Below are 144179 nucleotides of genomic sequence, written 5' to 3' on the forward strand. Positions count from 1 at the left end.
ATCCCCGTCTCCATCCTCATCCTGCTCATCCACCTTCCCCCCACCCCATACCCTATCCCTAGCCCTCGCCACCCCACCTTCATGCCCATTTGTAACTGTCTTGGGATTTTTGTAGGGAAGGATGAGAAATCTGTCCAGAAATGTGTCATTTCCAAATGCAGCTCTTTACATGTCTTTTGGATGGCTACTGTTTATTAATGGCATTGACGCAAGACATTATGCCGCAGTTCTGACAAGAGGAATTCCTTCAGATCTCTACAGTGTGTTCACACACACTCACACAGTGACTCACATACTATTCACTGTAAAATTAACATGTTTTGATGTTTCCTTATTGAAATCCTAACAGGATTACATACAAACTCCTGTCGTTCATTTTCAAGATTTGTGAAAATCATGGGCCGGGAGAAACTCGTGCAGCGAGTGCATTTATTTGTTTCCATTGGGGACCAGGCTAGGGCTCTGCCAGAGAGTTTATGTGCCTGTCTTAATGTGTGTGTGTGTGTGTGTGTGCGCCACAGAGTGTGTGGCAGCCACACTTTCCTCACTCTGTCAAATAGCTTTGACTTGGAGCCGGGTTCTGAAATGGCATCAAAGTGGCCCGCTGCCACATCTCCACCCCATACTGTGGTCCCTTACTCCCTGTCATCTACCTCTAAGCCCACGCACCCCAGTACCTACAATCAAAAGGAAATTAAATGATTCATTATATCTTCCCGCCTTCTTCACAAAGTAAAAACATGAAAAATAAAAGACAAGAAAGGGCTTTCTTTCTTGTACAATGCGTTTTACGTTCCTCTCCCATTCCGCTCGTTTCTCTCTTTCTAACTGAATAGTACATGATGGCACTTGATGGAGAAGAGGAGGAGGAAGACTACGAAAAGGAGAAAGCAGAAGGAGAAAGAGTGAGAGAGAGAGAGAGAGAGAGAGAGAGAGGGGGAATAAAATGAAGTGTGACAACATATGAATTTCAAATTTCCGAGGAGACATCAAAGTGCGCCATCCGGGGTGTCTCTCCGACAAGGACACTTTCTGATTTTTAATTCCGTCCCCTGATTGTATCGCTGAGGCCCTAACGAAGAACGGAGGAGCAACGCCAGTGAGTGGCATCAGGCAGCGAGAGATAGAGCAGGAAGGGAGGGAGAGGGTGAAGGGAAAATGGGGGTGGAGGGCGGCGTAGAGGAAAGAGAGAGTAAGTGAGATCAGAGGGGGTTAGAAGAGATAGACAGAGGAGGAGGAGGAAGGAGAGAAGAAAGGAGAGCCTCATCCAAACACAGGCGGCTGGGCCCTTTGTTGTCGAAGCGATCATAGCTCCTCTTTCATCAGACAGAGATGGAGAGGAGAGAAAGGAAGAGAGACAGTGAGAGTGAGAGCGATCCACTCCTTTTTCCGTTGGGGTGACAGGGACATGGATAGAAGGAGGGCAACTTTTTTCACCCTTTGCACATATCAAATCAAGGCCCTTCTTCCAAGGACTTATCATGTTGTGTACACTTTGAGAACAAAATGCTTACAAGTATGACTGGGGGTGCATGTTAACAGTATGCTCACTTTAACCTGAAACAATGTGTTTACGCTCAGTCGATTAGCTAATGTTACCACAGTGTCACCACAAACTGTATATCGCTAATCGCCGGCCCTGTTCACTCTTCATCTGCTTTACAGCTCAGACGGCGGCTCAGTACCGCAGCAGTCTAATTGCCTGGGAGGTTCTCAGCAGGAGGGTGGCAGGCCTCTGGCATTCCCTTTCCTGGCAAAGCTCTGTGCCAGTAATGCTGCAGTGCCAGCCCTGCCCTGCCCAGCATCCACACCAGGGGTCTTATCACCCAGAAGGATCCCCCATGATGGGCACTCCCTGTAAGACCCCTTTGGAAACGGATGGGAAACACCAGGGAAGCGGTAGAAAGGTTGGAAAGGTCATATTACTGGCATGTACTCACATGTAGTGCGGTCTCTCTTTTTCTCACTCACTCATTTACGCATGCACACACAGACAGACACACACACACACACACACACCCCATCATATAGCAACCATAATTCTATTTCAGGACTTAGTATTACACTTTTGATTAAAAAACATAAAAGAACAACTTTTGAGTTATGTCTTTATCTTTAAATATAATAAAATTAAATATGTCAATATAAAAACCAAGTCATATACTCTAAAACAAGAACACGGGGGGAAGATGATATACTTCCAATTAATGAGCAAGGTCATTAAACCATTTAAAAGTACTTTTCTTCTTTTAAATAAGGAACAAAACCTGTCCAACTGATGTCATTAATCACAATGGTTTATGGGGTTAAAGGCTTAAAACTTAAAGCTTTTTGAACTTTACAAGTATGGATTTAAGGTGCCCTCCGATCCATGCCAGAGTAGACGGAGAGCTGCGGGCAACTACAGCTAAACACCTGGATTTTATAACCATGTGAGCGTCCCCACAAATGTTACCTCAGTGGCTCATGTCACAGCGCGGGGACCTGTCCCATTAAACTTACTAGTTGAAAGGAATGCAAAGTAGATGGTTCAGAAACATTTTCAAGCCAAGTGTGAACATGGCTCAAATCTGTATGAAAATGGTGAGAATTGACAAGTGTTCATTTTAAACTGGATTAACTGTGTGATAGCATGTTTAGTAATTTTTTAAAATGAACTATTTGGTCCTCTTCAATATTAAAAAGGAATAGGTCAACAAAGCTGAAAGTTTCTTTCAAATAATTACCATAACTTTAAAGGGAGTCTTAAATCTGAATTAACAAATTTTCCCTCAAATTGGATTTAGATCTTGAAAAAAGGGCTGACAGTATGGAACAGCAGCTTTAACATGGATTTTCAGTGTTTGTTTAGGGTGAAAATAGTTTTATATGATAAGATTTCCTCAGTGAAGTTAAACTTAGAAGTGATTTGGTCTGACTAGATTTGAAAGATTTTTTTTCAAATTTTTTGATGAAAACTTCAGACATTTTTCAGAAAAAAAACAAACAAACAAATGCTTAGCTTTGACTAAATGGCAACATCCTGTGATTTGAACAGATCTGAGAATTAAGACAGAAGGTCAAGAGCACCCATGCCATGCACCCGAATGCAGACACACACACACGCACACTCATAAGGGCCCCTCCTTGGTTGTAGAGAGGGGTGTATGGTGAAGCAGCTGGGAGACGTGGAGCTACAATGGCCCTTTAGGGCGAGACGGCCCTAATCCGTACCCCGTCCAACAGCGCCGGTGAAAGGAGGCCTGTCAATCATAGCATGGCACCCTCGGGTCTCTGAGATGGGCGTGCTCAGATTTAGGATTTACTGTACCCCCTCTTTTCTGTCTTATTAAAACCTCTTTACAGTCAGACAGAGATACATGTACACATGTGTGTGGATGCAGACACACACACACACCAACAAACACATAGGGTGCATATAGTTTGCTTCTTCTTGTTTGTCACAGATGTGTAAGAAGACCTCGTGTGTCTGAGCTTATGCATGTGTTTGTTAGTGAGCGTGTGAGGTGAGAGAAGAAAAAGAGAGCGACAAATAGAAAAATATTTAGATGAAAGATGAATTAATGTGTTTTACCCTCACAGTTACACCAACACATCTTCATATTTCAAGAAACGTTACACCAAACATCTAAAAAACTCACATCATACGGAGATTCATTCACATTTTTTATTTAGATTATTTTGCTTAATCATTACACAGTGGAATTATACTTCACTTGCTTAAACATGATGAGGACATTGTCAATTCAAATGAGCAGTTGTATTTCAAGGAATTACATGCTGTCTATGGTAATGATAAAGACAACCATGTAGAGGCAGGGAATGGATAACAATAATTTTGGATACATTTCTTAGGCACGTTGTCGTATGGCACACACACACACACACACACACACACGGTGTGGATGGATGGAGAGGCAACCATACAGACAAATAAGATGCAAAGGCAAATACACATGCACAGATACACACACTAACAGACACACACACAGAGTAAACACTTATTTAGAGGTGTCAGACACTGCATATCCTCTGGCACAGTAGCTGAGTGTGTGTGTGTGTGTGTGTATGTGTGTGTGTGTGTGTGCCAATGGCTGAGCTTAGCCGTGCACTGTCCGTTGCAGCTGGGTGATGGTGATCAAATCTAACAGACAGTGACGACCGGAGCACGCTTTCTGCCTCAGAGACATGGAGGGAGGGAGAGAGAGAGAGAAAGAGAAAGAGAGAGCACTAAGACCGCCTCTGGCCACCATTATCTCTTCAGTGTGTGACTATGTCCATGTGAGTGTGACAGTGTGAAAAATAGAGTGTTTGTTTGTTTACTTACAGTGCGTGTGTGTGTGTGTGTGTGTGTGGGTGTGTCGGAGTGTTTGCTTGCTCATGTGTGTGCCTGTCAGTAGATCAGAGTGAGCGCATGTTCATATTTGCTGTTCAATATGCTGAAGCCCATATAACTGACTAGGAGATAACTGCTCAGCCAGATGACATGGCGTGAAGCTGCTTCTTCTCAGGCCCTAATTCAACCCCTCAAGCCGGGGTTAAAGCTCCTCAAACTTCTCCCTTTTCCTGTGTCTTGGGCGTCTTGTTCATTTATTATAATTACTAAACTGGGCAACATTCTCTCCAGCTAAACTCATCACCTGTAAAAATTAATTTAACCTGCTGCCCTCTGACTGGAGGTTGCAGGTGGTAATTGACTAGAAAAACAAAATGACTCAGGGGTGTTTTGCTGATCTAGTGCCCCTGGTGGTAGGACAAAATTTATGTTTAGGCAAATAAAACTACTTGGTTATGGTCAGGTAAAGACTGTATTCATGGCTAGTTAAAAAAAAAAAACAAACACTGACTGTCAGTAGAAGATAGGATAGTGCTGAAGAAAGACACATTGCAAAAATCCAACCTCACTTCCTTTTAAAGAGTTTTCATTGTGATTTAGAAGAAGGTAACTCGACTTCTTGCTTTTCTAATGAAGCATATTTTTAAGCAGTTTTTTTTTTAAACTGCTTAAAAAATACTCTGTGCTCCAAACAAGATAGTAATTATTTGATGATTTAATCTCTTGCAAGGAAAACGTAACCTTGGCTTGTTTTTTTCGTTTCAACAAATAATCAATGATACTCAGGTTTTCTCAGAAACAGTGATTTAGATTTAACAGTAGTAGTACTCTAAGTAACTGTAATTACAATCAGGATATACTGTAGGTACATAAGATTAATTTGTGATGATTGATCGGTGTCATCTATATCTATATATCTATCTAGTGTGTTTATTTTATTGTGTTTTTAGTTACCTTCATCTAAATATATCAAATGTAAACTTTTTTTCCTCACTGGAACAATAAACAAATAAACCTAAGTCGTCAAAGCGGGGAATAGTCCACTCCAGGATGTTACTAACATAAAACAACGCAGAGCTGGGCTGGCCTGGAGACCCACGTCATTTAACAAACTGCCAACACCACCCCGCCTCTGCAGCCCGAGCACCCCACACACTCCATCCAAACATCAGTCACTGCTCGCTCTGTGTGTGTGTGTGTGATCGAGAGAGAGAGGGTGAGAAAGAGTGTGTCTGTGTGTGCGAGAAAGAGGAACAGAGATGAATGACCGTCTAATCACTCACACAATACAGCTAAGCCCCATAATGAAAACCGTTGATAAGAAAAATTAACATAAAACCTAAATGGTACAGAACGAGACAGTGAATATAAATAAAAAGGTTCAGGCATCATAAATCTAAACCATAAACACAAATATATACAACTCACATACGTAACTCAGAGACTTCCTCATCCTAGGCTGAAAAAAAATGACCCTAAAGCATATGTACACATATCTGCTTCATCCTCAGTTTTGCTTTTTGCCAGTTCCCGCAGAGCCGGGCCCTTCGCTCATAGCACGGTGCAGTAAGTTTTAATGGTAAATCAACAAAGGGCCGACATGAAAGAAAGGCTAGCTTTCCAGTTTGCAGGGTGAAGAATTATTCATCAGTACTGTAGTGTTGCACTGCAGGCGAAAATCCTGCAGCAGCGCTCCATTTTAATTGCCAGAAAATGACTGTAAATGATACAGAGAGAGAAGGAGAAGGGGGCAAAAAAGGAGACAGAGGGAAAGAGAAAGGAAAAAGTGAGTTGGAATCGGAGGTATAAAGAACAAGGAAAAAAAGGACACCCCCACCACCAACAGCTGCCCCCCAAATTGAAGGCCATGGTGATAAAAAGCAATGTGGCAATCAGAGAAGTGGAGTGTCCCCCCAGCAGCCTAAAAGAAAGATAGTGAAGGGAGAAAAGAGGAGAGGAGGGCGAGGGGGAGCGCCATCAAAAAAGGAGTGGTGGGATTAGGTCTGAGAGAGAGTTTACTACGCTCTTTTTGTGCGCCGAACCTGCAGGATTAGAGATAACAAATGTTAGCCGAGGATGGGCACCTGCTGTGAGCCGAGAGGAGGAGGAGGAGGAGGAGGAGGAGGAGGAGAGGAGGAGAAGAGGGGAGGAGAGGAGAGAAGAGCTAACCCGCTAAAACAGCAGAATGGGCTTTTGTGGCCCCGTGCAGAATTAGAGGAAAGAGGGCTGAGGGGGGTGGGGGGGTGGGGGGGGACAGAGAAGAGAGGATAAAGAGGGAGGGAGTGGAGGGGCAAAGAAGTGGATGGAACGGGTACAAAGTAAATCTGTAATTGTCAAACAGATGAAGGAGCTGAGATTTTGTGGAGGGGTAAACATTGAACTTGCTAATCTGTGGACCTCAAAGCCTGCTCTGCTCACAGCGACTGTAACGATGTCACCAATATGCGTTCCTGTTTGCTTGCTTGAATTGCACAGCCCTTGTAAAGCTTGTGATCAAACTTCATATATATATTAAAAAAAAAAAAGTAGAATGAAGCACAACAAATTTTCAAACTTTCTAAAGTCTCTTAGCTCTTATCTATCCCCCCTTTGCCGTGTCCTAAGTACCTTTCTGCCATCCTCCTCTCCATCACTTTCCGCCCCTCTGTGGCACTTGGGTGTGTGTGGCTGAAATTGCCGCTGGGGCCTGGGGACCTCCCTGCCTGCTCTCGGCAATGACCCCAGCCCAGGAAGCACTCAGACTGGTCAATCAACAATTAAAAGCCTGTCTGTAGCCACTAACTCAATTCAGCCACTCAGCTTAGTGCTCCGTTAGAGCCAAGGCACCCAGACAGAACCGAGACAGACTCTACATTGACCCCTATGCTCCTCCTCGCATACATGCACACACACAGGTCCGAGCTGGTGCGGTCAACTCCTATGCAGCCTTACCGATGTATGAACCTTAAGGGGGGGTGTCTCGAACAAATGCTCACCACGGTAAACAGCAGCGTGGTGGATGCACCCGTGACATGAAGCGGGGGCAATTTACCTTGACGCCTGGCCTGGACAGAAAGGTCATGACCTCTCTCTTGAAAAATGTCTCGGTACCTGCACTTCAACCTGAGGGTTTAACCCTGCTTAGTGTTCAATACTGAGTTTGACCTTTTCTTTGGTCTGACTTAAGGAATTTACTGTAGTGGCCTGTGCATTAAGAGAGAGAGACAGTGTGTGTGTGTGTGTGTGGAGTAATTTCACACATGCGCACATACATTCATGGACACAAGCACAGTTGATTAAACAAGCGCTACAATAAAAATGAAATATAAATAAAGGGGATATGAACACAAACATATGGATACTGCTGTAGCATTCTCTCTCACTGTTACACACTCTTTTACACACAAACACACACACTCACATGCTTCACTCACCCCATATGTTTCCTGTTTTTACTGTTTCATCATTCACTCAGTGCTTGGAAAAAAAAAAAGACTTGGAAATGTAATATAAAAACAAAAGCCAGAGAATAACTGCAGGGGCTGGTAAACGAAGCATAAAGACCCCAAGTGACCGAGGGGAATTATTTGGCTCCATTAAGCAGGCATTAACATGAATTACTATCTAATTAAAATTAAACAGCTCATTAATAACTTTGCGGTGGGGCCTTAGTGTGGAAGTTCTCTGGAGTGTGTGTGTGTGTGTGTGTGTGTGTGTGTGTGCGTGCGTGTGTGTGTGAGAGAGAGAAGCTGTGTTGTGTCGTGGCCAAGAGAGCAATCAAGTGGGATAAACCTAAGCAGTGCCCCAAAGGAAAGTCAGGGCCTGAGAGGACTTACCTGTGGAACAAAACAGCTACCCTACTCATAATTACCCAAATGCAAAGATGATGTTCTTCACCAAATAAAGTTAACTTTATTCAGAGTTTAATTCTGCAACAGCAGGAATACATAACTGAAATCCATTTTGACTGATGAAAAATTTCTTTAAAAGTCTTTAAACTGCGCAGCACAGTGCTATTTTTATCAGGTGAACCTCCAACATATCAATTTTTCAGGACTTAAATAGTGTAATTTTTTGCTTGAAGAACATGCATTTTTGAGTTTAGTGAACTTGTTTTTAAAAACGTTAAATGGGAATCATAATCATATCAAACAAGACAATCACCGAAATTTTCTCTCAGCAGCCATGACAAGTTGTCTACATAAGTGATTGTGCAAATGTGCACAAATTGTGGTCTCCCTCTCTCTCCCTCTCTTTCTTTCCCACAAACACACACACACACACACACACACACACAAAGCCATGCACGTTCATACTCAGCTGTAGTCGAGGAGTGTAAAATGAAAGGGTGAACATGCTGGAATGGAGTCAGGAACAACAGACTTTCCATACCAGGCAACATGTTTGCACACACATTCTGACAATATGTGTGAGACACGACGACTCACTCCTGCTGTGTCCTGTTAGGGTCATAAGCTTTCACGCTGGCAAGCTGCTCAGCCTTGCAGGATCTGTCAAGAGAAGAGAAGGTAGAAAAAGAAAAGGAAAAAAAAGAAAGGGTCAGAAGTGTTACCGGTCTCCTCATCGTCTTAACAAAAGGGAGAGAAGTTACAGTTGTCAAGATTGACAGTAATAACTGAGTCCACGTACACAAAAACAATGCATGCATTTATCCACCTGTAAACTATAACCTGCAACAATTTCACTGTCCTTAAAAATGCAGCATCAGCATTGAGAAACCAAAAACTTCTGAGCCTTAAAAAACAGGTTTGCGAGCACCCTCACACTTTGCGTATTGATAATGGAACCTCGTCGTCCAAATCCACAAGATTGTCCAAAAGCAAAAACTCGACAATATAACAACAAAATAAGGTGAGGGAATAATGATAGATAGTCCTCAGAGAGTGGATGACAGAGAGAGAGGGATATGGAGTTAGGCCTCAAATGTATGCCAGTACATCAACCGCCCCCACCACCCCCACCCTTCCTGTCTCCTTCTCCCTTCTCTTGGCCAGGAGCTGTTTACCTCTCTATCAGCGGTGTTCTCTAAAAGCAGGGACCCCATCCATATTCACTGGCCTCAAATTCCTCTGCTTATCTCCCCCCAACCCTTGAAAAACCTCCCCGTGTTCCCCTCTGCACATACATACATACATAAACACGTATTTATGGAGGCAAGAGGCAAACGCGCTGGGCCAGGAGGGGGTCGGGGATAAGAATCACCTTGAATTCAAAGCAGAGGATTGTAGGTCCTCGGTGGGCGGACAGACAGGCAGCCAGCCACACAGGCTAAGGCTCACACCGGTGTGACACACAAAACCACGAGACAGGTAGAGGGAAGCTTTAGGGGATGGGAGCAGATGTGTGCACCAAGGGCCATTGGCAATTCAGAGGATTTGGAATAGTGAAGTGTGATGCTTATGAAATTGTGTGTTGTTAGATGATATGTGTCATTAGGTGATGTGCGCATGTGTACTTGTGCACATGCAAGTTTCTCCTACAAATGTATACCTTCGATCTCATGGAGTGAATGTTAAATAAGTGGTCGTATCAGTTGTAAAAGTCTTAAAATTCATACTTTAAAATGTTGAAATTTTGAGCGACATTAATTTATTTGTTTAAAAGTGACTGAAGAGAACTCTGAAACCTTATCTGACACAGAAATATCTGTTTTGTCCACTTCAAAAGTTATTGAGAAATCTAATTGGATTAGCCATATTCCCAACATGCTGATTTACATGAAGTGGACAAATCACTTATGTTGGGTGGCTGCTTTGAAAGGGGAGCAGGAGACTGGCTGATAAGAATTGAGAGTAAAAGTGAGGGCTCAAAGAGTGCTTGAGCAGAAGCAGAGACGCATGGAGTAGGGGGGACCGGTACCCCGTTCCTCTGCAAGCAAGCGTTGTTTGGGGATTGAAGTTGGGAACTCTCTCCACTACTAATTGCGCTCCGGTGCCTTTCATGAATATTCATTCTGGCGTGTTCAGACCCCGCCTAATTAGCCGAGAGATAGAGGAAGAAACTCGCACCTTTTACCACAAGAGAAGCGTTTCCCCCCGTCGCATTCTCAGGGGGATGCTGGCAGAATAGCCCAAGTTCATTAGCCAAAAAAGAAAGGGAAAAAAGTTACCTGAAAAGCACGGGACGATTTGGTCTTCAAAATGGATGGGCAAACAGGGTTTTCTTTTTTTTGTGTTTCTTTTTCTTTTTTTTTTTTTTTTGCTATTGCATATTTAGTGCCTATTACGCATGTCTATCAAAAACTAACGTAGAAACGAAATACAATTATCTGATTGAGTGAGTTGGTGGATATTATTCTACTCGCTGTAGTTTGGAAGTACATCACATGAATTTTAAAATCCAAACATAGCTTGTGGCAGGTCGAAATGTTCCCCCTGGAATTGAGGAAGACTTGTATTTAACATCTAATAAGAGGCCGAGGCCCGTTTAAGAATGCGAGGGCGATATTATAGGTATACCTTTGGAAAATAAAAAGCCAATGACTACATTAAATTTCATTTCCAAATTAAATGTTTGCATATTTATGGCCTTAGAGGGAAGACCAGAATAACCCATTTTAAAAGTTTTACTATTATTGTGTTCTCAAATAGGGATTGTACTCTGATGAATGACACAATTTATCTTTTTTTCTTTTCTGTATAATTTTGATGCATCTTATTGGAGAGTACGGAAAATGCTGTGACACAATTTTCATAATTCTCTACACGAATTTGTTATGGGCCATTTTTTATACATAATTATTTATTCTTTCCTGTGTATCCTCACTGCACTGACACCCGCGCACAGAGAAACAGAGGGAAAGTTGATTAATTGAAGGGTCGATGGGGATCTATTGGTTGAGGTGCGTCGTGACAATAACTGCTGCATATTAAGTAGATTGGAAGGGGGGGGGGAGTGGGGGGGTGGGGGGGAATTAACACGTGCCTGACTGAAAAAAGAAAAGACCCCTCATTCTAATAAATGAACCCTTAAATTTACAATTTATTTAAACATTCTTTCCAAAAAATATATTGGCAGGAAATTAAGTTTGGTCAATAAAAGCATCATGTTTAGTTAGTATCCTGTCCGTGTTAAATTTTTGTTTTCAGAATATTAGTTTTAATGTTTCACCATGTACCCATAATGTCAAGACACCACACGAAACAAACTCGCGAGATACTAAAGAATAAATGAGAGAATTGTGGTTTCAGGGTGATACAAAGAAGAGACTTGTGCACACACTTAATTTCTGGTATAAAAAAAAAGGGTCAACCAAGTTCCACGACACTCATCTCTGCGGTTCATACTCAGTGCGACTCGTAATTTCCTCTCTTTTTTTTTCATTCTACTTTTTAAAGCCATCATATCGTGTTCATTTCCAGCCGCTTTTCCTGTACGGCCTGTCATTCACCACCAAGTTCTGTGTGATCCCTTTCATCGAGCGCACCATGGAAACCTAGTGAGTCCTGGCAAAAATGCACCTCAGCGCACACAAGGCCATATTCTTTACAAAAGGGCCAAAGCATCTGGATCTTTCTTTTCCAGCAGCTCCTCGCTGGCATGGCAAAGCACAAGACTGGGTCTGTGTGGCAGAGACCACTGCTTTTTATAGACTGGGAGACAAGAATGACTGAATGGCTTACGCATCTTCATTAACTGAGAGCTGCATGGAGCTCCGGTCCCTTACAGCAGTGACACACATGCAGCCACTGAGGTCTCTCAGGAGTTTAGGGCGCAGAGAAAAGACACTGACAATAAGAAATGTCCTGGCTGGGATTTCCCATTAACGACTACGGTTAGAGGAGCGTTATGCATCATTGTCTTACATGTTATTTTTTTGCATTTTACTCGATTTCCCAGATATATTCTATTACCTTTTAATTACACAAAATATTGTTTAAATCAGTAAATATGTGTATTGGTATTGTAATGTTATTGTAGACAAATCTATTCCACGTTAGAATTAAAATAACGCAAATTATTGTCTCTCGGTAATTAAATAAAAAAATGTTTGCAAAATCGTTTTTAATTATAAGAAGTGTTTCTTAAAATGACACAAATTAACTGACAGCATTGACAACAATGCACGTTGCATCTTATAATATTTCATAATTTGACTGTCACCAATAAATGACCCTCAAATGACGCGCAGATAACTCGCGAAGATTGTCTTCCACTCATCCCAAATAAATATATAAAGGATGGGTGGACAAAAACCACGCCTTTCAAGAGATGATGACGAGCACCTGTGACCCCGACAACATTTTCCACACACACACACACACACACACACACACATACACACACACACACACATACACACACACACGCACACACACACACACTCGCTACATTGTTAAAGCTGGAGACAAGAGTACAGCAAGGACGCGGTCACGGCAGAAAGGAGACAACTTACCTTTTAGTCATGTAGTCCCGGATTAAAATGAATACTTGAGTTGAATCGTCCTGTAAATAGAAAGAGAATAGTCGCATGGGGAAGATGACAACAAACAAACACGCGGCAGAGATAAAAAAGGCAAAACATTGCTTTCAGGTAAATGATTAAAATGGGACTGTTGCGCCTGAAAAACCTTCCAAAAAGCTCCTGATTTAGAAGGAGTGGAACATGTGCCTGATTGCAGAGTTTTAGGCGAATGGAACGGGAGAGATGTAAGATTTGTTTAAAGCCCCGCATTTCCATTTAAGAACGTGATTGTGTTTGCAAAGATCCCTTTCAATCTTCGCATCTCCCCCCCTCTCTCTACCCCTCCGCGTCTCTGAGGCTGCTTTGCAATTCATAGAATTGGTAATTTGCTATTGGGACAAAACGTGAAGGGAAAAATAATCAGATCAACCGGGAGAGGTAGTGAGGAGGGAGCCAGGAGGAAGAAACACAAGGTTTCTCTCTCCAAGTTGCTGCTTAGTAAAATGCTTCAAGAGGTAAATTATAGAAGAATATATTTTCTGGAATCGGTTACATCTAAATTTCCAGGGTTGGAAAAGGAATCCAGAGCAACTGCACACCATCCTGGCATCGAGGATAACAGTGTCATATAAAAATTAAATCAGATTGTTTTATGATAAATTAGCTATAAATGATTGTTATCAGGTATGGCACTAAGCCTTGATAACGTCCGATCAGGATTTCAAAGAAGATACTGAATGATGTGAATAAATTGTGTGTAATATCTGTCACCTCTGTCACCTGCAGCACTGTGTGTGTGAGGGGGTGGGTGGGGGGGAGAGAAAGAGAGAGAAACAGAGAGAGAGAGAGAGAGAGAGAGAGAGAGAGAGAGAGAGAGAGAGAGAGAGAGAGAGAGAGAGAGAGAGAGGGAGAGAGCGTATCTTGGCCTATCTTAACTAAGTGGGTGGTGATGATGAGATCATACAACATTGAAAATTACCGAGACAATACAAATAAATGACATACGCGGAGGCTTTGAAATAGAGCAAATGCTTTCAAATTTGTCACACATTTACAGCAGCACTCGCAGACACATCACAGCGCTTTATTTACACGCCTCTAGTTGTGTGGGTGGCTGCAGAGCTGGAGCATCGCGCCTTATAATCTATTTAAAATGAGGAGCGCTATAATCATCACTGACCTATTATAAAGGTGCACGAGTGTGTGTTTGTGTGTGTGTGTGTGTGTTTGTGTGTGTGTGTTGGAGGGGGGGCAACCCTTCAAAAAGATCTCCTTACTCCCCCACGTGGTTATTTGCAAAACAACCGATCCAAACTCAGGGAAACCTAATCAAACCCCGCTGCTGCAGCCATGTTCACTTTCCATAGAGAGAGAATTGAAGAGAAAAAAAAAGAAAATCTTCTGTCTAATAGACAGAAAATAGGCTATCTGTACGCGCGCGACCTATCAATGGGGAGCAGGTATGTGGAGTGAAGGTCCTGTTAAAATACTCAAATAGACATTTAATAAATAGAACATATGTTTTTCTATAACATATGTAAGATCGGAGCTCTTCCCATCCTGTGCGAAAAATGCGCTGTAGCATGCTCTGAAACCCTGCGCCTATTGAATATGTCCCTTGTGGGCTTGAATCGGAGAGGAGCCAATACAAGCGGAGGGGAGGCGTGTCTTCGCTCTTCCAGAAGACCTCCCAGAGCAGGTTGTTGCGTTTTGGCTCTAAAGCCTGGAGACCTCCGAAGTGCTCGTCAGTTTTCGAAGTAGGAGCCATGGCGACAACAGCTCAGTATATTCCGAGGAATAACTCCTTACCGTCCAACCCGCTCATGCATCCGGATTCGGATAGGATGCACCAGGGGACGACCTACAGAGAAGTGCAGAAAATGATGCACCACGAGTACTTGCAAGGGCTTGCGGCTACCAACACGGGGCACCCGATGAGCCTGACGCACCATCAGTGGCTGCCCACCTCCAACACCGACTGGTCCAGCGGCACCCACATCGGACAGCAGGAGCACAAAGCCACCGTGCAGGCGACCCGGGAGGACCTGAGCAGCGGCTTCCACCACAGATCTCACCTGGTGCACCAGCAGACGCAGAGTAGCCACCATGGTTCGTGGGCGCCCACCACAACACACCACTTATCCCCGCTGTCCCCAGCATCCAACGGCCACCAGTCACTGGTCTACTCCCAGCCTGGATACACAAATCTCAACGCAATGCTGAGTCCCCAGCCCGGTTCCCTGCACCACGGTATGCGGGACCCACTCCACGACGATTCGGGCAGCCACGACAACCAGATGGAGTCGCCTCAGCAGGCGTTCAGCCACCACCAGGACCACTCGGACGAGGACGCGCCCAGCTCCGACGACCTGGAGCAGTTCGCCAAGCAGTTCAAACAGCGGCGGATCAAACTGGGCTTTACGCAGGCGGACGTGGGCTTGGCCTTGGGCACCCTGTATGGAAACGTCTTTTCTCAGACCACTATCTGCAGGTTTGAGGCGCTGCAGCTCAGCTTCAAGAACATGTGCAAACTTAAGCCGCTCCTAAACAAGTGGCTGGAGGAGACAGACTCAAACACTGGCAGTCCCACCAATTTGGACAAGATTGCTGCGCAGGGCAGGAAACGAAAGAAGAGGACCTCTATTGAAGTAGGGGTGAAAGGGGCGCTGGAAAATCATTTCTTAAAATGCCCAAAGCCATCTGCTCATGAAATCAGCACTTTAGCCGGCACTCTGCAGTTGGAAAAAGAGGTTGTCCGTGTTTGGTTTTGCAACAGAAGACAAAAAGAGAAAAGAATGACACCAGTGGGGGTCCCTCACCCGAATATGGAGGACGTATATTCCCAAGCAGAAACCCCTCCTCTACACCGCACACTACAGAGTCCTGTGCAGTGACTGTTTTCATGAACAATCCGAGAATTTCCGCGGGGGATAGAAAAAGGGAAAGGGACTATGGAGTTTACAGTATTTAAGTTTGGCTTTTGTTTTCCTGAGAGAAAAGAGACATGGAAAAGTTGAACAGATGAGTTTTGCCCTTAGTATTCGGAGATCGTCATGTCCAACAAATAGATGGCAAGAGGGAAAATGTTAAGAAAAAAAAATGCAGAAAAAAAAAAGAAAAAAAATGCTATTACTGATTCCGTGCGCATTTAAAGTGAAACAAAGATCTTTATTTACCAAAATTATATGGAGGAGACATGCATATAAAGTAAATTTGATATCCCATGGCTGTTTCAAATGGGGAGTAATTAAATGTGGCAACTGAGGCCATCTCCTCCTGGTGTACCATGAACTGTTGGCGCTCACCAGAATGAGGTGGTTGCCTGAAAATGATCAACACTGGAGATGAATAGCCTACACTGAATGAACATTTTGCTTTTTCAGGCTTAAACTGATTAACCAGATTTCTGAATATTAGTGTATACTTTCTTTGTTATATTAAGTGTGATGTTTTGGTTGGAAATACTTTAACTTCAGTGTCTCTCTTACTGCAGACTGTCTATGATTTCTTCTTCATTATTTGCTATAGGTACTGTAACTCATCAGAGAAGCCTCTCATTTTTCTCTGTACTCAGTGGGAGTTGATGGTTGGAGGGGTGGGGGGGTGGGGGGGGGGGGGGGGGGGGGGGAGTGATGGAAATTATGGCACCCGAAAAACACTCATAATCAACATTTCAGAAAATGTTCAATGCAACGGGACGTCTAAGTTCTGACTGCATGCCTTAAAAAAATATATTTAAAGCTTTTCAAATGACCACGTCGAAAATTTGCAAACAGCACCAGACGCTAAAAGGGCAATGTGGATTTTAAACACACATTTTCTTCTTTTCTTTCGGGGGGTTGATTTGTTGTTTTCTTTGCATGGAGCACTTATTCTTTCGTTGATTATAATTATTATTATTATTATTGCAATTTGATATTTGTTAATAAAATTGTGAGTGGAGCTGATCTCAATATAGGCTTAAACACAATAAATCCCATGTTTACAGGTTCCTGGTTGTTACCACTGAGCGCTGTCAGCTCACATTGCTTACTGCCTGATATCCTGTTGTATTCCAAAACATTTCAAGAGAGATTGGTCAAAAATACGAAATGAAAAGTAATAATAACTCAGGTAACTTCAGTGCCCCATGTCGGAGTATCACGCCTGTACATGATTTCTGTTCCTCTGTGTTTTCATATGTTTTGATCTGGTTACAACAACACCGTTACCTTTGTCCAATAAATCCACTGTATTATATTAAAACGCTGGACAAAAAGAAAATAACTTCTAAAGGGAAAGCGAGGAAGGGATTTACTTTAGATATATTTATTTTTTTTCTGACCTGAAAGTACATCTGAAAATCTCATGCGTTGTGTGTCATTTCTCAATGTTGGACCAGTCCAAAAGCCTACAGCAGTGCTATTCAATACAGTTGAGGGAAACTTCTTTTTTTTTTTTCAAGAAAAAATAATAATAATAATAAAAAAAAAAAGATTTTAGAGAAAATGTTGCCAGGATTATTTCCGATGTGTAAATATGTCCAATATGTAAACTTGTATTTGTTCTGAGATATTGTTTTGTTTTTGTTTCTTTCCGGGCAGTTTTGTACACTTACTAATTCCAAGAAGATATTTTAATATGATTTCATTTATGAATCTGACCATTTATATATATATATTTATTTCTTAAACGTGTTTGGAGCTTTTTGTTTAGCTCTGTTAATGGTTATGTTGCAGTGGATTTCAGTATGTTTTTCTTTTCGTTTACTACATTGGTTGTATGTTGATTGCTAAATGTAGACTGCAAAGTCACATTTATATTTATGTTATAGTAATATTTTATTACTTACATAAAACATATATACAAGAAATGGTCTGTTGTCTTCATTAAGATCCAAACCACTCGTCCTTTGTTACTGTCTATTGTAGCATCATCAGGCAAACAAGATAAACATGATCATAAAGTTGAATGCTGTTCAGTGTGCTGAGCATCGGGAGGTGGTGAGCACATCATGTGTTCAGTTTAAATAACAGTGATTCGTTATGTAACAGGGGGTCGGTTAAAATCAGAAGCTGTGTATTTGTGCTGTTAAAGGGGATAGACAACAGTATTTTACCTCAGGCATTCCCTGCTAAGTTCACACAGTCTCTGACATTGTTCGCATCTTTGTGTAATCGCAGTATTAAATTGTGCAATATTAATAACGAATTATTGTCTTTTCATTGAGTGATTATTATTATTATTATTATTATTATTATTATTATTATTATTATTATTATTATTATTATTATTATTATCCTCCATGTGACTGACTTATTTATTTAGAATAGCCTAAATAGGCCTTCTTCAATCATATTGAAATTTGAGTAGTTTTCCCTTAAATAAACCATCGATCATCACTTGTAATGTTTTAAGCATCTAAAAGGCGAATTGTGATGAATCTTTGATCTGTGCCTGCAGGCAAAAATCAGCCTCTTTTCCAAAGATAGAGAGAGGGAAAACACATATAGGATAAACAAAAACGGCAGGCCCTAAAGTTTCATGAGTAAATAGAGGCCTACATTCACAGTCAACATCTTTTATGTTATTTTGCATCTAAATAAATATTCCATTTCTCTATATCATCGTAGATTCAATAGTTTTAAAGTTAGGCCGGTGTGTCTTCACGCCACAGCGGTAGTGCGCCTTGTTTCAACGTTTACATCTGTAAATATCAGATCAGGATACACTAAGGTTACGTGGAGAAATTCATTACAGGTGCTGATAAATCTAAATTCTCTAAATCACCTTTACGCCTTCATTTATAAAGGGTGAAAATCTCCGTGAAAAGTTAGAAATGAAAAGACGTAGCGACAGTTAAAATTCAACAATTTTCACAAAGTTGAGGTTTGCTGAAGAAAAGTAAACTTGTCTTCTTTTATTGCTGCTTCCTAAATTATGAAAGACTATTTGAAATAGTTAACAGGTGCATATTTAGGTCTATAGTGGAAGAATTATTGAATTTCTTTCTCTACGAAAGTGGACTTTTATCAAACACGAAGAGGCTATACAAAGTTGGAGGAAGCATTCAGTTTCTAAAGAAAAACTGATATCAGATTCCGGAAACAGACATGTCATCGTTACTCGGTTGTATAATTTCTATACCATTTACACAAACCAATATCCACGAATATTTTTCCTAACTGTGCGTAATGCGGTTTTTATTAAAAGATGAATTTGTGTGCGTCATTCGTGTAGCCGTGTCGTGCGTCTACAAAGACTGTAAAAACAGCGCACAATGTAAGTGTGCTGAAATGTTTTGACGGGCCTTTTGTGCTGCTGTGATGCAAGTGAAAAAAAAAGTGTCTTTGCAGTGTGGCTGAGGTGGTCAAACTGTGGGAAGAGGAGGCCAACATAAGGAGCGAACGAGACCCAGAGAACAGTGAGTCTTAGGCGCCCCCTGCTGGCAAAACCGGGGTACTGTACGACTGAGCTCTACCTCAAAGATTTATAGAAATGAACAACAATAAAAACAACAGCTAATCTAATAATAATCTCATCATCGTCGTCATCATTTCAACTTTGTGCGTGTTTATGTCCTTAAAACACAAACGGCCAAAACATGCACCATAAGTAGTTTTACATGCTCGGTCAGGTTACACCTACAGAAGTTTAGAACAGAGACTAAGGTGTGTTTTCCTTTTCATGTCAAATATTAGGCTGATAAATAAATTTCAATTGTTTTTGTGAAGTTTAAGTAGCTACACCCCTGTTGAACAATTATGTCTGCCTTGGTACCTCTTCACTCAATTAAATGAAATTTGTTGTCAGGAATCAAACATAAAATCTCCCAGCATCAGAACAGACACTCAAACCACCGAAGGCCTCTACAAGACCTGTGGAAATGGAGTGAAATGCAAGACACAGAAGCACATGATTGGACAAAAGATGGTGAAATTGAGTCCATAGTTGACTATATGAGAAATGACAATTAAGAAATCTTTATCTATTGGGTTGACTGGTACCAAATGTTATGTTTTGATGATATGCAATTTTGATTCTGTACTGTACGGAGGGACACAACCTCCATTATGCTGATTAACCAATAATACATGAGGAGAACTCATCACAAAACAGCGAAACCCAGCTATTTGACCCATAAAACATCACAGTTCAACCCTTTCCCCTTTCCTCCTCTTCCTCCCTCTCAGCAGTCTGCTCTCTTGCACTGAGTGGGCCCTCTGCAGCACTCGCAGAGGAGCTCCAGCCTCAGCAGTGCACAGGCGCTTGTGAGCACCAATGCCTCCTTCATCAGGGAAGTATCGTCACACACAGGAGATGTGGATTAGTGATGATTAGCAGGGATTATGGCTGGTTAATGGTGGGAAAATACATTAGGAACCATCGGCTCTGGGAGGGGGAGGGGATTTCACTCACGCTAGCGGATTTGCATTGATCCACAGCAAATGAATGAGGATTAGCAGCATCAAGCTATCTGCCAACAGATAAATAACATTAAGCGTATTATACGCCAACGCCTGTTATTAATGACATTACAAACACCACTACAATGCTGGCAATTATGGAAATAATGGGAGCGGCTGAATAATGTACTTGTTTGGGATTCTTTGGATTCCGGATCATTCTCATGTACAGAGACGTGGGGTGATGCTGGAGAGCAAAGCTGCAGGTAGGCTGAGAAGAGCATAGTTTTTGGGTACCTCCTTCTAAGAAAGCATACTTGAAGGGGTTTAATTAATGGCTTTATAAATGTTTACTAAATCATGTATTACTGCTTTAGATATCATGAATAAGCCATTTGTAATAACATTTTTTGAATTGCCAGGCTGTGAAATTTCATCGTCGTCCAGCATAACTTGATGTAATTGATCAAAAACAGGCCTCCAATGAACAGTTTGACTACTTGCCACCCGGACAACAGGTGAAGACCACTTGGACCAAAAGCCATTCATCAACAACCCAGACATATTAGATTATTTTAGTGGAGGAAGCCGCTATTCATGATTTACTCACTTCCTAATAACCCAACAGGTGTGCAGCCTGCAAGTCCATAACCTGGCAACCCCAAATCTGTCATTAATTGGTTATTACTGATCTATATGTATTAATAAATGATTTATTAACCATTAAGAAAGACAAATATGTAAGCTTTGTTAGAGAGTGGTATGTTAACTTTAGCTTGATGCGACAGATGGCAAGTTCAGAAAAAGCACATGAAAAAACGTGTTGCGTTAAATAACACTCAAAATAAGGTTCACCCTTTTGTATTTTTTGGGCAGGCAATGTAAACTTTGTTTGGGTCAATTTTGAAACATGATTGACATCAATCAAGGGCATCTACAATAAACACCCTCTGTATAGCCACAACATATTACTTTGTAGGAATGTGGAAGAGAAAAATGCACTCATTCCTCCATCAAACATCCTTTTTTAACCTAACAGGTGAAAGAGCCTGTAGCTTTTTTTCTCTCTATTACTACCTCTTCCTCCAGTCTGAGTTCTCCTCTCCTCTTTTTACCGTTTATGTAATAAATACTCCACTCCCACAGTGAGTGGCAGAGAAAGGGGGGATGGGGACTGGAAAAAGAACAGAATAATGCATTTTTTCATCAAAAATTCCTTCTCTTCCTCTACCTCAAGGTTTCCTCCTCTGAGCCACTTGAAAGATGGGCAACAATGTGGCCACACAGTGAACACCTAGTTACCATATGAAACACTCCAGCAGTGAACTGGAGGAGACGGAGAAGGGAGAGGAGAAGTCTTGTGTTATTTATGATACTGGGCCTTGTAGCTATATGGGTTCCCTCTTCATGTCTACTCCGTGGTATGGCCCCCATATGCGAAGGGGTATAAGTGCAGCTTTAGAAAGTTACTCTCCCCTCCCCTCTGCATCTCTTTGCTCCTCACTCTGAGGTTTTGAAGAAGAGAAGTAGCCCGTCTCCTCTTTCATGGCTTTGAGGGACATTTTATATCGCCTCAGGTGTCTGTCAGTGTGGCTAACAGTTCTGAGAGTGAAGAACTAATATTTCAAGAACTTGCCTCCAGGCAGCTGCACATAGATGTTCTTGTTGGTGGCATACAACGAGAAGAAAAGCATACTTTAGAGGCATTCAACAGCAGCAATTACTACTGATTCAGTGAGCTAGCTGGTATTAAACAATGGCTGTGACAATCTTAGCAAGTGATAAGAACAGAGTGGAAAAGGCGAGATAAATGCAATCATCTGTACTGCACAAGCTGCCTTCAATTAGTAGGATTTCTGTCACAAGGTTGCAAAGAGCCCAGGAAAATGTATAAGGGGTACACTAACCAAACAAAACAGTAATAATAATGGTTTTATTTATTTAAGTCAATGAAGTCATACAGCACAGCTGCTGAGGGGGGCTTTTAGACTACTGCACAAGGTTGCAAAGTTAATTGTTGTGTCTAAAAGGACATGGCAGTCCCATGTTAAAGGTTGTCCCCTCTCTTCACCTTCAAGCCTGGCTTTTGTCAACTGTAGCAAAGGCATTGCAATGCCTCCTTACTTTAATAACAAGGTTCACTGCAGAGAAGAGGAGAGGAACGGAAAAGACGAGGCCTTGCAGCAAAGAGACACATACCGGTAAACAATGGGAAGGTCATCTAACCATAGAGCACGCTGAGATGTTCAGGGCCTTCCTGCCAACAAGGATATTCAAAAAGAAAAAACATGGCTATTCAGAGATCACAAATGTATAGCACAGTAGCAGAAAGACAATCTTTTTGCATACCCTGAGCAGTTCTATTGTTTCTCGGAGACATATGGACAGTCTAGGAAATGCAAAGGATTCTCACACAGAGATCTTGGCAGCACAAAACTAACTGAGAAAGTCCCAACTCTGCTCTACACTGCTTGTGTGCCATCTCTATAATCCAAACCCAAACAATATTCTTTGCGGTTGTCCTTTACCCATGACTGATCCTTCGTGTTATGCATGCTGGAATGGATATTATATTGTGAACCCCTGCAAATTGGAGCCGGACAATAAACAGATCATCAAAGATGATCCCGCTACCCCTGACAGTTGGCTTTGCCCTGCAATGCTGAGTTCAAAGGACATAGATCGGTGGGCAAATGAGTGCTGTTGCTCAGCGCACAGTCAACCGAAACAACAACAAAGATAAGGCTGATGGAAATAAATAAATAAGGATGGAGGAGAGGAGAGGGGGAAAAATAAGGGAAGTAGGGGGGTAGACGCAGCACAGAGATGAAATGGAGACCTGCCACTGTGCTCAAGGACACCGCGTGCCACTATGTAATTAGAAATGTACACAGATGATTTGGATGCAGCGATATGATTAGGCAAAGCAGTCCCCAGTCTTAGGCCTAATCAGCTCACTTCTGAGAGATACTCCAAGACTGCTGGTGTGTATGTGTATGTGTGTGTAATAAAAATAGAGGGTGTGTTACACACTACGCGGCATCTCTCCCCTCACTACAACCTCTCGGAGGGTACACTAGAGAAACTGGCATACAGACACTTATGCACATAAAGTTAGACATACACACAGAGGGGAAAAAACAGAGAGGGAGACAGATAGACATTGAGATTTATTATGAACATGCAAATACATAGGCAAGATCTGTTTATGATGAGAACTGGGGCCACCAATTATAGAAGGAGAAGCTAGAATTGTGTGAACTGCATGTATGATGAACTTTTGGTGCTTAACCAGTGTCAAAGACATGCATTAATGAAAACACAGGGTGCAGTATTCAAGAAACATATTGATATAACAAAGGTAAAGATTAAAAAGGAGTATGAGTAGGAATTTGGCAGAAGCCCTAATCATACAGATTTTCTGAGAATCATGGAGAAGTATGGTTAGTGAGTAATAATATACTTGACTGGAAGTAGAATTCAAGAATATAATGAAAGAAAATTTCATTGCTCTAAGTCAGCTTTTGGGTCAAACTTCAAGCCAGTCTTTTGAAAGCATCACATTTTGAGGTCATCTCAAAAAGAACTGAACAACCACACCTAAAATCTCAACACATATGTGCCCTGGAGCTAGAGGCATGCACAAAAGAGGCGACGGTCTACAAAGACCCAAGTAATGAGCAGAGGCCAATTAAAAAGAGCTGCTCCCTCCTCCTCCTCCTCCTCCTCCTCCTCATCTACCACCTCCCTTTCTCCTCCTCGCTCTATCTGTCCTTCTGTCGCTCCTCCTCCAGTGGCTTGTTATTGATCACCTTTAACCCTGTCTCTCAGTGGTGTCAAAACTACCATTTAGGCTCATCCCTAGGGCTGAGCGTGTGTCGATCGCACCCTGCCCTATAAATCATTACTCGGAGGAGTGGCTGGGGAGGCTCTGGCCTGCCTGGAGCGCAGAGGGAAGGCCTGACTTTCACAGACGCATTTTGGCAGAGCCCAACCCCATGCCCTGAAGGGTCAAGGGTCATCGACGGTCCCATGGATTAGCACCCAGTCACCCCCGCTAACCCTTGTCCTCCATCCAACCCACCTCTATTCCCTCACGGGCCTGGCAGTGACACCCCTTTGATTTTTAAATAAGACAAAAGGTCAATCGGCGTCCTGCCCTGTCTTCTCAGTGTTCTCCCTCCTAGTACGTGACAGTTCTTCTTTATTCATGATAGATCCTAATTTCTGTCCTGTTGCCGCAAACGGAATGAAAGATGAGCAAAGTTATACTGTAGGTAAGACGTAGAGGGAAGTTCACAGAATGATATGGCTGAGAGAGTTTGTCAGTGACTGGTGCTGTGGGTTTTAAGAAGCTATTGTCACTGTCTATCTCTTCGGCTATCTGTGTTGGTCTCATACAAACTCCCCTTTACCTCCTCCTGGGCTGGAGGCGCCTCATCGCCTCAGTACATGGCTGCATATCAGCCAGATGCTCCATCCACCCACAGTCCTCCTCCCCTTCTCTTCACCACCGCTATCCCCCCAATGGTTTCCTCCCTATGCGGTGCTTGTAGAGAGGCAAATAAGCAATCGTCTCCAATCCTCTCTTTCTCTGTCTGTCTGTCCGCATGCTGCTCTCCCTGCAATAGTCAGACTAGGTTAGGTTACCTTCCTCAGTCACAGTCAAGGTTCCTGGGGATGAAGGGATGATGGGTAGAGGTGACAGGTCCTTTGTTGGGGTAAAGACTCATGACCCTTGGGTAAGCAGACAGAGGATGGGGCACGGGAATCTATAAATCTCCTTAAATCCAGACCCCTCACATCCCACTGGATGATAGCAAGCTGGTCCAAGTACATTTACTCAAATACTACTTAAGTACAATTTTGAGATATTTGTACTGTATTCCCATTTTATGTTCTTATATACATCTTATTCACAATATTTAAGAAGCAAATACTGTTTTTACTCAACTACATTTAGCAAATAAAGTTTCTATTTTTTTTTTTATTACAAAATATGTAATGATTGTATAAAGTACTGTTGGGGTATGACCAAACATTATGTAAAATAGTTAAACTTAACTCCATCTTTACCAGTTACAACTGCTGCTTTCATGTTAATGTGTCAGTCATATTAATGCAGTATTATAATACAACATACAATACTAAATTAACATGAGCCATTATCCATAATGCATACTTTAACTTTTGATACTTTAACTACATGGTATTTCTGCACTTTCGCATAAGTAAAATTTTGTATGCACAGACTTAATTTTTACCTTGTGATTAGGGCTGCAACTAATGATTATTTTCATTATCAATTAATCTGTTAATTATTTTCTCGATTAATCGATTAGTTGTTTGGTCTTTAAAATGTCAGAAGATTGTGAGAAATGTTGATCACTGTTTCTCAAAGCATCCTAAAGTGTCCTCTTTTGTCCCCACCCACCATCCTTAACCCAAAGATATTCAGTTTACTATCATAGAGGATGAAAGAAACCAGAAAACTTTCACATTGGAGAAGCTGCAACAAGAGAATTTTAATATTTTTTATTAAAAAATGACTCAAAACAATTAATCGATTATCAAAATAGTTAGCAGTTAATTTTCTGTCGACTGAATAATTGACTAATTGTTGCAGCTCTACTTGTGATATTGCTACTTTTACTAAAGTAAAGGATCTGGATACCTCTTCCATATAATTAGTAAAACATACAAATCCTCATTGGAAAGCTTCCATCTTCACCCAGTTCATAGTTTGATTCATGCAGCTATGTAATGTGTTTTTGTCAGAGTGAATTTGGCATCAAGCTCTCACGCCAATCAGCTTGCCTTGCTAGCTTGCATATGCACATGAAAGGTGATGCATTGATGTTGAGGGGGGATGGTGGTGAAGCAGAGGGTATGGATTTGGTACCCATTGTTGGTAGGGGGCTTCCATTTGCCTCTCCACCCACTCCACCACACCCACCTATCCCCTGTGGGATGGCCCTGCCAGGGGGTGCAGGCATGGGACAGGACACTTTGCCACCAAGGGGATTAACTGGTGTGGCACCTCTTTGGTGCACGTGACCAAAGCAATTAAATAGTGGCCTTAGGCCTTCAGTTTGCCATTACTAAACCATTGACAAAGCAGCAAATTGGGCTTCTCTCTCCATACGTGTGTTTTCTAAGGTGTGAATACAGGGGAAAAAGACTACAGGTATGGCAGCCTCAAAGACATAAGGAAGCTGAGTGATGGGGAGTGAAGTTTTTAACCATAAAATGTATGTTATGTGCATGCGTTTGTATATGTGTGTCCATATTTTTCTGCATGGACATTTGTATTTGCTATGTGCAGAGTGTAAGCAGGGTCTCGTGGCTTTCTTATCTCTCCCACTGTCTCTCCCACTCCCTGCAGCCGTCAATTAGTGAGCCCGGGTGTGCGAAGGTCTTGTGCTCTTTCACATGAGCCTTTGTTGCTTCTCTCTCCCTCTCTCCCTCTCTCTATCTCCCCCGTGTTTGAAGATTGAGGAAAGACACAAGGCAGGTTGCTGTAGCTCCTCTCTGGGGTGTTGGTTGCTGTCTGCAACTCTGTAAGCCTGCCTGGGCCTGAAGCAGCAGACCACAGAGTCCACAGAGCCTTCAAACACAGGAGGGAAAACATAGGCCTGGCCATGGAAAGCCAACCTCTGTCGAGAAAGGATGACCATCACCTCTAACAGTGCAGAGGGCCAAAATGTTCATGAGATTTGTATGTATAGTGTATGTATACATATACTGTTAGCCTCGACTAACAAGAGAAGACGGCCTGCACAGGACAAGGACTATAATGTTTTCTCCTTTTACTTCTGAGACTGTTGGAGATTTACAGAACTCTTTCATAGCCCTTAGAAGACTCTGTCTCCAGTGCAGATGGGACCATTACAGGTCCACATCAGAGCTGATGAGTAATCACAACAGACTGACAAAACCGGATATAGAAACACTACAGGGAAACTAGTTCCAGCAGTACGATAACCTCAAAACATTGTTTTAAATAAGTAGCATAGGATATGGTATTAGTATAATATCATTAATAACTGACAGTAGTGTTAGTTCTTGCTTGCTGTACACTATATACAGCACACAGTATGTGGTGAATATAGGATGAAGAGGGGAAGAAGGTGGAGGTAGAAGAGGAAGAGGAGGAGGAGAAAAAAGAGAAATCTAAGGACTAAGAGAAAGGTGGGGAGGCAGATGAGAGAGAGGATGGAGACAGGGGAGTGGAAAGAAAAGGATGAAGAGAAAGAGGAGATAGGATGATTAGGTTTAGAAAAAGAGGACAAATATAAGGAAATGGGTAGGTGGGGAAGGAGGAGAAGAAAAAGGAACAAAGGAAAGGAAAGAGAAACAGCAGTGGAGCCTTTTCTCTCTCCCATTTGAAAGGATGGAATTTTGAAGACAAATTATGGGAAGAAAATATAATACAGGGAGAAGGAGGAGTATGGGGTGTAAGAAAAGGAAATTGAAGAGGGCAATGATAAATTAGACACGGAGAACAAAGAATCTGGATTAAAAGCTCCATCATGTTTTATATTTGCCTACTCTTACCTTCACCAAATTTCATAAGCTGCTCAGGCTAAACAGCCATTTTTCCTAAGCTTATATCAAACAATCTACACTGTAAACAACAAGGGTTCTGGATGGTTCAATAGTGCAATTTGTACCAACTGCAGGAATAATTAACATTACCAGTTTTTGTTTTACATACACACAGTATATATAATGCTAAAGATTTAGCAGTTCACAGATTCTAAGCAGAGGTAAAACCAAAATAGAGTCAGAAAAACAGCTAACCATACAAATTTGAAGCTATTTTTAACTGTTAGCTGTCAAGTGCAACTCCAGGTACTGCACTGAATAAATGACAGCTCTATTCAGAAATTCAAGTGGTTTAGCAAATAGCAATTGTTCTATTAAATACAATTTAGCCTAGAAAGAACCACTGAATAAGCTTTAAGAAAAAAAGAAAAAAAAAAGAGCGCAGACAACCTTTGTCTAATGAGGGCCAGACATGTTCACCCCCAACCACCCGGCATTTCAGCCCCTTCAGCCCTCCACCCCAGCCTCGATCTTCAGACACTGGGCTGGAGAGAGGCGTGAAGAAGGGGGCCAGACTGCTAACCATCCATCACATCCGTCTGACCCGCCCCACAGTGCTGAAAAGACCACGGTTATCACTCACCCCTGACACAGTCATCGACGTTTGCCCTTAGAAGCACAAACACACACACACAAACACACACACTCACACATACAGACACCGACGCACACATATAGACAATCTACAACATCTTTGCAGTCACTCCAAAATGTCCCGTCACCTCTTGTCCTTCCCTCCATTGAACTCTCATCACTATCCATCAACCCTCATCATTCACAAAAATGCCAGCCGATCAACAGATGGCTCCAGGACCAATAAGACCGTGACAAATGCCAGGTAACTCCCAACAGGGGCCAGTTGCGTTAATCTGCACTCTGAACTACGGAACGGTTATTTCCAGTCCAGGCCAACAGTTATGCAAAGCTAGAGTCAGCTTCGATCTAGACTGGTGGGGGCCTTTGTGCTGATCTGAGTTGGAGTTGGGTGCTACAATGGTTTGTATTGTCCCACTGCCTCTCAGCTTTATTACATATGTATGTGTTGATTGCTGCAAAACAACAATGCTGGTGCATGGCATTAAGCAGTAACAATAACAATGATGCTTGGAGCTCCTACTCAGCGTTGGATGTTTATCCAACAAACCTCCATGTTGACGCCCAGTGCCCAATGGTGTGAAATACCAGCAGAGGAGCCAGCTTGGGAATATCATGAATGAGAAGTATATCGAGTACCTTGTCTTTACTGAGGTATAATTCAGCAATTCTAACTCTGCATACTTAAAACATAACAGAGAATGGATGAATGATAATGGATTGACTGTATTTATTGTTATACATATTGTAAAATGATGCAGAACTCACAAGTCATCCGAGTAACTACTAGCTTTGACTAAATCTAGAATGCATTGCACTAAGCTTTGTATAAGGACCCAGTGAGATCCATACTGTGAAGATGTGTGACATTGATACAGAGTCCATGGCACAATGGATACATATGAGAGTGCTCCATAGGATCAAAGGTCACCTGGCCCACCCACGTCACTGTGGTGTAACAAGCCTGCGTGGAATGCCAGGGGGTCGTTCTGGTTGAAAACCTTGGGTTTGTCACCCGCCCAACCCTTCTAGCATCGTGACACACCCGAGCGGGCCAAGCTATGTGCCACCCCCGCCGGGCACCCTGTGGTATCAAAGACTTCCCCACACTTGGGTCCCATTCACACAAAACCACACATGGGCGTACGCAGACAACGGCCATCTCTGATGCCCTTCTGATTCTCCGCGCTGGCATTTAGCTGGAGAAGTTTAGTCTGTGTGTATGCGTGTGTCAGTGTATGTGTGTGTGTGTTTGTTTGAGCGGAGCGGTGTGCAGTAGGGAGGGAGGGGGGAGTGGAGGGTCCAAAGTGACAAGTGTTGTGGTGCAGATGTCCCCACAGCCAGCAGAGCCTCATGAATGGAAACTGTTGTGATGGTGACGGGGAAACGCGTTGGAGGCCTGGCCTACGCACACCAGTCATCTGAATGGCTGGAATTCAACATGGTCGAAAAGACAAGCTCATGCGTGCAGACTGGAAACAATGTGCCCTCTTTACTACTTTTTCTCTAACTCTCTCTGTCACTCTCACTCTTTCTTCTTTGGTTTTTAATCATTCCCCCTCTGTAAATGTAGCTGCAGTTAATTGTGATGCAAATCTTTCATGGTACCTTTAAAATTGTTGTTCAGCATCAAAAATTACTGTACATATACAGTGCAGTATATATGACAAAAATAAAAGCAGACTGATTAATTCTTAATATTCTTAAAGGATAAAGCACAATCTATTGAAACAAAGGAACAAAGATGGATAGGAAGTCACAGCGTAATTGATTTGAAGTGGAAATGTTATGATTGATCTATTGATTAGCTGTCTGGTGCTCCAGCCCTTTTTAACAACAGACATACGGCTTCGCTCAAGGGACCATGAAGCTAGGGCCTCAGAGGAACACACACATATACGCACACACACACGGCATAGGTCCATCCATTTACCATGTGACCATCAAGACGATGAGACAGACAAAAGAGGGACAAGATGAAGCTGCCTCTTCAATTTCTGTCCTATTAAACATCTGTTCAGCCGATGTAGAAAGTCGATGCTTTGCCAAACACATTTTGTGACTCAACGGCTGTTCACAATGTATTGTCACATGTGAGCATTTTTCAGAGGAAATGATATGACTGATGACAAAAGACAGAGGGGAGAATTGACTGCATGTGTGCTAAAAGTACATTTTTCAGAGGAGAGAGATGATCTTTTGCTCACTACAAAGTTAACTGCAGAATTTACTGACAGTTCACTGTCAACAATAGATGTAAATACAAGCACACATTCAAATATTATTCTCTACATTCTTAGAGTTACAGTATTTCAGAGTGTGTGTCTGTCCTCACACTGTGTGGCTGTAGTATAAGCTAAAAGAAAGCAAACAACAAACAAGTTGAACAGCTTTGTGAGATGACACCCAGATTTAGAATATGATCACACACACTACTAAAAGATGTCATGCACATCAGATCATCATCATCACAAATACACTAGTGAAATCATGTGTGAATACCCACACACACCACACACATCCTCTAAATTAATGACCACATAGGTTGTTTGTCTGCACTCCAGAATGACTCACTGAAGTGTAATATGCCACTTTCCAAAACAGGAGCGTAATATGTCAGTTTCCAAAACCGTTACAAATAGGATGGGTTTAGGGAAAGATCATGGTTTGCGTTAAAATGTCCACTTGAAACATGGTTATTACTTCCTTAAAGTTAGGCAACCTTCATCGTAATGGTAACAGTAAACACCACATTACGGTTTTTAAAAAAATATCCCGACTCATGGTTGTAAGCAGGAAGTGAACAGCGGTCTCCTGCAGCAAAGTTCACTTTTAGCAATCTAACTATCTAGCCATCCACCCAACCTACCTCCTCCAAATAAGAAAGTTACCTTATATAGATGTCATCTGAACAGTGTCACTTCTCTGGATCATAATTACTGCGACTGCTAGATGGCGTCTGTCACTCAAACGTAACTATAGGTCGTATTTTGGTGACTGAATTTACGACCTATAGGGTAGTTTTTCTTGAGAGGACAACGTCACACACACTTATGCATATACACCTTAGTTGCAACAGAGCTCTCATCTCCATGTTTTATTAGTGACAGTGAAGTGGACAGTCAGACTACAGTGAAGTCCTTTATCCTGACTAACAAACAGATACATCTCTCAGCTCTGACCCACACACTCACGCACACACGGGAATTACAGACAGTAAAAGCCTGACATGTCCCAAGAGAGACCAAGAAAAGGATTTTTGTTTGAAGCAGGAAGGGGTTATTGTTCACTAGATGCCAGGGCGTGGGCATCCAGGCACAGATTAGCCACAGGGAAACATTATCTCTTTGGGCCAGTTTACAAGACCCAGTCTGGCCTGGTCTAGTTTGGTCATCAAGGTACTTTATGTTCTGAGTGGCTCTTGTCTCCCATAAGAACAAAGTGAGGGCTTGTTGGAGAAACCGAGAGGGGTGAGTCCCTGCTTTCTTCCCACCTACTCTCCTCCCTGCTTCCCCTCCTCTCCTCCCCTCTGGCCCCCGGACCAACTGCGAGGCTGCTGGAGTTCAAGCCTGGCCACGTGTTGGCCATTACACTCCCACAATGACCTTGTTGAGCTCAACATTTAGAGTCCCATAAAAACATTATTGTCCGACTCCTGGGATCATTTGTCCACTACCACAAAGGCTCAGAGAAAACCAAAATGTTAACCCCCCAGGGTTTTGCGGAGGCACATTTTTCAAATTCTGCCCCTTCTCCTCTTCTCTACCCATCCGCCCTCCTGGTACCACATCCCGCACCCACACTGACGTACTTACCAGCGGTGCCCACAGGGCACTACTACAAGGCTGCCTAATCAAAACGCTGCACCATAAAACAGACTTTTTGTTTTGTACTCCCAAAGAGCAAAGCCAACAATAATATCCATTCTCTTCTGCATACAGCACCATTTCAGCTTTTTCCTCTCATTTTATTGACTTTTGCGCACAAATGCACTTGTTTGTTATCTATCCATTTGTGCATCCATCTATGCTTCCCTTTTCAGATGCATAACTATAGACCCATAACAGCTAAAAGTTCCTAATGGTCATTTAGTCTCTAAATATGTCCATTTCACATGGGCTGGTTGAATGTAGCCTACCTGCTGAGTGAATGGGCAAGGTCGTGCCAGCCTATTAGCCATATTAAAAACCAACCCATTATGGTAATTGGGGAGGTCTAATGCATGTACAGGTTGCTTAGCGCCCATGTATTAGCTCTGATAGATGACTCTGTGATTAGCACTGAAAGGTACATTGTAGTACAGCGCTGCTGCTTGCCTCATGCTTGCTGTCCTCTGATCCCGTCTCTCAATGTGCTGACCTCTACTGTGGACACTTAGGTCAGTTATGCACGTCCCTGACCAAATGTTGGCTACTGGGAATCAGAGTGATTGCTATGGACAAGGACATTCGTTATTCCCTGTGACAATGATAAAGAATTTTTTTTTTTTTTTAATTCTTGGGGGGCTGAAAAATATATTTAATTTCCATTTGCCCAGCAAGATATGATTTAGAAAGAGGGGAAAGCACATGTTTGATCCTCATTACTGAACCTTACATAAATGTACCTAAGATGTGCATGTAGAAACTGTACACCCTGGACTAATACAACATTATAACGCACTCAACAGAACAGTACAAGTGATTTTTCAAAACCAATAATCACAGCTGTGTAATTATTAAGTAATTAGTACTGATCAACACAACTGTCAGATGTTTGGCCTTTTTTATTGTCTTATTTCATTATTAACAATAAAAGTATTTCACAATTCAAAAAAAACATTTATGAAGCGAATGAAAATGTTGAATGGAAAGTGTGTGAGGGGGGTACAGTAGCAGTCGTTCCAATGACAGTGTTAATACTCCACTACAAGTTTTTAATTTAGAAATCCATAAGGGAAATGCTTTGCCTTGAGTTTCCAAATCACATTTCATTAAATTTTACCATCTGTCCTGTACCACCGGCACCCACCCTTTTCCCCGTCTTACTCCCAATCCAGAGCTCCCATCCCCAGCTCTGTGAGCGGCCCTGACTGGGTCTCTCAGGGAAGGGAGCACATTCTCCTTTCATCCCCTCTTAGAGGACAAACATCAGTCCCATCTCGCCGCCCATCCATATTCATGAGCCGCTTATAAATATCTGATAGCAGCCTCGCTACAGCTGTTTAGCTGCGAGAGCAACGCACAGAGCCTCGCACATACATACACACACAAACACTTTTACCGGGGTGTGCATGCATTTGCACGTACATGCATTCTTGAACATACAGTGTATTGTTCTTTATTTCTTTTTCCTCACACATGCGTACACTGGTCGGAGGTCAGATCTCAGCCCCTCATCCCCCAGTGGTTCTACCTGCCTGGCCCCCAGATAGCATCGGCTCATTGCAGGGCTATCGCTCTCTCTCGTTCTTTCTCCCTGGCTTTAATTAAAGCGTAAGTGTGACTACAAAATGAGAGAGGAATCCTTAAGTGCAGTATTTACCTTCCCCCTGACAGGGCTCATGCTTATCAGTGAGGCTAGAGAACTAGAGCTAAGAGTTAGCGACTTCTCAAAGGCCTGAGTAATCGCTTAGCCCCTCTTCTTCCCTCAACACACACACACACACACACACACACACACACAGACTTCCTCAACCTTAGCATCACCCACCTTATGACACCTCTCTCCTTGTTTGATGCATATGGAATACAAGTGCTTCACATTTGTTCTTTTCAGTTTCAGGAATTTAAATTATCTAATGAAGCAAACAATAAGTACAAAGAGTTTAACTAAATCAACATTTGTAACACCTCATTAAGACAAAACAAAACAACATAACAGTGTGTGAAAATGGGGAATTTCTTATGTTCAGTCATGTGGCTGTAGTGATTCATGCTAATTATTCTTCTATTAATTCCAAACAAACAAAGTCTTTTTACTGTTGCTTGCACTTCCTGTGTGCCAGAGGATTTTTTTCCCTGGAAAGATGTAATTGACACACAGGTGTTAAGAACAGTGAGTGTAAAAGCTTATAAAACTCCTATCAGTTTTTGTTTTATTACTGATTTGTGACACAAGAAATGGGAAGAGAAAAGGCAATGCAAAAAAAAAGATTTGAATGAAAATGCCCCAAAATATTAAATGGTAAATTTTGCAACTGAAACCGTAACTGTAGGCAGATTGGGGCAAAGTGTCAAGAAATGTTCTCAACCTTGGTAGTTAGGGCCTCAGACCAAACGTAGCGACTAGTGAGCCAGGTGGAAAAGTGGCAAATCCCTCATATGAACACAATGAGAAAATAGGCTGTGATGGAAGAGCAGAAGGCAAAGTTCAAGTAAATTGTGACCTCAAAAGATTGGAAAGTTACAGCGCAGTAACCATTCACACCTGACACTCATCATACTGTAAAAATGTCAATTGTCGGTTATAATTTCACTAAAATATACTTCTGTTTCAATCAAAACTGTAACAATGTGTACTTTTCAGTGCACTATTTTATTTTTGTTATAATTGTTAAAATATTCCATGTTCACACTATTACCCATCAGTCTCATTTTCATTAAACCTTTCTGTTTAACCTTTCTGTTTGATGAAAAGCCTCTTCAGATTTTTTCATATATGAGGAAGAGCCTTCCAGCCATTTACAATGCAGAATCCTTGGCAGAGGAAAACAGAAGGGGCGTTTTTCCCGGGGCTACAGATTAGAACGGTGATATGAACACCTCCCTATCACTGTCTGCTAGTGGCTTCCTAATCACATCCCTGCAACTGATACTGAGGCAGCACAGAACGTGAAAAGGGAGGGTGAGCAAGAAGAAGAGAAAGGAGAGATAGAGGGAGGCAGCTAAAGGCACAATCTTGGAAATCAAATGCCACTATCCAATGCGTGTTTAGTATGGCACAGATACAGCGACAATATTCAAAGGTGACATTGTAATCAGTGGACAATACTGGCACAAGTTCCTGCACTTCCAGGAAGGTAGAAGACCAAACTCCACTTCTGAGGAACTTTTGCTGGTGTTTCTTTTCTTTTCTTTTGGTTCTTTTTTTATTTACTGATACCTAACCGCTTCCAGTTTCTCCTCTTCTCCTCTAACTCATTAGAAACATTAGAATTGCTGATGCTGGCAAGAAAACACATTTTGCTTCGGTCTGAAGAATATCTTTGTTCTGTTTCCAATACAAATAGAAGGAGATTTAAATATTGCTCCTCTAGAGTGTGCCTGTGTGGCTGTGTGAGAGCAGGAGGCAGAGAGAGTGTTTGAGTGTACTGTGTGCATCTGTGTGTCGAGTCGCAATTGGTTGTGCATACGAAAGGATGAGAAATTGTGTGAGCTTATATGTGTGTGTGACTGTATGAGTGTTCCCAGAGGGTATATCTGTTCCTTGTGGGGAGTACAGTTAAAGTGAACAATAGGCAGTGCTGTACTGCACCCTATGCAGCGCGGTACTACAGAACATCAACAAAAGGAGGAATACAGACTTTGTAAAAGGAGCTGGAAACCTGCTTTACTTTTTGAAATGGTCAAAAAAGGTTGTGAGCTTTTAGCCACAAAAGGTCTTATATATCAGTGATAAACCGAAATGAGGAAAAGGAGCTTCAACAGATTGGCCAGTAGCTCTGACCTTCTTGGAAAAGACAACAAAGTTAATTTTAACTGTACATAGCAACAGGTGCATTGGTAAATCCTTAACCCAAGTCAGTGTCATCAACACACAAGGGCAAAACAGGGGGAAAATAATGGTAATAACAAATGTAATGCACAGGAAACATAACAGAAGTTGGGAAAACGTAAATAATATAATAATATGAAATAACACCTAAGCAGAGAAGGAGGTAAAGCATTAGGAAGAGGTGAAATATAAAAAGTAGAAAAGAATAAAACAAAACAAAACGGATGTAAATAGAAGGTGGGGAATTGGAAAGAGAAAGGGGAGGGAAGGTTGAAGCTAGCTAGCTTTTCTCATTAGCCATGCAGAGCATCTTGGCTCCTCTCCCACAACTCCCCGCTCATCATCGCCTGGGCCCTGGCTGCCAGCGCACCCCCACCTCCATGAACCATCCCTCTTTGCCTCATCCCTCCATGCCTCCCCTCCTTCCCCTTCCAGCCCCTATAATCACACCCGCAATCACAGCCCCTAATTAGGTTAATTAATTTGTATCAGCCCTTATAGGGACTTGGCTGATGAGGCAGCCATAATAGCGTCAGTGCTTGCCCCCCCCCCCTTGCAAAAAAAAAAAAAAAAGAGAAAGAAGAAGGGGGTAAAAATTAAAGAGAAGGATCTGATGCGAGCCTGTCTGTGACAAGATAGGACTATAAACCATGGGGTCACATTTACCTCCCCACCCCCAACCTTTCTCTCTGCCACGTCTTTTCTAACCCTATAACCCCAACACATCCCTTCCCCCCTGCTTTTGTTGTTCAATGGGGTTGACACTGACACCTAAATAGTGATATACAACCCATCTTGTCACTGTGCTTCATTGTGTCCTCTGGAATGAAAACATCCTGTATAATAATAATTGAGTCTGCATCTTCCCAGTGACACACATACACGATGCATATAGAAGGGTGCTGTTTTGCTTGTTTGTTTACACTTTCACAGCCTGTCGTGGTGTTCCAAAAGTGGAGAAAAAAAAAAAGTGTAAGCTATGATAATGATTCTCTTGGCAGTTTGTCTCTGTAGTCGTCAGAGAGACCGATCGAAGAATCACATTACAATCAGCGGCCCTCATCGCCCCTCATCAGGCCACTGACGAACAAACTCTGATTAACACCCCATCTGATTACTGCAATCACCCAGGCTAACCACGCACAAGCACTGTCCCCCACCCGCATGCGCGTGCACACACACACACACTCATTCTAACACCTCACTGCTGAGCAGATACGAGGCACACGTGCACGCACAAAGTTGTTCTGATCACGCATCGGCACGTAGTTGCCATAAGAGAGGTAACCATTAGAGAAGCAACGCACTCACAAATTTGAAAGACAAAAAAAGTGCATGCATGGGAGGAGCAGAGTGTGTTTGTGTGAAAGATACAACTAGAAATTAAGACACTGAGTATTATAATGAGAAAGGGGGCATGACAGGAGAGGAAACTAATATAATGAATAGTTTTCAAAAACTCTTACGCCTACAGTATCAAACCCAAGTATAGTGTCCGGTGTGTGTATTGTCAGATTATTGCACAATTTCAAAACACACAAGAACCCCACCATACACATGAACTGGGTGCATTCAATTGTGATGCAAGCAGACACATGCATAAATATACACACACACACGCAATCTCAGACAGACAATGACACGGGGAGGCTGCGAGACAAGGACAGATCCGGTAGTTAAAGCGTAATGAACACGTCCCCGAGGCGCGCGCCTGGCATTCCCCTGAATGATGGACTGACAGTAATACCGGGGCAGATGGGTGCGCTCCACGCCCTGTTCAACACCACACACACACACACACACACACACACACACACACGTACATATCCTCCCCCTGCTGCCCCTCTCTCCTGCAGAGATACCCCCTGTAGGTCTGATGTGGAGCTGGGGGGCGGAGGGGGGTACCAGGGGTGCTGTGTGTGTGTGTGTGTGTGTGCACCTAGAGGTGGGGGGCACAAGTATGAGGCCCCCGTCATGATTTAGGCTCCCATGCAAATTTAATCAATTCGAGTACCTCTCGCCAGCCAGGGCTCATTAGCGGCAATTTAAAAAGGGGGCTCTGTGATCCCCACCTCATTGCATGAGCCAGACATTCAACTCAGGCATACACACACACACACAAACATGCTAAGATACACACACATATCCAAATACTCGCATATACACCAAAATGCATGCACGTCAGGGGCACTGTCAAGGCTGTAAAGATTTTCCTTCAGACATCTTCCCCCTGGCATGGAAAGAGACCCTGCCTGCACGCAAACCCACCCCCCCACCCCCTCCAAGCCCCCACCCCTCCTCTGTCCCTCCTCACTCCCTCCTCTCTATCCACTACTTCAAAAGCCCCATGACACCCAGCTTCAAGTTAAAGGAGAGAGGGATCCGAAGATAAAGACTACCTCTCATCCCCCACCCCTCAGATTCTGAGACACCCTCCTAACACTCAAACCCCAGGCTACCTCTCTCTTCTCCGCACCTCTCGCTCTCCAGCTCTCCGTAATTGGGGGATCGATTAGTACTGTCCTTAACCATCCTTAACCTCGGCTCTATAAACTGGCTTTGGAGCATGGCAGAGCTGTGTTGGTGAACAAGTGGTGGAGGTGCAGTGCTCTTGCTTTGCAGGGATCAAGTGCTAGGTTAAAACCATGTGGGAAGGTTAAAGTGGTGTGTGACAAATTTCTAAAAGAAAATAATGAAAGAAATAAAGAAAATTGAACTACATTAAAGAGTTGGTTCAAACAAATTACAAAAAAACACTGTTTTGATTTTATTTGCCTATGATTGTAGATATCTGTCTGAACTGCCAGCCCAGTACAATGTTAAGGGACTTTTGATGGTAGATTTTAACCAGCTACACCACTTTCCAAAAAGAGTTTCCCCTTTACTTTGGATAATCCACAGAACACACTGTCAGCATTTTTATAGGATAGATAGAAACTAGTTCCAATAAAAACTGTTCACATTGAGGTCTGTAGATTATCCAGAAAGCATTGTGTCTGGAAAAAGAAGTTGCTTTTGACTTTCTAAGTATTTTGCCTTTATTCAACAGTAGAGAAATGACAGGACATGAGAGGTGAGAGAAATGGGGAACCATATGCAAAAAAGGTCCCTGGCTGGACAGACTTTACAGTACATGATTAGGATCTTAAACCCTTTAGTCACCAGGACTCCCTTGCCTTTGAATTTTTTGAATTTCATTTTCAGACCCGGCAAAAACCACAATTTTAGTCACCTTTACTGTACTGAGATGTATCTTTCATAACCTGGGCAAAAGAAAAAACCCAAATGGTCTGCATGGCTAAATATCATTTAAGTTTACATTTTGGGGGTTTGTTTTTTGTGATTTTGGTGAGCTGACACTATAAACTAAATACTGGTATCTGATACAAAACTTCTACATGTATGCACTGTATCTCAAGATTTGTTAAAAATGTTCTATATGGTATTAAATAGACACTTGGATCAATGAATTCCCTTTTCTGATTACAAAATATGCCTTTTTTCCAAAGGAATAGGTTTTTTTCAGGATACGCCTGATAACTAAACTTAGAGGACAAAGATCTATTGTATTGCACCCCTTTTTAACCAGGCTACACTTTCACTCTCAAACAGTTACTATATATTGGGGTCAATGTCATACCCTGCAGCTGTGTGACTACCACAGAGCACTCCACTTCTAACCCCCCTTTTCTAAAAATGACTATTCGTTAGCAACCCTCTAGGGTCATTAACTTTAGAGATGGGGTTGGGGGGTACAGGATGGCCTGTGCAAGTCGTCAAATGAGTTATGAGGCTTTTGACAATAGAGGAATGCCTGTCTATATCTTTAAAATCAGAAGGTCGCCCACTGCCCACCCTTGAGCCCTGCTGCTGCACCCCGGCGCAAGAGTCCCGTTGCTGGGGGGAATGAAAGGAGAGCTTGAGGACGAACAGTGGCTTGTCTGTGCTTGAGTTTCACAGTCTGATAGGGGTCCCGGAACTGCGCACACAGTGTTTTGACCCCTTGGCTCTCCTCGACGACCTCCACCCCCTCCGCTTATGGACGCTGGGCCCGAGGGTCCCAATGCACGCACGCTCTCTCAGTGCTGTGACGCAGTAGCAGAGGGCAGGGAGGGTGGGAGGAAGGCGTAAGGAAGGAAGGAGGGAGAGTTGGCCGAGGATGTCAATCACTCTTTCACTGGGTAGAACGCAATTCTGACAGGAATGGTCAACACCGAAATGCCAGCACAGGACCTTGCCCTGCCTTGTGCTTGTATGGTCCACACATGTAAATACTGTATGTTTATTACACGTGTATCTACTTAGTCATACTTATTTTTATTGTAAAATCTCATACTCATCAGTATCGCTATGCTATTTAGGAAACTGATAGAATGATTTAAATTGCTAGACTTTAGGCTTTTACTACTCTTCACTCCGCATTAAGTTTTAAATGAGAGTAAACAGTCCATGTGGACACCCAACATCACTCTTTCCCTGTTTTGGCCCATTCTGAGCAGTTGGCTCACCTTTGCTCTGGTCAGCAGTGTTTGGGCCAAGGCCTCTAGTCCCTCTCCTCCAGCCTCTTCTCCTCTCTCTGCGCCTGGTGACATTTCCGCCTGGCTCCCTCTCTCCCCTCTTCCCCTCCAGTGGCTCCCAGGAGAGGCTGATGGATGGGCCCTGTTTATGAAGCTGCTGCCACCACAGTGATCAATCAAGCCTGGGTCACTGTGATCTGCTGCTGGGCGCCAGGCCTTCAGTCTATTTCACACCATAGGCTAGAGGAAGTAACCACACATACACATTGTTGGTACTCACTACATGCACATATTTAACACACTGAGGGTGGTAGAGAAAGACAACACTATAAAGAACCAGAAATCTTTAAAGGGATTTTTTTTGTCCGTGCTTGCTTTACCTGAAAGATGGTGCTTATGTAAATTTCAGAAAGCCTAAAAGTCTCGAATCAACCAACTTCATTTGTGAAGACAGAGCTTTGTCAAGGGATGATGATGAGAGCGTAGTTGACACGCACACACACTTTGCTTGGGAGAAATCCAGTGTATGGTGTTTAATTAATTAAACATCATACACCTGTGTGAGCTTAAAGTGGGGACAGGTTTTTTTTTTCCTGTCTTATAAACCACAGTCTCTGACTCTGTTGTTACTATGAACATACATTGGACCAAAAATATGTAACAAATTTAAATATCTTAAAAAACTAAAACAAATCAACATTTGAATTGAACTGCACATCTTCGTAAGAGGTGGAAGACGTCAGAGTTTGAGTATGGGGTACTAATTAGGTGATACAAAAGTGTCCAGAACAACAGAGAACAAAAAATAGAAAAGTGCTTCAGTGCATATCAAACAGCCTAAAAATTCCTGATAACTAGCTCCAATTTTAAGATAAAGGGCAATGATACCTTGAGAAGTACCTAGAGGAAACCACAACTCTAATTAAGAGGGAACAAGAGAACATGATTGTAGCACACTTAGAAGTGATTCATGTGAAGATATTGATTCAGTTTTAAGTAGAACATGTGCACTTCTGTTTGTAAATTGATGGTATTTCTCAAATCTAAGGGTCAGCATCATGTGGGTGCCTGCTTTGGCGGGTAGTGAGCAAGCCCTTTTCACAGAAGACATTTTGACGTGTCACAGTAGGAAAAGCACAGGTGTAAATAATAAAATAAATGGTGATTGAATTCCATTTAGCAGCTTTAGTTTCAGGGTCCTGGTGTTGTGCATGCTGGCTCACTGTTGTAGTTTACAGGGACACTTGAATACAATGGAGCCATTGTTAATATTATTAGTAACACCTGTGCTTTTCCTACTGTTACAAGTAAAAATGTCTGCTATGAAAAAGGTCTATTGCTATATGGTGATGGGTGAGTATGGGTACTGATTTGGTTAATATATAATGGGATACCTGATGACTTGGGACCAATTTTAAGCAGCATCACATCAACCTCTTAAAAATGAGACTAAACTGGAAACTGATGTAGCTGTAACGAAAGTAAAATTTGCCTCTCAAGGGAGCCTTGCGACAGAGGTGTCATTGCATAAGCACAGCTGCCGCTAATAAAATTAATAATAGGTAATTTTGATTAAAGTAAGCTAATGAGCAAGCATTGACAATAGTATTATCAATGCTTGCTAACTGACACCTAAATCATACTTAATTTTATTAGCTGCAGCTGTGTCTACCCTGCTGTGACATGTGAAAATGGTTTGTTGGAGGTGTATGCTGCATCCTAAATCAAGGGCTGTATTTGGAGGAAGCAGCCTACAAAGGTGTGCCCTTGGAAGGATCTGAAGGCTATGCTGAATATGTGCCCTCACTCCACAAGATGGCCCAGCCTCAGACACCTACACTGATAGTGTGTTGTGCTCTCTTGTTCATCAAATCAAAATTTTCAGATTTATCACCAGGAAGTTACCCTCAAATCAGAAATTGAAAATAGCTGCATTACACTGTATTTTTCTATTGAAAATCATGGCTGCTAACAGGAACAGTAGAGTTAATGCTTGGCTTTAATCATTTACACTTTATTTCCCAGTAATTGGTGACCCCATGGGTGCAAATGCATGGCAATCTGGCATGGACATGTGGTATTTCCTGATTTTATGAACAGACTAGGACAACCTGAATTCAACTTACTTGCTCATATTGAGTTGTGGGACACGAAGGGCCACTTAAGTTGTGTCCTCCACATTATGCCAGAGGAAGAATGCAATTCTCAGTCATTTTTGGAGATGCCTTTGAAAAGGAACATCAGTCTTTTATGACAGGTTTAAAATGTGGATGAAGTGTTCAACTCCTCAGTTGACAATCTACTAAACTAGGCACCAGCTGTGACACACACAAAGAACTCAATGACATTTCCCCAGAATTTGACTCTAAAATCTAAATGTTGGGTCATTCTAGTGACTATCAGAACCCAGCTTTGTCTACTTAATCTTTGTATGTTCCAGTGTCTTCTTCAGCCACCAAGACTTTTTTTTCTTCCATAGATAGTGTCATAAAGAACACTAATGCCACCTACTGGTACATGAAGAAAATACAATCTACTACACACTAATGGCTCAGCTGACCGTATCACATACCACATAAATCCTTGGTTCAAATTCAGCCTGGGGCTTCTTTCACATATCATCCTCTTGTTTCTTTCTTCAATTTCTAAGTCTCTGTAATTGTAAAGTCCACAATCTACTGTCCCAAAACAAGGCCAACCATAAGTTAACTGTAAGTCAAGAAATCACGTCAATTCATATTTGTCTGTTATTTATTTGAAAGAAACTAAAAGTCTTAGATGAATATGTACAAAACTGGACGCCTGCAACAAAATTTTAAGGGGGAAAAAAAAAAAATAGTATCCTGTGTATCTGCCATGAATATACAGAGCAGAAGTCCATTATTTCACCAGTATCACATGGCAAAAGTGGTGATTATTTTCCAGTCTGATGATTACTCCCCTCTCAGCGTTTCCTCTTGGCCTCAAACTTGTAGATAGCTGCAGCATTGGGTGTCTCCTTTTTTACCTTAACTTTCTTGTTCTTATCCTGTAGCACAGAGGAAACAGAAAATATTTATTTGACAGTTACTACTGTAATATACATGAACATTGAAGGCAATGAAGATAATCAAGTGGAATTGAAACCAAAAGCCTTTTTGTGATTAAGAGCATTTCTCCATGTCAGCCCATCTCATCCTCGTCCTCACCTGTATGTCCTTGCGGGTCTGGATCTTCTGGCTGATGACGTACATTTTCTTTTCCCTGTCAATTCTCTGGGAAAGAATTTTATACTGGTGCTTCCTTTGCCTGGCCAGCTTCTACAGGTAGAGTGAGAAAACATCAGTGTGATGAACTGCAGAGCCTTAAAACTCACTACAATATGAATGAATAATCCACTTCTGAAGAGTTCAACTTTGGAGTCAAGAATACAATTTCCAACGCAGAGTTTTCAATACAGGCATCTATCAGTGAAGATTACAGAGGTTCAGGATGGTGACTGAATGAACAGTGCTAATCTGCATTCATGACATACACAGACCTTGATACTGTGAGGCTCTACAGCTCCCTGGATGCTCTTAGTCTCCAGAGTTTTCAGAGTTGGTCTGTTAAACACTCTGTCCACCAGCTCGGGGACTGTGTTGAGGTGGCTCGCCAGCTCAAAAGACTCAACTGAAGGGGGACACAAAAAAAAATTTAATTAAAACTTTTCAACTTCTTAAATAACCTAATGACTGGAAGCCCCCAATGTCAAGGAGAGTTTCTATGAAGATCAAAAGATCAATAGTTAACACTATTAGCTAGTGGAGAGTTATTATCTAGGATCTACAAAACATTTTTATTCACCTTCCTTCTTGGAATCCACAAAAAATGTGTGCTTGTTTTTTTGTTTGCTGTCTGCATCCAGAAGATGGAGTTCTCCTTTCAGCCTCTCAATTTTCTGAAAGCAAATGATAAGCAGAAATGACATGAGGCAAAAATAGAATCACTATTAGGTGAGGGGAATAATTTACAGGTTAGATAATGATCAGAGTACATCTATACTTAATTCCCTCCAACACTGATATGTCAAAAATCACTATAGACTGTATGCAACAGTTCCAGAGGAAGTTGCAGCCTCTGGTATCTCTTCTGAAATGCCACTACAAACAAACAGTACCCTCAGGTGAAACAAGTACTGTCTGAATTGCCGTCCTTGATTTTTTTTTTTTGTTTACCTCTAGGAAAGGACTTTCACTGTATGTTAATACGCACTCTGCACATTGATGCATCTGAAAGTGGTGTTGCCAAACTCAAGTTCAGAACCGACACCTTTGACAGGCCTTTTCGTTGCTCTGAGCGTACCAACAACAATTTGAATATTATATATTTGGCACAATGACAGTGTGTAAATCAAGTACACTGTTTTCCAAAGTAAATCGCATCCAAGTGGGCTAAAAGGTATTTCAGTAGGATGCATAGAATTAATCAATAAATCTTGTCAGCAGAGGTTTTACAAAATTATTGATTGTGGCTATTGAATAAAAACTGGGTCCACTCAATCCCATTTGCATAGGCAGTGTGACAATGCAAATGTTCATGTGAAAGGAATGTGATGAAAAGATTGGACTGGAGCTTAAAAAAAAAAAAAAAAAAAAAAAAAAAAAGGAGTCCAATTTTGCATGAATAAACCTTTCCAAAATATGATTTTTTTTTGTCAGCAATTATTCAGTTGTGGTAGTGCAAAATCACATCCATTTTTACCAAATTTTTAAATGTCTTAATTGAAGCCAGCTGGGCATAACAGGCTCAACAACATTATCAATTATAAAGACAACAGACTTACCTTTGCCTCTGCCACCCTCTTCATCTCCACATATTTGATATCCTGTGTCCTCATCACTTTCTTCTGCTCCTCTGTCACCTCCACTTCCTCCTTTGCTTTTTTTGCTACGTGAACTCCATCCTGTCAATGTGACACAAAACAAAAGCATACAAACAAGTTGTGCATGACAGAACTGACACAAGCAACTGCATTTTCTCTCTTGAGTTAATATTGTTTGGATTAAGATTCTCATCTTGTTGCTCTGGTGCCGCTGCTGCTGATCTTACCTGCAGTTGAGAGCTGATCATTTTGAAGTAAAACTCATCTGGGTTCTTCTCCAGAGCTTTCTTTCGCAGAGCAGCAAGAGTGTTTTGTTTCTTGTGGTAGTCACTATAAAAAAAGGCAAAGTAAGCTCATTACAGAAATTATTCCTGAACCATATTTGACATTGAAAGATTTATGATTTTGAATCCACAGCCAGGAGGCATAAAAACACGTTTCTTAAACATGAATCAACTCACTCTGCACGGAGTTTGTAGTCTTTCTTCTTTTCCAGCAATCCCAAATTTTTCCTGAAACCAGGCTGTTCGAACAAAATGACAAAGTTACACCAGGTTGTACACATTTAATAGTAGTATATATGCGTGTATCACATCGTAACCTCACATTTATTAGCTTTTTAGTGTCTCTGTACTACAGTGGCATTTCATAACATAACAGCAAAACCTGGCTGGCTGGCAAGCTAACAAGCTAGCCAACAAAACACTGAAATGCTCACCTGAGATCTTTCATGGTGGTTTCTCTGTCGGGATTTCAGCGCTTTCCTGAACGAAGACATGTCTGAAAGATGTCTCCAAGCGTAATAAAGACAAAATAATAGGGCCAAAGCAATAAAAAGTTTCCTCACATGTACAGGCACTCAAACCTCCCCCCTGATACAGGTCTGGTGTTTCCCTAGTAGCTGGGACACGTGGGTTCCTGCCTGGTTCAGAGCTTTTTCATTTCTCTGCCGCAGATTCGCAACTCAAATCTCACTGAAAAAATCCCATACATTACGAATTATGACTTTGATTGACACTTAACTAACATAAAAAAATCCTCAAAATAGCATTTGTCTCATGAAAAGAAACTGAAATATAATGACGTATTTATTCGATAATATAAAGTGCTTTGAATGTCATGCTGCGTGCTGTAGACGCGTGTGAAAGCACGAGGTGGCGCTGTTGGTCACATTTTAAAAACGTTATATGTTATGCGCAATGGCCTGCTGCACATTCCTGCAATGAGAACCTTTGCCTGTGAATTCATAATAGTATTATAAGTAAGTGCATTTATTCAAGTAATATACTTGAGTTCAGTTTTGAGGTAGTTGTACTTATACTACTTATTCCATTTTTTATATTTCTAATCCACTACATTTCAGAGGGAAAATTGTACTTTACTCCACCACATTTAAGAATGTTACAGCTGTACTTAGATCACTAGTTGCTTTGCAAATTAAGATTTTAAAAAACAAAACAAATAGTCTGTTTATAAAATATGAACCAATGTTTAAACTGATCAACAGTATATAAAGTACTGAACTGCGCAATTTTTAAATCTTTTTAATGACAGTATTTGCACCAACTCATACACCTTGATCTGTGCTCACTCTTAAAAACTTCACCTCAAGCCTTACTTCCTCAAGTTGACACTTAAAATTTCTTTTTCTTGTTTTTTTTCTATGTCCTTTTCTTCGTTTCATTTCACTTGGCTTTAAATAGTCTACAAAAGTTGTTGTGTAGAGCTTCCTGGCAATGGGTAGGGGGTTTAATCATATTCATCCAACTAGAAGAACAAGTCAACTACATTGTGTCAGACCCCAGCTTGGCACGAAAAAGACTTGAAACAAGTGAGGGTCATCACAGTGCTGCTGCCTTAATATGTTTTGGCTGCACAGTTCGTGCACTGAATGATTTTGATCACTATAATGAGGGTCTCAGTTTGCCAAAGCGACCGGTTAACACTAATTGGTGACAAGTTTATGTTTTTCCAACATGGATATTTACTACATGTTTCCGTGTGGGTTCCAGACCCCTGTTTAGATTTATATCCAGACCAATAGACCTAAAAGAGATTACATGGGAAGTTCATAATAATTCTTATAACCTCCACACCCTCAAACAGGAAATAAACTGCAGGCATCTCATTAAAAGTCAAACATTTTGTGTGTGTAACCTACAAGTAGAACTAACAAGCTATGAAAGTAAATATATACATATGAAAGGCTTTCTTCCCATTTTGAGACAGAAATGAGCTGTAGAAACTTGGAAGATGATGGGGTCACCACCCTTCTCTGGGGGAAAAGATTCACTTCCTGACTTCCTGATATTTTGGGAAGAGGAGAGACAAAGACAAAGCCACAACGGCACCAGTCCCCTAATCTCACCCAGACTCCTAACTCTGTGTGGATGTGAGAAGAAGCCAATAGGACAGAGAGTGATATTCCACTAAACAGCCATTTTTCCCATGGCATCTCACTATCCCCCCACCAACCGCAAGGAATTTGTTTTATATGTGTGAGATTTGCCCGGCATGCAGAATGTTTTGCGGGTGATGAGACCTATGAATGGGATCAGTGTTTCCACATTATGTCACAGGCTTGTTAATCAGTCTGATGGCTAATGACCCTGATTCCTGTGAAGGTTTCAGCCCAAGGCCCGACTGATCCACTCACCCACTAACATGTGTTTAACTGGGCAAACACAGACGGCAGCCGGGATTTACGGGTTAAATGTCTGCATTTTGACTTACAGGGCTCCTTGCTGTTTAATTCATGGGAGTATTTATCATTACAAGTGAAATGCCTGGTGAGCCATGGCAGGGGTAAATACTACTTTGGAAATCAGGGGCTTGTAACAAGCTGATGCAAGAGCAGTAGGACAAAAGCTTGTGGGTTTGTTCAGGGTCAGCAATGGAGGAATGCCCTTGTGGGGCAGATGCAGAGCCATTTGGTTTTCTAATATGACCCTGTAAAAATAACACTGCTGGCATATTGTAAGACTGCTACACTTGGGCTGAGCTCAGGGCTTTGGTATGTCTCCCCTGACCATGGTTGGTCCTCATCTGCAGCTAGCCGCCAGACCAGCCCAGTCAAAAATATGCCTGAGCCAGAAGTTCCTCCTATGTGATTATTTTGTTGCATTCCCAAAACAAAAAAGCATAATCAGACAGGTTCAAAAGTCATCCTGTTAAGTAGATCTTTGTTGGCAGAGGATGAACATATTTAAGTACATTTACTTAAAGGATAAGGCTGGCGATTTACATATGTTTCTTATTGTCAACAAATCTCATGTGCAGAGCCAAACCAAAAATTAATTGATTCTACTTACAAGTATTGTGTGTGTATCCAAAGTCTAATATATATTTTATTCCTCTGTGCTGTAGACCTCCGTCGCTGTCCAAAAACTATTAAAAACACATCAGTGAGCCACACCATTGCACTGGGTGACATGTTCCTTCACCACGAAGACTACAGTTACGTTAGTTTGTTTAGAAACAGCTCCAAAGACTAATAATAGCGATCACATTTTCAGTTTCCAGAGAGTAGTTTCTTGTAAGTCAGATGCTACTGAGCATGCACTGGAATGTGGTTGCGTTTACAGAGGAGCTTTGCTAGCTTGCTGTGTTACATATCACAACCTCTTGACTTTGTGCTACATTATACATTGTAAATAACTTTAGTAAAAGAACTGCGCAGTGGCGTCTGCCTTACAAGGCACTGCTCTCCGGAGACAGAAAACTTTATCGCTCTTATTAGTCATTGGAGCCGTTTCTAAACAAACTAATGTGCCCAAACTCTTTGGGGCCGGGCAACATGTCACCCTGTGCATGGCTCACTGACGTGTTTTTAATAGTTTTTGCACTCCAACAGATGTCTGCGGCACAGAGGGATACAATATATCAGGCTTTGGATACACATACAATACTTAAGCAGGATCATAATTCGTTGTTGGTTTGGCTTTGCAATTTTGAGGTGCTTTACTCAAGTATTTCTATTTTCTGCTACTTATAGTCCACATTTCAGAGGGAAATATTGTGCTTTTTAGTCTACCACATTTATTTGACAGCTATAGCTACTCATTACTTGTAAGATAAAGGAACATATGATAAGCTTATGAAATACAACACATTTTCAAAGATTATGCCACTGATTATCAATTTTTTTTGGCTTGTGAGCCCACAAGCTAAAGAATCTAGTTGGGGTCCCTTGTCACGTATCAGTTGTGTGTGTGTTGTTAGCAGTTACATTAAAGAGTGTTTTCTCCTCTAAACTTCTCACATGTTTTCTTTTAAATAACTGATTGAGGCCAAAGGAAGTGAATGTATCCAATAATTTACAAAAAGCAGATTAGAGAAAAGTCCAAAAAACATTTGTCCAAAAATACAAATGTGTGCAGAACTTTGTTTTTTCCTCTTTTCTTTCCTCATTAATCATTTCATGACCCCCCAGATTTATTTTGTGACCCTTACTTTTGATACTTTAAGTGCATTTTGTTTATAATACTTGTGTGCTTTTGTACTTTATGTACTTGTAACAGAATATCTGATATTGGTACTTTTTACTTAGTAAAAAGACCTGAAAACTTCATACACCACAGCTTGTTAGACATCATCAGCTCTAAAAATTTCCCTCTGCTTTTCGATGCCTGGTCACCAGCCAGACAGTAGGTGCACTCCTGGGTGGGATTCTCACCATAGTCCCTTAACCACAAACTCTTGTAAAACCAAAACTGTCTACAATTAAGTACCAATACGGTGCTTATTTTCCCTGCTTGAGTTTTGGAGTGTATATTGTACCATGATCTTTTTTATACTCCGACAATATACTCAGACAATCACAGCAGTGAATTGGCGAGAAGTGGATGAGTTTCAGATGAGACACTATATACTTCAAGTGCTCTGTAAAAAAAGTAATTACCGGTAATATCGTCAAAAAGGGTCTTTCACTTTTGATAGATTTTTTTGAGCTTATCTTTAAAAGTCAACACGATTCCACATGTATGAAGCTAATTCTCTTTGGTTATGTGATTTTCTGCATATCACACCACTTTATAAAATAATGTTTTGTTACATCATAGCAAACCGCAGATTCCACCCACCATCCTGTATGTGATGAAAACAGATGCATACTGTTACAAGTCATACCTACATATAACTTAAGAGGAGCTTTTAACAATTTAATTGTCTCATTAGTCTGCAGCTCAGGGTCATGATGCTCATTAGAGTTAATTTAACTCAGGTGTTCTAAAACCACACATCCAAGAACAGAGTTTAAGGTTTACTGTGTAGCACTAATTTAAGTTTTATTTAGCAGAGCATGACAGTCACCTGAGACTCACTGTTCACACACTGCATCAAAAGGTATAGTGTGATTTAAAGTGTATCCTACACCTACAGCTGCAAACATCTTCACTGAAGTGAAGTTTTTTATTGACTATCCCATAAAATTAATCTTTTACAGATTCCATTTTGACACTTGCTTTTCATTTTATGTGCTCTATGCAGTGTTGGACACTTTCATACTCTGAACTTATTACTCAGTTAACCCCTATTAACCTTTTAAGTTGTTTTTCAAAACTAAAACAGAGAGATGTTTTATGTAAAAGGTGAAAAAGTAGTAATATTAACCTTCTACACAAAGAAAGAAACAGTGAGGGACTCATCAGACCATTTCTCCCATGATGAATTGACAGGCATCTGTCCTCTAATTTGTTGCACGCAGTCTTACAGGACCACGCCTCAGAGTGTAAAATTAGAATTTATAATTAGGGGGTTGTGGGGAATAGAGGGGTCAGACCAGTACAGCTCACACTCTTTCAGTTGTCACAGGACCATGACACACTAGAGTCACATGTTAGAGGCAGTTATGTATAAAGGTCCATGTTAATTGATCTAGTTCATGTGTAACATTTTGCGGCTGCTTTTGCAAGTCTAAAAATATCAAAAAAATCAGTCAGGCAGAAAAAATACCATTGTTGCCAAACATTATTTAAAATTACAGAATGAAATGTTGTGTTTGAATGCTTTTACTCATTTCAATGATGTAATTCAAAATTAGAGCACAAAAGTTGACGTTGCAGGGGATGATCTAATGGTAATGTAGCATAACATATTGTGTTTTGGAAAAACTGTGTCGTTGTCTATGATGTTATTACACAAGGATTTGTTTAGTGACAAGCCAGTTTTGATATTCATGTTTTAAAGGTATTACATCTTTGTTTTGATTTACTGTATGTGTTTCTTAGATGTGTGCAGACAGCTGCTGTCAGAATCCTTAAGTCACCCAGTGTTCACTTTTTAAAACTACTTAAAGGAGACATATTATGCTTTATTTATATACTGTTATGATGTTAGATATCTATTCTAAACTTGATCATAGTTCCAAGACTTAACATATGTAGAAATGCTCCCTGAAAGTCAAAAGCCCAGGCTTCAACCTGCTCTGAACACTTCGTTTGTGACATTTATTTCTTGCGTATGCCCATAAAGTTCTGTAGCCTTTGTTGCTAAGGTCGTTGCTTGTCCATTTATATATCGGATCAGATTTCCACTCAAACAGAGAAGAAACAGAGAAGTTGCCATTTTAGTGAAATCCTACTATTATTACTACTATAGTTTGTTACATGGCTTGTTGACGTGGCCTCCGGACCCGGCGGAAGTCTGCCAAGGGGCAGCTTCCTGAAGCGGGCCAATCACAACAGAGTGGGCTCCTCGGGAGGGTTGAAAGTTAAGTCACTACAATAACATATTTGTAAGGAATAAAGAAAATTGTTCAAAGTTGCACTATACCGAATTAGTAATTGTGGCTTTATTAACAGATGTATCTTTGGAGACTGTACTGATCCCTTGATTATGTTTGCATGTTTAAGGGGGGTTTTTGCCAACTATTGGTTTTAACTGGTTTATGAACAGTGAGAAACCTGAGGTCCACAGTGATAGCCATAGTTGTTTTGGAATGTATTTTGTGAATAATGCTAACTTTAAATATTGTTGTTTCAGTATGTCTAACTGGATGGTGGATGTACTTGGGATGAAATTATTTGGAATTACAAGTGGAATTCAGTGAAATTCTATGTGATGTGATGTGATGTGTTTCTATGTGGTTGTGAACTCCACAGTGATTAGTAATTAGATATTAGGTCCACCTGGCAATCTATCTGTCCCCTTTAAATAAGGAACATATTCCTTCATTTGTACACACTGATGTAGGCCGGATGGCAAACAAAATGTTCTCTGACAGATGAACAATTAAATCAATGATACATTTCTGAGTGCGACCCTCTTTTCACAAAATGGTTATATGCATCTAGGCAGTGTTGGGAATAACGCGTTACAAAGTAGCGTTACTGTAATTCACTACTTTTGGCCGTAACTAGTAATGTAACTAGTTACTTTTTCAAATTAAATAATGCAATTACAATTACTGAAATTCAACGTTACTGTAATTCACTACTTTTGGCCGTAACTAGTAATGTAACTAGTTACTTTTTCAAATTGAATAATGCAATTACAATTACTGAAATTTAAATGGGTACATCACTCGTTACTTTTGTCTTATGTGAAAATAGTGGACAGCTGCAGAGGATAGCAGACAAATGCACACACAACACAAACAAAACATCATCTGACTTTACCGTGTCTCAGAGCCACGTTGTAAAGTCCACATTATTGTAGCCAACTCGTGGTAAAACATAAGTCTTGTGTCCGGAGTTATAACATTATATTTATTTAAATAATACCTGTTACTGAACTGCAGCTGCTATTCCTGGTTTGAGTTTTGGATCTGCAGTAAAACCCGGAGCAAGCTTTTTAGTTGTCTGTCTTTTACATTTGTGAAACTGGATTGTACTGAACTGATCTGGGGTTGTGGGGAAAACAAAACAGACCCTTTACCGAGTGGATTGAACTCTGAGATTGTGGGAAGAATTACACTTTTGTGTTAAACGTAATGCAAAAGTTATGTTCCCTTGTAACTAATTACTTTTTATATGCAGTAATTGGTAAAGTAATTCAATTACTTTTTGAGAGAAGTAACTAGTAACTGTAACTAATTACTAACTTTCAGTAACTTGCCCAACACTGCATCTAGGATAACACACCAGGTAGTCAGAGCGCAGGACACCCCTGCAAACACTCCTCGGGAGGGGCGCCTTAAAGAGACAGGAACTAAAACGGCCTGTTTCAGACAGAGGCTGAACTGAGCGGCTGCATAAAGGCCCTGTATAAGTTAAATAAGGAGTTTTTTGAATTGTAAATCATGCAAAGATATTCCAGTAGAGCCCCACATTAACAATGACCTGTAAATGTACATAATATGCCCCCCTTAAAAATGTTTTCTTTCCAGTTAGAGTCATCTTAATAATTGTGAGATGAAATCAAGAATGACAACACTTTCTCTCCAATATGTTGAGAAAATACATATTGTGTTGGTGATTGTGTACTGTAAGTACATCACAGGGATATTAATGTGGATTTGGGTGGGATGACAAAACAGTTACTGGGCAGATGTTGTCCTTTTGTTGAGTAGCAGAAATTAGCCAGTTCTGAAGTTCACTAATGAGAAGTTCCTCCTTCAGTTACATAAATAGACTCTCAACTCTCTATTGGGATTCAGTAGATAGTTTACAGACTTTAGTGTGCTCCAACTGAAGTGCTCGTCTAATGCTTGAATGGTGTCTTGTTTAGGTTAAGGGAATGATCGTCATCATAGCTACAATTATAATCTTATGGTTATGAGTAGGTGACAAACGCGGTCATAGTTAAAAAAAACAACAATGTTGACTTTTGGTCAGAACCAGGAAGCCAGCAGCAGTCTCCCATGTTCAAGTTTGATGTTTTGTTGAACCATTCATCCACCCTATGATGACACTGACTCTCTACAATAATGTCACCAGATTTCCTCAGTTACTCTCGTCATAATTACAACAGTTGCTAGGGGCTATGTCACTTGAATGTAAACAGAATTTTGGGGCACTTGGTGAAAAGACTGATTTTGTCATTTTTGGGAGAACAGTCTTGGGAGGACAGTCTCCTCCCCCCACACCTTTACAACGTCAGAACTGTGAGGCTCCATCCAACAATGTCCATAACTTTCTGAAACTGAAAATCCAATTTCTTTTTAAATTCTTTTCATATATACAATTTAGTGCACCACTTTGATAGCCTTCCAGGAAAGACTGATGAAAGTGTGCACTGCTATCCCCAGCTGAAAGTTTTTATTGCGTTTCGCCTCTCTCTGTGATGGCAGGCTTTTGCTGTTTGGAGCGGCCATATACACTTTTGCCTTCTGACGTCTTTGGACAACATGTTGTAAATGAACCAGTTAATTTGGAGCATGCCCCTGCCTTAAAAGAATAGTTTGAGATAGAGTTGGATGAGAAGATTGATACCAGTCTCATCCCGAGAGTGGTATCAATCTTCTCATTTAACTCTTTTTCGCTGTGCCATAAAGCAATAAAGAGATTTTCCCAGAATACTGAGGTATTCCTTTAAGTGTTGCACAATAGTTGATTTTGTACTGTCAATGTTTTTACTCTCCTATGAACAGAATTACTCATTGAATTCTTGTAATTTCCTCATAATGAAAATAAAGCATTTCCTCTGGGTGACTACAGTCTTGGTATCAACCTACAAAATCTCATATCGGTCAAACTCCTGTGTTCGTTCTGTTTATTTTACAGATAAGGCTGAAAACACCAACCACAGAACTTGCATGGTGAGTGGTGAGCTGGAACTGGTATCATTAGAACAATGCTATCTATCATATGGGGTGGTGCTTCTGTCAACAATACTGTGTTTTAATGCGGGGGGCACACACTTATTATCAGTAATGACTCAAATGATCATGCAAGTTCTGTATGAGTCCTTCCATGTTTGACAAAATAGAAGCCAGCTGGATCCAGATTCACTCACAATTGTTAAGTCATGACAAAAACGAAACATGAGGACTAATGAAAGGACCCACACAGTAAAATAGGGAAGTGAAACTTAACTGCTGGGTTTGTCTTTACCCTGTTTGGTAATGTCGGGGCATAAGAACAACAAAGGTCACAAATACATAGAGAATATGCAAAGTGATGAGGCAGTTTGAAAGCTGATATGTCTTGTTTTATAATGAGGCTGCTTGCTGTCTTTGAATCTCACCAGATTTAATGCCAAAATATTTATATGTATTTAATGTTTTCCACTGACTTTTAATCGAGTCTGAAACAGCATTTATATCAAAGGACATTAAAACTATCAGGACCCAATAGCCATTGTAATAGCAACATATAAGCTGACAACAACTACAGTGTATTAAAAAGACACGCCTGTTTGTTGAATCTCTATAAAATGTTACGCTGACCCTGACCTTAATTTCAGGTAATCTTTCAACCTTATCTGATTGTCATTATAGTTTTACTTCATCCTGACCCAACCCCATATAAACCCTATACATCTAATTCTACTGTAAAGCTACGTTTAAGACCAATCCATGAAACCTATTTACTACTACTTTTTACACTACAGCATCACCTGAGGTTTTGTAGATATTTAACATTCAATAGTTACACACAGTTCAGACTGCCCAAGCAAAGATTGACCAAAACCCATTGTAATTACATTATTGTGGGAGGTTAGTCGCTCTTAGACCAAGATGATACCACCATCAATTCCCAGGTGAAATATACTGAGATAATGAAGAAAAAAATTCATATTTCTCTTGTTTTACATTGCTGTCCTCAGTAAATAACAAGCTCCACCACTGCAAAGAAATTACCAACATCCGATATTTATCAAAAGACCAAAATCAGATTAGTATTAATGCAGCTACTGTAATGTCATTACCATAAAAAGACACTTTATTGAGAAATTAGATTGTTTGGCAATCATTTTGCAAAGAATCTGGAATCTGGGGAATTTTAGGTTTGTTATCAGTAAGAGTGCAAAACTTTTTAGTTTTTCACTTTGTATTTGTTTGCAACTTTTTAATTCACATGTGGACATTATTAACTGACTAAGCGGCTGGTTGATTGATTCATTCATTCATTGAAAATTTATTAAAAAGAAGCACAAAAGTAGCTAAAGGCACCATAGTGGCCAACACCCCTTTGTTCAGAAACTCTATGAAAAGCCGACTTTATCAGCACATACACTCACCAATAAAACATAATTCTATTAAAATGCCTTGGATATAAACGGCACCAGAGCACAGAGATAGAGGGCCCTGCTGGGAGCTTCCATCCTACCCTCTATTGCACGGACTCCACCGCTCTCAGTTGAAGTCGTTGGAGAGAGGGAGGGAGGAATGTTTTTTGGGGGGGCGGGATCTTGTGACTCACCAGCAACTTCCTCAGTAGTAGGACAAAAGTAGCCGGCAAGCCGCATCACCCTTCGCCGCAGAGGTTTGACTACAGACAGAAGAAACACAAAAGTTTTACAGCTGGCGAGCGACGCTCCTGAGCCGCCGGAGTAGCGACCTGCAAACTGATCCCAGTCCGGGTCTGAGCGAGTGTCTGCTGACAGAGAGAGGGAGGCGGGTTACCACTGTCAAGTTGCAAAGGTGCCTCCAGCCTTCAGACATTAACTCCTGGTAGGACTCATCTTTCTTTCTTTTTTTTTTTCACCCGTCTCGACTTTATTGTATGTTTTCAGTGTTCACTTTTTCTCCTCCAGTGGGGCTTGGCACTCTTGTGACGTCAAATGTTAGGAAATTACTGGAAAAGTGTTTTATGTGATGGGAAAACCAACTTGTTCATTCCAACTGTCATTTAAAGCATCATGGTGATTGTGGCTTAGGTTTTCAAATGAAAATGAATGGCATAAAGAATCAATTCAATTAATGAAGTTCACTTTGAACGTCATGATCAATGGGAGAGTATTGGAAACTATTGGAAATATCTTGTAGGAAAAAGTGGGTCTTTAAGGCCAAAGTTAACTAACATTAACACTCATACCAATACTTATAATACTTTATTATGACTACTCCTATGATTATGATGATAATAGTATTACAGCAGACCTATAAACATATTAATTAACATGTTAAAATCATATTCATCTTCAAAGCTTTTGCTGTCTAGTAAAATCTATGACTGTGAAGATGAAAGCAGGCGTGGGCTTGACAATATGACAAGCCTAATGCTTCACACCTTAGTCAAACACGCTGCCTGCGGTGAAGCCTGCAAAATAAAACCCTGACAAAAGAGGAACCACTTCCTGTGACAAGTGAGGGGGTCTGGACGTTTTCTCTCTGCCTGTGTTTTTTCTGCTTTCTTTTTGTGTGCACTTTTCATTTTCTTCTTCCCTTTTCTCAGTCACTGTAATCACAGTCTTACACCTTCACTCTATGTACAGACACATGTTAAACAAGTAAATAACAACCCCTCAGAGGAAGAACACACTGTATTGGATTGTGTGACCCACTGAACTGTGTGTAGGAAGGATTAAGGAACAACTGTTGTGTCACAGAAGCTCCCAGAGCGGTGTGTGGAGGCCTCCGAGGGCAAAGTCCCTGAGGCTAAACTTGTCTTTTCTTCAGCAGCAGGAAGTGGGATATGGCGGTGTGTGTCTGCGATGGGTGTGTCTGCTTCGGCTTCTGGGTTTGTTTTGGGCATACATCATCACATAACTGTGCATAGTAATAGTGTCATCCCCGTGACGATTGTTTGCCGTTTCACTTGTTGCATCATCTGGGTGCAGTGGGCAACGTTGGAAAGTAACGTATTAGGGCTTGCCAAAAGGGAAAACCAGATCAAAATTTCACATATTTTCTAGGGCTTTGTCACATGTTGGGTCAGAGAATATATTTTTTTGATACTTCATGAGAGAATGAAAGATAGCATAATAAATAAAATAAATAAAAGCATAATACTCATTTTCTTCTTGTGCTGAATTGTGTATTACTTAGAATTACTTACGTGTGTATTAATTTGAAGGTCTAAAACAAATATACAAACTTTATACAATACAAATTCTGTTAGTCAGGGATGACATTTAGTAATTTCAGTTATTTTAATGAATATTTAACTTACAGATTCATTCAGGTTTTTATCTAGAATTAAGGTTTTAACTGAAAACGTCTCATAAAAAGCCTTGGTTCTTTAATCCTACAATAACAGACTTTTTGGCCACTATGCGCAGCGGGAAGATGCTGTGAACACAACACTGACATATTACCACCATATAAAGCTGCTAGCAAACAGTGGCCTATTTACACATCCAGCATATATTAAGCAACATTAGCATTCCCCTGGAGTTGTGTTTCTGGAGCCTGATGAATGTAAGTCCAGTATTCACTCTCCTTGTTGCTCCATTTTGGTCTCCACCAGCTCCTGAAGGCTCTTTAGCTGTCAAACGCTCTCCTATGTTCACCAGCTAGCTGCTAATTTTGTCACTCTGTTGTTTTGCACTGGGCAGGTAGTGTACAGTGGGAAACGGTGAAGTTGTAGGCAGTAAAACCAAAACAGTGAGCTGAAATAACTTCAGAGTCGTGGGACCCCTTTTACATTACATATAGTCTATTGATTCATTGTTAATATAGAAATATATATTACTTTGGATTAAAACAGATCTTTTGAATACGAAGATTAAGGTAGATTTGTTTAGAATGAAGATTGTGATATAAAAAGCCTTGATTCCCTAAACCCACTGTATGTCACAGCTGAATCATAACTTGAACACTTTAGATTTTAAGGTGCAGGTGACAGTTTCTGAACTCAGAACACCAGAGTTTTCACCAGCACCTCTCTTTTTTGTCTGTTATAGAAATTACACCTTGGAGGAATTTGGTCTCTGAGGCATCATGCAGTGCTTTTACTAGTGACAGGTTATTTTTACACAAATTGTTTGTCACAGTAACAAGCAGAAATAATCCCCAAGCAGCCAAAAGCCAGTCATTCTGTCCCATTTAGCATCTGGGATGTTTGCCTTGACAGAGCCCACTGGCTGTATAATGTATTTGTTTGCTTTTCTCCTCTTCCTCTCCTCCTCTCTGTTTCATTGACCACGGTCACATTCTTCAGAGGTCTCAGTGTTTTCCAAAGGTTAGCCCTGCATGGTGGTTGGACCAGAGCCAGCTCCAAACTGCAGCGGAACTGCAACTAAATGACTCGGACTGGTTGTGGCTGGTTTTATGGGTTGCCATCGTTTGAAACCAGGCCAACGATAATGATGGAGAATCAGCGGTCAAGTGGTTGCAGGTGGTTAGGGAGCAGAATTTAGATTTGTGTTGAAGCAGTTCTCCTCTGACTTTCTGCAGCAGTTGTTTTAAGAGGACACTGGACACTGTTTGTTTCCATTACTTTCTGTCACATTCTGTCTAAGGCTACAGTCAAGCAGCTGCTTTTCACGCTGAGTTCCAAACTGCTGCTCACATCTGATGATATTTACACCAGATTATAATTCATCCTCTGCTTGTCTCAAACAAATTTATTTAAGTTGTCAAATCTTAACCAATGTAGTGTCTCCTTAATCACTAATTCCTTTTTCACATCCTTTTTTTAATTTTTGTGTCCTGTTGTTCTCCTTGTCTTAATTTTGACAATCTGGACATTCCAGTACAGCAATTAGGGTGCATACCCTTTTTTTCCAACCTCTTATTCATGTGGTTCCAACCAGAATTAAAAAATGCAACCCAATCCAGCTTTTAGCTGTTCAGACTGATTAGAAAACATCACATCTGTGTTACATGTGAGAGCAAAAAAATGGAATTTGGAAGCCTTTGAGCTTTGGTGTGAAGAAAACTTGTCTGGCACACAACTCTCTTGCACTTTGGTGAACTCGATCAGTAGAAGAAGTTTAGAAAATCATATGGGCTCAGTCATAATTCCTCATCAGATATTCTAAATATACATTAATTCCTCTTTTTTAGTTTGTTGTATCAGCTCCCTCTTCAATGGGCTGTGGAGGCACGTGGCTGGCAGCAGGAGTGTCTGCATTCCCTGAAAGGGGGGAAGTGACCTCAGGTTTCCTGCGTGGGGATGGCCAGGTGCTGTGGTGTTATTGTGAGGGGCGCAAGACTTCCTCCATGGATGCTTTGTTGGTAAATGTCAGAAACTTGATCCTTTGAGCCAGGGCCCCTGTGGGAGGTAATATTCCCCCTTCGCAAGCTAGTCATCTTGCCCCACTCTCTTTTCAACTCTTCTTTCCCACTCTTATGTACACTCTCTGCCACAGTGTTCACATAATAATTTTATGTTAAGAGAACATAAACTTTATATAGGCAGCTAAGGAGTCTAAAAGGTAACTGATTCTATACTAATGGGGTAATTACATTTCTTTGGGGATACAATTACAGGCCTATACCTAGCACTTACCTGCTCCTCTCAAAGGAAATGCTGTTTTCAAAGGAAATACCAAATTGCAAGGACAGAATTTAGATGCCTTGTGTCTGCAGACTTACTAGTTTAATACAAACTTGTTATATGTTAATGAAAGAATGAGTCTGTCCTTTGACTCACTTCACCCTTCACCTGGTCTTCTCCATTTTGCCTGGCCTGTCTGTTATATTTGTTACACATTGAATTAATGGCCCCCTTTGCACCTTATCAGCTTTTCCCATGCACTGTCTCACATGAAACAGATGTTGTTTGGGTGCAGGAATCCTGTCGATTCATTGCTGCATCATCACATTCTGTCAACATTGTGAACTTGTGATGAGGAAACCTGTGAGTCAGACATGACTGTTTCCCTGCACCCTCGCCTAAAGGGATGGGAGTAAGATCATGCTCCAACAGAAGTGTGTGGCACGTACAAATTTATGGAAGCTGATAAAAGGAATGCTATGATGCAAAATTTGTGGCGGTTACCAACCTACCTGTATTTCCCAGGAAGTCCTTCACTTCCTGTTATAGCTTGACAGCCTTACCTTTGTGCAAATGTCTCCAGAATTGCTTAATGTTACTGTTTGCACAATACGTTGGCACTCATGTTAGATGTTATCCTGGGAAAACACTACATTTTTACACGGGGTAAATGCCGTAAAAGGACATAAATAAGCATGACAGCTGGGCATATTTTGTCGGCAAACTGGCTTCCAAAACCATTTAAGCAAGTCACATCAAGTAGCAGGGAGAAAGGAGGATGAGGAAGGAAGCACAAATTTAAAGTCTGTGGACAAATTACAGTGGTTTTTATACAACTGGTAATGTGATGTGTATTATGAATTCATATAACTAATGGTCATGTTGGGCTATGGCTAATGGCTAAATCATAGGATAACCTATGGTTAATGGAGAAAAAGAATGTTGGGTGAGGAGAATTTCTTCAATACACGCAGTAATAAGATGTAATTTCACCCACATCTCTGCAAAGAGAGATGATAAAGTAAAGAACCAAGGCTTACACTTTCTACTGTCACACCACATCTTCATATCTTGGATAAAAAAAGTGATCTTCTGTATAACGTTGTTATTGAGGGAATCACTGGTCCTCTGACCTACAATTATCATGGCCTCTGTCAGAAATGGATCGCTATTGTAGACTCGGAGAAGAATTTAATACCACATTTTGAGGCTGATTGACACCCCTACCCACACAGTATCCTGATTTGGGACTTGTAAGAAAGATTAGCTATATTATGAGTAAGTCTTCCATCGTTTAATAGCAACCATCCGCCTACATAGAACTGACAGAGCGGTTTTATTTCTATGGGAGTTGCAGTGTCGTCATCCTTCCCATTGGATGTTCTTGCACACTGGTTTAATTGGGCAATACTTTGAGACCATGTGGCATGCAGTCCTTAACCACGCAGTGATACACAGCAGGCCTCAAACAAGGCAACGATACTCAAGGCTCAAAATGTCACCTTTCAAAACATGTAAATCCCAGAGAGAGTGGGCTGTTAACAAAGTATTTCTCCACAACAGCATGCTAGCAGGACCCTGTTCTCATAACAGATGTTTTGGAGAGGTAATTTAGCCTTGGCAGTGTATACATGCGTTGTTTGTTCCACTGTGCCACTACTGTATCCCCACCTTCACCCCCTGCTGCTGGGCAGTTGTGTCTTTATATGGCTAGTAACTTTAGTTTGTCACAATGCCAACTGCGTTAGTGTTGATTGCTTCCCAAACACTTAATAGTGCTGGCTTCCACATCTGCAAAGAATGAACCCAGACTGTGACATCATGGCAGAGGAAGTGCAGTCATGAGAATGTGGGAGTATGGCAAGGTGGTAGTGTTTAGTACATGCACATTTTTAATGAATGTGCATTTGTGTTTTATTTTGTCTGTGATTTGTTCTGTGTTGCGCAACTGTCTTCCAGGGATGAACCAGAAGGACATGACCTGTTGGACTGCATGAAAAGCTGCTAGTTGTTCCGATTAGATTTGTATTATCTTGTCTCTGATAAATACAAGACTGTTTATTTGGAGTGTAGCTGTGAGTGAGAGCATTCCCGTCGCTGAAAGTAAACACCCCACTCTACATGATGAAACTAGCGAACGATCAAGAATGTGACTCCTTACCCAGAATGTCTCGCAGAGTCCTGCTTACAACATCTCTTCCCCTCTCATCATCGTTCTTTCCTTCAAGTATTTATAGGCATACATACTTAGTCTCACCCTCTCACTTTCGTCTCTATGGTTCTGTTTGAGAGACAATAGTCTCTACAAGAGGAGACAGGCTGAGACAAGCCAGGCTTGCTACATACAGTACACTGAGGTGTGGATTTATGTCAGTCACTGGTGCATAAATCGAACTGTATACAGCAATTGCCCCTTTTCAGAGTACATAGAGAACATAGAGTGCACTTGGCACTGGCACACTTTGGCACTAATTTGTAAAGCTGTCAAAGTTAACTTAAAGAGGAGGGAGGAGGAAGCGGAAAGGATGGTTCTTGGATTTCTTTACTTCCCTGTGTTCTCTCACCTTCATGGGATACTGCCCGAGTCTCATACAGTGCTGTGGCAGAGCCATAAATGGCTGAAAGTGTCCTTGGTGTGGCTATAAAAGGATGTCAGCACCTCAATCGGAACATGACAGTGATTTACAACAGGGACAAGTAATAGAGACCTAAGGAGGGATTTCTTGGCTTCATCAGTTGAAGTTAAGAAAGAGAATGTAAGGATGAGTTGGGGAGAGGAGTGGCCCAAGAACATCATTATTGCCCGCTGGCGCATCTGTCAACAGGCTGTCACAGAAAGGCTTAATCCAAGACAAATGCATGTCCATAGTGTGTATAGTTTATTCTGTGTGTACCACCTCTCCACCTTGGAAAGGTTTCTGTTAGTCTACAGAGGTTCCATCAACTTTTTATCACAACAAATGTTCACAAGAGAAAGAACATGTTGTGACTCCCCAACGCATCTGGCGTCAGCTCTCACTCACTCTATGCAATTACAGTTCTTGAAATTGGTGCATTACCGTGAATTACTGCTTTGTTTGACAGTGTGTTCACAACTAGCAGATCATATTGAGCTCAGGATGTTTGTAGTAATCGGACATAACTCAGTCCAGTGGGAGACCAGAGCATTTGCATTCAACACAGTTGCCAAATGACAGTTGTTTTGATTTGATTGTTATTTAGCATAATCATCTGGTGTTAGAAGCCCCATTAGATACAAAAGTCATCAGGGCTGTAGCCAGACCCAACTGTTTTTTTTGTTTTTGATGGTTTTTTTCCTTAGCTCCAAAAGTCCAAGTTTTGAGGTCCTCCCCAAGAATATTCTAGCATTTCCAATTCTAGTTCCTGCTTTTTTTCTTTATATTTCTAGTTCTAGATACATGAAGCCATTGACAATCTTGTAATCCATGTAATCCCCTAAAATTATTTGAATAAACCTCTAAACTATGGAACTCACTAAGGCTATAAATGAGCTCATATTCAAACCAATTATGTGTGTACTTAACAACTTTAAATACATTTTAACATATATCTACTGTTATTAGCTACATATTCAAGAAATGCAGCCCCGTGATGCTACCATTCTCTCGTTAGCTGTCACCCCATTTCACTGAAATTATAAAAAACACACATGCATAATTACTAATATATATTTTATTAGATGGGCTGGCTTATGAGCTGAATCCTACACAATTCCAAACAGCAGCCATATAGCCCTTCTGTCTCTGCCACAGCTGGAAAAGCATAGATGGGCACACATAAAATCACTTGCTGCGGTGCATGTGGTACAGCATACATGTACAGATGGTATAGTGAAGTAGAAGAGCAGTGACTTGCTGTGCTTTTGCAGCAATTTAACTTCATTTGACTGGGAGAAATTGCAGATGTCTGTCCTCAATGGTAGCTACAGCTTTAGATAGATAATTTTGTGTCTGTGGAAAAGTCTTTCATCCTTCCACTTAAAACCTTTTTATCTTCTTGATCATCACTTAAGAAGCAAAAGAGATTCAGCAGTCTTCAGTCAGGTGTGGATTTCAATTCTTTAGGTTAATCATGCAGTTAACTATAATGTGGTGTACTTTGTCTTCTCTAGGCGCTATGAGTTCCTGTATAGTTCTCTGCCATTATGTGTACAAATGAAGCCATCTCTGTAATGTTGGAGAAATTATGTGACAGCTACAGATCCCCAATTACAACTGGCAACTTGATGTAGTGTGTATGTCTTGGGCAGTCAGCCAAACCACCCACACAGATGGCGCTTGACCACATTAGCAGCAGCAAAGTGCGAATGTAACACATCTCTGCCACCGATCTATACATAGGAGCCATACAAATGACATAGACTGTTTTATGTTGACACAGGAAACAGGAAACGGGGCACTAAAATAGAATCAAAAAAGAATTTCAGATAGGCCAAGTGAATGCTCAGTTTTAAATAATACAAGAAGAGGCACTACATGTGATCTCATGAGGGAAAGAGAATTTGCTTTTAATGCCAAATGTTAATTAAAACCAGCTCAGAGCTAGCTACTATCAGGATGGAAGAAGCTCGTTAATGCCAGGTGTAAATTGGGTCGTAGATTTTCTTACTGAACGCTGCTCAAAACTGTACATTCTGTTTACTTCATTCCTTTTGAAAGTCTGGCATACATCACTAAGTTGTTTTCTCCTTTACTTTTTCTAAGGTCCACCATACGTTAGCAATTCTGTTACTGCTTTAATGGGCCTAAACATCCAGCTTCAAACAGAACCACATCCAATGTTGGCAATGGAAATTAGATCAATGGGTAAAATGGGGGCCAGACGGTGAGCAAAGCACAGCAGAGGGCCAATGACACAAGCACCATGACTTCACTGTGGAAGTATTCAACCCCCCTTAAAAAACCCGTCCCTCATCCCATCGCACGCTTTCTCAACACTGGTGAGTGGAAACTGTTTAAGGTTTAATGATTGCTCAAGTAAGAACGGAAGAAAAAGCATCCCATAGTATGGAAGGTCATGCATAATGGTGGTCATTGGTCACACCACGTCATGCTTGTCATGATTGTTCAGAGGAGTATTACAGTGAATCTGCTCATCACTGTATTAAAGTCTTTGCCATGTAGCTTTTAAACTTCATTTACTAGTGCCAGTCGATCCTGCTAGTCCAGTAATCAAGGCAGAGCAATATATTCTATTGATTTACATGATGTGCGACATACATTTACACTTCACTTGATCGATGAGGAGGCTGTAGAGCCGTGACGAAAACCTTGTGCCTTCACCTAGCTTCTCGCTTTGTTTGTGTCTGTTTTTGTTCAGAGCTGTTGCTTCATCCCTCGAAGCCAGAAATTCTCCTATATAGGAAAGAGGAGCAGGATAAAAGCAGAATGAGGTCGGACAAGAGTCGGACTAGTCTTGTGGTTAATAGATTGAAAGAGATAGACAGGTCTGCTTGCAAAGCAACATAATTCAACCATGCTATCAGTGTTTACCAAAGCACCTGTTTTCACGTCGCCTCTCCATTTAACAACTGCAGCCGGGACTTTGCATTTTATCACTGATAATGAATTAGGTGGGGAAGATGAATGGTGTTTTGCATGGCTGCATGATAAAGAGATCCCAGTGTGTGACACTGGGAGATAAGGACCTGACGGATTGCAGTTCTCTTCTGGCAAAGTCGAGAAACTAGCTATAGGATTCCTGAACTTGCAGCTCTTCTTGAGACTTAAATGAACCTCAGATAAATCTACTGAGATCCATTGTCCAAAAAAAGTATCAAAAAGCAATACAGCACTAATCAGTTTTAGGTCAGTACATGTTTACAATCTCCACAACCACTTCACCACTCCCACATTCGTCTGTTATGACTGATTGAACTATCATGTCAATGTGGGTGGATGCAAAATCCCATAACACAAATAACAAGTAAGAACTAGAAAAGTCTGTGTGAACGCACAAAGGCACAAGGTCTGAACCTAGACTGGAGGACAACAGAGGAGAAGGAGAAAAGGGTAGGTGGGTGCACGGCTGGGGGACGTGGAGGGTGGAGGCAGTCCTGGGATGCATGGCAGCATGATTTATGGACACCTTTGAAGTGAGCTCATTCCAGCCACACGGCCTGCCTGCTGCATTTCAGAGCTGGGACATTCTCCTGGCGGTATGGCGGGGGGGATAAATGACCCAGAGGTCACTGACCTCCAATAGTGTACCACTCGCATATGCATGTCCTGATTTTGCCACAATTCATCAGTGTGTGTTTGGTTTCCAACAAGCAAAAATGAACTGCCAAGGCATCCAATGAACACGTGACTCACTCCTCAGTAACCCATTTGAAGGTCAAAGCAAACAGGGAGAATGACAAAGAGGAAAAGGAGGTGGTCTCTCTCTGGGATTGTAAAAATTAGGTCAACAGGGATATGTTCCAGCTAGTTTTCCCTTTTCGCTTCAGTATGCAGAATTATCAGGGGTACTTTATAGTATCTCCAGTCATGTCTGAATGGAAACTGATTTTTATCATCTTTTTCAGTTTAAATCTTTCTCTACGGAAGTCTCACCAGTGATGACATCATTGTTTGAATACGTAAATCTTCCATCCTCTGTTCTGTTGGTGAAGATTGAAGACTAAAGAGGCTGGCTTGGCAGTAGTCAGTCCCGGTGTGTCAGTCCGGTTTGAATTCATCATCTACTCGATATGTTTGGATTGTTATTACCAAGATCTTCCCGCTTTGTTTGAAACTCATTTCCTAAATACATCAAATTGTTTGATCTTATCAGCTTCATTTGTGCAAGCAGAAAAGCCAGGGATTGTGAATATGAGCTGTAATTACACTCAACAGGAAGTCCCCACAAAGGGACTTAAACAAACTGCGGGTGTGTGTATGCAGCTGCTCACGATGTCTGCTCTTCCTGCACAAGTCACCCATTGTCCCCCAGTTTGGCTGCTGTGTTTATTTTTTTGTTTGATCTCTCTATCTACCCTCTGCTTTGTGTGTTCACATGTATGAATAATACTGAAGGTGTGTGACTACTCATGCACGTGGCCACAGGTGTCTGTCTCTGCGACTGTCCTTCTGCAGGACTGTCAGTGTGTTTAGACATAATACGCCTGTTTTTCATTGTGACTGTGACTTTGCAAATGTGTGTGACCATCTTTCTGAGAAGTCCCAGAGATGTCTCTGTTTGGGGTAACAGGAAGAAGCACAGTGTGTGTGCATACTGACTTGAACTCCTCATTGTTGTCAACCATACACCAGTCACAAGGGTCATTGGCCAGTAGGAAATGAACCCACATTTTGTTCTCACAGCAAATACCAGAGTAAAGGACGAAGACAATATGTTTTTATGACAGGAAAATGGTGCGCAGGGATGTTTCAGAGGTCAACCCACATTATCATGTCTATTTTTAGATTGTTGGTTTTATGCTGTTATATTTTACAGTGTGGTGATTTAAAATACACATATAATATATATTTAACTGTTTGTACTGGTGAACTGACACATTTATTTTAGTGGAGCTTGACCTAATTTTCTACATATGCATCACTGGCTCCACACTAGAAATAGTCAGAAAGTCTAAAATCATCCTGAATGACCTCAGTTTGGGATGTATTAATATGATATCTGGGTTCCCTGATGGGTTCAATATTTTTTATGGCACAACACATCAAATTGCACATTGCCACAGCATCCCATATAAAATGCTGGGTTGTGCCCTCACTCAGCGCTGCGCAGGATGAAACGAGAGCTAAACCTCACTGCCAAGAGGTTTATGGTCCTGCAGAATGAGGGCACTGTTTACACGTTGCCAGGGAGATGTGCCTGAGAAGGGAAAAAATGGCTGCATATACTGGAAATGACTTCTAAGATATTCATCCCAGTCGTTTCACATTTGGCAGGTCCCCCTCGGTTTTCATAGCCAACGTAATGCCTTTATTTTTCTTCATATGAACCCATCTTCTCAGGGTTACAGAGCCGGACAGGGGGAGAAGTGAGTATTTCGGTCTGTTGCAGTTGTGGAAGATAATTTGTGCAGCTGTTGTCAAGAATGTGGATTGTTCTAACTGCTTATAATGTATAATACCCATGAAAGTCCTCTGCACACAGAGATTAGAAACATCCACCTGCTTATAACAACATGCTGAATATTCATGTCTGGGGATGTTGGGATGTATGTTTAAAAAAAGAAAAAAAAAAACCTTCTTGTCTAGGCATTAACCTCAGGGTCAGGTGCCATCACTGCAGCCACGAGCCGCAAGTCTGAATGAGTTATAAATAATTGCTAGCAGTTGTGGGTGTGCACTGCGCAGTTGTGTGTGGCATGCTTAGATTGCTGAGTGTGCGGCCTGTGAAACCTAAGCCCAGCCTCTTGATGTCCTGGCTAGTTGTGCTGACTCAGCAACATTAGGAGACCACCTGGGAATGACCAGTCTGCAGGAGCCATTTTGTGTCTTTTGGTTCACAGTTAGCCTTGGTGTTCATTCCCTGTGGGTTACTAATAGCCACGGAGCTAGTGTGTAAACAGCAGCGGTCAAGAAACGTTTAAGTCAAAATGACGATGCAGTTATGTTATGTTTAACCAGTAGATTTAAAAATAGACATACATACTCTACAACTACTGTATATAATTTGTTAACTTTGTAGAAATATGAAGCAGTGGTTCCACTGCTGTGAACCACTGTGATCCCACTGTAACCAGGATAGATTGAATTTGAGCAAAAGTTATCAGCTGGGTTAAAATAGAATAAGAGATTAAATGTTTTTTTTCTTGATCTCTCTTCACAACTGGTTGATGGACTCATTTCTAGTTTTTGAGATAGATCTTACCATGAAATGTGAGTGTTAATTTCCCCATTTCCACCAAAGAAACTAAAGAAGAGTATAACATACACTTCTATCAAAGTTGAACAATAAAGACAGAGCCATAGCAGAAAGACAAGAAAAACAGAAAATGACCCCATGAACAATATTCCATCACATCAAAATCTGTGATCAGATTTCATGGTCCAAATCTCCATAGCAACAGCTCAAAGGCAGGTGCCTCTAATCCATGTTAGGGCCTGCGTAAAATTAAAGAAGGCCAAGTTGGCCCCTAAATATCTTAGCCCTGACAGTTTAAAACAGTTTTTTTTATTTATAGGCGCAGTACTGAGATAATTTTCCATTGTGATGACTTTTGAGACATTTGCTTTGTCTGTTTGGTCTGTAGCAAAGTCACAGGGACACAGACAAAAGTGATATTTCAGTTTTGCTGCTGAAGATATTGCATCAGAAGAGCTCTCTCTGTTCCCCCTCTGTGGGCTGGTTTTGTGAAAACAACATCCTCTCCAGGGGCTTGCAAACCTGTAACTGAATCACCCAGTTTGCAAGTGAAAGTACCCTGACCTCACTAAGCATACTTCTCATTTTGCTCAGATTTGAATGGAGACTGGTACTGTAAGTATCTGTGCAACACTGGGTGCTTTAAAATTGAATATATTAATTTGAACAATGCGCAGGTTCACATTCTCAGCAAAACATAGCAGGTGTCAAATTTGAGATGAGTCTCCACTAACAGTAAAGGCTTCAGAGTTCAAAGGGATGCCATATCGCTTGGATCAGAGGGCGAGGGATGACAGGGAGGATGTGAAGATATCAGGACAGTGACTGAGATAGCCATGTTTGGGCACAAATCTGCCCTGGGAAACTTGGGAGTAAACGGGTTCCTTGGATTAATGGCCATGTTTGCTCAAAGAGAAATAATATACTCTTCCTCTTAATGGCTATACAGAGGCCTTAGAACAACCCTGCTCAACTTATTTATTCTAAAACCAGCAGCCCCACTAAAGCATTGAGTGAGACCCCCAGAAAATGTAACTGTTACTCTGAGATCTTTCAGCACCTTTCTTGGTTTTCCTTTTACTATATACAATATACTTATCTTTGTGACAGTACGGTTTTGTTCAGCTGGCATCAGCTTTTAATCCTTTTTGTCGAATATTGGCTGTTTATCACACATTCTTTTTTTTAACTCCATTGTTTCTGCATTCCTTACCTTCCTCTCCTCTCACCACACTGTTTACCACCTCAAAGTGTATCCAAAGATCAGCTAGCAGACTGTCAAGATTATTTTTTTTCTTGCTTGCTTTCAAGATTTGCTTTCTCTTTTCTCACTCTCGCTCCAGTTTTCCCTCTGCCATCTAAACATTTACCGGCAAATACCAGCACAGAGGAAGAAAAAAGACAACCTTTCTTGCATTCTCCAGGCAGAATGACTCTCCAAAACCTCCACTGGCACACAGGAGTTGACTGCATAGTTTCCCCAATGCAAACCAGATGTGAAACACTAATGTATGGCAGCATTTTTTTTTTCTTCAAAGGAAGACAAATGTAGGCCAAAAATGTAGTCTTTTGGCCATCCGCACACAGAGATATAAAAATAAATTCAGATTCATTCCAGAGTTCCAAACTTTCCCTCATGGCGGTTAGGACAGTACTGTATGATTTAGAGTAATTGCGATGTTATTGTTTGGTGTTGGTAGAGTATTGTTGAACACTGGGATTGAGACAGGCTTGTGGAAGGAGGGAAGATGAGATGTGACAATAGCATTTTCAGCTGTGCTCCTCTTCAGAAAGTCGTCATTCATATGCACATGCAGTCCCCCTTGCTAGCACGTCGTCGGGTCTCAGTGTGCCAAGTAAGTGTCAGATTATGACAAATTTATGTTTTAAGTCTGACTAAACATGCATCAGTGCAAGCTTGTGCTGTGATTTTGTTTTTCTTTTGTACACTTTATCAAATCCTTTTAATAATTGAGTCCAGAAGGTTTGATGCACAGTTCTTTCAAGCCAGCTGCTATTCACCCAGAGCTTTCCTCGATCGCTGCAGTGTGTACCACACAACAGAATCAAGACTAATATTAAAAGACATCAAGTCATAATCCTACGCATGCATGATCATTAAAAGTTGCCAAGAAGGGACAAATTACAAAGGCCGTAGTGACATTTTCCGCTGCAGGTAGTCATTTTCCTCTTTTATGTTTATGATGTTGGCTTTCATTTGAGCTCTCTGTTGCCTCCCACTCCACACCAGGCGGTGTTTAAACGCTCAGGGACAATAACAGGTTAGGGTTCCAGTGTCTGGTCCTGCAGCCTGTACTCTGTCGTCAAGTCTGACCCAGGCTCCCACAGGGGCGAAGTCTCAGGTGCCCCCGCACCAACCCCCGCCCCTACTCCCCTCCACCCTGCCACAACTAGTTCTCTGATGTTGCGTAGTGACACTCAGTAACTTAAATTGTTCGCTGTATCTTCCTGCTCATACACTCATTATGCCTTGTGTCTTGAGAATATGGGTGGCCCAGGTTTTTTTTTTTTTTTTTTTTGTTCTAATGCAAGACAAAAGCAGCACTAGAGCCACTGGTTGTTTACCAATACCATCTTAGCAGTGACTGAGTGCCGACCCCATGGTATAAACTCTGATGACCGCAGATTGCTCAGAAGCTTAAATGCCATGAAGATGATTGCAGTTCTGGTTTTCTGGCTTAGAATCAGTGTCACAATGAAGATACTTTACTAAACTGGAATTGTGTTGTAGCAGATCTTTATTACCAGCAAGCAAAATCTTTTCTTAAAATTACAATTAAAATGTTTTTGTATTTCCATAACCAGGACTTGTAGGCTTGTTCAAATAAGCACATCTGTTTATGAATGGGGCTGCAGCATTATCTCTCCTTCATGAGCAATTTCCTCTTCTTCCTGTGATAAGATTCATTGCCTCAGCGGGTCCTTTCGATTACTGGACTTCATTTATCTGATGCAGGGAAAGCCAGCAGCAACAGCACAACAAACATTTGACTAAAATATAAAAAAATATATTTCAGTGTCTAACTCATGTTGTTTTATTGTGACCTGAATAGTTTGAGCCATTTTAGTTAATGTTCACGAAAACAATTAGTCATGTTGATGTAATTTAGCTTGTGGAATGACTAGTCTCAAAGAATATGCGGATCTGGAAGCCTCTCCCACAGGACCTGAACTTGGTTGCCAATATCTTGAATAATATAAATGTAATCCCTCTGACATTGTGTCATAAACATAAGATCTGAGCCATTAAAAAACTCTTGTGCAATTCATGCCTTTGCTTTTTCGCATTAGTCACCAAATGGAAAATCTTCCACTGTCATGAGGCGCTGGAATAAATAAGATCAGACGGCATCTCCATCAGGCTCCTTTCAAACGGCCACTGGACTGAAACACAAATGAACTTTTCTGAAGTGTGTTTTTGACATTTGTGCTTTATTTTTGATATGCTCGACCAGGCCTTCAAATGATATACTTAAGTGTCCAGTGCTGTACTTTTTCCCTCTTCTCAAAGTCAGCCAAGAAGCTTTACTGTGTCTGGAAGATGTCCAGGCACCAGACAGAGCGCAATGTGATGGTATGTGTTTATCCAAATGCAGCCGTTTCACTTTTCATCTAATTTGATTTAAGACTTCATATAGACTTCTTTTTCTTTTTCCTTGTCCCACTATTGTGTTTGATTTCTCCTCTGTTCCTTCATCACTCTCTCTGTGACTGGTGTGAAAGGAAACAGAATCATGTGTACTTTAAGGGGACCTGCTCAACAACACACTCCTTGGTCTGGTTTGTGAGCCCGTTTGCTGCCAAAAGATACAGACAGTTAAAGGTGATTGAGAAGCTTTTGAAGCAGCTACTTTTTAGGTAAATCAAACTGTTATACGAACAGTAAAATCCACACTTGTGAATGTATCCACTTGGACATAAAAGCACACTAGTCACAATAGACCTATAAACACTGACCTAACAAATAAAGCATGTGCTCTGGTATTAAAATGTTTTTTTCTCAAGAGTGTTATAGGCCAGATAGATACTACAGCGTAGCCAAACTTTTGTACCATTTCCCATGTTGTCTTATCAGGGTAGATACAGTTGCACCACTTCCGCACTGTGACTTTTTTTAATGTTGGAGATATGGAGTTCCATCAAAATGTGGTTTTTGTTTTGAAAAAAAAAAAAAGAAGAAACAACAACCAAAAAAATTTGTTTTTGTTATGATCATTATTTATTTTTTGTCTCTTTTTTGTGTCCGCTGCATCAATGACAGTAACTGAGAGTGAATGTATGGACTTATAGAAAAGCCTAAACTTTCAAATTTTCTTTCAGTTAACATTTTCAGTTTCAAATTATATAGCGATACAATTTATATAATTTGACACTGAAAATGTTCACTGTGGCACTCTTTGTCTCTGTCTCCTGGAAATAATATGTGTGTATTCATGAGTGTTAGCTTTAGTGTTTTTCTGTGTTTCTTTTGTGAACAAAATAATTCACTTCATGGAGCTAATGCTAGATGAAATATAACAATACAATAATGTAGTAAATACACATTTCACATATTAGTAAGTAGTAAGTAAGAATTGAAGTTTTATTTATTGTAAAACTTAAAATGGAAATAATCATCTAAGGTTGCAAGAAAACACTCTATTCCTCTTTAAGCTGATCATCATGATGAGTTCATTTGTTTTTTGAATGTATCATGAATGAGACTGTGTGTTTATAATATACATAATGATCGATGAGCTCTTGCCTCAAATTCACATTTACGATGTTATTCTGCCTTCCTCAGCTCTGACTCACACAGTAGGTGTCATCTGACCTTTCACCAGATATTTAGAGATGAACCAGTTTCTAACGCTGAAGTCAGTCTGTTTTTTTGTGGCATTTACAATGAGATCATAATTCTCCAGAGCATTTTAAATACAATCGTTTAACAGCATTTCACAATACATCTTACCTGTGATTAACCAATAAACTTTTTAAACTAATCACACATAAGATGTTTAGAGCACTACAGAGTAATGTAATCTTTTTCTCCTCTAGCATAAGTTAGAACTGTATGGCACAGAGAAACAATAGAGAAGATAGTAAGTGTGTAGTCATTTGCTGGTGCAGGACACAGTCATCTGCTTTCTGCGGTCAGGATGATCTTGCTCCTCTGTTGATGTAACATGATGTCAAGTGCTTTGTCTAGTCTTCGTAAAACATATTTTACAAGCAGATTCTTTTAATAGACAGCAGGGAAGGGGGGAAGAGCAGCCAGGCTTGTTCCCAGCAGGGCATACGGACTGTTCATTTGGAATCAACCAGAGCGTAAGCAGAGTTTGGGCTGGGGATTAACAAGCCTGCCTGTGGGACCGGACTGGACAGGGTATCTGCTAGCCCTTCAGTAACCAACCATGACTATGTTGCTCAGCAACAGCATACAGTCTGCTTGCTTGCATTGGTCTGTTGTTCTGTGGTGTCTCACAATTGGCCCTGAACTTCCCTCAGTATGCCAATCAGGAGGGGTTGTGATGACTAGTAGAATGTAGCCTTGGCATTCCTCACCTATCTTATAGCCGGATGTGTGAAAACAAATGAATAGTTTAAAGGCTTGTTTGGAGCCCCAGGAAGATGGGTTTGTCATACCCCACAATATTAAAGAGTTGTAAGGAATGAATAACACACTAAGGTTTTGGTTTTCATTGAGCCTTTGTGGTAGGACTAAAAATGTAACATTTGTCCTTAATAAAAGACCATGGTGTCATGACTTGAAAGGGGTTATCCCCTTTTGAGCATGGTTGAGCCTGGCAAATTTTGTGGCAAACTTGACTTGTGTAGAATTTTTGGGGAGTGATATTCAGGGGAGTATCAGTGTTCTTTTCTTGCAACATGCCTATTAGGTTTTCATACTTTTTAAAAGTTAAAGTGGAAATTTTATCCTGATGGTGGTGATAGACGTCAAGGTCGAAGGGGCCGGCAAAACATTAAGGTACAACCTCTGGGGACCATGAATACACACAATAAATGTCATGTAAATTCTGTCATCCGTTTTGGCAATACCTTGCTTTGGACAGACAGACTGACCAATACACCAACACTTTTATCCAACAGACTATAAAGTGTTAAGAAAACCAGCTCAGCATTCAGCAGAGTCAATCACACTGACCCATATAGCTCAGCCTCTCAGATGAACTCCCCCTGGATCATTATGGAGAATGGAATGCACTGTTGCCTATATTACACAGAGATCCCTACTTTGTGCTGCAATACTATGATTAAACTGAGAGCAATATTTCTGGACCATTGTCCCGTGTGGAGTCAGTGGTGATTTCCTTAAAGCCCACACTTTTCCCAGCGGGCTGAATTCAGTCACAGCTCTGGTATTTGGGAATGTTATTAACCCGGAGTGGGGTTCTTAGTCATTGGGTTCTGGACATGAAGGAGATGGATCCTTGCCGGGAAGCTAGCATATACAGTAGTAGATACAAAGCCCTGTGAGAACTGGCATCTGGATGAGTTCACTGTGACCCAGATCCAATGCCTTCTCTTCTCTTCTCCACTCATCTCTTCTCTTTTCTTTTCTTCTCTTCTCTTCTCTTCTCTTCTCTTCTCTTCTCTTCTCTTCTCTTCTCTTCTCTTCTCTTCTCTTCTCTTCTCCACTCATCTCTTCTCTTCTCTTCTCTTCTCTTCTCTTCTCTTCTCTTCTCTTCTCTTCTCTTCTCTTCTCTTCTCTTCTCCACTCATCTCTTCTCTTCTCTTCTCTTCTCTTCTCTTCTCTTCTCTTCTCTTCTCTTCTCTTCTCTTCTCTTCTCCACTCATCTCTTCTCTTCTCTTCTCTTCTCTTCTCTTCTCTTCTCTTCTCTTCTCTTCTCTTCTCTTCTCTTCTCTTCTCTTCTCTTCTCTCCTCTCCTCTCCTCTCCTCTCCTCTTCTCTTCTCTTCAATTGTGGACTGAGGGTTTTTGGTTCAGCAGTTTTTGCATGCAGTCACGTCTTAGTCCATCGCCCCAGGGGTCAATACACTGACGTCATGCCGCTCTCTGTGAGATCATGTGCCGTCAGGAGTTCATTTCAGGCTCTGAATTGGCCACTCAAACACTGATACTCTAAGATGGAAACACTACAAGACCTGTAAGTCAAAACAAGCCTTTTAATTTCGAAAGTAATACATGTTTATGCATCAGTTTTTGAATCTGAGTGTAACATTTCCATCTATGCTCTAGTGAGTTCTCTGTTACTTAATTTTACCTGATTGCTGGCAAACCGGTTATTTTTTGCTCAAACCCACACATCCCTGAAGACCGTGAAAACACTTCCTCACTAGTCATGAGTGCAACCTTAATGATCCACTCCAGGTACAGTGATGTTGGCTAGTTCCTGGTTCAAACTTTCACAGGAGATATATATTTCTGCCTATTTAAAAAGGTTCTTTGACCTACTTTCTGCAGCCTTTTCGTATGTGGATATGCGGATGATACGTATGAATTGGGGGAGGGCAATAAACAGCTGCCTGATTTGCTTTGGAAATTGAAGCTGACATCAGACGTCATAGCACTTGCTTCCCAGTTTTGTGAGTCATGCCTCGTCTCGTTCTCTTACCTGGCAAGCAAAGGCAGCACATACCTACCTGGCACTGCAGATAACATTAAGGTCATAGTGCTCATTTTCAGCTCTATACTTTGTTGATCTAATCTCGATGTTGTGGTTATGTGGGCTGATGGTAACGTGGCTGGAATTTTCTGACAGATGGTGTGTCAAATTGATGTTAAAATGCAGACTTGAAAGTTCAGCACCTTACCATAGGTTATGCAGGCCAACCACAGCTGCTTATTCTGATATTTTGCCATAACCTTCAGATGGATACTATAATGTGAGACATAAGATACTTAACATGTATCCATTCCGTCATTAGACAGAGAAATATAGCAGTCTACTATAGTGATGCGAGCCAGTGTATACACATTGCCGCAGGGCTGTCGAGCATTTACACTTTCTAATTTATGTCTTAAGGTCATTGAAGGTGGCTGAGAGTGCCTCTCCAGTTTGGGGAAGTGGTGTTGTATTAACAAAAAGCCTGTCACTGGGTTAAATATGAGGACTGCAAGCAGGTGAGGTCTGTTGGATCTTGACTTTCTCACCCCAGCTCATTAAGAGCTTTTGTCTCGCAAAGGGCTGAGACAGATGAAACATGAGAGTCTGGGACTAATGTTTTCTTTGATGATGGATCCTGTGTGATTTGGCTTTTAGTCTGTCTTCCTTTTTCTGTGTCACCGTATGTCTTTTTGTGTATATGTGTGTGTGTGTGTGTGTGTGTGTGTGTGTGTGTGTGTGTGTGTGTGTGTGTGTGTGTGTGTGTGTTCGTATGTCTCCTATGTGCATATTCTTTGTGTGCATGCTGCTTGTGCGCTAGCATAGGTGCATGTGTGTGTGTGTGTGTGTGTGTGTAAGACAGGCAGCACAGGCCCAGTTTGAAGTTTAATTGATTATTATATCAGAGGTGATTATTATTACTGGGTGGTGGGAATGAATAGCCAGCAGTGCACCCTGCCAGAGGGCTGTATCACTTATCACTGGGCTTTCCTCCAGCCATGCTGTAATGTTTTGGCAACCTGATATTGTTGCCATAATGCTCTCACAATATTATTCTGTCACTTTGTTGTGTGCTCAGTCATGATCAAGGGGCCTATCACACAGTACAAACCATGTTTTTGATGGTATACCTCCTGTATCTGTATATGCATGTACTGCAGTTGCATCTTCATGCTGAAAGGAAGCCACTTGCTCGGGAGTCATGTTCAAACAGCTTCAACTGTCTGCTCATTTGTCACACACAAACACTCACAAATGTGCACGCTTCATGGGGGTTTCTGTATCTGTTGGTGGTCCACGCTTTGCTCACAAATATATTCTTGCTTCATAAATATTTACAGGTGTGTAAGCCGTCTGGGGGCTTCACATGTAAGGATTCACTACTTTATTACAGCTTAATCTTAAAAAGACAGCTCGCTCAATTTGTAATAGCGCTTTAATCTTCCAGTTGCAGGTTTTGAGCAGTTGACAGCAACAGGAAGGAGTCTGGTAGTTACTGAGAGAACGCAAAGTGACAGCTTCCTTTCTTGTCCCCTCCTTCTGCATACACCACACTATCATCGCACAGCAGTAAAAGTTAATAGGCGTTTTGTACTGCCTCTCATGTCACTCTCACTCGTTCTTTTTCACTGTCTCTCGTTCGTTTTTCCACTTGCTCCCACTTGCACTGTGTGTTTTGTTTGAGCGCAGCTCCATTGCTGGTACAAGCATAAGTATTTACAGCATAAATATTGGCAGTGAAAGTCTATACTGATGTCCAAATGCCATAGTGGAGAAGGTGACTCAAGATTACCTCCTTTTCCTCTCTTCCTCTGTTAGTTATCTCAGCCCTTTCTTCTTGTCCTCGTCTCTTGCCCTCATTTTGATTTCTTGGCATTTGTTTTTTAAATTGTTGCTAACAAGAGTGTCTCCTTTCTGTGTTTCAGGCTTACAGAAAATTACAATGGCTGACCGTTTTGACTGTGACAACTGCAAAGAGTCCCTGTATGGCCGCAAGTACATCCAGTCAGATGACAGTCCCTACTGCATCCCCTGCTATGACAGCCTGTTCTCTAACACGTGTGATGAGTGCAAGGAGCTGATCGGCCATGATGCAAGGGTAAGGCATCCATTTTGACATGATCAGACATGCGATCAGCTATCTGTTGCACAGCAACAGTGACAATGGGAGTCAACAGAACATTGCAACATTAAGGCCTATACCTAAATGTTTCTGGTAACATTTATTTTCTGTAATACATACACTGGAATTTACCCCACATATGATCTCAGGGTTTCCACACTGTGAGCCACATATTAACAGTTTAAACAGTGATAAAGCACATCAAAGATCTCCCCTAATTAGCTTTAAGCCATTTTTTTACCATGTTTTGACATGGGTTTGGATAGCTAAAACAGAAGTTATGTCATGTTAATGACGCATAATTCATGCTAAATGAGGCGTGTTCTATATGTTTTGTGTGGCCAGACACAGTAAAGGCTAATTTAACATCTAGTTATACAGGCAATTTCCACTAAGTCCACACAAGCCAATGAGCTAATTTTGTCTATGATTGTGAAAATGCAGCATGAGGGAAGATCTCCCTCTTCCCCACAATCAAGTTAAAATTTAATCATCCCTTAATGGAAAACACTAACATGAAGTGGATCATTTGAGACCAACATATGCTACTTAGTTGAGTTTACAGAATATGGCATGCTACATTTCTGGGTAGTTTGATTAGCTAAGGATCAACACCCTCATAATAAATAAAGCCAGCATTTTCTTGGCTTTGTGCCTGGTAGACATTCAATTCACTCCCATCTTTGTAAGACCTTTTTTAAACAGAGGCATGCACACAAGTACAGTATGTGTGCGCACACAGACTAATCACATACTTGTTACTGCCTATGCAGACATGACATGTCACTTTGACCCAGAACAATCCCATACTCCTGTGCTCCTGTTGTAACCAGAAGCCTTTGTTGGTGTTTGGTCTTGCAGTCTTTATCTTCTTTGCCTCTTCTTGACCATTCTGAAACTGTAAAACATAAAAAAAATTCTTTAGATTTAACTCATTATCATTTTTAGTGATGTATTTACACCAGTATGAAATGACCACCAGTATCCTTGTCTCCTCTTGCCCTACTTCCAGGAGCTCTTTTACGAGGACCGGCATTACCATGAGCACTGCTTCCGCTGTTTCCGTTGTGATCGCTCTTTGGCAGATGAGCCTTTCACCAGCCAGGATGACGCCTTGCTCTGCAATGACTGCTACTGTAATGAGTTCTCATCCAAGTGTGTCGCCTGCGACAAGATAGTCATGCCAGGTAAGGATGGAAACAGGGCCTTGGCAAGGTATTTATTCACAGGAACTTTATGTGTATAGAATATTCTCTCGGTAGAAAAGTAGGGTTCTAGCTAGACAGTTTTTTTAATTTTGAAATAACAAGCTAAAATCCGGGAGGAGAGAGCTGATTAAAAATGAAATAAAAGACTTGTGAAATATCTTGAGGGCTCTGATGCCACTGTGAATGCAACTCTCACGAGACGGTGTGAGACCCAAGATGGCAGCCCACCACTGCTAGACCACTGATCCAAACAAACATCTCTCCTCGGACAGAAAACCCTTTTTTTTTCATTTTTCCATTTCTTTTTCTTTACCTTAATCCACTCAAAAATCAGACTATAATATCAAGCGACCTGGACCATCTGGAAGAGTACATACACAAGTGTTTCAACAGACTCTGCATCATGAGCAAAGATAAAACAGATAATGCAGAAAAGAGGAAAGCAAAACTCCACTCCAAACCCCAAAAGACATCGGTTGGAGGATTCACTCTCCAGCCCAGGTACAACACCATCCACATCTCCAAAGCCAACATACTACACATAGGTGAGCGACGTACACATCTCCATCGAAAATAAACTGGACGCCAGAATTGCACTCATCAAAGTACTACACAGGGAATTTCAGGTACTGTGTCACAGCCTGGAATTCAGTCAGGACCAAAGAGAGACACTCACCAAAGAAAACAAATCACTACAACAATCTGTCAACGCTATTACCATCCAGCTCACCTCTGTTATCGCTGAAAACAAAACCATGAAAGGAACTATTCTGGACATACAAGCATGCAGCATCACAGACAATTTAGTTTTCACCGGCATTCCTGAACAACCCACAGACGATCCTGAAAAATCAGTCAAGGATTTCATGACCAAACAGCTTAAACTACCCGCAGAAACCGTCAACAACATCACATTCCACCGCGTACAACGTATGGGATCAAAGAATGCTGAAAACTGACCGCAGCCAATCGTCGCGAAATTTGAGCTCTACAAACAAAAGAACTAGTGCAACAACAAGGCAGAGAGCTAAAAGGACTATGGACTCAATGACCAGTATCCAAGAGAAATCCTACAGAGACGGAAACAACTATTTCCAATCTGAAAACAGATGATGAGGGAAGAAAAAAAAAAGCAATAATCTCAGTGGACAAATTATACATCGATGGACAGTTGAACAGGGATAAGGACATAACGCCCCTGGCTCCTCTAGATCCCTGTGTGACCCCCTCACCCCCCAAATGCACGCAATCACCTCTTCTCTCCTGATAACCCTCTCTCTCTCTCTCCAACTTACTCTACTGAAGACACAAGTATCAATTATATTATACCCAAGATTATACATATATTATTGCACCTAGGTCTCAATGCACTCTACAGTATGTGCCTATGAGTACCACACTCTCCTTTGTGTTCTGTTCTTTTTTTTTTTTGTAGCCTACTTTGTTGCTTATGTTTTTGTGTCTCCATTTGTTTGTATTTCTTAGTTTTGTGTTTTGTGTCTGCAAGTCCTGCTGTGCCAAACACAATACTTCCTAAAATAAATTATCTATTTTCAATTATTCCAACCCAACCCACCCTCACCTGGTTTAAATCTCTAGATTTAATCATCTCCAAATTCTACTGGAAAAACAAGATACTGAGAATTAAACTGGCCACTCTGCAAAAACCAAACACACAAGGAGGGTTGGAAAGTCCACATTTTTACCATTATTCTCTGGAAAATCAGGCTTCAATATATATACAAATGGATCCACCCCAATCAATCAGATAACACATGGTTAGATATAGAACAAACAGTTTGTAAAGACAATCAGATCTCAGATATACCATTTCTCAGCCAGGCTGTCAAACACCATTCTTGTTTCAAAACAGTAACAATAGCTACAACTCTGACAGCCTGGTGGAAATTCCGCAAAATCACAAACACCACCTTTGCACCATCTAATTTTACTCCCATCTGGAACAATCCTGACTTTCTTAGTAACAAGAAACCACTAAATTTCCGCACATGGACTGAAAAAGGCATCACACATCTTACACATATCTTCCATAATAATACCCTGGTTTCATTCTCCCACTTGGTCCTGAGGTATGGCATCCTTGTAAACAATCCTTGGAATAGCTGCAACTTAAATCATCCGTTCAATCGAAATTTAACATTATGGCCACCAACCTAGATCATCCTCCATCAGCTTCAGATTGAATTAACATCCCTTCCTTGAAAAAACTTCTTTCCAAAAACTATAGAATAATATCACAGTCTGACGAAATGCTATCCATCACTCCTGATGCTAGTTTCTGGAAACAAATTTGCAAAAACATCTACTTCATGTCCAAAAATGCTAATCTACAAATCATACAGTATAAGATACTCCACATAATTCATTTCACTGGGCAAAATATGTTAAAATGGGATTCTCATCAGAAATCTGTTCATATTGCAAACAAAACAGCCAGGATAGCTATGTTCACGGCACCTGGCACTGCGCACCCATTAAACACTTTTGGAAAGAAATCACTGAGTCACTATTGCCTTCAAAAGTATCCTCATGAACTGGAAATCAAGGAACACCACACATATTGCACGCTGGAAAAACTTACTCATAGATTAAATCTCTATGGAAAATTTATCCTCCCCCGTCAAAAACACTGCAACAGAACCCCACTCCATCTGGTCACCTCTCATTAATTTCCTACAAACCTGACTCCATCCAACTTGTTGTTTTTCTTGCCTGTCTACCAATCATAATTTGAACACACTCACATTGGTATCAGTATCTACACCTGCACTTCCGTTGAAATCTATATACATACGCACATACACACATACATACATACATACATACATACATGAAATGAAAAGGGGGGAGGGGGGGTACTAAGCTATTTAATTATTGTTGTTTCAATGTTTTTTTGTTAATTATTATTACTGTTGTTATTTTCAACCATATTAACAGTATTATTACTATTGATATTATTACTGTTATTATTATTATTATTATAAAAACTTGTAAATATATACCCACAACTTCCCCAACACTGACATCCTCTTATCTGCTCATCAACCAATGTATTTATTAATTTTTGTTATTTGTTTATTATTTATTTATTTTTTGCATACTGGTTTTTTCCATTAATATTATATTATCTTATATATTATCTGTCTTGTTTTCTTTTTTTAATGTAGTCACCCCCTCACGCACACATACACCCTTTTTTCTTTTCTTTTTTCTTTTCCTCTCTCTCTCTATATATATATGTTCATTCTCCCCTGCTGCCATAACATTATTAAACTACATGGGACCTGTCAAGACCGTGCCCCGCCTTGTCCCTGGCAGCTGGAGCTTCATCCAGGGCACTCTGATGGTTCTCTCTAGGACGGGTGGCATGAGGAAGGAACACTTGGTCACCTTAGTCCTCCTCTCAACCAATACCATATATATTGAAAACATGGTAGTAATGGCAAAAAAAGTTTAAATTCATACCAATAATTACAAAAGGAAACAATAATCCTGTTGACCCTGCCGGCCTGAGTCCGCTGACCCGCTGTTGGGCTACCTGATCCTGCTTCACTGCCAGTGGCCGGGGCGGATGTACTGCCAGCATTCCCCCTGACTTGGTTATTATTTTTATTATTATTTTTATTAGTAGTAGTAGTAGTAGCAGTGGTAAGAATGATGACAACAGAGTTAGGAGTATTATTAGTATTAGCATTAGTATGCATTTATTTTGTTTTTTTCCTTCTCTCCTATGATTTCCCTTAGTACGCCCCCCCACCCGTCTCTAACATTTATCATACACACTTCATCCCTGACTGACAGTGTGGAAAACACACGCACACACACACATATGTTTTTGCCTTCTTTGTGGTGGTCTGTCAGTCTTTTGTCTTGCAATTAAAATAGAAAAAAAAAATCTTGCGCATAATGCATTTGACAGTGCCATATATTAAAGGTGCAGTGTGTAGAATTTAGCAGCATCTAGTGGAACACACTTGGCAGAAATGCAATATAATATTCATAAGTATGTTTTAATTAGTGTATAATCACCCGAAAATAAGAATCGCTTTTTTGTCATGTTTTCGTTACCTTAGAATGAGCCCTTTATATCTACATAGGGAGCAGGTCCTCTTCCACAGAGCCTGCCATGTTGCACAGTCGTGTTTCTACAGTAGCCCAGAACAGACAAATCAAACACTGGCTTTAGAGAGGGCCTTTCAGATTTTTCACAAGTTTCATAGCCACCAGGTTCTCCTACACGCTTTGAGGCAGAGGGGGAGGGGGAGGGTTATTCAGTTGTTGCACCACAAGCAACCTCACTGCTAGATGTCACTAAATCCTACACACTGGTCCTTTAAGGCACTTAAATTGCCCACTAAGCATTAGCCTCTCTGTCCCACATTTTATTTTCCATGTAGTATACAAATTCAAGTTTCAAGACAGATAGGCAAATAACTTTGGAAAATGATGACATGGCAAACTCCAGGAAGCAGGAACAATTGAAAAGTTTGGAGTAAGAGATCAAGCAGATACAAAAAGAAAATAGAGGGAGGCGAGAAAGAGAGAGAGAGACAGAGGGACTGAGATGATGAAGGCGAGGGTCTGCGAGTGAGCAGCAGCCAGGGCTGAATGTGACAGAGTAATTGCCAGTCTGCTTGACTTGTTGTCTGTAAGCCAGATCCCCACGGCTGGCGGGCTGCCAGCAGACTGATGATAACAGGAGATAAGCAAGTCAGTTATTCCAGCAACCCTGTAGCAGCTTACACAGATCTCATGGAGCAGCAAATCATTCCAGGAAGAGTACAACATTCCCCTTTTTTTCACCTGTAGGTCATCACATTTATTTTTGTGAAGATCACACATTTTGCAATGCAGTGTTTAGTGTAAGTTATACACAAAGGAGTCACCTTAAGAAGTAAAAATTGTTGTAGGGAGTGATCAGATCAAAGATATCTTGTCATTAGGCCAGATAGTAATTATGACAGCCCATGGGATTTTATAGTTACACAGTACTGCACACTCCTGAACATGACTGTGTTGTTGCTTCCTCTAATAATAGAGTTAACAGTTTTATCCTTTGCTTACATACAAAAATATGTACACCCTCAAAAACACACACTTATCCTTGTTTAATAACTGGATGCTAAGCTGAAGTGGTGTATGTTGGTGACAGAAGGAGAGAAGAAACTAGAGATGCACTGATACTGATATTGGATATCCGCCCAATACTGACTCAAAAAGTTGGATTTGGTATGGGTGACAATGGGCTGATCTGGTATCAGATACCATTATTTTAGTAAATAACAATTCAGTAAATGTATATTTATGTGTTTATTTGTTACATCTTGTTTTACAAAGTTAGGAAAGCAATGTTTAAGTCAAGCCTGATTTTGCCTTACACATAAAAGAATGATCCCAGTCTCTTCCATACAGTGAGGCATACAGCTTATTAATTAAACACTGGTATCGGATCGGTACTTGGAACCAGCTGATACCCAAAGCCCAGGTATCGCTATTGGTATCAATACTGAAAAAGTCAGATCGGTGCATCCCTAGAAGAAACTTTATATCAAAGCCATGCAAATGGATTCCTCATAAGCCTTTTTTGTTTCCAAGATTAATCTGATAAAACTGCTGAAATGCTCACACTGCCAGAGATGGTCACGCAGATGTTGTAGTGTTGTGCTCTCCCAGACAATGGTCTTCTTTTGTTCTCGCTCAGTTTATCCACAGACACAGACAGTTCTGTTGCTCATACTGCAGCAGCAGAATACATGAGAGTACATGCTACAAGAACAAGAGGACATGTAGGGTTAAGAGAGTGAAAAGCATATAGACTGTCGGAGAAGCAGGCTTAGTTTCCAGCTGTAGTAGAGATACGTATGATGTCAGTATTGAAGTAGAGTAAATGAATTGAATACAAATACTTAGTGAGCATTGTAGGACTTCAATTGTGTGCAAAGGTTGTTTTCTGCACAGAGGTTTTGTGATTTGTTGACATTCCATTCTATGTTACACATATTTAATAATTTCAAATGACTTTCAGAGCTCTTTTAACTTTTTGGAATGCTTGTAAATTAATTATAAGTAGTGTATTTTGCATTTCAGCCTGTTCATGTTTCTGTATTTGCCAAATACTCATAACTAAATGCTAATATTGTCCTCCAGGAGCCACTATAATTCCTGTGAGCTTATAACCTGAAATGTTTTGGAGGGGGATTTTTGCAGTTTTTGATTAGAGAACACCGCAGCACACAGCCTGAAGCAGTGAAATGTTAGCAAACTGCAGACAGCAGTTGTACGAAATGCCGGCCCCGCACCAACCACTGCGTCACCATAGAATAAACCAACAAGTATAATAAAAATTTCAACAGCCAAGGGGTAGAAGATGGATTGGTTGGGGACACAGAGAGGAAAATGACATTATCCCTTTCCGTAAGGCCTGTCGCCAGTTTCCAGTAGTGGGAAAGAAGTGTGGGGCCTGTGGTATTATGATTTAAAGTAAAATAAATCTCAGTGAAACAAAATGAGTTTTATATGCCTTCATGAAATTCAAGTGTATTATTTCATTACTTCAATAAAATTACCCCCCAAAAATACCAAAATGGTCTTTACAATCCTATGAAGGAGGGTAAAAGATGTCTAACAAAAAACTGAACTGCTTTCCATCATTCTTTCCATCCTTTCTTCTCTCTTTCTATCTCTGCCTCCTGCCATCTCTGTTTCCGTCTGTTAGGTACGAGGAAGTTGGAGTATGCAGGTTCTACATGGCACGAGGGGTGCTTCATCTGTCACAGCTGCGAGCAGCCGATTGGCTCAAAGTCCTTCATCCCTGACAAGGATGAACACTACTGTGTGCCCTGCTACGAGGACAAGTTCGCTCCACGCTGCACGCGCTGTAAAAAGGTCAGTAAAACAATCAAAAAAATCGTTGATTTAAAAAGAAACTCACATTGTACTTACACGTATTACACTAAATGGGATTTAATCCCTTGTTTGCAGGACGGTGCATGGGATTAGATTGTAGAAGTGAATTAAAAGGATCTTTTCATGCCTCTTTTTTAGACCCTGGCTAAAGGTGGTGTGACCTACCGGGATGAGCCGTGGCATAAGGAGTGTTTTGTGTGCACCAGCTGTAAGACGCAGCTGGCCGGTGAACACTTCACCTCCCGAGACGATAGTCCTTACTGCCTCAAGTGCTTTGGCAGCCTGTACGCCAAGAAGTGCGAAGCCTGCAGCAAACCAATCACAGGCAAGATTATGTCACTGTGTTAAACTCTTAAATGTTGATTCATAAATTTGTGCTACGGTTTTTGATATTGGAGTAAGACTAAGCACTAATAATTAGAAAAAATACTTTAAACAAGATTGTTGATAAGATTGGCAGCCATGACTGATTTCTCAAACTCTTCTAGTAGAGTTTAGTACAGCACTAGAAATTTATGTACAGCACACAACATATTAAAGGACGATACACATTTTTATTCCAATTCCATTCCAGGAAGCAAAAGGTTAATGGGAAAAGTCTTTTTTAAAAGTCTTTTCATTTTTAAACACAATTAATATTTTAAAGACATCTTTTGAGTTGTAATGTTTTGAATTATGCCTGATTTGCAACTCAGTCAGCCCTCTAAAGCTCAACATAGTTTCATCTCTGCCTCTCTGCTCTCCTGTTCCAGGTTTCGGAGGAGGAAAGTACATCTCATTTGAGGATCGCCAGTGGCATCAGCCATGCTTCACCTGCTCTCAGTGCTCTGTATCACTGGTGGGCGCCGGTTTCTTCCCTGACGGTGAAAGGATCCTGTGCCGCGAGTGCCACACCAACCTATAGAGTAGCAACTCATCCCCCCCCCGCAACCTTCCCTTGACTTACCGTTCACCCTCCATCACAGCATTTCAAGAACCCCAAGTCATTACCGAGGAAGGTAACAAAGGCTAACAAATGCTGCCTCTCAGGTCATTTTTCGAGATCAGTTCCTCGTTGTCCCTGTCTGGATTAACTTTTTCATCCAGGAGAGCGCAAAATGCTGTTTTGATGCTGCATTGTTTTAATCAACCACCGCAAAGATTTCCTCTTAACCAAAATGATTTTGTGAAACAAAGTTTATGGAGTGCCTTTGAAATAACATATCTTACATGTTATGTACAATTAATCCAAAGAAATGCAAAATGCTAGTCACTTTGCCAAAAAAAACCCTTCATATTTTATATAAATAAGTTGCCACTCCAGATAGAGGTCAGGCTCTGACGAAGAGACAGAACACTGACAGTTTAGTATGTAAACCACAGTCTGTATTTTCAAAATATGGTGGTGTAACTGTTGTAATGCTCTTATAACTGCAGTTTTATGCATTTTGAATGTTGCTTTTTCCTCACGTGTCAGTTATCTTTCTATAATGTATGTCTTGATTTTATGCATCTTGAACAAGTTACTGTATGTAATGACATAGAAGGAGGTGCGACACTGTTGTAAAAAAGTGGCAAAAATTAGAAATAAACTAAATTAAAACACATCAAAGTTAAAACAAGAAGAAAATTCAGATTTTTTTTTTTTTTTACTGATTACACTTCCATAAGTTTATTATAATAATGATCAATACAGTCATTTGCACTTTGGATAAGATATTTTCTTGCTACCATGTAATGTGCACATAAAAACACAACTCAAAGACATGGAACAAGACACAAAGACCACTTTTTAGTCATTTATCTGCTTGTCAAACTTTGCAATGACACTTATTTTTTACATTAAGTTTAATCTTGTCTCTGTCTTTTTCATTTGTTGTAATAAATCTTTTTTATCACCATTGCTTAAAGAGCCAGCATTTATAACCCAAAAGAAGCTGAAATGCATTACCTTTGTGTAATGCAGGATAATGCATGTCTTTCTCTGTCTTGATTTGCCTTGTTTTTATTTTGTTGCTGTTAATGCTGTTCCAGTTTTGTTTTTTTTGTTAATTTTTAGTTTGTAACAGGTATGTAATGACAAATTATAAAAAAATACCTATATGTCATTATTTCAGCTTTGATGCTGGCGAGTCAGAGTTGGCAACTATGCATTTTAAGAGGTCATCGAAATGTTAACAGTATGAATTTACTGTAAATCAGATGATAATTGATATGGCAAAACGCTACAATGGTTAGTTTTATTTGTCATATGAAATAAATTGACTGATCTTTGCTGGACAGTTTTTTTTATATTCCTTCTGTCTTTGTGGTTATAGTGGAATATCCATTACTGGTTTATGAGGTCATAGCTTTCTGTGGGCTTGTGTTTACTGTCTAAGCCAGAGAAAACCCTTCTGGTGTGTTTGAAAAGTCTTTCTAGGAAAGATTGCTGTGTGTGCGTGTTAAGTCCTGAATGCACTGGGGGAAGGGCAAGATGGTGTGTGAGTGTGAGAAAGTGTTAAGAGAGACAAACCATACATGTGTAATAAAGAAGGAGTGTAAAAAAATGTGTGTGTGTGTGTGTGTGTGTCTGTGGTTATAAGATATTTTGTGTGAGAGAGAGAGAGAGTGAAAAGGACAGCAAGCTCACATCTGAGTGTGTGTGGCTGAATGTGTATACATACACTATTGTTTATGCTGAGTCGACTGTTTCATCGCCTTGATGAAGCACTCATATACAGACCGCCAGATACACTCTCCTGTCGGCATTGGTGAAATATCCTCCTCCCTGCCTCCGTTTCAGATTTTTTCACCAAAAAAGGAAATGGAAAACTCGTAGCTGCATGAGGGAATGGAGGGGGGGTGACTGGTGGTGGAAGTGAGAGAGAAAAGAGTGTGGGAGAGAGAGAGAGAGAGAGAGGAGAGAGAAAGACAGGGAGGATGTTCACATCTGGAGTTGCTCCATGGCACTTTCACTGGGGGGTCAGCTCCACACAAGGCCCCTTTGGATTTATGGGAAGAAGGAGACAGGCTGGGAGGTGACGGCTAGCAGGAAGGGTCAGTGGGAGAGCTGCAGAGATGTTAACTGTATCATTCAGCACATGTACTCTGTGAGCAGGTTGCATTTTACAGCTATTACTAGTAAGAGGGGAAATATGTGCTTATTGATTTCAAAAACTGACTGATTATATGCACTTTAAAACTGGCCCCTGATCTCTTTCTGATTTCCAGCAACAGTACATTTTCACTCTGAAAAGTTTCTGGAAAACAGAACAGAGAGAAAGCATGGCCTTTCATTCGGTGCTGAGAGTGTATGATGCCAATTTGAAAACAGCACCGTAAGTTCTCACACTCTCTCACAAGAGGTTGCTCACTTCACACAAAAATATTAAGCATGCAATCTTACTGCCAGGCCTAACATTTCACTAACACATCAACCTCAACTGAAAAACTTTAGACTCCATCACCCATCTGTTGATATAATATGCTCAGCCAATGTTTTCATTTACAGTTTTACTAAGAGGGCACTCAGGTGAAGTTGACATACTCAATGTGGTTTATATTTATGTTCATTAAAACTGCATGTCGACGTTTACACTGCATGTAAAATAAAACCATATCAGCCTATAAATCACAATGTGGAAAATCGCAGCTGAAGAGCATGTCGTCCATCCTAATTGAGACATTTCATGCATAGATTTACTCGATGACCGCATAAATATTCTTTGTAAAACACACATTGAATCATAAATAGCAACTCAGTGCTGAACTCACCATGTACTTCTTTGCATCACTTTGTGTCCTTGTTTTTTAAGAGATCAGAGATTAGCTCAGTTCATACTGACACCATGTTACAAGATCTCATGATTTAAGGTCAGGTCAAACATTCAGTTTGCTCTTTTGGTCATTTGTGGCCCCCATATGTAGGATTGCCTTGTGCAGCTCTTTGATAAACAGCATTAACATGTGCTTAGAGAAGACAATGACATTCAAGAGCGCCAGTGCAACATCTATTGGTTATAGTGGTTTAAATAATACCAATCACTATGAAAACTGCATTATAGACAAACATTTCTCTTATCTTTACCCAACAATGCATCACAAGGCAGTTAAAGAACACACAGTTTTGACCGAATCATTGCTCCTGAATAGAAAAGGTTAGGGCTACTCGTAATGTCCATAAAAAGTATCAGTACAGGAGTGAAGGCTGAGGTTTAAAGAAAGTTGGGTCCATGAAACCAGCAGTGAGGGATGATTAGCACATACCCCATCCATATCGTTGCCAGATGTCTATTCTGCCCTGGTCTCACCCCGCTGGATCACTTTTCAGTCTAAAATCAGAAGCACTTATCACTGTTTCAGAGTAAAGTTAATTCTCAGAATCCAAGGTAAATGTGATGGGTTGAAATTATTTTTGTGTGCAGTCAGTTTAATAGTCTTGGCCCTCTCTAAGATTTGTATAATTTAGGAGTATGTAAATATTGTATGTACTGTATATACAGTAGATATATATGGATATCTGGTATATTCATGGTCACTTTGACTATTCAGCATCTATTTAGAGATTCCAGGTCACATAAGGAATCATATTAGTGTTTCATTTCAAAGGCTTCAAAGGCTTTCATGTTTACATATTTAGAATAAATTAAATCGAACTGATTTGTGAGTATTTTAGTGACAGCTGGTTTATATTATTATCTTTTATACCGTCACAAGGCAGAGAAAACACTTCTGAAAAAAGCTGCTGTCTGAAAACAAAAACTAATCAAATTTCACTGTAAAGAGCCTAATTGAACTGATGCCTGATATGATATGAGGAAATAGTTTGCTTAATCCATGTCATGCATTTTCTTGATTATGTGATTTAATCAATAATAAAAGTGAATACATGTGTATCTGCACAGATTTGGGGTGGCTGTTGTGGAGTGGCCAGCGCTTGTGTGTGTGTGTATGTGAATGGGTGAATGAGAGCCATCCACACAGAAACACTTTTGTTTCAGTCTGTCATTGCTGAAAGATATTTGTGTGGAGTGACTGATTTTTTTTAAATGTATTAGCATCTTGTGTTTCTAACTGAATGCTCAGACACATGGCATGATCTGGCATTATGGCGCCATGTGTTATTTAAATGTTTTGTATCTAAAACGGGTGACAAACTAAAGGAAAAACCAACATAAAGTGTATTAGTAAGGAGTTTGGCAACCACGTGCTGCCAGAACAGCTTCAGTGCGCCTTTGCATTCGTTCAACTGGAACTCTACTGGAGGGATGAACACTATTCTTCCAAAAGATATTGCCTCATTTGGTGTTTTGATGATGGTGGTGGAGAGTGCTGTCTAACAGGTTGGTCAAAAATCTCCCATAGGTGTACAACTTGGTTGAGATCTGGTGACTGCGAAGGCCATAGCATATGATTCACATCATTTTTATACTCATCAAACCATTCAGTGACCCCTCGTGCCCTATGGATGGAGGCATTGTCATCCTGGAAGAGACCACTCCCATCAGGATAGAAATGTTTCATCATAGGATAAAGGTGATCACTCAGAGCAACTTTGTATTCATTTGCAGTGACCCTTCCCTTTAAGGGGACAAATGGACCCAAACCATGCCAGCAAAATTCCCCCCACAGCATAACAGAGCCACCGGATCCCTTCACTGTAGGGGTCAAGAAGAGTTGCTCTTCTGTTTCCTTACATATCGCACCAATGCCCAAGCACCACGGTCATCAAATGTGCGCTGTCGACCACAATTTCTGACCCTATTTACTGATGTCTTTCCCATAGATCTAAATGCAGATGTCACTTTAGTCACTGTTCCTATTGAAACATGAGCCAGTTGAGCAGTCTTTGTAACTGAAGCTCCTGCCATCCGTGCCCCAACAATGAACCGTCTTTCAAAGTCACTTAGAGTTTTTCGTAGCCATCTTGATACAAAATCAGGGCCTGCTCAGCATTTTTATACATACCATTAATTGCTTAATTGTACCATGCAGAAGCATCTGCATTTGTTATGTTTCTCCACTCATTTATTCAGGTTTTTCCTTTAATATGTCACATGTCTGTTTGTTCCTTCATCAGAAACAATTTTGCCAATACCGAATGTTTACCATTTAGCTCAGCTGCATCATATATCTTAAAAACATTTTATCTATCTTCACTCAATAACTATTAATAATTGTAATCAAAATCATTTGTTATCCCAATTAAGTCCTTCATTAAAGCACCTACATGCCCATTGTACACCCATGCAGGTGTTTTAAATTATTTTGTTTGATTAGACCTTTTCAGAACTATATGTCCCTAGACTGACATCTCCTTGACTTTCCTGTTAGTTTTGTTGACTTGTTATGACAGGACAACTTATTCATTTCTCACAGCAGCATGTTGCTGATAACATTAATGATGGCTCTGCTCTGTTAGATTCTCACAATAAGACATGAAAGTGGGACAGTGATACCAGGATCCTGAACCCAAAGCAGCTAAATGGAATCAGCCATCATTAATTGTATCATTTACACTTGTGCTTTTACTGACATGTCAAAATGTCTTCAATGAATGAGACCTCAGTATCAACCTGAGCAGAGGCCTAATCTAAGCTAGAATAAGTGAGTACACCTGTGTGGGTATGCAGAGCAAAATCAAAAAGTATCAAACTGAATAGGAACTGGGATTTTAGGGTGAGAATTTTATATGTTTAACATGCCATAAACTACATTTTTAGTTTTATACACATTTACTGTATCATGTTGTATGTGAATTTCAGCTTGACTTGAATAATACTCCTCTGACAAGATATTCCATTGATTATTAATGGAAACTTCATATACTGTTGTATATTAAATAATCCTTTTCAGCCTTTATTCAGGCACTTATTCCAGAGTTCATCACTGCAAACTTTGACCTGAATTTTAATTTGCCACTGGTCAAAATGTGATTGTAATTGTCTGTCTATGTTGGCCAGTCTGTGAGTTTGGCAACTTGCTCAGCTTGTGTCCAGCCTCCTTTGACCCTGAATGGAGAGTAAATGCTTCTAATGAGTAAATGAATGAAATAATGAATGAATTCACTGACTCCTGTTTTTTCATTTGTAAAAGATCAAGGCAAACAGAATTAAGATAAACTAGATCAAGTCTGAGCCAGCAGTGGTGAGTGTTGCAGCAACCCCAAGCTCAGATCCTGTTTGATGTCTAGACAGCATGAGTCAGTTGTACAGTTGTACCAATAGTGTACAGTAAAGTGTTACAGGTAATACATGTCAAACATCTTAACAGGTTTTCTTATTAGGCTGAGGACATAGACTAAGAAGTGGTCCCTTGTATTCTTTGTGCGTCAAAATAATGCTTGTTTGACAAATAATTTATCCACAGAGTTTTTTTAGTGCACTGATTGCCCTCAGGCTTGAGAGCAACTGACACACCTAGAAGGAGCAATCGTTGTTGTCTCACCTGTTGATTACTGATTGGGAAACACACCTGTGCTGAGTGATATGGTGTGCATAAATAGCGAGGCGTGTCATTTTGTCTTCTCGCAGCCTGAAAATGTCAACAGGTTCAAAATGTTGCAATGAATTAATGATTCTTTGAACAAACAACTGACTGAGGAATTTTAGGGTTTGGGGGATTAACTATGGGAAACACCCTCAATTCTGATTCTTCATACTGTTAAATTAGTTCTAAAAACACAACAACATCCAAATATCAACGTATAATTTCACTCAAATCATACATGTCAGTTCAAGATTTGACACTGACAGCCTCTGACATTTTTTTTTACTTTCCATCCTTGAGTTGAGTTTAAGATTTGATCTATGACTCAACATTTTATGATATATAAATACCTCTTTAATGACAGGCTAGCAAAAACTATGAAAGGTTACGTAAGCATTTCTTAGAATATGTTGAATCACTGACAAATTCCTAGTAGATTGCTTGTCATTTATAAATTAGGGGTTCATTGGGTGCACCATCTGCCAGGGTTTCATATTGCTTCACTATCTCATGTAAGGCATAATCCAACCACAAAGGGTGTAACTGGAAGTGTGTGAGTCACATCCCTGTTATCAGCAATGACATGGCAGAAAATTGAAAAATAGCTGGTCAGGGGGCAAGGTCTATACTTTTACCCCAGACTCATCACTCGGTTTCTGTTTTATGTTTGCGCAAGTGAGAAGTTTCAGTCACGTGGGAATTCAAAATCAAATCATCCAGCTAGGACTTTTAAAAAAATATGTGGCAACCACAGCTGTCAAAATGGAGAAATGTAACCCTCAGCTATACATTTCCATGGTTTCTTCATGCTCTCCCCTGGCCTGTGTCATTACTCAGTTTAGCTTTAGGTGTCCACTTGACAAAGTGCACTGGTCCACCACAGTCATGTCTGTAGTATGTAACCTCAGCAGACATGGGTTAACCCCAACGTCTGAGAGATTATACTCTCATTGGTAATTCAGCATACCTCAATGACTACTTAACTGCATGTTTGCTACCGGAGAAGCTGGAGAATGGGGTGATGCAGAATTGAAATGAAATTAAGTTACAAAGCATGACAGTTTACAGTTTAAAAGTACACTCAAATCTGGAAATATTTTCATTCAATGTGGTAAAAATGAGCAGTGAACACATTTAAGGAAATGTATTGGCATGTATGTTTCTGTTTCATTGATAAACAAAGCACTGCAGCTCATTTTTCACTCAGCTAAACCATTTTCACAGGTAACACACTTTATTCAAATCTAATCTATATGGGTGACCATGAGTGAAGAAGACTGTCACGGTTTTTGGTTGAATAACTTTTTGTGTTTTTCATCATTTTTGAGGGGGAGTTAGAGAGACATGATAAAGTACAAGTAATTAAATTACATTTTCCAGTGGGTAATTCCCAGAGCAGCGATGAATAAACAACAGAGACTCTTATTCATCTACTAGTTATATGTTTGCTGTGACAGACTCCACAGCAGAGCAGCTGTAGTGGCTCACATTGTACTAAAGCCTGTGTGCAGTGGATGGAGAAGGAGGAAAAAATAAAAACATACATCTGTGTCCCAAGCTGACACTCACGGGGCTGGTGCTTGTTGGCGAGGTTTGGAGTCTGCCTCTGTGGCTTGGCCCGAGCTCTCGTCCTCTCCATTCACTCCCATCTGAGGTCAAGGAGTTGTGCTTGGTTGTGGGAAGCTCTTATACTGTCTTGTAATGAGCCCTCTCAGCAGGAAAACAAGGCCTTGTTTTTCCAGAGTTCAGGGTCAGATGCGTCCACCGCTCTTACCCGAACTCCGTTAAAATCCCTCCTGTCCTGAGGGTGACTGGTGACAATTGCAACTCTGGACAGGATGCCAGTCAGTGTACTGTTTAAACTGTAGAAGATGAAGCATACCTGACATCTCAGCTGTGATACCTGCCCACATACATATTCTTCAATGTAAAAACAAAACACCACCGCTGGTTGAAGTATTGTTTGTGTGCAAAGACTTCCACATCCTGATGAAGTGTTAAATAATTGTTTGTATGCGTTGTACTTGCTCTTCACACCCACAACTCCATTTTGATACGTTCTAGTGCAAAATGTCTTAGGACACACTGTTTGTTTGTTTCGCTGCCCTTTACTCCCTCCCCATATATTTTTACACTTTTAAGAGTTCTTAAAGCTTCATGTGGTTTTGAAACTAAAACAGTCTATTAAAATGCGGGAACGTAGGAATGTGATAAATTCTTATAAAGAAATTTAGACTTGAACATCCTCGGGACACATGGATAATACTCGCATCTTTTGTCTTACTGTGGTTTTGAGCATTGCCCTTCTTGGTATTTGTTCTGGTGAAAACCATAAAAAATATGATGCTTGAAATGTACAGTATGCAGTAAAAGCTTCTTTTTTGTGCTTGAAGAGAGAGCATTTTGTGTCAGCATGATGTTATCTTAGCTTACATCGTTTTTTTCTTGCTCTCTTTCGGCTTAGTTTCACTTCTAGAGTGGTTGGTTGGTGTTTGTTTACTTATGATGCGATTTTGTACAAATTCTGATTATCTGGGATCTCTTTTTTAATACTTTGGTAACAGTAAAATATATGTATCCTTATTTCTGCTTTTGATGTTTTTCAGAGTTTATTTTTTTGCCTTTTTCTTGATTTTGAGGTTGAGTGGTGCAGGTGTCTGAAGAGAAGTCAACTTGTCAGAAGGTGAAGAGAAGCTGATGGAGATTCTTGAACTGCAGTAAGCAGGGTGGAAAAACAAGTGAGTGCGGTGTTGACGATGAAAGACAGATCAAATGAGCCAAAGCTGTTGACAGGAAATGAAGAACCTCTTGATTACTTTTCTGCTTCAGTGAGATTGCAGGTTGTCAAGGAAAGCATTTCTACTGTTGGATGTGTTTGAGTCTGCATGGGTTTATGAAACAGAGGAGAATTTTAAATGGTAAGATAAATGTCTGCTGTACATGTATGCTCTTTGTTAAGTCTCAGATTAATATTCATACAGTTGCTTTCCATCTCAGGGCAGACCAGTATGACTACAGTCCTCTGCTGTTGGCAGCCGGGCAGCTCAACTGACAGTTGTTTGGAGATGAGATGTTTGGAATGCAAAAAGTTTGAGGAGTGGAGTGACCATTATTGACTGTAATTCAAACCGTCGAGAAGATTTAGCATTGAAGAAAAGTAGGGAAGCTCTCCAGCTCTTTGCAAAAGTGTGATCTGATTCCTGTCTTGGTGTAGGCTAAAAAAGGAAACTTCTATGAGAGTCAGAGTGTTGACGAAATAAAAGAGAAATTGGATATCTTGTGATTATCCGTTTGAAATTATTAATCTTAAAGGATTTACTGAGACAGGCAAGTTGAAATGATGTATGAGATGTCTAGAAGGCAATTTGTCAAAGTTGTAAATACTGTGAAATGAATAGAAAGGTATAGATTCATAGATTTTATTCTTATCATTTTACCTTGACCTCACAAGCTCAGGTTGCCATAAAAGATCACAGGACTTGTAAAGAATGATGGTCAGCACAGAAAATTAAAGTCACACATCTGTCATCAGAAGTTGAGCAAGGACACCAGTTAAAGCTAACTGTTTTTGGGCACATATAAGAAAAGAGTAAACACAGCTTTTTGAGACACATTTTTGTTTGCGACTATTTTTGTCTATTGCTGCAAAAGAAGGAAAATTGTTTCCTTGAAAAAGTTTAATCATAAAATAGACACACATCATCAAAACTTTTCTTCTTAAAGGTTACATCCTCAGTGCATGTGCATGGCATGGTTGTCAGCTTGTTTGAAAAAAAACCCAAAAAACCAGGCTGCAGCTCTGTGACTGCTAATGAACAATGCAAAATGTTCACCCCACCCCAGGGTCCAAAGAATTAGATCACATATCATAAACTTATGTTTTAGATCAGATGTCTGACTGTCCATCATCATGGCCAGACATGTTGGAGAGTTTTGTCAAGACAGCTGCTCCAAAGAACTCATCGTTAACCATTAAAGCACACATTAATTACCTCAGAAAATTAGACCAGTGCTCACTGACCTGCAGAAGAGAGAGTTAGTAAGCTGTGTGCAGCATGTCTCTTACACTTACAATATCTATCAGCTGTTTTATCCACAGCTGAGTTAGCTTTTATGCATGAACAGTTATTACCACTGTAGGTGAAGAAGTGAAATAGGCACAGGCGCCAATTCTGAGGCTGCTGAGGGACTGTCTTTCGATTTTTGGCTGCTGCATCCTGGATTCTAAATAAGACCAAAGTCCAAAGACAAATTGGCAGCCGTGCGGCCTTTGAATGAGATCAACATCACTGTCCATTATAACTAAACCGGTTACACATGCCTGATTCATGTCTCCAGGCTGCTGGAGACCCAGAAATGACAGTTTCTTCAAAACAGGTGGGCCAAACAGCACATCCTTAAACAAGTTTATCACCTTTGGTAACAGTCTGCTGCTCACTGCACAGCACTCTCAAGGTACCAGAAAACCCTGATTTTGTGCACAGCTGATATGGTTTTAGACATAAGGTGAGGTGTGTGTATATAATCAAAGCTCTAAGTTGCTTGGTAACAGTGTGGAAGAACAGACAATCAGATCACCCGTGGACCGAGGAAAACATGCATTCATTAATGTTACTCATTGCATGTTCCAAACTGTAAACCACAAAAGTCAACATGTTTCATTTAATTTCACTCATCACAGACCAATTTGGCAACATGTGATGCTAAACTTGAATTATATTATAGGATAACTTTATTTTTATTTTCTGTTATGATACAGAATAAATTGAAGATGGAAGCAGCTGTATTCGCGTGAACAATGATGTGCTCTGTGAAGAGATCAAGTTAATTAACTAAGTGCAGCAATCAATGTCTGATCTGTCTCTGAAATCTGACATATTGGTCCTACAATCTGACTTTGATGGGAAAAATAAAACTTGCTACAGAGGAGGGATTCCTCTGTTTGGTGCACAAAAAGCTATCGTTTTGACATAGTCTAACTATTTGATATTATTTTTATTATAATAAATCTCATATGGGAAGAATTGAATAAAACGTCAATTTGGGGGGAAAAAGTAAAGAGTCCACTCCTGCTCACCCAAAAAAGTCACACTACCTTCCCTTCAGGGAAAAGAAAATATACATCACACACCCCCCTTTCCAACTCCCCAATAACATTCAGAGTGTCCCTAAAACCATACTTTCCACATATTGGTGACCTCAAGGCTGATTTCTGGAATGGCAAATGGTTTATGTATTTATAGCACCCCCTTGTGGTTGATCATTTCACTTGCAAATATATTTTTGAGGCATCATATCTTCAACACACCATCTCATTTATGATCTGATTTTATTGTGGAGATAAAATTAAATTCATAAAGTTTGATCTATCTGGACCTAGAACACCAGTCCATACCTCTACAGCTGATTTGCTCTGCAGATTTTCATTTAAAAAATCTAATAAAGGAAATATAAAAACAAGGCTAGTTTGATATTATATCATTGATTTCTCTAAAGTCTGCACTGACAGAGCAAAAAGTTCATCATACAAAAGCTGTGCCTAAAATCTTCATGCCACATGCTAATAGTTTGGAAATGTCCTATTGAAGTGGACAAATTTTATAAAGTAAAAGATGTGAGTCTGCTTAAACTAAAAAAAAACATGAAACAATGGAATAAATTATTTAATTCAAATGGTCTTTTCCACAACATCCATACCTACCTGTTTGTTTTCTTATTGTCTCTTGGGTTTGATGTTCTAACAACACAGTGCAATTACAATGCACTTTTTGGCAGTCAACTCTCTTTAGCTTTGTCCTTGCGTGCACCAGTCGGGAAAATTTTCAAAACAGTCGCAATGAAACTATCATTGTCTTGTTAACTTTGGTTTTTTATAATCATCATGCTGATTTTTTATTATTATTATTTTTTTTTGGTTTTGTAACAGCTTAAGTATTAAATCTTTGTAATTTGATTTTCATACTTTACTCAAACAGCCCGAAAGGTAGGAAATCAACATATGGTGAACTTTTGAAAACAGGCAACAATTATGTCAAGAGAACTAATTAAGCTCATTATGGACTAAAACACACATGATGTCCTTTGAATGGATGCTTCTTGTTTGCTTGGACTAAAAGTGAGGTGCAAGATTTCAGTCTTGCACCTCAGTTTATAACTCTTTCATTATGGATGTTATATCTGACTGCTCTGCGAGGACTAGTTATTTAAAATAATCATATGGAGAAAAAACATAATTATTGAAATATGTTTAAAACAGTAAAAATGTACAGCACACATGTACAGTACAGCACTCCCTCTCCCTTGTATTTTAGCTGTCTGACAATGTAGTGCTGATTTTTATCCAAAAGGGGGCAGTACATATCAAGTATCATAACGACTATTCCACAAGGCTCTTCTTAGATTTCCCTCTCTTGTCTCAGGAGTTTGGCACCTTTTTTTTGTTAGCCTAAGACATATTTCATTTACATCAGGCTTTATAAATAGCAATGCATTAAATATGCTGCTTGTCATATGTATACTCTGGGTTTTCACTTGCTAATTATAAAAATAACAGCTTGACACTTCATTTAGTCTCAACGGGAAATAGGCCCTTTTTTGTATTTTTTCTGACAGTCAGAGGATACAGCCGTGCAGATGATACTGCAAAAATCCAGTGGCTTTCTGAAGGACACTTCAGCATCTGGGACTGGCAATGAATACTGAATCCAAGTTTGTCAATTAAGGGAAATGTCCTTGTACTCTGTGCCACTACAGTATAATGCCTAGTGGGTTCTGATTTCAATTTCAAGTGACTGTAAGTCTTTTAACTATCATCAGATGTAGATTTGTCTTTCTCACAAAGAGTGTTGGCTTCCCCAAAACATAAAATAGTTTTGTTATTTTGATTTAGCAGCCCTACTTTTAAAGATATCTGTTGCTGATCAAACATGCCAGGCTGTCAGTGTTGATGTACAATTCTGTGGAATATTATTGAATCGAAGAGGACATTTTCTCTTTGTAGATTTCCAGACTCGACCTCTCAGATCTTGAGCCATAGAGAGAGGACGGTTGTAGAGCTCTAGAGATGGAAATTATAATGGATGAGTGGGGTTGCTGACAGGACATCTCCAAAGACTGATCTTTAAAAAGCTGGAAGCCACTATACCGGGAGGGAAGAGTCCAGTAGATGCTGCTGGCAGTCACTGGTGACTCGCTGAGACTCCAGTGGCCTCATGTACCCCAGACCTCTTATTCACCCAGCTGATGATAGAACATCTTCGGGAGTTTCTGCTAGGATTATGTCATTTACACTGTGCATTAGGATGGAACTAAAAAACACAAAACACGCATTCTGACAGGGCTTTAACAGTAATTTTGAGCAAGACATAGCAGAAAAATCAAGATAAATGAGAGTAAATGTTTTGACATTCACCTGTAACCCAATACAGTTCAACAGAGGTTAACGGATTTTTTTCTTTTTTTGTTGTCCTCATGGCCATTTGAAAATCTCAAAAGCATCATGTCTTTCCAAAAACCTGTCCCAGTTTCTTTAGATAATTCACAGATCTCACTGTGGACTTTTTCCAGGATTTCCTATCTTTGAAATGAAAAACTAGTTCCTGACAATTTTAAAATTAGGTTGCAGGTGAAAGTGTACTTTTGCTGAGTAAAATCAGCATGTTTTTAAAATTAGGTCTGTTTTCCTCCAATATTTATGAGAATTACTGGGTATAATCAAAACATAAAAATCATGAGCATAGAAGTTCATATTTGACCTTGGGAAAACAGTGTGACAAAATAATTTCCATTCAAGGTTCACTTACTACCTTTTTCAGATCTTTCAATCACATATCATATTTTATGTTCCATACGTACCATAGGTCAGGTGATGACACCTGGGCCAGCATTTGCTGACGAAATCTATGAGATGCATATGAGAGCTCTGAAAAAACCTGTAAGTGAGCCTTTGAGTTGAGATTATGTTGTTATACAAACCATATGCAGCATAAAAACATTAATAAATTAGGTTTAGTTGTAGTCAAGTGGTAATGTGTTCAAAGGATTGTAAGTCAGTGTAAGAGTTATAGCAGGTTCTGGTTTTGAGTTTTGGTGTAGTGGTGATGCCCTTTTGTTTACAGTTGGATCAGGGATATTGCATTTAGGTCAAGCAGACATGGACTGGGTGTTCCCTATTGACGTGATGCACTCCCTGGGGCCTGGCATAAAGGCCAAACTAAAGTAATGAAATCATTCAGTGTTAAGGATCTTGGCAAATAAAGGGCGCCCATATACTCCAAAGATTTACCATTCATTTCTCTTGGAAAACATGGGAGTGGGGAACAAGAGAGTGAAAAAAGAGAGAGTGGGAGGTGAGGGAGAGCTCCGTCCGATGGAGCCAGGGTAAGAATTTATGGTCAGGAAGAGAGATGAATGTGTAATTTACGGTGCATACTCTACCATTCCCCCTGCCCTCCCCTTTGGTAATGAGAAACGGCTGTTTTGTTGTAGGGCCAAGGCATGGTATACCCCCTCCCTTCTGGCTATGACACACCATTAGTTTTTATTTCTGTCTCTGCTTTTACGACCCCTGCCCAGGCGCCAGCATTTGGCCTGAGATCGGAACCATCACACCATCTAAGCTCTTCCACCTCCCAAGATGGCCTCCTGTAGCCTGCGGAAGACCATGCCATAACTACAGAGGGCACACAGCTGGAGATGGATAGCATCACACTCCCAGCAGAGTATTTTTTTTTTTTCCGGATGTTTTTAAGTTTTGATTGGGTTCAGGTCAGGGAGTAAGAGATGGATACTTATGGAACAAATTTTCCCCATAAAATTATGAAGGCAGCTCTACTGTGAAAAACACTGACACAAATTGTCATGACATTCCTAATTTACCAAGACGGACCTCCCTTAATTTGTATTTGCTTAGTCTGTAATATGAATTAATGACTGCTGTCACTGTTTTATCCAAAACAGATTGATGATTGCGTTATCCTCTTAAAGAATTATTCTGGTTTGTTGCAAATTGGGTCTTATTTTGAAAGTTTTGCCATTATTTCTATTGGTTATATAATTCTATCTCTTAAAGTAATTACTGATATTTGAAAACATAGCAACGTCACAACAGTGATGACTGTCTGGGCAGAAACACAAACAGTCAGACAATAAGAGAGATTGAAAACAAGCCACCAGTTTAGCCTGATTATCAAAAGTTTCTTAACCAATTTATTTGGAAATAAAACCAAAAGTGTCCACCCAAAATGTCACTAATAATTTCTCCTTTCACAGGAAAATTGTGCACACACAGGTCAAAGCTAGACCAAGAAATGTGTAAAGTGTGATAGATTTTAGCGACAGTTTAGGTCATAATTCTACAATTTATCTTTCTTTTCCAATGAAGTTTGGCAAACCCAGAGGTTTGTTTAAAACAGGTTGTGTTTCTTACCTGTCTGACACACTAGCTTTCCAGATCTCAACAATTAACTTAAGTGCAATGTGACCATAACCAACAGAAAAAAATGCCAAAACTACGAAAAAGTTTTGACATTTTTCAAGTCATCATAAGAATTAGTCCTTCTGTGTAAAACATGTCATCATTAGAGAAGATATACAGTATCCATGTAGTACAGACTTTCAACACCATGAAAGAATGGAACCTCAGAAAAGTAAATTGTAGATCACTTGCAGACAAAATAAAACAGACTAGTTGCAAAATCAGTGTATGACTGAAGTTTTATCAGCTTCATCTGAACTTTTATTTAGGCTTTCACAGAATAAGCTATACATGATGATATTAATACTTATTTTCTTTGCTGATAAACACAATTTGACATATTCAGCATTACAATCCATAGTATGAATGAATAATGTAGCGTGTAACTTCTCCTGAAACTAATATCTTGTGTAAAGCAAACAGACCCCATGGAAAACATTTCTCTGTAATCTGCAATGCCATGAAGCCAGAGTATAAATGTGTAAAATGCAACAATTGTTTTGAAACTTGAGCAGTAGGAAACATTATGGTTGTGCAAAATCTTCAGACCCTGTTGCAAACATACATGATTACTGAGCAGCTCATGATTTGATGGCTTATATAATAATCAGTGGCTTGTAGTTACTGCATATTCGATATATCACTGTGCATTTACATTTTGTTCCTCTTGTTTTCCAGACCCCATTCCTTCAATCTATGAGACCAATATTAACACACATGTGCAAACGTAAACACACATGTACAAACAACTAACCTCCATCGACAAACAACTTGGTTTCGTGCAGAAATGCATACAAAGTACACAAACAAGCAGACTTTAAGTAGAGACAAACACACACACGCATACGCTTGCATGCACAAAGGCACGCACATGCAACCTTGTACCCATGCAAATAATCATGTGTTATTATTCCTCATTTTCTGTGCTGAGTTATTTCTGATACAAACACCAACATTTGATTTGAAACAAACAACTAAGCTATCAAATAGCAAATGTTTGTGTCAGGACACTGGAGAAGGATATGAGCTGAGCTCCCAGTAATCCCCCTCTACATCTTCTCTTAGGCTTGTTTTGTAACAGATTCCCTCCTCAAAATATATAGAAGACCTTCTGTCCTCAGCAACCACAAATGAGTTCCAGTGCCTTTCTTTTTGTTTCATCTAACAATAGGAAATAAAGGTACAAAGACTTAATACTATTCATTGTCTTTACATCACGTACAGCGGCTGTTGAGAAAATCCATGTGCCACCTCTCACAAACACGAAACCAAATGAAGAACAGATTGTGATTAAAATCAGGCTGGAACAAAATACATCATAGACCAGAGAAGAGACCCTTCATTCATTATCAGGCTTCCAGCTTGAATGCTGCATTTGAAACACAGGATCTGTTCTTAGTTCAAGAGTGACATAGGTCGGTTCATGACACGAACCAAGCTGAACCACAGTCTTCGACGTGGCTTTGCTGTCCAACAGTGATCCCTCATAGTGGAATGAAAGTCAACAAGTCGTTCTGAGTACCACTAAGACACCAGTCTCTTCCAGATATGGTCATCTATTCAAAAAGCTTTGGGAAGCCTTTTGTGTTGCAGCAATCCTCCAGTTCTCTTTGCGCATTGTCTACAATGCATAGCAGCATTAATCCATTCCTTCATCACTTTGATTTTTGTCAAGTTCTTTATGTGTGGCTGGTGCTGCTGGGTGAGGCAGTGTCTCTGTTTTTCTCTTAGCCTCATCCAGCAGGCATTCGAGTTTAGGTGACAGAGCTGGTTGTAATGCTGGCAGCAGTGGTGGTCCTGCTCTGGCCTTTTCTCTTCTTCCCCCCTCCTCCTCCTCCTCCTCCTGCTCCTCCTCCTCCTCCTGCTCCCCCTCCTCCTCCTCCTGCTCCCCCTCCTCCTTTACCACCGTCTTTGCCCTCTCGTCCTCGTCCACGCACATTCTCCCTCTCTCTCCTGTTTGTATCATCTTGTCGGTCTCCCTTATTCTTCCTCTCTGAAATGAGAAAAATGTAGAGAACGTGATTAATAGGTTGTATAATTATTCAAATAAACTCTTGTAAGACATCTGTCATCATCGGATGTATATGTGGAAGTGCCTCCGCTTGGCTAAACAAAATTACAAACATGGATTCCTGAGAGATAGAGTGGATGATAAGAAATGCGGATCAGGACTTGTGGTTGTGTGGTTTTTAATGCAGGTAAGATAAGTGTAAACAATGCACATTCAATCCAGGATTATTCATAAATGCCAGCATGATCTACAGCAGCGTCCAGTGTGATACAAGGGGCAGACAAAAAATAATGAAAGTTAACAGGACAAAATAATGCATCTAAACATTTGGTTTTTAGCCATGTTAGGAGCGTGGCTTCATGGATGCGAATGTCAGGCTTTTGGTCGGTCCACCACTTTGGTCTAGAGTGAAATATCTCAACAACTGTTGGATGAGTTACCACAATATTTATGGTCCCCAGAAAGAAACAAAGACTTTGGTGATCATCTGACTTTTCCCTCTAGCGCCATCATGAAGTTCACATTTGTGGTTTTGAGTGAAATAGCTCAACAACTATTGGTTGGATTGCCTGGAATTTTGGTACAACTATTCATATTCCCCTCAGGATGATTTGTAATAACACTGATGATGCCTTGACTTTTCATCTAGCGCCATCATTAGGTCAAAGTTATAATTTGTACAATACTGCTGTGCCTGAATACAGCCTTACAGAGCTGCTAGTGAGGCTGTGGGCTGTTAAGTCTTGCTACTCACACCCTTGGTTCACTAAACACGCACATAAATGTCCGCCCACCCTCTCTCCACTGGTATTCTTATATTAGGATTCACACCTATCGTATGTATGTCTCTTGGGAGAACTCTCTTCAGTTGAACCGCCACTCAGCAACGAACAGCCAACTTGGATCACCTTAATCACCAAGAAAATCATTCTGCTCAATTGGAAAAATAGACACAACCTCCCAGCATTCCAGTGACTTCACCTACTATCTGAACACATCACAATGGAAAGACTCAAAGCAATAACAAACTAGAAATACTGCCCTGCAGTTGTATGCCTCCGCCAACCAGTCAAGTTGCAGTTTACATGTCTGTCCAGACTCATAATATTTGTAGTTAAGACTTTGGAGGAATTCAATAAAAGGTATTAAGTGTATTTTCTGGTGAAATGGAAGTTATCACTATACTGACGTGTATGATTCCAGTGAATAATTTCCAATGAGAAACATGCTGTCTTCTCTTAGAGACTATTTTGATATAAAATGTTTTGTCCATTTTGTCCTATTAGACATTTGTGTGAAACTTTGTCATAATTAGCATATGAAAACAAAACACGTTTTTGAGGTCACGTTGACCTTGACCTTTGACCTTTGACCACCAAAGTCTAATTTAATGAAATTCCCTTCAGGCATTCCTGAAATACGGCATTCACGCGAATGGGAGAATACGGACATATGGACAACCTGAAAACATAATGCCTCTGGCCATGGCTGTCACTGGCATGGAGGTGTAAAAACCAAGTTGACCAGTTTAATTGTCATTAGATGCCATTGACCCCACTCATCAGTTCTATAGACCTACCATTGTAAGTACAAACACATACAGTTCACTCACTCACTCACTCACTCACAGTCATATGTAATGCCTCAAATAACAACCTCCCCCATTTGCTGGTGAAACCACTAACTCTGCCCACACCAACCATACATCAAATCTACTGCCTTACCAGACAGACTTAATTCTGATTTAAAAAAAAAAAAAAAAAGATATCATCCACATCCTTGCAAGATGAACCTCCACTACATACAATCACCACTGACATGTAAACCTTAACCCATTACATTACTCTCACTGTTTCCTCCTGTATACACACACACATGCATGTGTGTATGTGTATATGTATATATATATCTTTTCAACCAACAAGCTTAGCAACTATTATTTAAAGCTACTATTGCTATTTAATTACATTGTTTTGTTTTGTTTGCTTAGTTTTAACTAAGTACTTGCTTGCTTTTTGTTATTTTTATTATTACTATTACCCATTGTTGTTGTTGTTGCTGTTATTGTATGTTATTAGCAACATAATTACATGAATTATTATCATTATTACTATTGTTCTTGATTTGTCTACATATAGAGATATATTTTTCTCTCTTTCCTCCTCCTCTTTCTTTTTATTTTTATTTATGTATTTAATTTATTAATTCACTCATTTATTTATTTATTTTGTAATAATTATTCTATTTATTTACTTTTGCTTTGAGGTTGTGGGGTGGCACCTTTGGGCACCTAATCAGTCTCCACAATGTGCTACAATAGCCTAAGGAGGGAGCAGGGTGAGTGCCTCCAGCTGGGAGAAAAACAAACAAACAAACAAATAAAAAAACAAAAAAAAAACAAACCACTAAACACTTACCACTCTGTTCTGACAGAGCTGGCTCACACTGAGAGGTTTGGGAGCTGGTTCTGAAAGGGACCATATGATCTGTAAACAGACCAGCACCCTCCTAAGGGTTGTGGTGCGGCCCTAAGCAGACCAGTGTGTGGTGTGTGACCAGCAGGTTCAACCTAGCTGACCTCTACCTGAGCCCTTGCAGCCCCTCTGATTCCAGTGATGGTGCCCAAGACTGCTACAATCCTGATTTGTTTTTAGTTTTTTTTTTGTTTTTGTTTCTTCTCTCTCCTCTTTTATTTTTCTTTTCAGTTATTTTTACTTCCCTCTTATTTCCATTTCTTAATTGATTTTTAATTTAATAACATCATTCCTTAATCTTCCTTCTTGCCTCTTCCATTTTTTTCCCGTTGTTGTAGATACATACACACACTTGCCCCGAACAAGCGACCCCAGCGATAACTGGCTGACATTATTATAATATTTTTTGTTATTAGTATGGTGATTTTTGTACTATAATTTGTTTAGTTTTTGTTTGTTTGTTTGTTATTTTAGGGTTTTGTTGGGTATTGCCTAGTTCTTGTTATATTTTCTCACTTCACATCTCTACCTCTGTTGTGTGTTTATGCACTATGCATCAACATAAAAAAGGATTCACACCTGTCACACATTTCAAGAGTATAATTGCGCTCTAAATACAAACATCCATCAAGTCACTGTTAATGTGCACACATGACCTGTTCAGAAAAGGAAAGAGTTTAGTTCTGCGGCTGATTTGAAAACGCAGCAGATGTACACACTGTAAGAGCTCTCAGGACAGTCATGTGACACAAATTTCTGTCACATAAGTCACGTTAAAAATCACTTTAGGCGTAATGAGTTAAACATTGTCAAGGGCCCAATAATGTCCCATAAGGACATGAAGCGCTGCCACAAAGTGGAAATAGGCTTTATGTCTAATATCAGATGACCATTGTTTAGGCTGCACTCAAAACTATTCGGTTTTGTATATTGGAGGCAGGGTAGTTACACTGGAGGATGTTTGTTATGAACTTGCGCGTTGAGAGTTTCTGCACATCCTGGAAACTGAGTGAACACGTGCCAAGGGCTGGACAGTGTTCACTACTACAGTTGACAACAGCAAGGCTTATGGCGCCACCATGTTTGTCTACTGCTGTGCAGTAATAACTGTAGGTCTGTGTTTATTTCCCTACCAGCATTTTTAAACTTGTTGTACAAACAGTTATGATTCTTTGGTTTAAGCGCAAAGTAGAAAAGAAAAAGCCCAAAGGTATAGTATTTCTCAACACAACCAGTGAAAATCATTATATGGTGATGAAGTACATTCATAGAAGTCAAATGTGGACAGACCTAACACAAAAACATTTATTCTCCGCAGTCCCATCCCCCTCAACTGAAAACTGGAAGGCTCCGTCCCACACAGTAATGCATAAACAGGAATAACTCTGAATCATTTTTGAGCCATTAGTACCAAAATGATAAAAACATCACTGCTGAGGTCATTGGTTAGTTGGTTCCATGGTTGGCTCGTGTCATATGAAGGTTTTATGTCCAGCATGCTCAGTGTTTATGTGTTGTCTTGAATCAATAAACACATTTCTGACCATTTTTGGCCACTATTCAAACAAGCACTTAATACTGAGCAGTAATAGTTTCAAAATCAATGAGGCACGATGAAGGAGAGAGGAGCCTGAGTGAAGTAAAGGGTCCTTACACACACTCTGTAACATCTGAGCTGATGTGCTTACTGTGTAAGGACTTAATTACTTCTCTAACAAATCACTAATGGAGCCAGGAGAGGGGGACTCCATCAGTTTATGACAGCCCTGATTGCACCTCCTCTCCATCCAAGCTAAACAATTTTGCCTGACAAATGCAATAACACATCCAAAAAATTCTGTTTTCGCGTGAGACCCTTTTGTGGAACTTCAGGAAAAGGGGAAAAAATTTGCAGCCAAATCAACACAAAGCGTGAGCTCTGCAGACCACTAAATCACTAATGTTATACAAGGTCTGCCCCCTGTGTTTTATATAGCCAGCCTGCCAGCCAACTCCCACAGATGAATCCAAAGCTGAGCTCTTTTTGCACGGAGCGAGTTTACCCACATGAACTGGTTCACCAGAGTCATGGTACCATCACCCATGAATTACCTCACAGAGGAAAATTTATTTCCGTGCATTTTGGCAGGAAAGTGTGTCTTATTTTTATACAAACTTGTTTAGCAGTGTTAGCAGCGTAAGAGAAAAAAGTAGTTTTTTAAAATTCTTGCTTTATCTTGAATGGTAGACCATTTCCGTACCACAAATTTTCTATTCACGTCAGGTGACACCTCACACATTTCTGATATGACCTATCTTTGTTCCAAGTGCAGAAATTTGGCAGTCAACTTAGCAGTTTTTAGAGGGCAGTTTATAATATTTCAATGCTAATTATTCTTCTGATCCCAAGGCTGAAATTCTTTCCAGGAAGCAGGCGTCAGACAGAGTAAATTCACTTCTCATTTCTCAAATTGTGCTGTCACAGCCTGTTCACCAAAGAGCCTGCTCCTTACTGAGAAAGTACAAGCCGTGTCAGCCTCCTTCCCACTAGACATGACCACAGATCTATATGGGACAAAGTCAGATCATGTTCTGTTCTTTAAACTCAGAGCCCTAAAGAAATTGTAGTAGAGGATGCTGGAATACGCAAGCCTCCTCCATGTTTACTCACATATATCCAGACATATCATCTGTTACATGTACATGTTGCAACATCTGTACAGTTGCCAACACTGTGAAATATTGTTACGCAATGCTCCTGCTGTGCCCCAAAATCCCCTAAGCGTGCCACTGTCCAATAAAGTTCTTAAATACTGCTTGTTTAGAGTTCTCTTAGTCCTTGTAAATAAGTGTAAGTTTCCAGCTTTGATTGAACTTGGCACATTATACAAAACAGGTTAGTATCTGGTGACATTTGGAGAGAAAGAAATTTGCTCACAACTCTTCATTAGTAATAATTCCTTTGCGGTTCAAGAGAACAAACCCAATAACTTCAATTAATAGTGATTAACAACAGCTCCACTCGTATTTCTGTGTTTCGTAAGGTTTATGATTCCAGCACCACTGCTGGTAAATATTTGATTTCTTTGCTTCAATAAGGACAAAACATATAAAAGCAAATAACCAGGATCATTGCTGTTTTTGTTACACTTTTCATCCAATAAACTCTGGACCAACAGGCCAGATCCGTCATTTATAAGCCTTAGCTGCGAATGAGGCCAAGAGCGACTAATAAGCTGTTATGAAAGTTGATAATGGCCATTGACTGGTGAGAATGACTGTTAACCTGCTGGAGAGCAAGCTGCTGTGTGGATGATAAGAGCCCAAGCAAACATGTCATGGTCGTGTAAACCTCACGCTTCAACGGTCTTCAGAACAAATAGCTCTCTCTAGCTCTGATCCCTGTCCAGCTTCGCAGTGCGTAATGTCCGCCCTTCATCTGCTTGGCTCGTAGATGGAGTTTATTGTTTACACGCTGAGAAGTCAAGAGATTCTGTATCCTTCTGTGAGCTCAGCCAAACCAAACCCAATCAACACGCTGCGGGTCACAGACACACTGGCGGGAATGCGGGCCTTTGGATGTTGAGTAATAGTTCCATCAGTCATCATATTAACTGATGGAGGCATTTCATGAGGCACATAAAGCTTAATGCTTGTTCATCTGTTATCTGAATACTGTCATCGGAGTACATTAAATACTTGGCAGTTATTAACTGCACTTTATAATTAGTTGTCCCTACTATCTGTTATTTCCTACTCAATGTACATATCTGTGTATTTCTGTTTACCTTTCGCACAGGGTGTCTTGGGCACGACGCACTTTTTTCTCTCTGTCTGTGGAGTGCAGGTCTGTGAGGGTACAAAGGCCGGGGAGGTGTCCGGGCTGTGGACCGGTGGAAGGGGTACACGAACCCTAGACTGTGAGCCTTTCTTAAATCCACATGTTTTATTCTTCTTCATACAGGAACCCCATTGGCTCCACTCGCCCAGTTCGCACTCTGCAGCACGCTGACCTAGAAAAAAAAGGGGACAAAGAGTAAAGTAGTGAGTGAGTCGTCCACAGCTCCAACATCTCACATTTGTTTTGCAGCCTTGCTGTCTGCTTTTTACAGCTCAGCAGTTTTAGCTGAGGCTAATGAGTTTAAGTAATTTCTAAATCTGCAAACAATTTTAGCTCTGTCCTTCTCTAGAGAGAATGGACAGAGGCAGTTGCTATAAATCTGAAAATATACAAAAACTTAGGGCTATCAAGTATTCTGTGCTCAAGACAAAGGCTACTTTTTAGGGCCACATGTATATTCTCTGGGGACCAGCAGGGTCAGTTTAGAGGAACAGCGAGTGAAGCCAAAAATTCATTTCAGGGCTCCAGGTTTTTGCAGATCTGAGCCAAGACGCCTGGGTTAATGCTGTCGTTTCTAACTTATGACAGAATTATTTTCAACAGAAAGAAAAAGAACAGAAAAGGAAGCTCCAGAGATCTTGTTATTTTTCTGAAGAGTTCACTTCCAGACAGCTGAACATAGCTGGCTCCTCAGATGAGGTGATGAATATAATAAAGGCTCATTCAACATGTGGCTCAAACCTATGAGCTGCTACATTATAGCAGGTAGCTTAAAAGATGCTGCAGTTTCTAAATGCTGGAAGGTTGAAGGTCACTCACCGACGCACTCCATGGTCTCATTGACGGTGCGGTGGCCAGGAGGGCAGCTGACATAACATCGCCCACTGTGTGAATACAAGCCCTCCTTACATTTTGTGCAAAAATTGCGATTGAAACACGCTTCACAATTGTCTATTTTACATTCTGTAAAACACAGGGGAGAAAAAAAGAGAGGATAAAATCATTTCAAAGTCACATTGATTCCGGTGAAGTATTGCTTTTGTTCATTTCATTGGCTTTAAAGTCTCATTCTTGTTCAGGAAATTTTCTGGTTAATACACAGAATCTGGAATATTCACTGTGATTTGGCTGAAAAATAGCAAATGGCTCTCCAGAGAAAGGACAAGAGGAACTTGAATTTTATTTCCTCTGAGAGATTTATTACTGATTAAACAACACGGGATCTATTTAGGGGAATATTTCACGAGCAACACTCTTCTCTTAAAAACATATGCACCACAGGCCTTGTTTTTTTGGAAAGTGGGTGTTAATGAGTCCAGCCAGTGTATCGCTTCAGTGGGTTTCTCAAGAGTGGGTCTCTCCACACTTCAGACTCATTAAAATCTCTGACTCCCCAGTCTAACAAACAACTTCTTGAAATATGGATAATTACAAACATAGGGGGATAAAAACCAGACATCTTAAAAGACTCCCAAAAGCTTTGGTCTCATCTTGAAAGGCACTTCCTTATTCTGACCATTCACTACATCTGAATCAACTCTCCCTGGACAAAAAAAGTGGAGAAAGATGGAAATCTATAAATTTGTGTCAATATTCTATATGGGAAACATATTCAGATCTAGACTCATTTTGCTCATGTGGGCTGAACTTAAGAATGTCTTTGCAGCTGGTTGAATGCCAAGGTCAGAAATGATCTAACACTGAATCCTCACTGGGACCTTAATGTTCTTGCCTCCTGCTCCCAATTACTATTTTTAAGCCCTTGACAGCTAAATTGACAGTACTGACGTTTGCAGCGCTATAATGTAAGACAAATGTTACTAACAAGACATTCTAGGATGACATGTATAAAGTCAGATGATTGTATAATAACCCAGGTTAGCCACTGAGGGCCTCTGAAAAGAATTTGCAGAGAATATTCAGCCCTCTCTGCAGCAAATGAGAGAGCACTGTATGAAATAATGTAAAAGCAAATTGCAAATTGCAACTTTTAAATAAATTTATTGTTTAAGATATGTTTCAATTCATTTTTGAGTGCCTAAATTTTCCTTGTGAAAATGCAAAACTTCAAATTCCAAGAAACAATACTGTCATTTCTGGTACACCAAACTTCACAGAGAAAATAAAATCAGTGACTCGAATTGTGTTGTATGCAGAAATTCCCAAATAAAACTATGTCAATCTGAAAGCAATCTACCTCGCAGTATGAGGGATTGTAAAAGTACACCATCATTATAATCATAAAATCACAGTTCCACTTTTCTAAATCTGAAATGTCAAAATCTGAAAATATTACATCATCATCAGAGTTAAGAGTTTTCTCTGCATTGGGAATGTAACCATTGGATAAAACATTATTTGGTGCATCTGACAGATATTATGTGATGTAGACAGTCAAGCAAAAATCTTGAGAGAAGAGAATAGCCTGCATTTTTCTTCCCATAGCAGAATAATCACTACAGGCTGCTGGACATTGTAGGTGCCCACCAAATATCTACACCTGCAACTATCTTGAAGCAATGAATAACATTAAACAATCAGAGAGAGAGCTTGGGGCAATAACATACAGTATAAGTCCAAAATTCTGTGGTATGAATGGTAGAAACAGTCAGCTAACAAAGTACTTACTGCATAATTTCTTAACACATGTTGTTTTTCAAAGACTGATAAGCAAATAAGCAAAAACCTTTTACTTGGTTACTCACTTACAAACTTCAGAGGCTACATATAGCCTGTATATGGTACAGTAAGGGTGTATCAGAATAAAAAGTGTGTAAAAGTGAAAGCATAACAAACATGGATTGTGGCCTGGCATGAACCCTGCACATGAGGGCCAAATAAAAAACACAGACATCCTCTCAAAAACAGACAAACAACAATGCATTAGAAATGTTTTTGTTGGGATTTTGTTCCAATCCTGTTTTCTGCCCACGCATAAGGAGAAACAGACAACAGACTGAGGTGCTGGCACTCCTCTGCTAAAAGTATGGGCCTGGTGCCACCAGAACCAACTAAGTAAGTTTTGTAAGTGCTGTGAGTGTGGCCACCTTTCACCCACCTTCCAAATGAGCCTAACCTGCTTATAACCATAATGAAGACCAATTCAATTAAAAATTGGACTGACTTTCTACTAGTTCAGCAAATAATTTTCTGTATCATCTGTGCCCATTTGCACAGGGAGAAGTAGCAGAAACTGAAGGATTTCATTAATTGGTCACTTATATCTATTGATTATTGGCCACTTGCCTCTTATTAGCATGTCTTACTAATAAAGGAGTGCATCTTATGCACTCACAAACTTGAAAAATAGCAGCACAGATTGATTTAAAGAAGATAAATCAGCACATGGGTGGGTGTTAAAGGGTGTGCCAAAAGCAGATGAATACTTTGGTCCTTGTTATACATGAAAGGTAGTGTAGCTATGTGGAAATATACAGATGAGATACACAAGACAAAAAACTAGTAGGGTATCCCTGCATTCCTCTAAATACTCACGTATTGTACATAAACACGAGCTGATGAACCAAAAATAAACAGATTGTTTACACTTTCAGTCGAGTGGATTTTTACAGAGTAGACTGTTACCAGAGTTATCTTGAGCCTGCATGTGTTTGGAAGATTCCAGATGTTATCTACAAATTCAATATGCCCACTGCAACATCTTGTTGATGTTCCAGGGACACTTGCAATATCCCATGGTCTAGAGTCTTCTATAACACAAAGCAAAACTCACGGGTGCATCTGTTGTTGCCTTCTGGGTTCCTCATGCCAAAGTATCCCATGGGGCAGGAGGCGAGGCATACGCCTATCTGACGGATGTCATTGCGCTCCAGGAAGATGAAGAGCTTGGGCTTACATTTAATGCAGCCATTATACTCAGAGCATCTCTCACAGCCTTTGGGGCAAGATGGTGGCCCCTCAGTACTAACTGTTGGAAAAATTAGGTAAACAGAAAGAAGGGAACAGTCAGGTTGAGGTAGACAACAGAACAGCATGTTGTACCATCACATAAAAAGATAGATTGTTTCCAGCCAGATATGAATTTTAATGAGGAAATTAAAAAGGGAATGTGTCAACATTCTGCCCATGAGAACAACATCAGGCAACTTTAATATTTTGCTGGCATCTCCACAAATCCAGCCGTAAACCTGCCAGCACTTTATCACTCCAACAAGCAGGGGTTAATGCTTGCAGCTCTAACCGGGGGCCAGGCCAAACATCTTTGTTTGAACAGTTACTCACTGTTTACTTCAAACTGCTTGCCGGAGATCCTTAACAGATTTTCATTTGGAGAAACCCGGGTAATTGAGGTTGACATCCGAGCAAGAGCCAGTCAAAATCAAGCGACTAACATCACAAAGGGTCTCCACCGGGGTCAGTCAGAAATTATCTGGGCATCAGAAAACTGCAATAGGATGGATGTGGGCAAGAATCGAATACTGTAAGTGCAAAGCCAGTGTTGTTCGATAGTGATATGAACCAGCAAGTAACCCCTGTCAGAAAATGCACTACAGATGAATTTACACTTCACTTCCTTGTAATCCCAGGCTCCGACATTAATCCAATTCTCTCATCTTCCAAAAAGGCAAAGAAATTGTGCACCCAGCCAGTAATCTAAATAATTTCTAGGAAAAGTGTGTCAAAGTGCACATCTCTTTTCTAGGAGCCATTCAGAGACAAAACCACAGTCGTCAGAATTGATTTACAGTCCTGTACTGTATCAGCTCTAAATATAAATACTCTCACACAGCCATCCATCTGCCGTTCTGCCTCCCAGAGATAAGTCAGATGGTAAAAGCGTTAAAAGGGTTCGCCCATGAACAGATTATACCATGCATGAGTCACGGTAACCTAAAATGCAGCAATTACAGCAAGGTCTTATTACTCACTAATAATGATAAAGGTAATAGATTCTGGGGAGTAAAATTGAACCACAGTATAGGGGAGGGTATAAAATCATAGAACCTGGTTTAAACTGTTTGAAAAAGAGACAGTTTTTGCTGTGTAGAGCATGAGGAGCAATACCAGCTTCTCTCCTCTCTGATTGTTTCAGTTTGATCTCTGCATGACACTGAATTCATTCAGAGAGAGAACACAAAAAGCCCGCAGGGAGGAAAACAAGTCGCTCTGTCGTCAGCTATTTGCCTACCAGGATGGGCGGTTGAAGAAAACACTGAATCTGATGACATTTAAGATGCAAAAGCTGTAAATCAAGAGGTGTTAACCGCAAAACCATTCCATAGCTGGAGGGGGAAAGCTTCAAATGACTGTGACGCAGTAGAGGGCGCTCATGTATATGGTGAGTGACCCAAATCCTTCTGCCCTCATCACAATGGCACAAGACAAACTGTATCAGCATTTACTGTCATTTCACATATACATGTATATGTGACTGCATATACTGTAAAAATATTCCATTTTTATGACACAAACAACACTTCTTCTTCCCACTATGTGTGACTTTAATAACACCACATCTGTTACTGTGGCCAGTCTTGGTATTATATGAATTCTGGTTCGCAGAGGTTGGGCTGAGGCTGGCATAGACTGAAAGCTCCTCGTGTGTAAAGGAAGAATTATTTCAAAGCTGACAGTAACACCAGCACTGAGGCTCTGAGGCTGGAGATATACTACAAGTAGGCCTGAGCACCATCTTTGTGGTTGCGTGAGGTCAGAAAAATGCTTACAACAACACAGGCAGCACGGTCCAATTGAGAGCTTAGAACTGTCAGGTACTCATTCCATTATGTGCCCACAGAGCCAGACACAAAAAGAGCAATGGCTTTGAGGGCGAATCCATCAAACCCCCCTCTATAAACAATCCTAATACCCATAAAAGTTTTACATAAACTGAGAGAGGCATAATCTTAAAAAGTGGAAGAAAGACGAGCCATTCAGGGGAAACACTGAACCTAACATAACCTGCCTAGGAAAAACAAATACAAATGATGAGAAAATAAACAAAATAAAATGTTATCTTTACTTTGCTTGTTAAATGTTTATAAGACATCCACCACTGTGACTCAGACCACAGAAACGAAAGACAGCAGGCTGAAGAGGAAGAAAAAAAAAAGAGATCAAAACACACTGAGAAAGAGAAAAATCTGGGGAACTCACCCCGTCTCTGCCTTCTCGCCTTAGAGAGCTTCAGAGCATCGCTGTGACCCATGGAGCTGAGAAAGACCATTGCCAGCGCCACCAGTCCCAGCTGCATAGTCCCTGTTGCCTTCCCGGCCACGCAGGGTCCCCCCCTGCAACCAGATGGATCAGGTGGGGGGGCCCCCTTCCTCTGTGGGACAGGTGGATCCCTCTGCTTCTGGGACTGATGATCCCTCCTCTCTGCTCTGGCACTGCTCTCTTTCTCTGCCTGTCTCTCCCTTCTCCCCCCCCCCCCTCTGTCTTTCTGTATCTTTCACTCTAGTGGCTGCTACGTTCGTAAGTCTGTGTAGTGGAGGGTGATTCTGCGGTTGTAAGTCCAAACAAGCCCGAGGCACAACAAGCCATCATGCTGGTGGTAGTACTGGCAAAGGGAGTAGACAGAGCGGGATTGGAGGATGGTGAAGGAGGGTGTTGGGGCTGTGCAGAGGATGAAGAGGAGGAGAAAATGGAGAGGAGATTGTCGAACTTCTGGTGGTTCAACCCATGAAGCTTGGGGTGGGCTGGCAGGGAAGCAGGAAACCCGCTCTCCAAGGAGGTTTTGTTGTCAGCGAGTGCCTGAGCTCACACGCATGTGTCTTATTAAAGATGCTTTGAGGAGGCACTAAAATATGGATGCAGGTTCTTGACTACAGTATGTGTGACAACACATATGCTTGTGCCAGGACCTGCTGAGGGGAAAAAAAGGAGCCAGAGAAGACAGAAAGATGGGGAACAGGTTTGGGAGAAGGGTTGTTGCAGGTTGAGAGGGTGAAAATTTTACCATGTACCATCAACAGTTATAACTTAATTTACACCTTCACCTTAGTAGTATTCAATTTTGCAACTTGGCAACATTTTTTTGGCCTGAACCACATTAATTCAAGTATGATACATAGTTTTAACATCGCAAATCTCTGCATTCCAAAGTACTAAACTCATGACTTGTTCATTCAAACGATCAGTCCTGGAACAAGGAAACATAAAAACCACAAACACTTTGGGGTCACGGCACTCCAAGCTGTATTTGGGCTTGGATGATAAATTGAGCATGTTTATCCTTTTGAAAATTCATTGTAGTCAACCCTCTCTGAGAAATGCAATGCACACATGGACTAAAGGACTTTGTAATATTTGGTGCTGAGATCTTTTTTAGATAGTGTCATGCGCTGCCTGTATTTACAGCTCTTGTGTGAACAGGACACATAGAACATGTTAGGATCTGAGCAATGGGAGGTCCTCCCTCGCAGCTTAATAAAGAAAAATAGGACCATATTTGGCTGCTGAGTTGGTTGTGGCTCTGAATCACACAAAGGACAATACCATTTGGTGCATCTAAACATTCTAGCAGGAAGCATTACATTCCTTGTTAAAGTATAAATCAAAAGGGATGAAAAAAAATCAGATTTCACCATATTCTTGCAACATGGACTGACCCAAAACATTTTTAAATTAAGAGTTATGCTTGATACCCTTAATAACCTACAAACTTTAAAATGAGAATTGCATACATTTTTCATTTTGTTTCTATTGGTATGATTGATGACAAATTCTGATTTTTTTTTCACACCCAAATAATAAGTTGTGTTGCATTTCAGGGTTGAAATGAAGGAAAATGGGGTCCTTAAATAAAAAAGTGTCTTGTTTTTATGAAATGAGTAACTATTTAATATGAGCTAAATGGAGTTTAGTAGAACGGCTGGTGACTAACGGAATCTGCCGTAACCTGTTGATGCAGAATGAGAAGAGGATGACAGACATATATGCATGCAAGATTTATCAATCAAGACTCAAATTCAATAAAACGAAGCTCTTTATTGCAGTCCAATAGCATAGCTTTACACTTCGGTTACTGTGGTCACCTAACAGAGGACGAGGATACTTGTAACTTCTCCTAATTGGGAAACATTTCAGACTCACCAGTAAGTTTATTTATGTCATAAAACTTAATGACTCAAAATGTCACTGACACCTTTCAGATAAAGTCATATTTACAGGAAAGAGCCAAAAGGTTGGCGCAGCCGGTCTTTTGCACCACCTGTTTGTTACTTGAGAGATTGATGACGGAGAATGAGACATGCTAAGTCTCTGGATCGGACAGAACACAATCTTTCCAGCACTGAGTAACTCAAGACATGTGCCAGAGTCTCTGTCATATCCCAGTGATCCCACGACTCTGCACAACCTGCCAAAAGCTCACCTCAGCCCATCCGTATCTGCTCTCACACGCCATGGCAATAAGAGACAGGACTGGGCTGTTAACTTACTAAGAGATGAGGACTGAGAAAGTGATTGCTGTACTCTTAGTCCATCTGCCCTTTTGTTAACATGCCATATGACAAACAGTCGTCTCACCAGGCAACTGTGGTGCTACTGTGGCACCTGTGTATGTTTTAAAAATTCTTCCTCTGCTCCCTCATCCATTTAACTGGCACATGCAGTGTATGCCTTTCCTCACCATCAGCCACATTCAGCTGAGCCCAATGAAACTAAGCCCCGCTCATCAAATAGTCAGGAGATAAAATTGCCTCCTTTGTAAGTTCTAAGTTTGATCTATCAATTATTCAAGCACTGAAAGGGAGCTCCCACACTGGGAATTTATTGAACTCAAGAAGGTGCCACGACTCTGAGCTCAGAGTTACAAATGCAACCTGTCAATGAACTTTCTGCCCATGAATGAACCTACTGGCTTTTTGACACATATATAAGAGCTGAGCAAAGATGATCATCATGCACATAACATGACAAAATGCCTCAATCACGCACAAACGTACTGAGAAGATTATAGAGAGCAGTAATGTCCTTTGTAATGCGCAACATGTCTGAGACACAGAGGGCAAAGAAAGTTTAAAACAGGCACAAACGTCCCAGATGTCGTTGTCATTACAGTAAATGTTTCTTTTTCCTCACATGGCAATAACCCCAATGATGTAGCCAACATTTCCCTGTTCCGCTGCAACATGTGGCCCCACACTAACCTCAAAACCCTCTTGTTTTCAAAATGAAATTATTTTTAAGTGGCATCTGTCACACAGACACCAAAAATGGAATTAGTGGTAAATTTTGGCTTTTAAATGTGCACATTTTGCTTCCCAGATTTGGCTGTTCGTGTGTGCATGGAACAAAATAATAGGAATTTGTGGGTGATTTCACCCAGTCATAGTGAGCATTCATGTTCAATTTATTTTGATATTTGTAAAATCCCTGATTTGCTAGCCAACCTAGACCACAATGAAAAACAGAAAGAGGATAGAGAAGAACATAAAGAGATGATGCAAAAGAAAAAAAGGGGGGAAAGGGGGATGAGGTGTTGACTGAGGCTATCACAAGAAAAACAGAGCAGGAGTCATCATCATCCTTATGCGTGCACCCATTCTCTCAACACCTTTTTAATCTAAATCTGCAGATGATAAGTAGCTTGTCCACCTCAGCTATCTGCACAGATGAGTGCGGAGCAACACCTGGCTGCACCACCAGAAGCCACAGAAGCCTCAGCCACTTTTGTAATCACTTCCTCTGCTCTGCGGCTTAATGGGAGCAGGGAGTGAGAGGTCAAATATGCAACAGTTGAAACAGCACTCAGAGCATAGAAGAGCATCACTGGTCTCTTCCTACAATCAAACCACTACCAGACTTTCTCTTTTTAAGTTTTCATTGTAGGACTGAAGCCTGCACAGCTCCAGAAGTCAGAGAGTTGGTCTTGTACAGCTCAGTGGAGTGCAGTTCAGCTTTGCCTTGGAAGCTGGCACACCGTGCTGGATTACAGCTGTTTGCACTGGACTGTTCTTAAGGGAGAAGGAAAATCAAGTGCAGATCTCCACCTGTCCCCAGTCAAGCATCTCTGCTGCCATGTCACTGTCCTGCTGTTTTTTTTTCTAAATCCCTACCTCCCCATCAAGCTGGGGAGACTAATATCAATATAGCCTCAGCAAGTGTGGCTTGTGCGTATGAAGATAGATAGTGAGAAGAAAAAGTAAACTCTATCACACACTAAAGTAGTTTATACATTATAAAGAAATCTTATAAAATAGAACCAATAATATTTATTCTGAGAATGAACACTCACTTGTGTTAAATAGTGTTAAATATTGTATTTTAAATGTGTTTAAGGAAAAATTACATAAATAGCATGACACTAAAAATGGGGCACTTAGAAAGTGTATATCTTCAAACAGAGAAAATATGAATTATTATACTATATAATATTATCAATTTGCAAGATAAAATGAAAAATAGAAAATTAATAAAAGGATAGTGAGGCATAAAATATAATAATAATAATGATAATAAGATGAGGAGGAAGAAGAATAATTAATATTAACATATTACAATGAGAAAGTGTAATATTTTTTGAAGGCACAATGAAGTAGCCTAACTTTTACATAAACATATTTCGATATTCGTTGTAACAGAGTTTAATCTCAAATTAGGAAATCAGAATACAGGCTCAGTTATTTAAAAATAAATGTAAAAGGATCAACCCACCTGTGCATCGGAGTCCACGGATAATGCTTTTCATTGAGCGGTCGGGACTCAATTTCCTTTTTTATATGGGAAAATCCGTAACTTGTTTGGTCACAAAGAACTCCTCCTACAGGATACCCCCATGGAACTTTTCTCTGTCATTATTTAGAGAGACATATGATATTATATCTTTCACATCTGTCACAATTTCGAGGAAAGTCCTGGTAGGCTGTGTAGAGGAGGATGCAGAAGACAGAGAATGGATTAAAAATAAATTCCTCCAATAAAAGATTATATGCATAAAAATATAAATTCCGATGGAAACAGTCAGTCTGGCTCGTTTTTTTTTTTTTTTTTTCGTCTTCTTAAGTTAGGATGCGTGTTTGTACTGACGTTCCTGCGACTTTTAAAATCCACTTTGGAGCGTCGAACTGCATCCAACTCAGGCAAGTAGAGTCACACAGCCGTGATATTTGCATCAAAGCCCCAGCACTGCCAGCGGGCATTACAGGCCCCACCCCTCAAATTCTCACTGAGAGATGAAAAACCAGCGGTGGACTTGTGCAAGTGTAGCTGGTTAACAATTGTATGCAAATTCCCATTAATTACCTCATTTAAAAGGGCCTTCGTCCAGGAGAGAATACAAATAGATTCTGCAGTGAGAAAGGAAAGTAAAGCCACCGAAAGAGCCAAAGAGTTACAAAGAAATTTCATTATTCCATCCCATTATACAAGAAAATATCTTTTTGAAATGCGTGAAAATAAACAGATTAACTTTTCATCATCAGTCTGATCCTATTTTAATTGCATAATGCAGTTAGACATTTGTCACATCTGGTTTAACAAACACCAATAAGCAGCAAAAGCAGATTAGGGTTATAAATATAACAGAATAAAACAATGTCATTCAACACACACCATGTCATTAGATCATTAGAGCAGTGGTCAGTGCATGAAATCCTGAAATTTCAGGTACAGACAAATTATTTTTAAACATACTTCAATTTTTATACAGTGATTTTGGAACCCATATGATAATTCAATGCATACACATTATCACCTAAAATGCTATACCTATATTTCAAGTTTTAGATAAGTGTAGATTTCTGTCAGGTCAGCTTTGAAATGGAAAACTCTTCAACAAAGGAAAGTTTTTATTCACACATGATAAGATGATATGGAGATCTTGAGATCAATAACAATGCTGCTATACAAATTGTGTATCTCAAAAAATATGATTAAAGAACAAAAAATAAAATTACAATCCTTTAGCACTGTTGTTCATAATAACACATAATCAGTATACATCTGCACATACAGTAAGAATTCATTGTCAGAACAGTCTCCGTTTCTTTGTTATCCAACAGGGGGCCATAAACAACAATTCTTGGAGAACATACGGACCAGCATTCCTTGTTTTGAGAACGTGACATTTATCAACGGTGTTACGATGAGAAGGACTACTGGATAAACACCAGCCACATTCAGCTACACTTATCCTGATGAAGGATTTATCATGAGAATTAAGTTACAGTGCGGCCTGTTTGTTTTTTTGTCTAGTCGCCAAGTAATAAACAGAGCCAGAATCTTGAAAACAACTACACATCATCACTTCATCTTTATGACAGCTAGTGATGCAGTTTGACGTCTGCCATGAAAGAAAAATAGAGATGATACTGCAGCTTAAATGGGAACTCACTTAATGAAGCATGCAGGCACTTTGAGGTGGTGTATGCTTTATTTTTTTTATTATTTTGCTATAAAAATCGAAGATATACCTGGATATATAATTTTATTGGTGCATTCAGACCGGATATCTATCTGATATTGACCTGATATCTATCTATGCAATTTGTGCAATAAAATGTTTTTGTTTGATTTTAAATGTCACGAATGCAAAGACTCCACTCTGGAGCTGCTGGAGCAACAGAAGGAATGTCACCATACATGACGTGTAATGCTACTATTTTACATTAAAAAGGGTAAATGACAAGTAGCACTTCTGAATTGGCCAGATGGACATTATTCTTAAAGCATTTTTGAGTCACTTTGACAGCCCGTTAAGTCATGAGGACATCCACTGCCTGCCAAGAGACGACCCAGGGGAGCCCTAAAACAGAGCCAGACAGTCTTTTTGTATCAGTTGTAAGATGCTTATGCATGCAAATATTGCAAAGCCGACTTTATTAAGGTCATAATTTCTGTCGTAGCCTAAAAGCCAAGGGTAGTTATGGGCAATGTAATACCTCCAGGGTAGACTGCAGAGTAGCCAGTTTAAAGAGAGACCTGGGGATTAATGATGACTAATGATAGGTTTATGACTCCAACATTGTGACTGTGCAGGAACAGTGAGAATGTCAGAAAATGATATACAGACGTTCTTCATATCCATCATGCAAAAATGAAAATAACACCATTGTCCTTAAAAAAATATAAATCAAAAAGAGATAATCTTAAAACCAGATAATACATTGTAAATCGGTTATCATTTACAGAACACAGCCTACACTTTCTTGTACCAGACGGGTGACAAAATAAGGGAAAAACCTGAATAAATGAGCTGAGAAAAATAACGAATGCAGATGCTTCCACACAGTTGCACGGCATGGTACAATTAAGCATTTAACATCCAATCATGCTCTGTGGTATGAATGAAAATGCTTAGCAGACCCAGCTGATTCTAATTTTGTGTCAAGATGGCAAGAGGAAAAGATCTAAGTGACTTTGAAAGAGGGTTCATTGTTGGGGCACGGATGGCAGGAGCTTCAGTCACAAAGACTGCTCAACTGGCTTGTGTTTCAATAGGAACAGTGACTAAAGTGACATCTGCATTTAGATCTATGGGAAAGACATCAGTAACTAGGGTTGGAAATTGTGGTTGACAGCGAAAATTTGATGACTGTGATACTTTGGCATTATACTTATTATACTTATTATTATTATATTATACTTCTATAAGAGCAACTCTTCCTCAGGTGACTGAGAATGTCAATGCAGGACGTGATCAGACTGAGTCAGCAAGAACAGTCCAATTACAACAATTACAAAGAGAAGGATATTATAGTAGGGTTGCAGTACTTAAACCTCTTATTACAAAGATGAATGCACATTTGAGAGTTCAGTGGTGCAAAAAAAAATAGGTACTGGTCTACAGAGATTTGGAAAAAAGTGATATGGTCAGATGAGTCATCACCACCATATTCTCGACAAGTGAGTGCATGTGTGGTGTCCAAAAGAATAGTACAGGCCTGAATGCTTGACCCTTACAGTGAGGGGATCCGGTGGCTCTTTTATGCTGTGGGGGGCATTTTGCTGGCATGGTTTGGGTCCACTTGTCCCCTTGGAGGGAAGTTTCACTGCAAATCAATACAAAGTTGTTCTGAGTGATCACTTTTATCCTATGATGAAACATTTCTATCCTGATGGGAGTGGTCTCTTCCAGGATGACGATGCCCCCATCCATAGGGCTCATATGCTATGGCCTTTGTAGTCACCAGATCTCAACCCAATTGAGCACCTAAGGGAGATTTTAGACTGATGTGTTCGACAGCACCATCATCAAAACACCAAATGAGGGAATATCTTTTGGAAGCGGCAGCATGCCGAACACCTTACTAAGACACTTTATGTTGGTTTTTCCTTGCATTTGTCACCTGTCTTAGTAGTTCTAAATAACACAGCTTTAACACAGCAGTTATATTAAACATTTTTGCAGATTTCACCCAAAGGAATGTCATGTCTGCCTTGTCACAAATGCTTAGATAAAAACATTTAACTAGTCCAGCTCATTTATTGTGAATACAGTATAGAGTACAGTGTAGAGCAGGTTAAGCTATTACTACTGGGTGCACCTTTATTTGACTGACACATCCAAAGCAGAGGCAAAGGTATTTCAAGGTGAGCATGGTCATGGAGGTCAGTGCCATAAACCTGCAGTTGTGCTCTGGCAGGTGCACAAGAAAATGATCTATATTAGCCAGTGGAACATAAAACAATAGCTCTCAGGGATTTTATGCAAAATTGATGAAGGCACAACTAATCGCCAGTTAACATTTGCTCCATTGATCATAAAAAGAAACATGAACAGACAAGTTGGCTACTGGCTGTTGCCGAGATTCCATACAGTCTCATATCACTAAATCTTGTTTTGATTTTCACGTACCCTCCAGAAACCAGCATGAGACAACCCTCCGAGGCACTCTAATGAATATGTTTATTTTATTTTATACTTTTCCTTTATTCCTCTTACTTCACTGAAAGTTAAATGTATGATATCAAGTTTGCATCTATCAAAAATGATCGACAGTTGGGATATCATATAAACTCTTGGCTATATGGTCAGCCTCACTGTGGTATGAGTAAAGAACTTAATTCCAGACTGTGCATCTGAAATGAATTACACACATCAATGCTAGCTTTTAAAATAGAGGCATCAGTTCTGTCTGATGGTAAATTTGATATAGACAAAGTAAATTTGATATATAGCATGTAAGTGACAGAGAACACCTTTATATAAAATGAGATGCCAACACTTGGTCGAATTTTACCATTCTATCTGTTTTATTTTGTAGATCTATAGAATCATAAAACAAATATGTAAGATAAATGTGAGCCTGTAATAGCCATATTGGATGGATTTTAATATCTCTTCAGTGTCAAAAAATGTTGGCACAAACTCCCTCCATGTTTAGTTGTGATGGATTTTACAGAGGATCACACAGAGAATACTAACATCTGTTAGGTCTGTCAGAAAAAAAAACAACAGATATGATCTAATAATCTTCAAATGGATGCTGTAGTTTATGCTGGTCAACAATATGCTACGGCTTGGTAAAAAAATACATTAAAGATTCAGGGGAGGAAATAATAACTGTCTACATTGGATGGTTCATCAGATGGTTTTCAATTAGGAAGAGTTTTAAATTATTAGACAATTGAGAAAATTTGTTCTCTAATCTTTGCATTCCTCTTAAATTCTGAATATATACAGTATATACAGATGGGTGACAAAAAACCTGACTAAATGAATGGAGAAACATAATGAATGCTCTGTGGAATGTATAAAAACAGTTAGGAACAGTTACTAAAGTGACGTCTGCATTTAGATCTATGGGAAAGCAATCAGTAAATAGGGTCAGAAATTGCATGCATTGGATGACTGTGATGCTCGTACAAGGAAAATCAGAACTCTTCCTCAGGTGACTGAGAATGTCAATGCAGGACGTGATCAGACTGAGTCAGCAAGAACAATTCATCGACAATTACATAGAGAGGGATATTATAGTAGGGTTGCAGTGTATAAACCCATCATTACAAAGATGAATACACATTTGAGAGTTCAGTGGTGCAAAAACCATAGGTACTGGTCTACAGAGATTTGGGAAAAAGTGATCAGGTCAGATGAGTCATCCTTCACCATATTCTCAACAAGTGGGCGAGTGCATATGTGGCGTATACCAAGAGAACAGTACAGACCTGAATGTTTGACCCCTACAGTGAGGGTGTCCATTGGCTCTGTTATGCTTTGGGGGACATTTGCTGGCATGGTTTGGGTCCACTTGTCCCCTTAGAGAGAAGGGTCACTGCAAATCAATACAAAGTTGTTCTGAGTGATCACTTTATCCTATGATGAAACATTTTTATTGTGATGGGAGTGGTCTCTTCCAGGATAACAATGCCCCCATCCAGAGGGCACAAGGGGTCACTGAATGGTTTGATGAGTATGAAAATGATGTGAATCATATGCTATGTCCATCGCAGTCACTAGATCTCAACCGAATTGAACACCTATGGGAGATTTTGGACCCACGTGTTAGACAGCTCTCTTTAACCTCATCATCAAAACACCGAATGAGGGAATATCTTTTTGAAGAATGGTGTTCATCCCTCCAGTAGAGTTCCAGAGACTTGTAGAATCAATGCCAAAGCACATTGAAGCTGTTTGGGCAGCACATGGTGGCCCAACACGTTACTAAGACACTTTATGTTGGTTTTTCTTTTCATTTGTAACCCAAATAACCCTTAAAAAGCTTCATATACTGTACTTGAGAGTGACATGAAGCTGCTCAGCCCTGTTTTCTTTACAGCAACAATTTAAATAAAGTGAAAAGAAAGACATTAATTGACTGTAAGAGTTATCAAGATGAAAGACATTGCTGACATCCATAGGGTCTCTGCAGGGAACAAGTTGAGAATATCTTGTCAAGATTATCAGTGGTTCAGAAGAAAATTATCGTGTATTATGTATGAAATATGACACACCATCTTTCCCCTTTATACTGCAGAAAGACTGGATGATCTTTTCCAATCCCATGTCATGTATATATAGACGGGTAACAAAGTGAAGGAAAAATCTGAATAAACGAGTGGAAAATCATAACAAATGCAGATGCATCCACACAAGTGCACTGTATGGTATAATTAAGCATTTAACATCCAACCATTCTCTGTGGAATATATAAAAATGCTTAGCAGGTCCAGCTGATTTGATTTTGTGTCAAAATGGCAAAAGGAAAAGATCTAAGTGACTTTGAAAGAGGGTTCATTGTTGGGGCACGGATGGCAGGAGCTTCAGTCACAAAGACTGCTCAACTGCCTCATGTTTCAATAGGAAAAGTGACTAAAGTGACATCTGCATTTAGATCTATGGGACAGACATCAGTAAATAAGATCAGAAATTGTGGTCAACAGTGCATATTTGATGACTGTGATGCTCGTGCTTTAGAGCAATAAGGAAAAACAGAAGAGCAACTCTTCCTCAGGTGACTGAGAATGTCAATGCAGGATGTGATCAGACTGTCAGCAAAAACAGTCCATCGACAATTACAAAGAGAGGGAAATTATAGTAGGGTTGCGGTGCTTAAACCCCTCATTACAAAGATGAATGCACATTTGAGAGTTCAGTGGTGCAAAAGACATAAGCACTGGTCCACAAAGATTTGGAAAAAAAAGTGATATGGTCAGATGAGTCATCCTTCATCATATTTTTGACAAGTGGGCGAGTGCATGTGTGGCATCCACCAAAAAAACGGTACAGGCCAGAATGTTTGATCCCTACAGTGAGGGGATCTGATGGGTCTGTTATGCTGTGAGGGGCAATTTTCTGGCATGGTTTGGATCCACTTAGTGGGAAGAGTCACTGCAAATCAATACAAAGTTGTTCTGAGTGATCACTTCATGCTCTCCACCACTATAATCAAAACACCAAATGAGGGAATATCTTTTGGAAGAATGTTGTTCATCCCTCCAGAAGAGTTTCAAAGACTTTTGGAATCAATGTCAAGGTGCATTGAAGCTGTTCTGGTGGCACATGGTGGCCCGACACCTTACTAAGATGCTTTGTTAGTTTTTCATTTAATTTGTCACCCATCTCAGTATCTGTTTACAGCATAACCCAAACAAATCATGGACTGAGAGGCTTTGTCATGTCACATATGTGGACGACCACCTTGGTAATATTGCGTGGCATCCAATATTGTCTTCTGCAAGTATGCACCTGCTTTTGTCCTACACATCATGTTCGGTATATTCATGGATCCTTTTCTGTGAATCCCTGGTGCATAGATAAGCAGTCCAGTGCAAGACAGGAAAACTCTGCCACTAACAATGAAAAATACTGTATAAAGTATTAAACAGTAAAAATAAATTTCTGTATTACAGAATGAAAATACATTATTTGTCTATTGCTGAAAAAAGATATTAGGAAAATCATTTATAACTTAAAGCCTATAAGTTAAAGCCTATAACAACTATGAGCAAAGAAAGCAGTTTTATGCAGTTTAAGCAGAGTATTGACAATATCTAAGTTTCACATCTGGGTCCTTCAAACATCTGTTGCAGTCCAGCTATTTGCCTCCAACATTTGAAAGGCCTCTTTTACTCTCTGGCCCAATGATGTTATGCCTCAAATCTTCATGACATTAGACTGTCTTTCACCTGGTCTTAGCTAACATCGGCTAATACCCTGAAAATAAAACTTATCTTAACTGTAATGCAAATCATATGGACCAAGATCAAATTGCAGATGAGTATTTAGAATCCTTTGTAGTGAGTAAATTAAATTTGTTTACTTTGGGACTTTCTCTCAGTTGAAATCTTAGAGCATGCAGCTCACCTGGTTCAAATTGTCTGAGAATAACAGAAAATGTTTATATATCATCCAAGAAGACGTTCCAAAGGGGAATTTAAGATTTCTTTATTAAAATAAGGGGCATTTACTTCATAGACCTATTTTCCTAAATAAAAAAGAAAGTATTACAGTCTTGCATGCTGACATTGAGTCTGCCCCCTTTAATTAGCTTATGACTCTGACATTTCCTCACTGAGGTAATGGTAAAGTTGCAATATGCTGTCGATTTAATGGCTTCAAGATTGTTTTATATATATGTACAGTATGTGGGCTATCTTATAAAAAGCAAAGAATGATTGCCAATGTGGGGGAATTGTTTGTGTTCCCTGGGTCATTCTCTTGTCATCTTCTATCCTAGGAGCAGTAGGTCATGACCCTGTCTCTTTCAGAGCCGTTCATCTCTCTGCCCACTGAGGTTGGCTGGGATAAGCAGCTGTCTTGATAAGACTGGCTATGTCCTATGGTAACCAAATTCGGGTGGGGATATGCTGTGCTTTGTGCAGACTGTCAGACTGGTCTCCTCTTAGAATGGATTGCATGCGACCTGTGTACAGACCACGTGACTTCAGTTAACTTTAGTCAGCATATTGTCTTGTTTATAGTTCAATACCCAATACAGGCATAGATGAGTAAAGAATAACCTTATTTGGACACATAGCAAGGTTAAGGGTTTGGTGAAGGGTTTAAATACTCTTGTCCAGAAGTAGACCGCAGAATTGAGTGGCATTGCACAGTGTTTTCACTTGTACTGTAACTCTGTTCTCCTCGATTGAGCTTCAATAAATGTTCCTGCGTAAGACATCCCGGTCTCCTGACAACTTCTTCACTTTGTATTAACCAGCTCTCCATCAGTTCCTTCACAGCCATTGCACATCCTTTCAAAACAACCACATGCCTCGCGTGTATAAAAATAAGGTGATATTCCGGTTGTTCATTTGAGAACCAATATGGAAAACACATGTTGGCAGCAGCTAACTTTCTGGGCACGTTGTTTCAAATGTGATCAATCTTTATTTTCAAGTAGTGGGAAGAGTTTCAAAGAAAAGGCTTCCCATAACATTTGAGCTACACATATATCTTCTATTCACTTGACAGGATGGCTTTTATTTAAGTGTTCTCAATCATAATGTTGATGTTGAATCAATTGGTGTGATAAATTGCTGTGCACATGATGTTTATGACTGCTCAGATGGCCGTGAATGTAATGCAGGGCCAAAAATGGAAGAGTTCCCTTCTTTCGTAAACATGCCTTTAATAGGGTTTCAGAAGTATCACAGTTACAGTAAAGATAGAGACTCAGATGTTATTTTGAAACAAAAACCCTATCCCTACAAAAAAAGATTCACTTCACAAATACTACATGCACTTATTCATGCATTCTTAAAATATGACTGGGGTAGTCATCTCCTTAAAAATACGGTAAGTAAACATTTTGTCTCCAAAGAAATGATTCAGTCACCAGTTGAGCCAATCTCGTTTAAACATACTTTACTTTACACCCCCGCACTTTCACTGTTAGCACCCACTCACCCCGATTCCCAGAATGGGCAATGACTATTAGAAGTGGTGGTGCAGCTGCTCTCTAATGTAGAAGATGGTCATACATTGCATCAGTTTTACCAGAGCATTATTGACACAATCTTTCTGGTGAACAGAAAGAGAGGGTGTCACCGATGACCTCTCAAAACCAATTTTTTTTTAATAACTGTACATGTGCTACATGTGAATATTAATATTGCATGAATGAGTTGAAATTAAACTTTGGTGTTAAATGCAGTAAAATATCTAAATCACAAAAGCATGTGAATATTCTCTCCATCATGAACTACCGAGTGGAGAATCTATTTCTTTTGTTTCTTAACAGAATAGTTACAGAGGAACTGTCTACTGTCCATTTCTCTGAAAACCAGAGAAATAGCCATCTCAAGCTGCGCATGTAGATCTAGGCTTACAACCCATCTATCAACACCATGGTAGAAATGGTGTGTGTTATCCCAGGATGGATAACTAAGTCTGCAATTCACCAAGAGAGAGTAGACAAGATGGCTGGTGTTGCAATAAACAACAGGCAACAGTTCAGGATATCTTTTTTTGTCTAGTTATAATAATGTTACAAAAGGGCTTCATTGCAGTAATTATCCCTCTCATTTAGAAATTCCATAATCAAAGTTTTCTGTCTTCTGCTGTTTGTCAAACACAGAAAATTCTGTACCCTATAATTATTTTACTATTTCCGACAGTTCAAATTAAGTGGTCATGCTAGCCTGGAGCCATAGACAGAGAGACAGACAACAACTCCAAACACTGCTCTGTTTTTCTTCTGTCAAGCTGTGTGTTTTTATTTTGAATCCCATTATTGCTCTCTGGGCCTTGATGATCTGTTGGATCAATCAAATTAGCCAAATTAGTTGTGACTTACATCTCTCATTTTTTTTGGATTTTGTGTTTTTCTTCTGCCAAGAATAGTTAAATATGAGTTAAATATTTAAATCAGTCCTGTGCACAGCTGTGACAAAACTGTTCAGTCACAGACCAAGTGGTTCAATCAGTAACTGAATTATTCACATTCATCTCAATCAATGCCAGATAATTTTATAATTTAGCCTCATATGTAAAGAATATCAAGATCTAGTTTGGTAGTTGCGCAGTATGTGACTGCTCAGTACCAATTTAGATATTCACTGTTTGTCACAATCAATATAGGGCTACAGTTGAACTACTATCTAAAGAAATTTGGATTTTTTTGTAAACACTCTGCAGAGGGATGTAGCAAACTGCTGTAAGGTTGGATGCCTGTGACCTGAACTCCTCCGTCAATTGTACTTCAGCTACAACAATTATGTCAATTGTCCACAGGCACACTAGTAAAAATTCCAGCCAAAATGGTAGCTATTTGGTTTTATTTTTAAAACTAGAAAACACTACCCCTGTGTGAGATGTTAATTTTATCCAGATTGTCACGTTGGTAGATTAAAGCAGTTGCTGACAGTGAGTACTGGTTGTTCTATGTAATAATGTACCACATTTGATGTAGATTTTTAGCTGCCAACAGGATGAAACGGTGATGAAAGGCTTAGCTTTGATAGTGAATAATACATTGGAAAGTACATAGCCAGTACTTCCCTCATAGTTTTGGGTATCCTGCCAATGAGTTTTTCCATGTTTTTCCTAGTCTAAGGGTGCATATTTGCATGTTTGTGATACTCAAAATCCATTATGACCAATATCATGATTAATCACTTTCTCCAAATTTCTTATCTTGAACAATCTGATGACGCTTCATCTGAGCACTGTGTAATGTGTGTGTTGTAACTGAGCTAGCAGTTTGTGTGTACTCTGGACATAATAACCTGGGGTCATGAGGATTTCTGCACAGATGACTGGGAAGATAATTGACTTTGGAACAAGCCACAGCTGTGGTTTTGTCAGGCATTAGGAGGGAACTGAATGTGGTAAAGAGCTGTTAGAAGAGTTGTTTGTGACACGTTACACAGCTCAGTATGGCACACACACAAAATATGCAAAAATCATGTTTAACGCAACCATTTATTTCTGACACATGCTGCAAGAATGGCCAAGTTAAAATAAAAATTGTGTGAAAATTGCGTTGTGAAGAAACAACTTCCCTCCAAAGCTAATCAAAGCAAGTTGTATTGCAACACCAATTATAAAACTAACTTCTAAATTAAGTAGTGAGTAGACTAAAGTCTTCTCAATTAATTAACATTTACCCCAAAATGATATACAATGCATATATAATGTATATACAGTATATCTGTACTGCTAGAATGCTACTCAAATAATGTATTGATTGTCCAAATCTCAGTTTTGCAAGCATAAGCTGGAAGAATAGAACATACATATAAAAAATGTAATTTGTCTACACATAATTTGAGGTTCTCCCTTACTGTGACAGTCTGCTGTAATAGCCGATATTATCAGACGTTTTGTCATATTATATTAGGACTGATGATATATTAGCAGCACTACAAATAATTTATTCACTAGTACTTTGAGTGCACAGTGATATCACCACATTTTCAATTCATTTCCTCTCAAAAACGTCACTGACAATTTAAAAAACCCACATAAAATTGGTATTGCATTCTGTCAAACTTGGCATTGCACAGAACTGAAATCATATCGAGACTAACTACTGCTATTAACTAAGTTGCCCAAGGCATCTTGAGATAATAATGCCTAAAATGTTCCATAACGGAGCCTAAAACAATAACCAAAGTACTCGTAATGTAATTCTCAATTAAGATTATGGTTAATCCTTAATGGTTCCAATAGGAAAATTGAGCTATTTTGCTAAAAATAACAATATTATACAGCCACAAATTTTTTTTAAAACATATAAACAAGAATATAGCAATTAATTATATGACCACATACAACAAGTCCAACACAAGAATGTATGAGGTAAAAGACAAATTAGCAATTTGATGAGCTGTCATTTTACCTCAAATCATAATAACCACAATAATGATATAATTTGTATCAATAACTGTATTCATAACTCAGTGAGCAAGAACTGGTTTTCATAGAAAATGCCATAATGTCTCCCAGACACACCACTGGCGTATCCATCAAGTATTATTGGATGCGGGTCATGCCAAAGACCATTGTATCTTGATGTACCACAAATGGTGTGTCATGACAAAATTTATCTTGTGGTTAGATAATCCTAATACTTTTCCCAGATAGGAGTAAATTAATTGGCTTTTTTTACAGGTACATGGATAAATTCTAGTCTGAGGGATGACTCCAGTGGATACAAGCCCTGCAGCTGAGAAGGATTTGTAACAACAAAATAAGCCACTTTCTGTCAAATAAGAATCCAGATGCTATGCAGGAAGACATCAGCCTTTACTGTTTCATTTGATAACTAATCATTAAGTCTAATGCAACCTGTAGCTTTTAAGTGGTGCATTAAAAATTCAGAGACAATTTAAGAACCACTGAGAGGCACATTAGGATATCATAAAGTTATATATCTCAGCTTTACCGGGGTATAAGAACTTTTACTCTACTTTTTCTCCTTCTGCTCCTTCTTTCGCTCTGCTTTCCTCTCTCATCCCCGTTCCCTGCATGGTGCATGGATTACACAGCTCCAGTCATGCTTCTTCTCTCTGACCGATATTGTTTATGTTTCACTCAACCATGATTCGCCTCCCACAGATGTTCTGGAACTGTCCAGGGTGTTAATCACAAGTAACATCCTCCATGGTGTAAAAGAGCCTGGCGTCATTTCAGTCTTCCCCAAATGTCTCTATAAGGCTGGTGTGTTTTTCTCATCCAGAGGCTAATGAGTTCATTAACGTTTGAAACTGAAAGGGGCCCCTTAAAGTGACTAGACTAGAAGATATTTTGTAATGTGAGCAAGTGTTGATATCACTCACTATAATATACAGTGTTTTCCTGCAATATTTTATACGTGAAGGAGTAAGACTTGCCAGTACACATGCCTGGGGATTTTATTTATGCTTTTCATTCAGATTTCTAAATGTTGACAGTTGTAGTTTGTTGTCTCTTATTACCACAGTTGAAATTTGGAAATGACTTTCTATAAAGATTTTACCTCAAAAGTATTTGTTTTCTATTTTTTGTCAAAATTCTTTTATGTAAATATTAAAGCTGTATGATTTATTTCTGAATTTCATTTAGCAATACCACACAAAAATTGGTCTAAATTAAGCATGTACCTATTTATTTGAACTTAGGCAGATAAGATTAAAGTCACATTCACACAGAGAAGTGGGTCTGTTGTCAGAAGTAGTCACCTTACCCTCCAGTCTCATAGTGCAAGTCAGTGATACATTTTAGTAAAAACTATGCATAAGTTACATTAGAAACTGAATTGCTCTACTACTCTTCTCTTAAATGCAAAATAAAAAGCAAAAAACAAAAATTATTGGCAAATGAAATTTCAGAATTAATGGTTAACTTCATCAGTGCTCCCAGATCAACTAATGCACCATTCTTATGTTATGTATGTTATGTCAACAAACTGGTCAAACCTAAGAAAATGTATTTCAAATTCTAGTCAAGATACCAATGTTTTCAAAAATACCAAATATGCTCTCCTAAATTATGGATAATTGTGTATAAAATCAAGACAACAAAAAAAAGCCATAAAAAATCATTGTATCTTGGGTTATGTTCATTGTATAAGCAACATGTAGTTTAAAATGAAGAGTTAAGCAGATACATAATCTATGTGATATTGAAAAACAAGGAGAGAAAAAAATGTTTGAGGCTTAAAGGAAAGAGGCTTATCTTTCACTTATTACAGAGCTTTTAGTCCCAATAAATTATCACAAAAAGCTACCAAGAACACAAAATCTATAGAAACATGGCATAGATCTGATGTGAAGAGGAAATATGTTGTAAGCTTATTAAATAAAGCTGTACTCTATCACTGCCGTGCCACTACTCACAGAACACTTTTGGCCGGCACATTTAATGAGAAACATCCAAATAAATAACCTTAGTTTCAATGATAATTGGCTTATAGTATTAGTCAGTTGAAAGACACAACCAGCTGTGAGAAGTGAATAGAACTGCAGCTTTACAATACTGCTTGACTAGCAACAGACAAGAAAACAACCATAGACCGCAGAATAAAGGTTTTATTTAAACTCCCTAATGGCATGCCCTGATGATGTCAGCACAAAGACATCGGGTTGCTTTGCGTGACTGCAAAATTGCCATCAGTTATGTAACCTCCACCCCTCTGTTAGCTTGAACTGCAACCAGAAGCCACAGGTCTGATGCTCACCATGGTTCTGTGAGCCATGCCTGGAAAGCTGTTCTCATTAGGGTCGAATTGTGATTTAGAGAACATTGAGGACAGACGTCATGGCTGTGGGAAGTGTGGGAACACCATCCCCACACATTGATGCGGGCAACAGGAGGCTAAACAGATCTTCAGAGACATGTAATATGAAGATACTCCTGAAAAATAAGCTTTTTTGTGAAAAGCTGCTTCAATATTCAAATATAGCAGTATTTCACTGAGAATTTCATTTGAATGAGAGACATGTCAACATTTTAAATGAATCAAGGTCTATCACAGCAGTGATTACACTTGTTTTGAACAAAACTAAATCAAAACCAAGTGTTGAACCATATCAATGGTATACATTTGCTAGATGTTTACTAATCACAGCTCTGGACAGGCTCGGGTTTTATATGACACTTCTGTGGGAAGTGAAAATTATTTGTGCTATTTAACAACTAATGCTGCAGTTTATTGCCCACAAGATAAATCATAGCAGCATGCAACAGTTTGAAGTCAGCTGTGGTACATGTCTTTCACATTTGCAGCCATCATCAAATTGTAAAACCCGTTGACACTCAATAACTTTTTTTTTTTTATAAGAGAGCATTCAGATGGAACAAATGCATCTGCAGCTATTTAAAGGCTTCAGCTTGTCACATGTTGTTGATATCTTATAATATCTTACCTAATAACACCTGTCAAAAGAACATGCAGTGTGCCCTTAAATGCACTTATTTATTAGTTTATATAAGAAGAAAGAATACAGGTGGTGGAACAACTACTACTGACTCTGAAATGATGTAGCTACGATCTACCCATATCCTCATGTGACCCCCTCTTCTAAGAATGACCCTGTGTATAGACATACTGGAAATCCTCCCACATTTTGTTTTAATCCCACACAAACTAAGAAACTGGAGAGGGTGCAGAATCATAATAGAAAATCACTTGTGTCAGCGGCCTTGAGCTCATTTAAGCGTTGGCAGGGGACACTATTGGTGTTCCCCACTGGAGTGGAACCTTATAGTTATCTTTGAATGAAACATTTTTCATCCTGAAGCACGTCTTATGTTCCCTCTTCAGGACCAGTTATTAAAATCGTTAAGCCATCATTTACATTTCCACAATTTACAACAGTGTCTTAATGGCTAATTCTAAAATAATTGTATTTTTTGATTTTCAGATTTTTCTTTGGACTCTGAGTAGAGAAACTGCGACAAAGTCAGCCACACATTAAAAACAGCACAATGAGTCACAGAGATAACTAGTAAAACCAAGAAGAAGAGAAACACCATGACATTAAAAAAATGGGCAATGTCATCTTTTAATTGTTTATTGAAGCTGGCATGAGATGATTAGTGAGAGGGTAGTTTTTGCCAGATCCAAATGTGTTCCATTGTCATCTGGTACTAGACAATGCACAAGAAAAACATTTTTCTGTAACATACGAACTGTTATCTGTATTTCTAAAGTAGACGAGATAATGTACTGTTGTAACTGCATATTTTTTTATTTTTTTCATTTCATAACTACTGGATGGACAGCTGTGAAATTTTGTTCAGACATTCATGGTCCCCAGAGCATGAAGTTTACCAACTTTGGTGACCCCGATACTTTTCAGTGCAATGAGTCACAAAGATAACCATAAAATGAAAACAATGGGTAATGTCATCTTTTAAGTTGTTTATTGAAGCTGCCTTGGATGGATTGGCGTGAAATTTTGTACAGACATTCATGGTTCCCAGAAGACGATTCCCAATGTCTTTGGTGAACCCTTGACTTTTCCTGTAACGTCACCATGAGGCTGACATTTGTAGTTTTGAGTTTAATGCCTTGACAACTATTCAATGACATTTGGTACACACATTAATTTCCCCCTCATGAATTGTAAAATCTGGTCGTCCTCTGACTTTTCTTCTAGCGCCATCATCAGGTCAAAGAGCTAATTTGTCCAATACTTTGGTTTATGAGCAAATACCTGCTAAACTAATGACAGCTGTGGCGCCACAGCTGTACTTTGTGTGTGGTGCTAATTAGCAAATACTAGCATGCCATCATGCTAAACTAAGATGGTAAACATAAAAACTATACTTGCTAAATATCAGCATCGATTATTATGAGCATGTTAGCATACTGATGTTAGCATTTAGCATTCTGATGTTAGCATTAAGCTCAAAGCTGCACTTAATTACACCCTTGCAGGGTTGCTAGCATGGCTGCAGGCTCTTAGTGATGTTTCTTTGCTGATTTAATATTACATAATGTAAAATTAATTGTATGAGACAGTTTATTGGATATTTTTATGTCTATTGTGTTGATTTCATGTTTTACTGAGAATAAGGGAAATAAGGAATAAGGAAAGTGTCAGTTCCTTGACTGGCCTGATCAGTGTTTTGATATTTGCCAATATAGTCCACTGCTATTATCCCTATTACATGCTATATTACTAGAGTTTTTTTAAAGCAATAGATAAAAAGAAAGTTGCATAAAGAACAACAATCACCAAGTAACTTTTTTTTCATCATAAAGCCACAAAATACAAAACTCCCTCTCCACATAAATATCCAGCAGTTATCACCTTGTTTCACAACTGTTTTGCCATTTCTATCTTTATATGTATGCATGTGCATGAAAAACGAGATCATTGTTTGTGATTTATTTGTATGCCAATCCTCAACATACTCTGAACCAAGTTTCGTACAGAAGGAAACAGTATAATATTTCTTCACTTCCAAGCTCAGCTGTTAATCATATGAAACACTTCTCCCAATCCACGCTTTGTTGATAATGTAGTGATAAGGAATGAATAAAAGTGATGCAGAAACGACGCTGCTGATGAAGCAAAGAGCTCTGCACTTTGTTGAGGGGAGCTGTTAGTCATACTAATGCTTTTCTCAGATACGGAGTGTAAACCTAAATTTGGGTTAAATCGCCTCTCTAATGTTGGATAATTTTACCTTTCCTGTCCATTCCTTTGTTTTCTGTGCCCATTGATCATCATTGATAACATGCTGAGTTCCGGGTACAAACATGCTAGATGAATAGCATGTGAAATTTAAGTATTTCAGTTTCAGACTGTTTTTTTTCCGTTTTAAATTTTTTGTTATAACCAGATGTTTACAACAGATGTCGTGAATATAGGTGAGTTTCAGACATAGTGTTTTTTCAATAGCATTTTTTATCCTGCTTTGTTTAACCAAACTTAAATAAATGTTTGTTTGTTTGTTTTTCCAAATCACACAGTTACAATTCCTACTAAACCACTGCAGCACCATGTAATGATATTTAACCACCCTATGTTGTTCTTTTTTTGCATTAACATAATGCAGTAAGTGCACTGTCAATCAATTTCAGAGTGGAAAACTGTTTCCAATCCCGTGTTTTCTTTCTGTGGTGAGGATATGCATTTTAGGACATCTAATTTGAAGTAAAATATCTTTTAAAGTACTGTGTGTCTCGTTTTGCAGTCCAAGTGAAAACATGTTTTTTATTCTATGCTTGAAATAGCGATCACATCTTAGAGCAGGTCGGAAGGCAACGCTATGCAATTTACCTGCCTGTTGCATATACTTGACAACTTGTTAGGATTGGAAAGGCCATTTAAAACACACTCCAAAATAAACACATTTTGTAAGTTAAGTCCTTTTTCTTTGGTTGAGCCAGGAACAGATGTCCAATCTGGCTGATGAATCGAAACCATCTGAAACAACTCTCTTAGCCTTAGTTCAATAAATATACCTTTCAACACATTTACAGAAAAAAACATGTGGAGTGACAGCACAAGCTCTGCATTTGTGGTAGCCTATACCTGTAACCTGTAGAGTTGTTATAGAGAAGATTGCTTGATTGTTCATAAATATCTCAACCCGTAAATAACTGTGTATATTATCTTTTTTAAAATGTTACGTAGCTCTAGAAACAGTTTGTCTTATCTGTTCATAACAGTGAGAGACATTTATGAAGATCTCCAATGACACCATTACAGCAAACATGGTTGTAATAGCCCGTTTTCCGTATTTTCTCGCCAACTGTTAAACAAGAACAGAATTTCGATAGTGGTGGTGGTGGTGTTTCCTCAGGCAATGGAAGGAAAGTTCTTTTCTGTCCTTTATTCAAAATGTTTCTCCCTCTTTAGACTTGTTGACTAATACTCTCTTTCTCTCTCTCTCCTGAACAGGTATCAAACTGATATTTTTGGTCATGGTGTATATTCTGTGTTTGTAATGTAAAGACGATGTTTGGAGAGCCAGCGCCATCATACCAGATGCATCTACAGCTTCTCTGTGCATTCAGAGCTTGACTGATGACTGAATATGGTCGTTTCTTTTTTGTTTTGCACTAAGGGCAGCAGGATTTATTTTATTTAAATACAAATAACTTTTTTAAATTAACAGCTATACGTTTGGAAGTGTTAGCGTGTACGTGTGTGTGTGTGTGTGTTGAGAAAAAATAAATCCTCCATAAGCTGCAGACTGACTCTTTGAACATGCATGTGTCTCCACTCAAAGAACTCTGGTAGCAGAAGTAATTTATGGTACTTGTTTCCCATTGCACAAGTAAAACATAAGAAGAGTTGAGCTGGAAATGTGAATGTGCTAGTGATTTAGCATGTCACTGTGCAGTAAACACCATGATTCAAAAAACCCCACATGACCCCCTACTGCTCAGAAATCAGAGCTGATTACACATCTACTGCAGACATGTGCACCCCCAATAGTACTTTAATAAACACGTCACATTTGTCCTAACAACTCCTAATTGACCCCTTAAAGAATGACTTTGATTTGATTTGTATGTGAGTTTGTAAGTACAGGGAAGGAAAAGAAAAGAGAGAAAAAAAAATCCCTGACAAGATTCAGTTTCCCCCAAAGGGCTCAAGAGTCAGTTAAACTGTCTACAAATTGCTCACAGCCCAATAATTGAGCTCAAGTGCTGCAGTAGAGACAGAATCTATGGGGGATCAAATAACTGATTACTTAGGAAAAGAAAGTGAGGGTGCCAGTGAAGATTTGTTGAGGAACCAAAAGATCAGTTTGTGTAACAAAAGATATGGCACAGACTGGAAATTCCTCTAAATCAAATTGTGTGCTTTTGAGATGAAAGTTTGGGAAAAATATGCAGGAAGGATGCCATCACTGTGGTTTCAAATTCAGTTGCACAACTTCTGTAGAATGCTGAGGAATACATTTAATGCCAATGTTCACCTCTCTTGCTTCTTGTTTTTTTAGACAAATACCTTGTTGTCAGCTCTTATTTTCTTTGTTTTTCTAGCGTCTCTCTTTTACAGTGTATCACCAAAAAATGCTGCCATGATGCTCAAGCTTATTCATTGGGTGTTTGGTGGAAATGTAAGCCATTTCAGACTCTCAGAAAGATGACTACATGGCATGCAATCTCAATAAGTGGCACTAATATCCGAATTTGGTAATGGATTTAACTGTGAAACATGCTGTATATATTATACGTAGTGGTTACAAATATGCATTAAATAAGAACTTGAAGTATTTCTGAAAAAAGCAACAAGCACAGACTTCTTTTTCTGAGGTAACAATTCTGAATAGAGTACTTTTTGTTTTTGGAGATATGACTGAACAGATACAATCAAGGCAGAAACTGAATAAAAAGGAACACAAAGAGACTGGGACATCAATGAAATCCAAGACTTGCACACAAAAGAACAACAACAAATAGGACACTGATCTTGGTTTCTCCAAAATTCATCCCAGCTGTCTCGAATGGATCCACTATATTGTTGCTAAAGACAACATTTTACATCCTGTAACGTTGGTTTGAAATACTGCAAAAGCAGTCTTACATGTCACATATGCAGACCTTTGACGGTCAGTACCGTAGGCTCAGTGACATCCACCTTTACTCTGGTCACTAAAGACCCCTCCTTTTTATAACAGGTTTGGACAGCTGTTAACTTTGAATTTGATGATCTTATTGAATAGTTGGTTATGGGCACCTTGTACCTTATGTACTTTAAATTTCTAATGTGGGAGAAAAATCTTTTGAAGTGGCTATGGCTGGGAAATTAAAGGATAGGTTCACAATTTTTCAAGTCTGTCTTTAAACAACAGTCAGGTGCCCATATGAACACCGA

The 144179-nt window shown here is 40.0% G+C and overlaps 4 protein-coding genes and 1 long non-coding RNA gene across 6 annotated transcripts; 2 read left to right on the plus strand and 3 right to left on the minus strand.

Annotated features, from left to right (window-relative positions):
• Nucleotides 1-3699: 3699 nt before the first annotated feature.
• Nucleotides 3700-56820, minus strand: LOC137191089 (uncharacterized). Its single transcript, XR_010930353.1, has 4 exons — nucleotides 56686-56820; nucleotides 40531-40779; nucleotides 12732-12781; nucleotides 3700-8826 (listed from the first exon to the last, which is right to left on the minus strand). It is a non-coding gene; the product is annotated as an uncharacterized lncRNA (long non-coding RNA).
• On the plus strand, nucleotides 13612-17917 carry pou3f1 (POU class 3 homeobox 1). Its single transcript, XM_067600906.1, has one exon. The coding sequence runs from the start codon at nucleotides 14507-14509 to the stop codon at nucleotides 15632-15634; it is 1128 nt and encodes a 375-aa protein (XP_067457007.1). The 5' UTR covers nucleotides 13612-14506; the 3' UTR covers nucleotides 15635-17917.
• On the minus strand, nucleotides 43273-46323 carry utp11 (UTP11 small subunit processome component). The gene is made up of 8 exons (XM_067600905.1): nucleotides 46101-46323; nucleotides 45844-45905; nucleotides 45610-45712; nucleotides 45344-45463; nucleotides 44365-44458; nucleotides 44060-44190; nucleotides 43728-43838; nucleotides 43273-43567 (listed from the first exon to the last, which is right to left on the minus strand). The coding sequence occupies exons 1-8, from the start codon at nucleotides 46158-46160 to the stop codon at nucleotides 43484-43486; spliced, it is 765 nt and encodes a 254-aa protein (XP_067457006.1). The 5' UTR covers nucleotides 46161-46323; the 3' UTR covers nucleotides 43273-43483.
• On the plus strand, nucleotides 56690-89603 carry fhl3a (four and a half LIM domains 3a). 2 transcript variants are annotated; one of them, XM_067600907.1, is made up of 6 exons: nucleotides 56690-56936; nucleotides 78999-79171; nucleotides 80208-80382; nucleotides 87140-87309; nucleotides 87469-87655; nucleotides 88083-89603. In XM_067600907.1, exons 2-6 carry the CDS (start codon nucleotides 79016-79018, stop codon nucleotides 88232-88234), a joined length of 840 nt encoding a protein of 279 aa, XP_067457008.1. In that variant the 5' UTR covers nucleotides 56690-56936; nucleotides 78999-79015; the 3' UTR covers nucleotides 88235-89603. The 2 variants fall into 2 exon arrangements, with proteins under 2 accessions (XP_067457008.1, XP_067457009.1); XM_067600908.1 differs by lacking the exon at nucleotides 56690-56936 and adding an exon at nucleotides 76595-76614.
• A 14875-nt stretch (nucleotides 89604-104478) lies between these two features.
• rspo1 (R-spondin 1) lies at nucleotides 104479-123711 on the minus strand. The gene is made up of 6 exons (XM_067600909.1): nucleotides 123180-123711; nucleotides 118677-119383; nucleotides 116293-116487; nucleotides 113379-113522; nucleotides 112507-112731; nucleotides 104479-106247 (listed from the first exon to the last, which is right to left on the minus strand). Exons 2-6 carry the CDS (start codon nucleotides 118771-118773, stop codon nucleotides 106009-106011), a joined length of 900 nt encoding a protein of 299 aa, XP_067457010.1. The 5' UTR covers nucleotides 118774-119383; nucleotides 123180-123711; the 3' UTR covers nucleotides 104479-106008.
• Between the last annotated feature and the right edge of the window lie 20468 nt (nucleotides 123712-144179).

Source organism: Thunnus thynnus, chromosome 10 (assembly GCF_963924715.1).
Source record: "Thunnus thynnus chromosome 10, fThuThy2.1, whole genome shotgun sequence".
In the NCBI taxonomy this organism is placed as follows: domain Eukaryota; kingdom Metazoa; phylum Chordata; class Actinopteri; order Scombriformes; family Scombridae; genus Thunnus; species Thunnus thynnus.

Coding starts and splice junctions, on each gene's coding strand:
- rspo1 (XM_067600909.1), bottom strand. CDS start 118,773: ATGCAGCTGGGACTGGTGGCGCTGGCAATGGTCTTTCTCAGCTCCATG. Junction 113,523..116,292: donor AGGCAACAACAGATGCACCC/GTGAGTTTTGCT, acceptor TGTGTTTTACAG/AATGTAAAATAGACAATTGT. Junction 112,732..113,378: donor TGAGACCATGGAGTGCGTCG/GTGAGTGACCTT, acceptor TTTTTTTTCTAG/GTCAGCGTGCTGCAGAGTGC.
- pou3f1 (XM_067600906.1), top strand. CDS start 14,507: ATGGCGACAACAGCTCAGTATATTCCGAGGAATAACTCCTTACCGTCC.
- fhl3a (XM_067600907.1), top strand. CDS start 79,016: ATGGCTGACCGTTTTGACTGTGACAACTGCAAAGAGTCCCTGTATGGC. Junction 79,172..80,207: donor TGATCGGCCATGATGCAAGG/GTAAGGCATCCA, acceptor CCCTACTTCCAG/GAGCTCTTTTACGAGGACCG. Junction 80,383..87,139: donor CGACAAGATAGTCATGCCAG/GTAAGGATGGAA, acceptor TCCGTCTGTTAG/GTACGAGGAAGTTGGAGTAT.
- utp11 (XM_067600905.1), bottom strand. CDS start 46,160: ATGTCTTCGTTCAGGAAAGCGCTGAAATCCCGACAGAGAAACCACCAT. Junction 44,191..44,364: donor TGTGGATTCCAAGAAGGAAG/GTGAATAAAAAT, acceptor GTCCCCCTTCAG/TTGAGTCTTTTGAGCTGGCG. Junction 43,568..43,727: donor AGACCCGCAAGGACATACAG/GTGAGGACGAGG, acceptor TCTGTGCTACAG/GATAAGAACAAGAAAGTTAA.